We start from the raw sequence: 121,896 nt of genomic DNA, 5'->3' as shown, positions 1-121,896 counted from the left end.
TCTATCCGACCACGGAGAACAGAGAGAGGAGTAATAACAGTGAGGACCTTATTGGAGCTTATGCAAGTAGGGACCTACTGTGTTACTGTGCGCATAGGAAGGCTATTGAATTCCACCTGGATAAGGGGACTCTGGATTTGCTTTCGGACCGGCCGGACTCTGCCTACCCTGTTATCCGGTGCCCTGGACTGAGGACACTGAAGCCTTCACTAAAGGTACAGAGACTGCAACCTTGTGTCCTCATTATTCACTGCGCCTCACACCATCCACCATCTACACTCTGGGAAGCCCTGGGGATACACTTCACCTGTGGGAAGGTATACCATCAAGCTGCCATAACATCACCCCAGCAGACCCCTAAGCAGTGTCGGTCACCCTGACCGAATACCACAGGTGGCGTCACTAACACTTCCCCTTTAAAGACCTTTTCCTTTTTATTGGACACCCCTCAAAGGGCCACGGACCGGGTCAGGCCACCATGACATCCCCCGAACCGAAGGACCCGGTGCCGAGTACCCCATTGCCCTTACGTGGGGGGCGATCCAGACACATCGACTGGAGGCTTATCTCAGGGAGAGCAATGCAATCAGCAGTCAAAAATCAGACATGTGCGATCGACATCTTTCCGGACCATCTGTTGTCCGACGCCTTAATACATATTATAACATTGGCCTAACCTGTTGATATCGACGGGTTCAGCTGACATTAGTATAATGCGTATGGGAGCCTTAATGGATTTCTCTATGTTTGGACTCAAGTCTGCAGTCATTCTTTGTGACTGCAGACTTGTGAATCCTCACTGTGCGCACTGTCCTGATTCTCCGACGCCGAGAGCAGGCGGTCATGTGATTGCAGGTGTGCGATTTGCATACTTCCAGCCACATTCCGACTAGACGTGTCCAGCCTCGCTCAATACAGGTGAACGTCTAGTCTGCACTTGTATGAATGCAATTTACATATTGCGGTTACGGAAAATCTTGACAGTACACACTCTGCGCTGAGAGGATTCACAAACCAGCAGTCAAAAAGATTGATTAAAGACCTGACTCCAAAGCCTGGGCAACCCCTTTAAGGCTTTGTTCATGTCTGTTTATCTTTTCACGTCCTTTTTTGAAAAGATAGATGGAACAGAACAGATAAACAAAATTAACATCCTATACATTCCCGTTTCAAGCGAAAGAAGCTGGCCCAATTGCTAATGTGGGGTCCGTCTGGTTTCCATTTGATGAGTTTTTTAGAACAACAAAAAAAGTCCTTCACACAAACATGTCTACTTCCCTTCTAAAAATATACAATAAATGGAAACCAGATGGACCCTATAAACATCAATGGAGCCCCTCTTGTTCCTTTTGAAACAGGAATGCACAGGATGCTGATTCCATGTATCTGTTCTAACCTAAACAAAGGGAAGAGCTAAACGGATGTGTGAACAGAGCCTAAGAGCCATGACATGTGCGCTATAATACAAACCTGGCAAACCTAGCACACATGCTACAGCACACATTAGGCTAAGAACTCCGGTAAGCACACCAATACATAATTCTAGTATTGACAAGTTGAAGACAGCGCAATATTTTTTGCTTTTCTGTTCATGATACGTCTGGCCTAATTTTTATGATTTATATCAACGTAAATTCCCAGGAATGCTCAGAATAAATATGTAAATTTCCCATAAAGTGTACAGCACTAATATAAATCATTGAATAAAAACACATTTTTTATGCCATTTATATATATTATGTGACATAGCACTTCCTGAGTGCGTTGGGGGACTGTTATGATCCTAGTGGCAAGGATCGCAGGTCGGACTAGCTAAGTAACTGAACAGACTACTAGCTCTGGGGAAGTGGTAACTAGATTGACCGCAACCTGATCCTATCCGCAAACAACTATAGGCAGCCGTGGAACGTTACCTAAAAAATCCTAGACGTCTCGTCACGGCCTGAGAAACTGACTATTCCTGGAGGGAAAGTAAGTCCTCACTTGCCTCAGTGGAAGACCCCAAAGATATAGAATAGCCCCCCACAAATATTAACGGTGAGTTAAGGGGAAAGCACAAACGCAGAGATGAAATCAGATTTAGCAAATGAGGCCCGCTAATACTAGATAGCAGAAAATAGGAAGGAAACTGTGCGGTCAATAAAAAACCCTATTCAAAATATCCATGCAGAGATTGCTCGAGCCCCCGCACCAACTAACGGTGCGGGGGAAGCAACTCCGTACCCCAGAGCTTACCAGCAAAAATAAATCACATGTTAGCAAGCTGGACTAGACTCATCATACACAGAAATCATATTGCAGGCAGATGAGCAAAAAATATTCAAACAGAACTTAGCTTATCCTGAAGAGGCAGAAAACGAGATAATCAGGAGTAATCAGAATAGCACTGAATACATTGACAGCCGGCAACAAGTGGAAGTGAAGCAGAGCTAAATAGGAGCCTCCCTGGTGAATAACGAGGCAGCTGATCCAGCAGACCCGCAGGATAATAAACCAAACCACCAGGGGGAGCCAAAAAACCAAAGTCACACAATACCATCTGTGACCACAAGAGGGAGCCTGAAAACGGAGTTCACAACAGGGGACACTCGCTTACAGGGCTGCCACTAGCAATTTCGGGGCCCCCTTGAGACTCCGCCCAGGCTCCACCCCAGCCCCGCCTCCACCCCTCAAACTGTCTACAGTCAAAAGATTTTTAAAGCCGCCAACACGACAAGGTCGGGCCCTACCCTACTCTAACCTATTAAACATTTGTTAAAGTATCCAATACAATTTAGGTATATTTTTATTTCTTGGTCAATTTTTAAAATGACCAATACCACATACAGGGGACAAATACCACCACACCATGACCAGACCACAGATTACCACCATATGATCACCAATAATACCACATACAAGGGACAAATACCACCGCACCAAGACCAGACCGTATATTACCACCACATAGTGACCAAATAATAGCATATATAAGGAACAAATACCGCCACACCATGGCCAGACAACATATTACCACAACATAGTGACTGAATACTACAATACTGATCAGTAATTAAAAAAAAATACTAATATCACCATAAGTACCAGTATTGACAGATCTGTACTTAGTATGCAGTGTCTGTATACAGGCAACACAGTGATCACCGGTGACCTTATACACTGATGCTCTGTATATAGTGTATAATGTAAAGGTAATTCAGTGATCACTGGTGACATTGTACACAGGATAACTGTATATAGTATACAGTGTATAGCATCAGTGTATAGGTAACACACTGACTCACCAGTGACGTCTCTAGGTGAAGTCCTTTATCTTTGCTTTTAATCTTCATCCAGCACAGACCGCCGTCACTTCATCCAGCCTGGGCTCGTCTCTGCAGGAAATAACAGTTATCTAGAGCACCGCTTGCAGAACACATTACTTATTTTTTTCCCAAATTCTAAACTACAACAGATGAAGAAAAAAGCAACAGTTTTGGTCTGCACAGTAACAGGACTGCCCCACCCCCATTTAAAACAGTATCCTCAAAAAATAAAATAAATACTGCAGTAATAATATCCCTTAATTAGCCCCCATTGGTAACAATATTCCCCATCCTGGCCCCATGTGATGTCCCATCCTGCCCCATATGATCTCCCCATCCTGCCCCATGATCCTGCCCCATCTGTCCCATGATCCTGCCCCATCTGTCCCATGATCCTGCCCCATCTGTCTCCATCGTATCCATCCTACACCATCTGTCTCCATCCTGCCCCATCTGTCTCATGATCCTGCCTCAACTGTCTCCATCCTGCGCCATATTCCTGCCCGATCTGTCTCCATTCTGCCCCCTTGTCTCCATTCTGCCCCAGTGTTTCCATTCTGCCCCAGTGTCTCCATTCTGCCCCAGTGTCTCCATTCTGCCCCCATGTCTGCATTCTGCCTCCTTGTCTCCATTCTGCCCCCACTGCCTCCATTCTAACCCCATGTCTCCATTCTGCCCCCGTGTCTCCATTCTGCCCCCGTGTCTCCATTCTGCCCTCGTGTCTCCATTCTGCCCCCACTGTCTCCATTCTGCCCCAGTGTCTCAATTCTGCCCCGTGTCTGCATTCTGCCCCTCGTGGCTCCAATTCTGCCCCCTTGTCTCCATTCTGCCCCGTGTCTGCATTTTGCCCCTGTGTCTCCAATCCTGTTCCCGTCCTTGGGTCTCCATCCTGAAACATTGCGGCTTGCTGCTTTCAATAAAAATAATAAAAGAAAATTTAAAAAACCTATTCTTCTTACCTGGCCGCATTCCTGCGGCGAAGATCCCTCCCGGCGTTCAGCGCACACTCGCCGGCGAATGACAATGACATCATACGCCGGCGATGTGCGCTGACGTCAGCTGCCAGCCTCCTATTGGCTGGCGGCTTTAACCATTGCTTTGCGTGCTCGCAAGGCAAGCTGAACCTGCATCTCGGACCCAGGTTCAGTTACCGATAGAAGCCGCCTGCCGCTGGGGCCCGATGAGCAGAAGAGACGGGGCCCGATGCGGGCCCCCTCTGCCCACCGGGCCCCATACGCCAGTCAGGGCAGTAATGCCCTGATGGTGGCCCTGCTCGCTTGGCAACGGGATTAAAGCACTCAGGCACGGTTTCTCACAAAAACAGTCTATTTGGTTTATTTAGTCAGCATAAACTGCATCACGAACAGTTCATTAATGTCCATGGAACACCACAAGCACCGATGGCAGATACTTCTCCACCCATAACCCCCTTTGTATGGAGTTACCTTACAGGAGCTCCTGCTCTACACACTGACTCCTGTCAGTCCTGGTTCCCAGGGAAGCTGCCTAACTGGGCTCACCGTCCTTGTGACCAGGCCACTCCAGACATCCAGACCCGCAGAAGGTACGGTAGCTTCTCCAACACAGTGCTGTCACAGACTCTGCACATACGGCCTCTCCGTGTGCTATTCAGGAAGTCTAGTCCTAGGAACTTCAAACACACAGGCCTTCAGTCCATGGCCTCACCATGTGCTTCCAGGAATCCAGTCTACTCCAAGACATTTCAACACACAGGCCATCAGGTCCATACACTCTGAACCCAGAGACCATGTGACCCAAACCCTGGTTACATTATGCAGCTATAACCACCCCCATAGGTGGGGGTGTGTGTGGTTAGTCAGACCCGCCCAGCTCTTCGACTAACCCTGTAAGCCTCCCTTTAAACTAAGCAAATACTTGTGGGACTAGAGGTCCCAGAGCAAACATTTCTGGCTTAAGGTACCGTTACACTAAACGACTTACCAACGATCACGACCAGCGATACGACCTGGCCGTGATCGTTGGTAAGTCTTTGTGTGGTCGCTGGGGAGCTGTCACACAGACAGCTCTCTCCAGTGACCAACAATCAGGGGAACGACTTCGGCATCGTTGAAACTGTCTTCAACGATGCCAAAGTCCCCCTGCAGCACCTGGGTAACCAAGGTAAACATCGGGTTACTAAGTGCAGGGCCACACTTAGTAACCCGATATTTACCCTGGTTACCATTGTAAAAGTTAAAAAAAACCAAAACACTACATACTCACATTCCGATGTCTGTCACGTCCCCTGCCGTCAGCTTCCCGCACTGACTGTGTCAGCGCCGGCCGTAAAGCAGAGCACAGCGGTGACGTCACCGCTGTGCTCTTCTTTACGGCCGGCACTGACAGTCAGTGCGGGAAGCTGACGGCGGGGGACGTGACAGACATCAGAATGTGAGTATGTAGTGTTTTTTTTTTTTACTTTTACAATGGTAACCAGGGTAAATATCGGGTTACTAAGCGCGGCCCTGCACTTAGTAAACCGATGTTTACCCTGGTTACAAGTGAACACATCGCTGGATCGGCGTCACACACGCCGATCCAGCGATGACAGCAGGTGATCAGCGACCAAAAAAAGGTCCTGATCATTCCCTACGACCAACGATCTCCCAGCAGGGGCCTGATCGTTGGTCGCTGTCACACATAACGAGATCGTTAGCAGGATCGTTGCTACGTCACAAAAAAGCGTGACGTTGCAACGATATCGTTAACGAAATCGTTATGTGTGAAGGTACCTTTACAGCATAGAGGACAACCTCTGTCTCTGCGACACATATCAGCCATTCACAATGACACCAGTCACTGTATCACATACCCTCTCCCTCTGTTCAAACTTGCGGGGTTGATCACTTGACATATAAACCAGGGTCCCACGAGACTGGACACTCATGTCACCTTGACCTACAAGTCTTGAAAACTGTCTCAGTTGGTTTTGAGCATCATTCATCACCATACCTTTGTTAGGCCTCCCTTGCCCCCAGCGTTCAGTATGTAGGCGTTGAGCTTTGGTTCTTAAGTCACAGTCTGTCTGTGTCAAGAAACCTTGTTTAGTCTCCACATTTCACCCGACTTTTCTCTCCATGACCGTCTCCTTTGGCCGTGAGTCTCACGTACAGTCGAGCTAAGTCTGACCCATCTAGTACTTTACAGGGGCTACTGTCCAGATCCCTCAGCCTTCCTTGTACTGAGAAAAGAACTGCCACTTGCAGAATCTCGACCTCCTTGGCTCGCTGAAGATCTTTGGCTGTCAGCCATTCCATTATTTGGAGGGCCCTTTCTGTTCCCTTTACCTTGCGTTGAAGGTGGCCACCATCTTATGTCCTGCAGCTGTTTATTAATCTGCAGTTTTTCCTGTCTCAGCTGCTCTATCTCTTTCACCCGATAATCAAGGAGCATTTGGATATACGTAAGGCTTTCCATTGAGCTGACAATGATAAATGGTACCATTCCATCTTCACCAGCTACCTGGGCTTCATCTTCAGCTGGAATCCCCACTCTCAATACACCGGATTTAATCACGATTTCCTGCATCACTTTACCACGTCTCCCAACGACTCTTCACCAGATTTCTGGGCACTTGAACAATGTCTTCCACAAAGCCCAGCCGACTTTGAGCCCTCCTCGCATGCTCCAACCATCGAGCGGTTTCCTTATTCCACACCAGGATCATATGTTTTGTGCGGAGGCATTGTAGGTGCACATCCCTCAGGATAGCCACCTGCTTCACTGTGACTTCCCTAGTTGACAGTATGACCAACTGCTGAGTCTCGGGCGCCTAGTGCACACTACACGCTTCTACTGCTTTTCTAAAGGCATCATGCACATCCTCACTGGTACATGCTTCTCATACATCTTCGGGTATCTCTATCACGCACTTGAAGAGTGAAGTCTCACTCTCTTCATCTACGGATGGCTCCTGTTTTGTCTTGGACATTTCCATCAAGTCATCTGCCACAACCGGGTGACTGTCTTGTTCTGCTCTTAGCGCAAATTCTTTCTTAGCTTTACACTCTTCAAAACCCCTTGCCAAGATGGGCATTTGCAGCTCTGCCTCGTTACCACTCTGGCACTGCCACTGTAAGTCTGCGACCACCAACTTCTTCTCTTGCAGAAGATCTCCTAATGCTTCTCTGAGCACCTCCATATCTTCCAATATGGCCTTGTTCTCTGTTTGACACGTTAACAGGTGACCTCTGAGCTCCTCAGAGACTTCCTTCTTCAGCTCATCCACTCTGTACTTCTTCTTACCAACCTGAGCTTTGACTGCCAAGAGCTCAGACTCCAGGCGACGCACCTGATCCAACGGCGTGGAGTTGGTGGCTTCCATATGTAGGATTCTAGCAGGTGCGTAGGATGCAGTGACACACAGGAGGCAGAGCAAGGGTTAACAGGTTCTTTATATATAACAGATATGGTATAAGCAGGGGAGGAAACGGTTATGAATTTGCGGATGGGGAAAGACAAATACAGACGATAATGACAGGTTAACTTATCAGTCTCTGTGCAGTGGAGGAAGGTGGCAGGAAGATCCCTTGGTGGCGCAGCAGGCTGCGCGAGATGTTTCTGATCCGGTCCCGCAGATGGGCGATACACTGTCTCCTTGCGATTATGAATCCTCTGGGTTCTTCGGCACATGATCTCCTGATCCGTGCACATGGTGGGGTAGAGGTGATGGTCGGCAGCACAGTAGAAGAAACAGAAAGTTCAGTAGGCAAGGCTGCAGTAAAAGCACACAGTCCAGCGGACACAGGCACAGGCCGGTCCTTAGCAGGCACCGCAAGGATGGGACTAAGCGGTGCCTCTGCGGTGGTGAGCAGAGCCAAGGTATGAACTCTATCCTGATCACTACCCGGTGCGGATGTCTCTCTGGGTTGAGGGTAGAATGTGTCGGCAGTCTTGCTAGCCGGGAATATAGGCACAGCTAGCTGGCATGGGTCCGTCGAGAGGAAGTCAACCGTCTCACTGCTCACAAGCTCTTCCCTGCCAAGTGTCCCATCTTCCCGCTCAGACTGCTATTTATGTCGGACTCGCTCCCATCAGTCAGGTGTCCTGAACTGCTCCGGTCAGAAATATCTTCCCCCTTAAACAATGGTGACAGCCCCGACGGTTCCAGCCCAGACACACAGGAGAGACCGTTAGCTTGGCTCTCCCCCTACTCATACTCGACACATCCTTAGGTATTTCTCAACCCTCTGGAACTTCAGAGAACTCCACACTCTCCAGTTCTTCAGCATCAGATTCTCTGGAGCCTTCACCATACTCAGCCCCAGCGGTTGCTACTGGCAACGACACGTCACCTTCCTTCCTGCTCTTTTCAGTGTCAGGAAGAGTACTCACATTTTGACGAAAAGCACCAGTCACTGATTTTCCTTTATTGATATCCTCAAAGGGTGCAACTTTATCAGCCTCTTTGCGCCCTTTACATCTCTGACGAAGGGTTGGAAATCTTTCCATTTGTACCCTGGTTAATGTTACTGTACTCCCCTTCCCTTGCGTTAGAGTCACCATCTGAATGGGAGTCACCACTACTCACCCTGTCACTCTGGCACAACAAGTCCCCACTTAAACAGGTGTCGGACCCCTTACTGGGAACTACCCCGTTTTCAACAGTCGCACTGCTGGTCACCTCTGCTAAGTCCCAGAGTTGGTCAGACCCACACTATCTTCCGGTCACTACTACGTCTGACCTGTCCATTTTGGGAAGTGTTACTGCCTTAATGTATGCCACCCCTTTAACTTCAGGAGGCTCTGCCACTTTTTGGGAAACTACCACTTCCCCATCTAGCCAGAAGGGACACTGTCGTGATGCCTCATTGACCAAGCAATCCACAGCATAGCATGGATCTACATAGCATGAACTACGTTGTTCCCGGCTACAGTTCAATGGCGCATTCGCTGCCGCCTCTTTTTTTGCCACCACCCCTATTTGTGTTATCTTCCCCTTTTGGGAGGCCGCCCCTTTAGGGTCACCACCCCCTTTGGGACTCCACCCCTTTTGGGCGACTACTCCCTTTTGGGATACCGCCCGCATTTAGGGCTCCACCCCTTTTTGGCAACCATCCCTGTTTGGGTTACCGCCTCCTTTTTGGGACACCACCCCCTTTAGGGACACCACCCCACTCTGGGATACACCCCGTGGACTTCCCCACGGCACTCTCAGACCCCAGTTCGCACAGTCCACTGATGGCTCTCTGGGCTTGTACTGGCCCTTTAAGAGTTTGTACAACCTGGACCACCAGTGTCCTTTTACAGCACCTCACCAGCTCCTGCTGGCACTGCCACAGCTCCTGCTGCAGCCACAAACCGCCAGCACCTCCGGCGGCTGATTACAAGCTGCTGCTACTGCCACTGCAGCTCCTGCTGCTGCAGAACCTCTTGCTGCAACTGCAGCTCCTGCTGCTGCAAAACCTCTTGTTGCAACTGCAGCTCCACACCACAGACTTTGTGGACCCGCCGATCCACAGCAAATCTTCCTAACCCCGCCGAGTTACAGCCAGACGTTTGTAATCTTCATGGACCCGCCGATCCACCGCAAGCTGTCTTGAAAAAATCTTTGTGACTCCGCCAAGCCACAGCAATCACCTCCACACTTCCTGGACTGTTGCCCGCAGTCTAGCACCATATGTGAGATAGTGCTCCCTGAGTGTGTTGGAGGACACTCGCTTGGCAACGGGATTCAAGCACTCAGGCATGCTTTCTCACAAAAACAGTCTATTTGGTTTATTTAGTCAGCATAAACTGCATCATGAACAGTTAATTCATGTCCATGGAACATCACAAGCACCGACAGTCTGTTCCAATGGCAGATACTTCTCTGCCTGTATCCCCCTCCCGTCAGTCCTGGTTCCCAGGGAAGCTGCCTAAATGGGATCACCGTCCTTGTGACCAGGGCACTGCAGACAGTCCAGACCCGCAGAAGGTATGGTAGCTTCCCCAACACAGTGCCGTCACAGACTCTGCACATACGGCCTCTCTGTGTGCTATTCAGGAAGTCCAGTCCCAGGAACTTTCAATACACAGGCCTTCAATCCATGGCCTTACCATGTGCTTCCAGGAATCCAGTCCATTCCAACACACAGGCCATAAGGTCCATACACTCTGAACCCAGAGACCATGTGACCCAAACCCTAGTCACATTATGTAGCTGTAACCACCCCCATAGGTGGGAGGTGTGTGTGGTTAGTCAGACCCGCCCAGCTCTCTGACTAACCCTGTAAGCCTCCCTTTAAACTAAACTAATACTTGTGGGACTACAGGTCCCAGAGCAAACACTTCTGGCTTACAGTGCAGAGGACAACCTCTGTCTCTGCGACACATACCGGCCATTCACAATGACTCTAGTCAGTGTATCACAATATGTACGGTATATATATAGAGAGAGAGAGAGAACAAAATAGGAACAGCATCAAATATTACCGCAATCGTTGTGCAGAGCTTTCCAAACCAATGGTCCAATGGCTTCAATCATAAGAATAAAAAAAAGGAAAACAGCACACACAAAAATTGAAAAAAGTGGGCTTTTAATGCCTGAACGGTGTGACAATGTTTCGGATATGGTATCCTTTTTCAAGCCAAAAAAAAAAAGTAGAGAAAAAAAGTTTTTAAAGATATTACAAAAATATAAAAGTTCAAATCACCCCTCTGTTGCCCCATTCAAAATAAAACAATAATAATTACAATAATTACACATATTTGGTATCGCTGCATTCAGAATCACCCGATCTATCAAAGTATAAAAAGAATTAATCCAATCGGTAAAGTGTAGCGAGAAAAAAATTTAAAAACGCCAGAATTACGTTATTTTGGTTGTTGCAATATTGAAATAAAATGCAATAACGGGCGATCAAAGGATCATAGCTAACCTAAAATGGTATCAATAAAAATGTTAGCTCAGTGCGCAAAAAATAAGCCCTCACCCGGCCCCAGATGCTGAAAAATGGAGGCGCTACAGGTCTCGGAAAATGGCGACATTATTTTTTTTACAAACTTTGGACTTTTTTTTTTCACCACTTCATAAAAAAAAAAGAACCTAGACATGTTTGGTGTCTGCGAACTCGTAATGACTTGGAGAATCATAATGGCAGGGCAGTTTTAGCATTTAGTGAACACGGTAAAAAACAAAAAACAAAAACAATTGTGTATTGCATGTTTTTGGCAATTTCACCGTAGTTTGAATTTTCTTCCCGTTCTCCAGTACATGACATGGTAAAACCAATGGTGTCGTTCAAAAGTACAACTCGTCCCCGAAAAAAAACAAGTCCTTCCATGGCCATATTGACAGAAAAATAAAAAAAAGTTATGGCTTTGGGAAGAAGGGGAGCAAAAATCGGAAAAGCAAAAATCGCAAGGTGGGGAAGGGGTTAAGCCATCCTATGACAAAATTGCCTGATTTTCGTCCTTCTCAGATGATTTTTATCCCTGTTTTACGTCCGGGTGACATCTGATTTTAGATATTTAATGACGGACATGATGAATTCCAGCTTTCCGGGTTAATAATGACAATGGATCCGTAGAAATCGGGTGCTTACAAGTTACGGATGATCCGTATGGGATCCAATATTTTTTACGCACCCATGGACTTGTATAGGCGATACTCATCTGAGATATGGCAGGGATTAGATGCCGCCATTTTTATTCACTGAACATGGGTCAGTGTGATGTCTGATCTGTGGCCATTTTGGTTATCCCTGAACTATACACATACAGCATATGTGGTCAGTCACTGCCTGTATTTGTGCTACTTATTCTGGGAGCAGCAGTAATATCGCAGGGGATTCGGAGCAATGTTTCAGTCACTTCCTGGCTGTGATAATTGTGCGTTACACCCAGACGCGATTCTCTACTTTGTCCACTAGATGTCGCTGCTGTCAGTCAGAGGCCAGACCGTGCATGTTTCCTCCCCACGGATTGCGCTATGGTACATTCCAAAGATGGCGGCGCCCATGTGTAGCGCAGTGAGTCGGCTGCAGGTAACAGGGACATTGGGGTCACTGGGGGGTGCGCTTCTGCCACCTGCGGGTGCTGCTGTGGTAACAGGTGGAGTGGATGGCATTCTGAAGCTTTGCTTCCTGTAGGGATTTGGGGTTATGGCTGCTTCTATTAAATGCACCACAATTGTTTTTTTTTTTCCTCTGGTGCACGGTATCCTGTCATATCTGACCTGTTGGGACCATTTTTGTAACATTTTTCTCATTTTTATAGATGTATGTATCCAGTTCGTGGTTATAAAAACAAGCAGATTTGCTATTCACTCCTTATTAAAAATGTGCAGCCATTCTTCAGATAGAACAGTAGTTTTAGTTTTTGCAGCTCGTTGTCTAGGAAACCGGCCACCGCTGCTGTCTTATCTTGTAAGCGCTGCGCTGAAGCTGGCCGGGACTAGGAGGTAACAGCGCCCCCTCCAGCGCTCCTGGCCGGCTTCAGTACAGTGCTTACAAGCTGAGTAGAAGAGCACTTGTAGGCACTGCACGCGTCTCTAGCAGTGGCGGTCGGTCTCCAAGGCAACAAGGCTGAAAAGAAAAGTGTTAATATCTCAAAAATGGATGAAAAATTTTAATATGCAGTAAATTGCAAAAGTGCTTGTGTCTCCGAGCACTAGATGACGGTCTTCATTAATGAGGGTGGGAGGAACCCAGTGACCTCTTAGCGGAATATCCCCGCTGGAGTGGTGCATTAAAGAGGTATCCATTACTTTAGCATTGATGACCCATCCTTAGGATAGTTCATCGATGTTTGATCAGTCAAGGTCCGACACCCGGCACAGCTGTCATCTGTGTTAGCGATCAGAAATACTTGTGTGCGCGGATCCGTATCAATCCATTTTTCAGAGGATGCGGAAAACTATTTTTTTGTGCTTTTTCATCCTGATTAAAACAAAAATTTGAAAAATTGATCCTTTTTTTTTTTTTTTTCTTTATAACATTGCAGTCTATAGAAGACAGAGCTGTCAAACGTTAGAAAAACGTGGTGTGAACCAGGCCTAAGCGGCAATCATAAGGGTGCGACTGCCGGCCACCTGCGGGAGTTACACATCACATTCTCAGATGAGGTTATTACTCAACAAGGCCGAATCTTACTTATACACTTTTTATTTGTAGGTTTTGGTCAGAGGACTAGAAGGCATTTTCCCCCGACATTCTCAGATTCGCTGTATTCAGACGAGCTCGGTTTGTCTGAAGGTAAGCACAATATGTTATGGCCCTTATCAAGGTACCTTACTGTAACATTTTACCACATGGAATTTGGTTTGGTTTTGACTTTTTTAATGGTAATCACATTTATAGAACAATGGGAAGTCTGAGACTGGGCATTAAAAAATAGTAAAAAAAAATTGCAGCACTCACCACCAATGTATCATTTCCACCAATGTATCCTGTGACCACCCGCAGGGTCACAGGATACAATAGACCTTCACATGTGACTCGCGCCACTGTGTGTCTGACACCCTAGATGACGCACGGCTAAACGGCTATGCAACAAACGTCTATTTGTAACCGGTGACCATGTGAATGCAAGGAAGTATGAAGAATGATACATTGGTGGTGAGTGCCGCAATATTCTCTTCTTTTATGTGCGTTTTTGGAATCTATATATATATAATCGTCTAAGGGGCACCTCCGTCTGTTTGTCTGTGTGTCACGGAAATCCCAAGTCGCTGATTGATCGGCCGCGACCAATCAGTGACGGGCACAGTCTGGCCGCTCCCTACTCCCCTGCAGTCAGTGCCCCCTCCATACACTCCCCCCCCCCCCCAAGTCAGCCTCCAAAGTATGCAGCATCAATAGTAAAAAGATGTAATGTTAAAAATAATAAAAAATAATAAAAGATGGTGCTATTCTCACCCTCCGGCGTCCACCGATGCGCGCGAGCGGCGAGGTTGCCGCCAGCTTCCGTTCCCAGAGATGCATTGCGAAATTACCCAGATGACTTAGCGGACTTGCTATGTTATATGCTGCGTGACTGATATATACTTCGTGGCCAGTGTTATTTACTGCGTGGGCTGTGTTATATACTACGTGGGCTGTGTTATATACTACGAGGCTGCTATATACTACGTGGCTGCTATAAACTACGTGGCTGTGCTATATACTACATGGCTGCTATATACTACGGGCTGTGCTATATACTACGTGGCTGTACTATATCCTGCACCCCAAACCCCTGACATCCAGTACCCCGAACCCCCGACATCCTGCGACCAATCAGCGACAGACGCAGTCCAGCCGCGAATTGACGCGGGATTTAAACCACGCTTTGCTGATTGGTCGCGCCCGGCCGGCCGCGACCAATCAACGATATTGGCTCGGGATTTAAACACCGCTTCAGTGATTGGTCGCTGCCGACCGTGAGCTACCAATCAGCGATATTGGCGCAGTATTTAAACACCACTTCGGTCAGTGGCCGTGGCCGGCCGCGAACAATCAGCGACAGGCGCAGTCCGGCCGCGAATTGGCGCCAGATTTGAACCACGCTTCGCTGATCGGCCAGCTGGGCGCGACCAATCAGCGATATTGGCGCGGAATTTAACGCCCACTCACAGCGCGACGTACATACATACATACATATTCTAGAATACCCGATGCGTTAGAATCGGGCCACCATCTAGTGCTCTATAATTACTGAGCGCCACTGAGGACGTACTGGAGCGCTAAGTGACAGGTACACTGTGGATAAATGTGGAGGAGAGCCGTGCCAGTATTTTGGATTGACATTTTCTTTACGAGTTGCGATATTTGCCCTTGACTACATGATGCAAGACAGCGTAGGTTGTGTTGTTACCAGGAGGCTCTGTAAATGAGCGACACAGAGATGGCAGTGAGAAGCATGTCTACAGCAGACATCATCAGTATAACACACCGACACTGCTGCAGCGACCGAGATCACAGATAACTCCTACCCCGGCCATCTCACCACTCAGATGCTCAACTCAATGGTCGCCTGCTGGGACAAAAAGAAAAGTATCCAAAAGTTAACCACAAAAATTTAGAATTTTTTAATACATTATTTATAAATCTACTATTGAAAAGTGCAGCTCTTATACACCTGGATTGATGGAAATAATAAAATAATTATGACTCTTGCAAGCCTTTAGTAAACAAACATGGCTGCATCCTTAAAGGACTGTTCTCAAGTTTGAAAGTTACCTCCAATCCATGGCATAGGGTATAGCTTCCCGATTTTTGGAGCCCCCACCGATCCTGAGAATCGGGGGGCTATGAAGAGCCCCATGTGAATGGAGAAGTGGTCGATTATTCATTCTTATGGGAGTACCGAAGAACAGCCGAGTGCTGCACCCAGCTGATGATCAACCACCACTCCATTCACATGGGGCTCTTTAGAGCCGCAGTTATCTGGATTGGTGGGGGTCCCAGCAGTCGGACCCCCAGTGATCGGAAAGTTATTCCCTGTCCCGCAGAGGATAACTTTCTATCTTGAGAATACGTGATTATAGGGTCCGTCCCATCATTACACTTCCAGTGTATATGCCCATTATAGAACAGGATTAACTCCCTTGTGACTTTCCCTAATAGACAGATCAGAGAGATCACATGATCTGCCATGTATTTGGATAGCTGACGCACATATTCAAAAGTTTCCAGCGCCTGTACTCCTGGCTGACCTGGGACGGTCGGCACTCACTGAGCACGCCGGACGGCTGACACTCAACACATTAGGTAGACATTCTGAGTAAGGCTACTTTCACATTTCCGTCGGTAGTCGGCTGTCACAAAGCGTCGGCACGATGGACGTTGACTGGGTGAAATAGTGTATATCGTGAGCAGCGGATGCAGTTTTTCAACGGGTCCGCTGTCCAGTCTAAAGTCCCGGGAAAGAAAGAGAGAGCGAGATTTCCTGCCGGGCATGTGCAGTTGGAAACACAGGATACAACGTACAGAAAAACGTTCCCTTGAACGTTTTTTTTTTTTTTACAAAAGATGGGCCGTCACATTTTGCAGGATCCAGTGCACGGCGGACAAAACGTGAGTCCATACGTCGCTAATACAAGTCTACGGGAAAATGCAGGATCCTGCACACTTTTTTGCAGGATCCTGCATTTTCAAAAATCAACATGAAAGTAGCCTTAGCATGACGGATCTGTAGGGGGCACTATAACAACTATGCAACATCGATATCTACCTTGTCTAACACAGACGTGTAATATCTAACAATGGCACAAACATTTTAAAGCCTATATATATATATTTTTTATTTTTAGAACCGTGCAGCTCGTGTACGTGTGGGTAAAGGAGACAAACCAGTGACCTATGAAGAAGCACATCCGCCTCATTACATTGCCCATAGGAAAGGCTGGCTTTCTCAACACACAAGTAAGACTTTTATAACTCTTCCATATACTGTACATATGTGAAGTCTTAAAGGGATTGTCCACCTTTTGCATATGATTTTTTTTTCACTATATATATTCATGTAATTAGGGCTAACAATAATTATCTTGCTGAAATCTGACATGTTGGATCCTTATCTTCTCTACAACATCATATGTTGGAGGAGAGTCAGGAGCCCCCCCATACATCTTAGACCAACCCCTGCAATGTTAGCCTTATTTAGTGGGGGCTTACTATGTGATAGAGAAGATGTTCATTTTTGAAGGGTCAGGATATCTTGATTTTTTTATTATTCTATCCTTTTACAGAATTTTTTTCCATCATACATGACGGCACCACGAGAGAGAGGATCCGCCCATCAAGGACAGGAAACCTTCAAGATAAAAGGGGCGGCTCCTCTCTCCACATCAGTTGGTTTCCTGTCCTTGACGGGGAACCCTCAAGAGGGCATCATGTGAGAGTCCTATCGGACAACCGAACAGCGGTCGCATACGTGAACCACCAGGTGGAAGACTTCTGATGAAGACAGAAAAGGATGCCTGGGCCTGGGTCGGGTGGATTTGGGCAGGCGCTGGTCTGCTGCACCCGTCACCAGGTACCGGTAGTCGCCTCGGGGGCCATGTATACCATGCCCCCCCTGAGCGAAGCATGGCCACAGCCCATGAGGCGAACGCCCGGGTGAAAATTATCCACGGAGGCCGCAGGTGGCGCTCCCCCCCTGTCGATTTAAAAATCCTGCTGTCCACGGCCGTCACTTTATGGTACCCCCCCCCCTGTTGACTAATGGTGGCCATGCAGCCTGTGAGGCACATCGGTGCCCGGGCTAAGTAAGTCTCCTCGGAGGTTGGGGCACCTCCCTGTTGAGATTTTAAAGCAGGTCTCCCCCCTAACCCTGGTCGGTACCTGAGGTTGCAAAGGACTTGGCAAGGAGCGGTGTCCGGAGCACTAAGAGGGCATCTGGACGTTGGTGAGTGCGGCGTTGCCTCCTGGAGTCTGTGGTCTGGAATTCCCGGCGCTGCAAGCTCCTTCTCAGTCAGCGTCGGGTGCCGGAAATGGTGGGTACGCGCATGCGCACGATACCCGCACGATACCCGGCGGCAGCACTCGGAACGTTATACAGGAGCTAAGGGGCAGGGGGCCGAAAGAGGCGGTGCGCACCGGAAGTGGTGACCGGATGCGCGCCTGGAACACAGTACAGCAGCGCACACCGGAAGTAAGGACCGGGTGCACGCGCAGTGTTCTAGCAGAGGCAGGATCAACCAGGTGAATGGTGGATCAAAAAGCGCGCACCAGAAGTGGTTGCCGGGTGCGCGCTCTGGCATAAATATACAGCGACGGTAGAGGCAGGATCAACCAGGTGATTGATTGCATATAGGAGCACCGGAAGTGGTGCAGGCACGATCAGCCAGGTAATCATTCATGACAGGTGCGAACATACACCTGATTACTGAAGCGACCAGTAAAGGCAGGATCAACCAGGTGATCCATTAAAAAAAAAAAAGAGGTGCACCCGTTCTCGGTCACTGATGCACATAACCACAAGACTCATGTCTCTAGCCGAAAGGCACTTCCTTTCATTATCGGCCCTGCATATCCGAGGTGTGGACAACATAAAGGCAGACTTTTTAAGCAGGAACCACTTGAGGCAAGGGGAATGGTCCCTAAAAAAGTCTATTTTTCAACAGATAATACACATGTGGGGAAGACCCAGTATAGACCTCTTTGCCTCAAAAGCCAACAAAAAAGTTCAAAAATTCTGCTCCCTGAACCCAGCAGACAGGCCATTGGCAGTAGACGCCTTCATCATAGAATGGACGTCAGGACTCCTGTATGCCTTCCCACCGATATGTCTAATCCCAGCAGTTCTGAGGAAGAACAGGGAGGATAAGGCCAGGGTAATTGTGATAGCTCCCTTCTGGCCGAAAAGACCATGGTTTTATTGGCTGAAAGTGATGTCAGTGACGGACCCGTGGGTTCTCCCGGAAGACCAGGACCTTCTAACACAGGGTCCCTTCAACCACCCGCAGAATTCCGGGCTACATTTGACAGCCTGGCATTTGAACGGTCGTTGTTAGAGAAAGAAGGGTTCTCAGCTGGTTTAATATCCACCTTGCTCAGTAGCAGAAAACCAGTAACGACCAAGATCTATGGGAGAATATGGAAGAAATTCCTGTCCAGTTCAGGGCCAATACGGGAAGGGGAGGTCCCGATAGTGGCAACACTGGAGTTCCTGCAAAAGGGCTTAGATCTGGGGTTAGCTGTTAGTACCCTCAAAGTACACATTTGAGCCTTAGCAGCCTTATTCAACTGTGACCTGGCAAGTAATAGGTGGGTGGTGAGGTTTATCCGAGCCTGTAGTAGAGCTGACTCTGTTCCATCCCCTACTCCTCCACCATGGGATCTAAATTTAGTGTTAACAGCTTTTACAGAAAGCCCCTTTGAGCCGTTAAATACTACTTCAGATAAAGTACTAACATTAAAAACAGCTTTGTTAGTGGCACTTACATTGGCCCGTAGGGTGGGGATTTACACGCGTTGTCAGCTGACCCCCCTTACACACAAATTATGGACGATAGGGTTGTATTAAAATTAGATCCGGCATATCTCCCCAAAGTGGTATCGAGATTTCATAGGGCTCAGGACATAACCCTACCCTCTTTCTGTCCCAATCCTAGTAACAAGAAAGGAGAGACTCCATTGCCTAGACGTTAGGAGATGTATCCTACAGTATCTAGAGGTGACAAAATCCTGGAGGAAACAGAGGGCTTTATTTGTTTCGTTCCAGGGGTCAAGGAAGGGCCTTAAAGCCTCAAAACAAACTATAGCTAGATGGGTGAGAGAGGCCATTATTCTAGCGTATAGTAGTGGAGGCAGGGTTGTTCCACAGGGTCTGAAAGCCCACTCCACGAGGGCCATGGCGACGTCATGGGCGGAGAGAGCAGATGCTACCATCGACCAAATCTGTAAGGCGGCCACTTGGTCCTCTCCATCTACATTTTTTAAACACTATAGGCTAGACCTATCTGCTACCTCTGATCTCACATTTGGGAGAAGAGTGTTAAAAGCAGTGATCCCTCCCTAGAAGAGAATACAAATCTCTGTAACTCTCTCGTGGTGCCGTTATGTATGATGGAAAAACACGGGTATTACATACCTGGTAATGTGTTTTTTCATGAGACATGATGGCACCCTTATATTCCCACCCTTTTATTCACGTCATTAGTTGGGTGCATTATTAGCATTATTTGTATTATACACTCCCTGGGGTATCGGTCAATAGAACCATATAGGATGTATTATTTATGTGTACACTAACCGGCGGAGTTCCTCTCGTACTCTGTAAAACAACTGATGTGGAGAGAGGAGCCGCCCCTTTTATCTTAAAGGTTTCCTGTCCTTGATGGGCGGATCCCCTCTCTCGTGGTGCCGTCATGTCTCATGAAAAAACACATTACCAGGTATGTAATACCCGTGTTTAGATTTAAGTGTAAGGAAACAATAAATCCCCGGACAATTCAGTGACCTCCATTGTGAAGTTACATTCAGTACAGATTGGAGTGTACGGATCTACACTGGACATGTAAGATCAGATCTCCCAGGTGTAACATGACACTGCTCACAGGGCCAAAGTGAATCCCATATATTCCCCCTTTATATTATCACAAGAGTGACAGACTATATGTGTCCATTACCGACCCGACATTGATAGTTCTGAAGAAGGAAGCGATTATTAGGATGATGTCCTAATCTAAAATGTAAAACGGGGCAATCAGCTCACCTGTCCGGGTGCACGGCAAAATACTCCAGTAACAGCAACCGTCCAAACTATAGCCGGCACTCACATCTTCTTAAAAGAATTGAATTATTGATCCAGAGGTATAAAAGGCATACAAAATAGTTGAACACAACAGAACAAAAATTAAAAAGTCAGAAAAAAATTATCCACTGCGCTCCAGGCAACATGTTTCAGACTGATTTGGATTTGGAGGAAGGTTTTTGGAGTGTTTCTGCTCAGTATTTGGAGGAAGATTGTTGGAGTGTTTCTGCTCAGTTTGTGCTCCAAAAATCCTTGAAAAACTCTGTTTAAGGATAGGATCTATTAGACTGTTGATTAATTCCACCTCTTTTATCCAACTGCTCAAAGCAGGATTCACTAAACCATCTCAGACAGATGTCTGTCCAGCCTCTGTTTGAAGACTTCCATTGAAGGAGAACTCACCACCTCTCATGGCAGCCTGTTCCACTCATTGATCACTCTAACTGTCAAAAAGTTTTTTCTAATATCTAGTCTGTGTCTCCTCCCATTCAGTTTCATCCCATTGCTTCTAGTCTGTCTTTGTGCAAATAAGAATAAAGATGATCCTTCTACAATGTGACAGCCCTTGAGATATTTGTAGACAGCTATTAAGTCTCCTCTCAGTCTTTTTTGCCAGCTAAACATTCCCAAATCCTGTAAACGTTCCTCATAGGACATGGTTTGCAGACCGGTCACCATTCTGGCAGCTCTTCTCTGAACTTGCTCCAGTTTCTTGATGTCTTTTTTAAAATGTGGTGCCCAAAACTGGACACAGTATTCCAGATGAGGTCTGACCAAAGAGAAGTAGAGGGGGATAATGACTTTATGTGATCTAGACTGTATGCTTCTGTTAATACATCCCAGAATTGCATTTGCCTTTTTTGCTGCTGCATCACACTGTTGACTCATGTTCAGTTTATGATCTATTAGTATACCCAAGTCTTTTTCACATGTGCTGTTGCTTAGCCCTATTCCTCCCATTCTGTATATGCTATTTTCATTTTTATTGCCCAGATGTAGTACTTTGCATTTTTCCTTGTTAAAAACCATTCTGTTAGTTGCTACCCACTGCTCCAATTTATATATTTTTGAATCCTCTGTCTCTCTTCTCTAGTATTGGCTATCCCTCCTAGCTTTGTGTCATTAGCAAATTTAATCAGTGTACCCTCAATTCCTTCATCTAAATCATTGATAAAGATGGTAAACAATACAGGGCCCAGGACAGAGCCCTGTGGTACCCCACTTGAGACATTCTTCCAACTGGATGTGCAGCCATTTACGACCACTCTTTGTGTCTGATCACTAAGCCAGTTATGAATCCACCTAGCAGTTGCCTTGTCCATTCCATACTTAGTCATTTTTTCAATAAGGATGGTGTGAGATACTTTGTCAAATGCTTTGCTGAAATCAAGATATACTATATCTACAGCATTTCCCTGATCCACCCAGTCATTGATTCTGTCATAGAAGGAAATTAAGTTAGTCTGACATGACTTATTAGTTACAAACCCATGCTGACCCTGGTTAATCACTTCATTCTTATCCAGGTACTTACATACATGTTGTTTAATAATTTGTTCAAAGATCTTTCCTGGTATGGAAGTCAGATTCACTGGCCTATAGTTTACGGGGTCCACCTTCTTACCCTTTTTGAAGATGGGAACAACATTTGCTCTTCTCCTGTTCTCCAAGAATTTTCAAAGATTATGAAGAGTGGTTGAAAAATTTCATCTGCTATCTCCTTCAGTACTCTGGGGTGTATTTCATCTGGACCTGGAGACTTGAATGTTAGCTAAGTGTTTCCTCACTATCTTTCTGTTTATAGATATCCTGGATTCTTCTATTCCTTTAATAGGACATTGAATATCAGTTGATGTTACTTTTCCATTCTGAGAGAAAACATATGCAAAATAGGAATTTAAAATTTCGGCCTTCTCAACATCCTTTCTTACCATTTCATCATTTTCATCCTGTAAAAATCCTATACCATCTTTGACTTTTCTTTTACTTTTGACATATCCCCCAAATCCTTTTTTATTGCTTTTGATGTCTCTTGCAAGCCTTAATTTATTGTCAGCTTTAGATAATCTGATTCGTGCCCTGCAGGTTCTGCAGACAGCTTTATATTCTTTTTTTTTTTTTTCAATCAGACAAATTAAAACATGTATTACTCATGACATTACAGTTTACTCAGGTAACAGTTTTTAGAGTAAAGTATCCCTCCCTCTCCCCCCCTGCCCTTAGAGATCATAACATAAACAAACAGAATTCCTCACGTTGTACACATAATCGAATAGCGTACTATCACGACCCCTGAACATCTCTTATAGCGTCACATCATTCCCGCCACACTAGTTCAGGTCAATCCACGGTTGCCATAACTTGTTTTTCTTGATGTATATGCTTTTTTCCAGAAGAAGCATATGACCGTTTTGTGTAATAAAGTCTCTTCTAGTTGGAGGTTCCTCTCTTATCCAAAGTTTTGCTATCAGCTTTCTTGCAGTAAATAACATTCGTGCAATTACTATTTTGGTCGAGTTGTCCGTTATTATTTCTTCCACGTATCCCAATATGCATACCAATGGGTTATTAGGGACAGTGCACCCATACACCAGTTCAATACCACTATCCAGAAGGAAGACAGTCAAGGACAATGCAACAGCATGTGCAATATACCTGCCTGAGATTGTGAACACCTTGGGCAATCAGAATTAGGCCTCATTCCAACCTTGAATAATCTTTTGGGGGTTCTGTAAGCCCTATGGATTACAAATACAGTAACTGTGATAACCTCCCAGGTTCACTCATAGAAATCTTAGGCACCTACTCTAATATTGATTCCCATCTATCATCATTATATTCTTCTTTAGATATGCCTCCCTCTTTCCATTTGATAAACATTTCTTTCTTCCTTTTTAGCATGTGTTTAAGTTCTGTGTTCATCCATCCTGGTTTCCTTAAATGCTTTGTATTCTTCCCTCTTTTTGGAATTGTTAACGATTGTGCTTTGAGAATCTCATTTTTCAAGATTTCCCATCCTTCCTGGACATTTTTGTACTTAAGAATATCCAGCCTTTGGATCCCTCCGATACTCTTTCTGAGTCCCTTAAAATCTGCCTTTCTGAAATCTAACCTTGAAGTCTGAGTCTTGACAGGTCTTCCTCCTCTAGTTATCCAAAATTCTAAAATAGCATGGTCGCTACCTCCTAGGGTCCCAGCAACTCTTACCTCCTCAACCATTTCCTCCCTGTTTATAAGGATTAGATCCAAGGTAGCAGATCCCCTTGTTTTCTTCCCTACCTTGTGGAAGATAAAGTTGTCAGCAAGAGAGGATAAGAATTTGCTTGACCTGTTAGTTTTGCCTGAAAGAGATTCCCAGCAAATGTCTGGATAGTTGAGATCTCCCATGACAACTATGTCATATTTTTGGAGAACTTGGCCATTTGATGCATCCATATCTTCAGCTTGCACAGGCGGCCTGTAGTAAATGCCTACAATGGTGTCCTTTCCATTGTTCGGTCCTTGTATTCTTACCCAAACAGTTTCCACAGAACTCCCAGTCTCTGAAGCTTCAATCTCTGTGCAGATATACGCTTTTCTAACATACAATGTGACACCTCTTCCTCGTTTATCAAGTCTGTTTCTTGCAAATAAGTTGTATCCTTCTAGCCTTGTATTCCAATCATGTGTATCGTCCCACCAAGTTTCAGTAATTCCAACGACATCATATTTCTTCTCCTGTGTTAGTAGTTCCAATTCTCCTTGTTTGCTGCTCATGCTTTGTGCATTCGTATAGAAACATTTTCGTTTGTGATGGGTTTTCTTTCTCCAATATTTTTATTTAGATTTTTTTTGTCTTTGTTCTTCCCTTCCACTTCTAATAGCAGAGTTCTCAATAGTAGTTGTCAAGTGTATGGCTTTTTTTGACCTTTTGCTTCCCTTCCCACATTGTTCTAGTTTAAAGCTCTCCTGATGAGTGCAGCAAGGGGACTTTCAAATACATGTTTTCCAGTGTTCATAAGGTGCACCCCCATCTCTAGCAAGCAGTCCATCGTCTAGGTAATTCACTCCAGAAATCCAAATCCTTGCTGATGGCACCATCGACGTAGCCAGTTGTTCCCCTGCAGAAAGTTTGATTGCCTTCACAGTGGTTGAAGGACAAGGTGTCAAGGGGCAATACTTTGACCACTATCTCACTTATACAAGGAGCAGCAGCATTTCCATCGGATGCCTCAGCTGACTGTACAGTTGGCGGCAAGATCAGCAGGCCTTCGAACGTGGCCTGTAGGGCTTTGTGGTTAAACTGCTGGCCTGAAAATGTACAGGCCAGAACAAGGTTGTTTGCCATTCCATATGAAAGAGAATACCTGTGTGGCCCAGCTTTGTATGAAATGTGTAGGTTTAGAGTGGATAAAGCAGAATTACATTGTGGGCATCGCTCTGTGTAGGATCTTCTAGGTTGCAGTTTCTGAATAGTGGATTGTGTTTGCGATACGGGGCTATTGGAGGCCGCATCTCCGACATCATCCATGACAAGTTCTCCTTCCTCCTCACTTTCCGTCCCTTTTCCTCACTCTTTGGAGGATTCTAGATACGAATGATGGTGTTTGCTTGGTGGTCTGACAACGTTTGCTAGTACCTGAAGCTAGTGACTGATTTGGAAGACGTACAACCGCGCTATATTGGTCTTCTCTTTCCTTATTTCTCCTTACTGTGCCTGCGGCCATATTACAACGAAGATGTATAATCCAACAGCTTATAATATAAAAGATGGCCACCTTACTTGTAGAAAAATACCAAGATATGTAGGGGGCCTCTACTCAAATGCCACATCATTCAGGTGAAAGTTATACCGATTTCCAGTCGCCACCATGCACTGCCGTATAGTGCTAGTCATAGAGTTCACCTTGGGCACAAGTCTCGTCCCTCTATTTATATGAGCAAGTGTATAGGTGTATGGCAGAGATATGTATACCCACACTGGGTGCGTCACGTCACTCCGCAAACCTGCAGTGCCAAAAGACTGACTAGGAGCTCATCGGAGCGGGTCTGGTGACTGGCAGGATGTGATTATCTTAATGTATTACCAGTTGTAGAAGGTTCCAGTGTCAGCTGAGATGCATGCCACTGATGGCATGTCGGAGGTGTCAGAGGCATACAAAGAAATCATGGGGCCCCAAAGAAGAAGTTTTAATTGGGCCCACACCCCTCCCCCAACAAAACATCTATATATTCATTGATATCACAGAAGAACATATCTCACAACTTTGCAGCCTTTATAAAGTAATGTTCCTCCTACTGAAGCCTTAGATTCCCCCCTCATTGCACCCATAAAGTATGATACCAACAAGTGTCCCCCACCCAAACACAATATGATGCCTCCACAGTACCCTCAACATGCACAGTATGATGACCCTACTGTACATCACCTCAACTCCCCCTGCAAACTATGGTGATCCCAACACAGTATGATCCCCCAGCTGTGGCCCCCACACAGCCCTCCATGCAATATAATAGGTCTACGTACAGTATAATGACTCTACATGTCACCACACTGTATAATGGCCCCCACTAGCCCTCCACACAATATGATGGACCCCAACACAAACATTCACACTGTATTATTGCTTGTATACAGTATAATGTCCCCCACATAACCTTCTATAAAGTATAAAGGCTCCATAGTCTTCCATATAGTATAATTCACTCCCCATAGTCCTCCATATAGTATAATGCACCCCATAGTCTTCCTTACAGTATAATGCACTCCTCATAGTTCTCCATACAGTATAATGCACCACCCATAGTCCTGTATGTAGCATAATGCACCCGATAATCCTTCATATAGTATTATGCACTCCATAGTCCTTCATATAGTATAATACACCCCCAGTTCTCAATCTAGTATAATGCACCCCCATAGTCTTCCATTTCGTTTAATGCACTACCCATAGTCCTCCATATAGTATAATGCACCACCCACAGTTGTCAATGTGGTATAATGCACCCCATAGTACTCTATATAGTATAATGCAACCCATAATCCTCTATATAGTATAATGCACCCCTCATAGTCCTCCATACAGGATAATACGCTCCCCATAGTCCTCCATACAGGATAATACGCTCCCCATAGTCCTCCACACAGTATACTGCACTCCCATAGTCCTCCATACAGTATAATGCTCTCCCCATAGTCCTCCGTGTAATGTAATGCGCTTCCCATAGTCTTCCATTTGGTATAATGCGCTCCCCATAGTCCTCCGTGTGGTATAATGCGCTCTTAACAGCATCCTTGTGGACGTTAGGGAGAAGATAGAACGTGGGCACCTTAGGAGCTTGGGTCAAGAGACCATCACGTATTTTCTTAGAAATGATGCCCCTCTCAAATGCTATGTCAAGTATAGTTTCAATCCTATTTTGGAAAATCTTCATTGGATTCTCATGGAGCAGAGTGTAAGTATTTTTATCACGCAATTGCCTGAAGGCCTCTCTTTCGTATTTCTCCACTGGCCACACCACCACATTCCCCCCCTTGTCAGCAGGCTTAATTACAACATCATCCAGATGCCTTAACTCCTCAAGTGCCTGACGTTGTTGAAAGGATAAATTATCCTTCCTCCCTTTATTACTATTGGTTTTAAATTTGTCAGCGACCAATTTATTAAAAATATCAACCTGGGAGTATAATGTCAAGGCGGGGGGAAAGTGGTGGATTTAGAAGTTATGGGCGGCGGAGAAACACTCTGACAGGAAAGGATTCAGATTCCAGCTCCTCTAATATACGAATAGCCTCCAGTTCTTGCCCAGTATCATTAGTAGATCTAGAATCACCTTTTGAGTGCAGTCGTTTCAGAATCAACTTTCTGGAGAAAAGGTGTAGATCCTTTAGGGCTAAAAAATAATCAAAATTATTAGCTGGTGAAAATGACAGTCCTAACCCCAATACTTCAATTTGTGCTTCGGACAAAGCATGTGTAGAGAGATTAATTACCTCTAAGGCATTAGTTTTCATTTTCTTATCTCTCGAGGGTGACATGGTCATTTTCCGTTTATTATTAAACTTGCCATTCTTAAACCAATTACCCTGGTTTGATTCTCTTCGACCCATTGGAGTTTTCACACCATCTCCACTTTTATCATCAATCGAGGATACTGATGAGAAAGAGACTGAACGACCACGTGACTGTGTCCTAGTGGTTCATTCTCCGCCATTTGTAGATCCGAATATTTTTTGAATCAGAAAGGCCACGTTGATATTTCTTCGTTTTTCTAGCCACTACATCACCTTCCCACTTTAATAGCTCAGCATCAATTTCTTCTTTTAAATTTCATTGCCATATCGGCAGATGACATCTTATTAATTTCCTCCTGAACAGATTTCAATTCCTTATCCAACTCTTTAAGTTTACTTTCATTGGATTTTACCAATAAATCCATAAAACCTTTAGAACAAATAGACGCTGTCTCTTCCCATTTAGCCTTAAAATTCTCTTCCTCGACTGGGAAAGACGGAAATATTTGCATTCGCAATCCTCTAGGAATTAAGCCACATGATAAGTATTTTTCGAGGAACGTTTTGTTCCACCATACCCGATATTCGTACATTTAGTAAGTCTTTAAATTTTTTTGCTAGTTCAAACATGTCTCTAGATTTGGCATTAAAAGCACTGTCTGGACCTTCACAAAAAACTTTGTCCAATTGTAAGAGCCACGATTTCTCACGTGCCCTGAAATCCATAACTTCTGGATCAGCTACTGTACTATAAATAAGAACACCCAGACACTTGTGTGTCTTAGTCTTTATATATACCCCGCACACCTATTCCCAATGTGGGCATAATGATCAGCGCATGTGAATGAAGTGCGCAGGGCCGGAAGTAACATCACCCCCAGGCCTTCAAGACTAAGACACACAAGTGTATACACGGCCCCCTGAGGAAGCCCACGCGAAACGCGCGTTGGGGCTGCGTTGTCTGACCAATTGCACGGATACACCTGGGTGAGATATTATTTTTTGCTCTGATGCATATTGTTTAAAGATCTGGGTATCTATATAGGGCCATAGCTATGGTGATAATGTGTTTTTAATTAACCCTAAATATACCCATTGTGCTGTGACAGTGCTGCAATATATACCGTATATTACAATCATTGAATTCCCGGTCCTTTTTACATACAAGAAATTGTCGGACTTTTCTGTTTGTGTCCTTCACTATATAAATCGTTTGTCCATATAACCTTTTTAATATATTTGTGTCTATGGTGTTTACTATTTTACTGATAACCAAAAAATATTTGATATTTTTATGGGTAGTTTGGTACTCCTTTTTCCTTTGTTTATAATCATATTTTGGAGTATGTTTTATGCCTGTTTTTAACAGTGCTGGTTTTTATAAAAATTTTTCTGGGTGTTCTTATTTATTTTATAAAAGCTGCCAGACTTTGGAGCACACAGTTCCCATTGGTCTGCGTTGCAGTTTTGGTTTGTTGAGCTATGGACACATTTGTCTGGAAAAAAAAAAAAATGTAATAGTTACCTTTGGTTAATAAAACTGCCCTATGTTTCAATCTGCAGTCATTCATTTTCAGATGCAGTTTACAGCCTGATCCAAGTTTCAGATTTTTCTCTTGCTGGGAGTGCCTCTTCCAGTAATATAGGCTGGATGTGAGGTCTGTGTATCCAGGGAGCTGTGGTTTTCATTGGCTAGTATAGCAGCACAGCTTCCATCCTTATTTCCTTTCCACATGCTTACCTCCTTACCTATAGCCTTGTTTTATCTGCCCTCTCGGAGACTGTAGATACATTATTCCCTGTCCACATTGTGCAAATTTGCTTTCAAACCCTCCCTGCCATGAACACCGAGAGAAGGAGGGGGGAGAGTTGTCAGGATGATTTGTAACATTATTGCAGAGCTACATATAGGATTTACTTTGCAGCACTAAATTCACTTAAAGGGATTATTTCAGAATTTTCTTTTTTTTTTCTCACTCCCTGTAGTGTAATAATAACTCTCGTTATTTAGTAGCCCGACCAACCTTCAAATACTCACTGCCTGATTCCTTAATCCTCTTTCTGGCTCAACCTGCTCCATAAATATGATTTATATTGTGGGGATATCACTTTAAATGTGCTGTAGCCCCTTCAGTCAGCTGATCGGGGGAGGGTGTCATTCTGTGTTGGAGATATGACCAAGGAAAACATTTTTTTTTCCTAGAGGTGCGCAGTAATGGGATTTATCACTTTTTTTTTCTTACTGGGTTTCCTTACTGTCTGCACTGCAGTAAATGTCAGCCATAGATACAGCACAGCGCCACCTTGTGGCCATATTCTCACTGCACATAATATTTCTATGGGGAAACATTTTTCCCACGCCGACCTGCTTGTTTGCCATTCGTAACACATTTTGATTATAGATGTTTTTTTTTATGTGATTGGTGCATTAAAAAAAAGAATAGATTATGAATACCATATTTATGAAGGCCCTTAATTTTGGAACCTGCAAGTTTTCCAGTTAAAAAGGTGGCGGTAGGTATAACATGGCCTTGTAAAGTGGAGTTTACATTCCTTAAAGGGAATCTGCCAGCAGGTTGTGTTATGTAATCTGAGAGCAGCATGCAGTAGGGGCAGAAACCCTGATTCCAGCGATGTCACTTACTCAGCAGTTTTCTGTCATTTCAATACAATTGGTGATTTATTTTTTTTTACTGCAGGACTAGGTCTCATGTGCAAACCAGTCCAGCTAATCTGTGTAGCCCCGCCCCTATCACTGGCAGTTTCACAGAGCATTGTCAGCAATCAGTGGTGTGGGCTGGGTTATACACACAGCTCAGCATTCATAGCTCTGCAGCAGCCAAAACAGGGACTGTATCAAAACTGCACCAAGTGATACATTGCTGGAATCAGGGTCTCTGTCCCTACGTCATGCTGCTCTCAGATTACATAGCTGACAGATAACCTTGAATAAGAGTAAGCTTTCTGTAGGGATTATGGCACCGCCTAGTGGAGTGTACTAGTCTGTAAAAAAGGTTCTCCATTACTTAAGGGAGTATTCATAGCATAGACATTTATGCATATCCCTGCTTGGATGTTTGTGGGACTCCCATGGATGCAAGTGACAAGAGTCAGCGCTCCATTTATTCATTCTCTCCTTGAATATTGTAACAGCCAAGATATAGCTGTGGATTCTACCTCCGGGCTGCCCACCTAACATTTATGGCATATTCTGTAGATATGTCTAAGGTGGGAAGGAATATCCATATTTGACCATCAGAATAAAATTCTATCCAGAGATGTGGGTGACACAGCCATAGTGTATCACAGTAGCAGCAATTTTATCAAACCTAGCCTAGCGGCTTTAGATCAACGTATGATTTTGGGATGTGCGGTTCATGCTCTTTTTTTTTTCTTTTTGCACAAAGCATGTTCTTGTCTCTTTCTTGGACCAGCACTCCTCCCATTTGGCACAGGTGGTTTTAACTAGCAGGAGACTGCAAAGTAAGGGGTCTAGCCCATCTTGGCTCTCACTGAAGAGCTGGAGGAAGGTGAGTTTAAATGCTCCTTTCATTTTGGTGCTGGTGCTGTGTGGCGGCCATTGTTGCTGTGGCTTTGTGCTGGTGGGGCGGCACGGTCTGGAGTCTTGGGGGCTCAGTCTCGCAGCATGGGTGCTGTGGGGCAACAGGCTGTCCGCCCTGCTGGTGCATGGCCGCTGCGGCGGTGGTCGCGGCACGGCTCCGCTCCGTTAGGGCGTTAGGACCCACTACGAGGTTTGCCGTGAAGGGGCAGTGGGCTTCATACAGTCTGATCAGAATGTTAAACTGAAAACCTCATGTTCAGTATATAAATTTTTGCCTAGCGGCTTTAGATCAACGTATGATTTTGGGATGTGCGGTTCATGCTCTTTTTTTTCTTTTATCAAACCTCATTCACACACTACAGAAAAATAAACCTTGAACTTGACCGGCCATGGCACATTTTTGACAATATTTGCTGCCAACTACATCAAAACAGCAACAGATTTTTATTTTTTTTAATTTGGCAAAAAAAAAAAAAGGCACATTCTTCATGAGGCTTAACCCACCCACCAGTGATTTTCCAAGTACCACATCTAGATGGATGCAAAAAGAGAGTTTATTAACAATTTTAAACCAATGTTACATCACATTAGTCAATAGTATAAACTTGCAGTGGGAGGGAACTAGTAGTGCTGTCAGAATGGATTCCTGGAAATACAATTACCGGTAGGTCTAATTACCGTTTTCCAGTTCACCACCTGACAGCACCATTGGAGGAATCCCAAAGAATGGAAACCTAGGGTGGGACTACTGCATGTAATACTTTTCTACCAAAGGCTAACTGCTCTGATGAGACATCTAGTTTATAGTATCTAGCAAAGGTAGAAAGACTGGTCCAAGTCGCCGCCCTACAAATCTGCTCTGCTGAGGCTCCCCCCTTCTCCACCCAAGATGTAGCAATAGCTCGGGTTGAGTGGGCTCTAAGAATATCTGGGGGATCCTTCCCTTGGGCTGTATACGCTAGATTTACAGTAGTTTTAATCCAACTTGCAATAGTTGATTTTGCTGCCTTACAACGTTTGTTTGGTCCCCCGTACTGTATGAACAGGTTCGTGTCTCGTCTCCAACCTTCTGTCGTCCCCGGGTATTTTAAAACCGTCTCTCTAACGTCAAGGTTATGGTAGACCCCTTCCTTCGTGTTTCTAGGGTGTTGGCAAAACGAGGGAAGAATTACTTCTTGGTTTATGTTTGTGGACAAAACTTCCTTGGGGAGAAACGCTGGATTAAGGGTATGTGCACACGTCCGGATTTCTTGCAGAAATTTCCTGAAGAAAACCGGAAATTTTCTGCAAGAAATCCGCATTTTTTTTTTGGCGTTTTTTTTCCGTTTTTTTCGCATTCTGCAAGCGTAATTAGCTTGCAGAATGCTAAAGTTTTCCAAGCGATCTGTAGCATCGCTTGGAAAACTGACTGACAGGATGGTCACACTTGTCAAACATAGTGTTTAACAAGTGTGACCATCTTTTTACTATAGATGCTGCCTATGCAGCATCTATAGTAAAAGATAGAATGTTTAAAAATAATAAAAAAAATGGTTATACTCACCTGCAGGCGTCCGTTCCTATAGATGCCGTTGTGGTTCAGGACCTTCCATGACGTCGCGGTCACGTGAGCGGTCACATGACCGGTCTCGACCAATCACAAGACAGTGACGTCATCGCAGGTCCTTCACCGCACACCAGCTTTAGAAACCGAAGCGGCAGCATGCAGCAGAGAGGCGGGAAGACATCGAAGGTGAGTATAGGACTATTTTTTATTTTAATTCTTTTTTTTTACCAATTATATGGTGCCCAGTCCGTGGAGGAGAGTCTCATAATCTGCTTACTTCCCGCATGGTGTGCACAGCCCCGTGCGGGAAGTAAGCAGATCAATGCACTCCTAGGTGTGCGGAATCCCCTGCAATTCCGCATTTTAATGAACATGTTGCTTTTTTTTCCGCGATGCGATTTTTTCGCGGAAAAAAAAGGCTACATTTGCACAAAAAATGCGGAATACACTGAAAATAATGGGAGGCATATGTTAGCGTTTTTTTCGCGTTTTTATCACGTTTTTATAGCGAAAAAACGCGAAAAATACTGAACGTGTGCACATGGCCTTAGTCTTAAGACTATCCTGTCGTCAAAGATCTGGAGGTATGGATCCTGTATGGATAGATCCTGTATTTCCCCTAATCTCTTAGCTGAAGTAATGGCCACTAGAAAGGCTGTTTTCAAGGAGAGATTGGCTATGTCCAAGTCCTCTGATAACAAGTACGGGGATCTACACAGGGCATTTAGGACCAAATTCAGGTCCCAAAGAGGAGACAATTTCCTCACCAGAGGTCTCATTCTCTGTGTGGCTCTAGAGAATCTTGCTATCCAAGGATGGGAGGCTAATGATGAATCAAAAAAGACACTAAGGGCCGCAATCTGTACATTGAAAGTACTAGGCCGGAGGCCTTATTTAAACCCCAGTTGTAGGAAGTGAAGAATTCTGGGAATGTCCGGATTTGAAGTTTCCACAGGGACTTCTCCTAAAAAAGAACAATACCGCTTCCAGATCTTATTATAGATCCAAACAATGCAAAAAATCACACTGGCGCTAGGTGACACTCCCGGAGTGAAGCTGCAGGCTCCCAGGCAGGTTGTGTGCAAGAACCCTGCCGTGTTATGATAAACCAATAAAAAACTAAATGAGGGTGCCGCGCTAGAGAAGAAAAACTGTATCTATTTAGTGAATAACGCCCACTCTCCTACCTTCCACATGGAGGTCGGCGTATCCTCTAGATACGGAGGTCGGCTAGTGCGGAGCCGCCCTTACTGCTGGTTGGCCTGTAGTGTTGAAAGTGCACAAGTCCAAGAAAGGGAGCGTCCTCCCGTGGTATACAAACCCCCACAATATTCGCCGCTGGGATAGTCGGCAGGTGCCTCGGCCGATGGCGCCGCCGGACAGTAGCGTAGCGAGCAAGGGGCGTGGCTAAATGGTGACGTCACCTGTCCGTAATGACGGACACAAGCAGGGGCCAATCCCGACGCGTTTCGAGGGCACCGTCCCTCTTTCTCAAGGTTATTATAGATCGCTGAGTCACCAGCTTTCTGCTTGCCTGAAATGTGGTGATCACATCTTCTGACAGGTCTGTGCATCTTAGAATCAGGCGTTCAGGATCCAGGCAGATAGCTGCAGTGAGTCCGAATTGCTGTGAAACACCGGACCTTGGCACAGAAGGTCCTGCCTCTTCGGTAGGAGGATCGGTCTTTCTATCGACATTCTGGATAGTAGAGAGATCCAGCTTCTTCTCGACCAAAAGGGAACCACCAAGATTACTGCTGCTCTTTCGTCCCGTATCTTCCTGCGTGTTCTCGGGATCAGTGGAAGAGGTGGAAAAGCGTACAGGAGACCTTCTCCCCAATCTTGAGATAAAGCGTCGACTCCTATTGCCCCATCCAGGGGATTGAGAGGAAAATGTCCTCTGGTCTTTGCATTTGACCTGGGGGCAAAAAGATCCACTTGAGGTGTTCCCCACTGCTGGCATAGACTGCTGAACACTTCTGGATTCAAATCCCATTCTCTGGGATCTACTGGCATTCTGCTCAAAAAATCTGCCACCTGATTTTTGGCACACTCCAGGTGAACGTCCGAGATGGATCTGACGGATTTCTCTGCCCATCTGAAAATTTGATCCTCTAGGTGCTGTAGAGATGGATGTCTCGGGCCTCCCTGGTGCTTTAGAAACGCCACCGCCGTCACATTGTCGGACAGTATCCTTACGTGTCTGTTTCTGACTTGTGACTGGGCCTGGTAGAGCACTTTCCAGATTGCATATAGTTCCCTGAAATTTGATGACTTGGCTGACATCTCTGGACTCCACTTCCCCTGGTAGTATATCCTTCCTATATGCAAGCCCCATCCGAACTGACTGGCGTCCGTGGTAACGGTGACACAACATATCAGACCCTCACCTACCATCGAAACCTTCAAAAAGAACCTGAAGACCTACCTCTTCCAGCAAGCCTACAACCTGCAGTACCCACCGATCGACCAAACCACTGCACGACCAGCTCTATCCTCACCCATCCCTTGTAGATTGTGAGCCCCCGCGGGCAGAGTCCTCTCTCCTCCTGTACCAGTTGTGACTTGTATTGTTCAAGATTATTGTACCTGTTTTTATTATGTATACCCCTCCTCACATGTAAAGCGCCATGGAATAAATGGCGCTATAATAATAAATAATAATAGAGGACCCATGGAACTCCCACCTTCAGGTTTTCCGGTACGGTCCACCAGGTTATTTCTTTCCTGAGGGAGAGAGAATCATCTTCTCCAGAGAATCTTGCCTCCTGTTCCAAGATTTCAAAATCTCCTTCTGTAACCCTCATGAGTGAAATTGGCTCCACTTCACACAATGAATACAGGCCGTCATTAAGCCTAGCACCCTCATTGCTTCCCTTATGGAGGAAGTGCTTTTCCTGAACTGGGGTATGTTCTCGATTTAACGTCTTCTGTCTTTCTTCTGGTAGAAAAGACTTTCTGGCGTTGGAATCTAATGACCCCCAAAAATTTCATTCTGGAATTTGGAACTAGGCATGATTTTTCCCAATTCACAATCCACCCCAGATCCTGTAGAATGGAGAGTGTGAAGTTGCAGTCGATCTTGAGAAGCTTCTCTGATCTCGCCATTATCAAAAAGTCGTCCAAGTATGGTACTATGGAAATACCTTGATTTCTTAAGTAGGCTACTACCTCTGACATTAGTTTGGTAAATATCCTGGGTGCCGAAGGGGAGGCACTTGAATTGAAAATTATAAATTACCCCTCTGTTCATCAGGGCGAATCTTAGGAATTTCTGGTAGGAAGCGTGTATTGGGCATGGTAGTATGCACTTTTTAGATCCAAGGTGCACATCACCATGTCTTTGTCTATGAGAGGCGTTGTGGACCTTATAGATTCCATCCAGAATCTCCTGTACCTGATCCACCTGTTCAGGGGTTTTAGATATATAATCGTCCGGGAGTCCCCAGATGATTTTTTTTTATTGAAAATAGATGTGAATAATGGCCCTTGCTTCTCTCTGAGATGGGTAATGGGACGATTGCCTCTACTTCTAACAACTCCTGGATGTCTGACCACATAGGGGAGTTTAAGAGGGGATAGGATCTGGTCACTAAGAACCTTTCTGGAGGAAGGCTGGTGAACTCGTTTGTAACCTTGAGTAACCACCTGCAGAATCCATGGGTTTTTGGATATTTTCTGCCAACCCCCTAGAAATCTTTGTAACCGACCTCCCACTTTGATGTCATTTATTCGGTTTCCCTGAACCTGAACCCGGGAAGATGGAATCTCTACTTCTTCCACCTTTGGGATAAGACCATCTCCCAGATTTCCCTTTCCCCCTGTAGTCTGTCTTCTGACTAGGTTGGGATCTACGAAAGGGCTGTTATTTTTTCGTATTTTCCTCAGGTAACCCTTTCTTTTTGTCTGAGGCTTTTTCTAATATGTCGTCTAGAATAGGCCCAAACCCTTTACTCCCTGAGAACGGGATCTTACAAAGTTAATTCTTTGATTGAATATCCCCATACCAAGTTTTTAGCCAGATAGCTCTTCTGGCTGTATTGGACAAAGACTCGCTTCTGGCGGCGAATTGTACAGATTCCGCTGAAGCGTCCATGAAACCTGTTGCGAGCTTTAGTAATAGAAGGGATTTGAGGATAACATCTCTGGAGGTTTTAGCCTTGAAATGCTCCTCCAAATTATCCATCCATAGGTGCATGGACCGGGCTACCGAGGTTGCTGCTATATTGGCCCGTATTATCGCCGTCGAGGATTCCCAAGTTCTCCTAAGGCTACTTTCACACCTCCGTCTTTTCCCGACCGTCCCAATACGTCGTTTTGTGGAAAAAACGTTTCCTGCAAAGTTGCCCACAGGATGCATTTTTTTCACATAGACTTGTATTACCGATGCATCGCGACGTATGGACACACGTTCCATCGTCATGTCCTACATTTTAAACTGCGCATGCCCGGCCGTAACTCCACCCCCTCCTCCCTGGGAGTTTACTATGGGCAGCGGACGCGTTGAAACTGCGTCTGCTGCCCACGTTGTGCAAAAAAATCGCCAACGTCCGTCGGTACGTCGCGCTGATGTTAACGATGGCCGCATACCGATGGAGGTGTGAAAGAAGCCTAAGCAGTTCATCTGCTTTGCGATCCATTGGATCCTTCAACGCGGAGGCATCCTCAAACGGAATCGCTGTCTTCTTTGCCACTGTAGCCAATGGCACATCTATCTTGGGAACTTCATCCCAAACCTTTATATCCTCTGGATTATTAGGTAAACTGAGTCTAAAGTCTCTAGGTACCCCTAGTCTTTTCTCCGTCTCCTGCCATTCCTCCAATATCATGGAACGGATATGATTGTTAACCAGAAAGACTTTCGTGACCTGCGCATGCAGACTGCCAAACATGTCATCCTGAACTGAGATTTCCTCTGAAGTGTCCTGTAACTGCATGGTGTTACGTACTGCATGCAAGAGTTCATCCGTATCTGCCGCCGAGAAGAGATATTTCTTTTCCTAACGGTTCTTCTCTTTCTTCTTGATCCGACTTCTCTGTATCTTCTTCAGCAGAAGATGGACTGGACTCTCTAGGTCTTTTTCGCGATGTTTGCGGTTCTGTCTGGCTGGTCTGGGGAAGATTTAGGCTAGAGATGGATGCCTGAACCTCCTAACGTATCATTGCTCTCATATTGGTTAACAATGAAGTCTGTTCTTCGCCGACGATTTTAGACGTGCACTACTTGCAGAGTGGCTTCCGCCAGTTCTCCGGGAATCTAGCTGCACAAATGGGACATTTATTCTTCCCAGACTTTTTCTTTTCGGGTGCAGGGGTGGGTGGCTCTCCCTAAAACACAGAGATTCTAGTATTTATCTCCGAGCAAATAGGGGGATAAACAACCTTTTGAGTAGCCTACTCACGTGCCCGTGTTTGTTCTGGGCCCTCAGGTCTGCCTGTCTCCTCCATGATGAAGACACATTAGCCGGGTGCTCCTTATCAGGATGGCCGGCGCTGCCTCTGGTATCTCCGGTGAGTGCGCTCGTCGCGGCCGGAAGTGACGCGGCCGCTTGCTGGAACCGGCTGCCGTGCGCACCCCCCAGCGGTCAGGCGCCCGGATCGAGAGCCCCCCACATGGAAAAGACGGACCCCCCATGGCAAAGACGGACCCCCAATGGCAGGTATCAGCAGATGTCTTGTGGTCGGGAAGGGAAAGGCTGGGCCCCCCGAACTCCACAGCACTGTCGGAGGATAAGCTTGCCGTTCTTATCCACAATGGGACAGGAAAAACACTGGTGGGTGGAGTGGGGAGGGTCCTTTTAACTGCTTGTTGTCCCTGTTCCACTGAGGGTAAGAAGGACGTCCTCCAATGGTGCCGTCAGGTGGTGAAATGGGAATTAATCTGATCCCTTTTATGGTGACACTAGCTTTTTGTAATGCTATTTTTAACTTTCCATCCATTCTTCATCAGAATTCTGTCAGCACTGTAGGTGCTGGAACTTTCCCCTCACATCATGCATTGCCCCACATTTTGTCAAGATGCTATTTCACTTGCCGTCAACACTTCTTGAGTTGCAGGTCTGTCTTCGTAAGAATTCTGTCAGCATTATAGGTGCTGGAACTTATCCCTGACACTTTTCCAGTTGCTCGTTTGCCCCTGATATAAGTGCCTGCCTCTTATTTCCAGTGTCACTACATCCAGGTATAAGGAGGACAGCAAATGATTTGCTCTACAGACAACTTGATTTCAAATCAGATAGATTGAATAGAAAAATGATAATTACTTACGGGTAATTTGATTTTCCAGAACCATGACAGCACCGTACGTGAGAGATGGCCTCCGCCCCCAGGAACAGGAAACCTGCAGCAGAGATAAAATAATGGGGTGGCCCCTCTCTCCTCAGTTTGTTTCAGAGTATGGAAGATGACCGCTTTGTTAGTACACACTCATATTTACATTGTATAGCTCTTTATTAGTTTTTATCTATATATATATATATATATATATATATATATATATATTTTTTTTTTTTTACATATATATATATATATATATAATAAACTACTCTTTTTTTGTGTGTGTGTGAGATTCACACAACCATCACCAAGATAGGGCGGGAATTAATGCGGTGCTGTCATGGTTCTGGAAAATCAAATTACCCGTAAGTAATTATCATTTTTTCCCTTCACCATGACAGCACCGTACGTGAGAGGAAGAAATAGACTCCTAGGGTGGGAAAACAGCATATAATACCTTTCTCCCGAAATACAAGTTTGATAAGTCTAACCTATAATGTCGGAAGAAGGTAGAGGGTGAAGACCATACTGCCGCTCTACAAATCTGTTCCACTGAAGCGTTTGCCCTTTTCCGCCCAGGATGTGGCAATAGCACGCGTGGAGTGGGCCGTAAAACCCTGTGGGGGAACTTGGCCAGAAGAGGAATATGAAAGTGAAATAGCCGTACGCAACCACCGTGCAATAGTTGCCTTTGAGGCCTTTTTTCCCGTTTGTCCCCTGGAAGGTGACAAAAAGGGCTGATGACTGACGCCAAGATTTTGTGGCTTCTATGTATTGAAGCAGGCAGCGTCTGACATCAAGACAATGGAAGGTTTGCTCTCCCTGGGATTTTGGTTGAGGACAGAATGAGGGCAAAATAATTTCCTGGTCCCTATGAAATTTTGAGTTGACCTTTGGTAGGAAGGCCGGGTCGGTTTTGATAACTACTTTGTCATCCTGGAAGGTAGTGTAAGGGGGGTTCACCGAAATAGCTTGCAGCTCGCAGGTACGTCGGGCTGAAGTTAAGGCAACCAGGAGGACAGTTTTTAGGGTTAAGGATTTTATTGAAATGGAATCGAGAGACTCAAAGGGGGGGGGAACAGTTAAGAGCATTTAAAACTAAATTTAGATCCCAGGGAGCCACCTTAGGTAATAATTTTGAGGATCTAGATGTAAAGGAGGCTCGGATGAACCTATAGACCTAAAGGTGGTCAGCAAGTTTCTGATCAAACAGCGCACCCAGGGCGTAGATAGCCCCCTCTCTAACCCCTTTTTGGAGAAATTCTAGAATTTTTTACCGGCACTTCTTGGCTTGTCGGACAACTGTCGCCCCGAGAATTCCAGGAATTTTTTTTGGTATTTCTGAGGTGACCTTTTTTCTGCTAGCGAGCAACGTGGTAGCAAGGACTACTGGATTCTGCACTGACCACGGCACTGCGTTGCTTAAATTTTTTGTTTTCAGCCACCATTCTAGTGAGTCCTGAACTTTTGGAGATAGAAGAATTTTCCGATTCAGATTGTATGGATTCCTCATTTGTTCGGTTAGAATCTGCCATTGTAATTCTCGTGTGTGGCTTTGTGCCCACCGTGTTGCTGGAATTGTTGCCGTTAGAACTCCTAAGAGCGACATTGCATTCCGTAGAGAGATGGTCCATTGTACTTTCTGTTGAATAGTTTGAATTTTCCTCTGTGGGAGGACACACTCCTGTTTGACTGAATCCAATAGGATCCCGAGGAATTCTTGAGTTTGTGTTGGGATAAGTCTTGATTTTTTCAGGTTTATCATCCATCCTAATTTGGTCAGCACATCCAGTACTCTTGCGACTGTTTTCTCGCAATTTTCTTTGTTGTTTGCTATTACCAAAAAATCGTCCAAATAAGGTACCAGTATTATGTCTTCTTTCCTGATGAAGGATGCCACTTCAGAAATGATTTTTGTAAACATGCAGGGCGCTATAGCTACCCCGAAGGGAAGACATTGATATTGTAGATGGGTGGGGGTTTTTGCAAGGTTTACCACTAATCTCAGGTGTTGTTGGACAGCGATTGGCACATGGTAGTAAGCATCTGTAAGATCAATCACTGCCATGTAACAGTTTGGATTGAGTACTTTCATTGCCGTTCTTAGGGTCTTCATTTTGAATCTCTCTATTTGAATATAATGGTTTAGAGCCTTCAGGTTTAATATCACTCTCAGCGAGCCGTCTGGTTTTGGCGTTAGGGAAAGGGTTCTGCAGCACCTTGTTTCTATCTCTTGATGAGGTACTCTTATTAATACTTCCTTTTGTATGAGGAGATGAACTTCTCTTTCTAGTGTGGCCTGATTTTTTTCGGCCACTTGGGTCATTATTACACGATTTAGCGGGAGGCTGGAGATGGATCCATCGCTGGTTTGGTCATCTTAGCAGGCAGATTGCTTGCTGTAAAGGACCAGCGATTCCCTTGGTTGCTCTATTATATAGAAGGAGCGGTGTGCGCGCCTCTGGAACAAACTTCCGCCTGGAAGCGTCCAGTACACCAGCTCCCTCGGCGTGTGACGTCACTTCCGCGCGACCAGAAGTCGTCATCCTTCACTTCGGAGTCAGTGAAGGACACGCCCCTTATCCCCGGACCAGCCTCCTGCACAGAGCGGATGCTGGGGAGTCCAGCGAGGGGGTAAAAAAGGTGCAGACACAGCAGCCTCTTCACCCGGACAGCACCGCACGCAATGCCGCCAAGTATGGCTGGCCCCCCCATGGACCGGTATCATCAGAGGGGGATCCCTCCGGAGGTAGGAGCTCTGCGACAGGCGTCCACCTGCAGGAACAGGAAATCAAACAGAAGGGCCGCCCCATTCTTTTATCTCTGCTGCAGGTTTCCTGTTCCTGGGGGCAGAGGCCATCTCTCACGTACGGTGCTGTCATGGTGAAGGGAAAAAAACATCTCCACTAATTCATGCTCATGGTTTGTTCTTACTCCTTCAGGTAACCTGGATGGTGAAGAGGGGGCTGGAGAGCGCACCATAGAGGACGTCTATATCCGCAGATTTATGTACGGCACGTTCCATGGATGCCTGGCCAATGAAGTAGTGATCAAGCGCCGTGCCAACCTCATTGTGATATGTGCCATCCTCATCCGCAAGCTGCCCGCTCAGAAGTTTTACTTTCTCACTGGCTACACTGAAGAATTGCTGTCCTTCCTGTACAAGTGTCCCGTGAAGCTGGAGCTGCAAACGGTGGAAGAGAAAGTCATTTATAAATACCTATGAGGTCCAGACCGTCCTGAGACTACGAGCAGAGCACAGCTGGCGCTCTGTGGGTGCAGACTGCTCTGTATTGGTCACAAGTCTGCTCTTTAGGTTTTTGTATGATAATGAATAAAGCTGTATATAAACTTATGTCAAATATACCAGTACTTCAGGATCCATTACCACATATAGACTCTGCTGCTGCCAGCAATGACACTTTTCATTTGTGTGATATAATTAAGTATATCTGTTTGATGGATCGCAGCCACAATGGAGTGTTCAATATAGCTTTAAATACTAGTGATGAGGTAACGTGCTCGGCTAAAGTGTTGTCTCAGCATGCTTGGGTGCTTAAGCATCTTCAGCGTGCTCGAAAAATATTTGTGTCCCTGTGGCTGCATGTCTTTGCTGTTCAAGAACTGCAACACATGCAGGGACTAACAGCTGTGAAACATGCAGCTGCGGGGACAAACATTATTCACTGTTAGCACCCAAGCATACTTAGAAACCTTATCCGAGCATGTTCCCTCATCACCATTTAATACCAATTACACTGACAAGTATATAGCTGGCCTAATAAAGATCTAGGAATTACCATATCAGATGATAACCACACTTAATAGTTACAGCAAAAAATGAAGTTTTATTCACCATCTTTTAGATAAAGATTTTTTTGCCCTTTGGTAAATATTGTGAATACTGCAGCATTGACACCTAGAGACGTGGGACCCTTGGGTTAATACTGTCTCCTCCTAGTATAACATTCACATGAGTCAGTCATGTTGCTAAACCAGATTTCTGGATCTGGAGAGCGGCCGGTGCTGCAAAGCATCACTAATAATCTGGAGGAGCGTTGTATCTCTACATTGGGGCTTCTGAAGGAACCGTGCAAGTTACTGCACGGAAATCTACAAACTCAGGGGTTCAGATGTAATCCTCAGGAAAGTGGAAAAATCCCTAGTATGGATGGTGTTCTTACATAATCCGCTCTGCAGATGGCATCCTCCAGAGTGGAAACGTGGCTAGGACTGACTCAGATTGGGGAGAAGTTATGCAAGGGGTCTTTGCTGCCCCTAAATTCACCATGTCAAACCAGTCACCTGTATAATGACTTCGCTTACCCAGACATGAAGCTTTAAAATGTTTTCAGCTTTGGTCTGGTTATAGATTAGCCCAGTATCGGCAACATATACCAGCGCCTTCTGTCCCAACATCTGGCAGGAGGCACAAGTGCTGAGCCTGCTGATAGAACGTTATTCTAATGTCTGTGGTTGGGGGCTTCACTCTGGCTATAGACCTGGACATACAGGTCAGATGTAGCCGAGCAGTACGACATGTGAACCTGTCGCCAGGACCAGCTCATTATGCCGCCCACCATGTACTGGGTGATACATTGAGGGATAGAAGTCAACAACAGTACAAAAGTCAGTGACGACTTTAGAACGGTGGGTTTTCTGTTTTTTACAGCATGGCTGCAAGCAAGATTGGTGTTACTGCAGAGCTGAACCTAATGACTGAGTAATAATAATGACCATTCTGCACAAAGTTGGTGGTGGAATTTAGTGCTTTTATTTGACCTCACCAGTAACAAAGTTGACAACAAACCAGTGAAATGGACACTATGCAGGACAGGATTCCCCATTTTGCTCCTGAGTTACTGGAACTTTAGCTGGGGCCTACACATCCCATATAGACAGCACATCTTCAAAAGATTACATCGCTTAGATTCTTTATTAAAAAATAAAATCATGGACTCCCAGATTTTAAGATAAAAATAATAATTAAAAAAAAGTCTAAAATCTAGACCCGGCTGCAGAAGTAAACCATCAGCCACTTCGCCCATTCAGTGAATGGGAAAAAATAAAAATCCTCCTGTGAGATATGAACAAGATGCTCAGACATTTACAGTGAAAACGAGAAGGCCGACACACAAGCAGGTCTATGTACAGAGAACATTAATACTGAGGAATGATCAGTACGTGTATACAGGTAGATTGGGTTGATTTGTAGTATTCTAGCACATTAAAGCAGTTTTACAGCAAAAGGGAGAAGCGGAGAGAATCCTGTATAAGCCAATCTTCTACTCCTCTGTTATTTCTACCCATCCCTGACAGAGCGGACATATTGCATATTCCAGGTCTGTTATTTTGAGCCTCTCGTTCAGGGACGGTCTGCTGCATCCTGTTGCATTGCACCGATGAGATATGTGCGGTGGATATGGAAGTCCTGAGTGGAGATTTCAGATAAGCAGGCGATTCAGGATCATACTCTTAGGATTGCATACTTGAAAAGCGCCATGATGCCAGCGCTGATCAGGCCTGAAATTGGCACGGTGACAAACCAAGCAAGGAAGATATTTCTGAACAGACGCCAGTCCACAGCCTTTTTGGATCGGAGCCATCCGACAGATACAACAGACCCAACCTGAGGGCAGAAAAAAAAAAAAAAAAAAAAAAAAGGTTGTCATCTCATACTTTAACTACTCCGTGACCACAGGTAGTGTCCGAAGACTCGCCAGGCCCGGGGCGCAGAGCTCGCCACACTCACCTTACAATGTGTCGTACTGATGGGGAGACCAACATTTGAAGCAATTACGACAGTCAGTGCAGATGCCAACTCTATGCTGAAGCCACTGAAATATAAAGATGTACAAGTGGTTAACTTAGAAGCCAAGGTTTGATCAGATTATAATCTACGGAAAATATAACAATGGTAGGAGGAGCAAATTATTAGATAAGGTTTTAGACAAGGAGTAGCTCAGATTTGCATACATTTCCAAAATGAGAGGCTTAGGGTTTTATTCCTAAATTTTATGAGATCTTTTCCTAAATTTCTTCATGAGAAAGTTTAGCTAAAGTTTTGACTGATTACCTTGAGGGAGTAATGGGGGTCAGATCTTTGCCCATCGTCTGGATAACTCTTCGTCCCCAGACCCAGAGACCAATGCAGATACCAATTCCTCCATACAGGAGCAGCCAAATAGGGGTAGGAGCCTTAGAGGTGACATCTCCAGTCTCATAAACCAGCCACAGAGCAACCAATGGGCCGATGGCATTGCTGCAAGGGAAAAGAAGAACGTCAGTAACCTGAAGCAGCAAGAAAAGGTGAATGCAAAACTTGTACACAGCAGCTAGGATGCAGTCTGGCCCTGTTCACATGACCAGCAGTTATTTGTTTTGGGATCATAAATAAAAAAAAATTGAAGTCTGTGGGAAGCTTTTAGATTAGCAATGCCCATGTCCATAATACTTGAGGGGCTTAAAGACCCCTCTTGTAAATACAAACCAATAATAAGTTCAAAATTAAAACCAATATGCGTTTTTATACACATTCATTATGTTAATACTGGATCTGTTAGGCTATGTGCACACGTAGGAAGGGTCCTCTGCGGGTTCTCCCGCAGCGGATTTGATAAATCTGCAGGGCAAAACCGCTGCGGTTATCCCTGCCGATTTATTGCGGTTTGTCTTGCGGTTTCCGCTGCGGGTTTACTCCTTCACTTGTTTTACTATTGATGCTGCATATGCAGCATCAATAGTAATGTTAAAAATAATAAAAAAATGGTTATACTCACCCTCCGACGTTCCGATCTCCTCAGCGCTGCACGCGGCAGCCCGGTTCCAAAGATGCTATGCGAGAAGGACCTTCGTGACGTCACGGTCATGTGACCGTGATGTCATCGCAGGTCCTGCTTGCATAGCAACCCTGTGACCGGACAGCCGCGTGCAGCGCTGAGAGGTGAGTATATCATTTTTCTTTTTATCATCATTCTTTTTTTTTTTTTTTTTTAACACAAATATGGTTCCCAGGGCCTGGAGGAGAGTCTCCTCTCCTCTACCCCGGGTACCATCCACACATGATCCGCTTACTTTCTGCATGGTGGGCATAGCCCAATGCGGGAAGTAAGCGATCAATGCATTCCTGTGTGCGCAGAATCGCCGCGATTCCGCACAAAGAAGCGACATGCTGCGGATTGTAAACCAATGCGTTCCCGTGCGTTTTTTCCCGCAGCATGTGCACAGCGTTTTCGGTTTCCCATAGGTTTACATTGAACTGTAAATTCATGGGAAACTGCTGCGGACCCGCAGCTGCAGATTCGCAGCAAAATCCGCAGCGTGTGCACATACCCTTACAGTTAGATGACAAGTAGACATGTGAAAACATGAGCTCATCTCATGGACCACCACAGCCCACCTCTACCCAGTCTAAAGGACAATTAATAGTCTTCTCGCGCCAACTGACCTGACATCATTTCCACCATGTGCAAAAGAGCCAAAGCAGGCAGTGAGGATCTGCAAGAACTGGAACAGCTGAGAAACCTCGGGCTTGTCTTGGTCATGCCATTCTTCTAGCGAGGAGTTGCTGCTTTTCCTGTCTACAGCCTCTTCTGCGCCGCCTTCTTCCTGTTGTTCTGTGCTAATAGCCTGCTGTGTGTCTGCCACAGCATTACAATAACTGGTGTAGCTGTCCATGCGAGTCCTCTTCTTCCCGTCTGCTCCGTGCCAGGTTAGTTTCTCGGCCTCCTCTGGGCGAGCCTCAGCCTCCCTGTGCCGGAAGGAATCTAGCGGCATCCCGCAGATGGCCATGGTGTACGAGGTGTAGCTGTTGTTGCGGCGCAGCGGCTTCTCACCAGAATCTCCCATGCAGTCGCCCACTTTGGCCAGATGCAGCTTGTGCAGAAGCTCTTTGTACAGACCCGAATCTTTGTGCACGGTGTGATACTGATAATGCCCACTGGAGGTCATCTGGTTGCTAACTGTCTGGCTGAATTGTACATGATTTCCATTTGGCAATCGCACAGCTCCTAAAAATACATATTAAAGTTTTTACAAAGTTTAAAAATAAAGTTACAACAGCCACTAAAATTACTCAGCACATGCCGGGTATAATGTGCGGACAGGGTAATGACTACAGGTTGAAATTAACACACAGGACTGCAGGTGGCGCCATAAGGCAGCCATGACTGTCATGTCTAATGTGGAGGATGTTCTTGTTGTAAGAGCAAACAAGCCGTCAAGTGACTTCACTTCATTGTGGAAAGTTGGTGAAAGGGAACAGTGTCACATTACAACCAGTCCATTCTAGGTCATGGACCACGGAAATGTGGGGTGGAAGAAATGCTATTATAAGAATTTGCAGCTTCTGACTGCTTTCCAATGAAGCTTTTAAAGGATTGAAAAACAAATCCCCAATATCATCCTGAGTGGGTAGCAATTCAGAAGCCGATCAGCTAATGACCATGAACTCTTATTCAGCCAATGTACACATGCGTGCTCAGTCCTGCAGAGTGTGCATGTATTAAATGGGAAGAAAGGGGACACCTCACAGCAATATATCCCAAAAGAGGCACCAACATGTTTATCTGTACTTCTTACATCTGCCGGGAGTATTCATACACCCCCCATACAAATTAGAGGGTCATGTAATGCATATAGCCAACCTAAGGGAATTACGGCCATCTACAAGGACAAAGAAATACACTGGATTGTATACCTGATTGTAAAAGTAAATGTAATTTCTTCTGTCACATGACGGGCAATGTTTGCTCTGTGGCTATGTGACAAAGGCTGCAAACAAAATCCTTGGAGCGGAGGGTGGATTGTAAAAATGCAGTGGAGGGTGAGAAGTTTACAGGTTTCGTAGACCTGTAGCTGCAGTAAAGAAAACCTCTGATCTCCAGGATAGAAAAAAAAAAAGTGTAATCGCTGGAGAGCAATTCATAGGTGCCCACGCCACAGCCGGGAGCACCGCCGCCACGCCACAGCACAACTCATTAATTTTTGCAGTACAGCTGGGAGCATTAAAATCTGAAGATTTCCTCGTGCTAGTCCACTCACCGTTTACGGCCTGGTCAATGTTGGTCTCCATGCTCTGGGATTTCTCCCTCTCCAAGATCTCATCAGAATCCCCCATCTTGAAGGTTACTGTTCGCTCTTCCGCGGCCCGCGATGGCACAGATACCAGGTCCACAATAGGCACCTTGGTTTCTGCAACGACACCGCAATCCTCGATAGGCAGTTTGACATCTGGGTCCGGCCTCAGTATGCGGCATTCATCCAGGTTCTTCTTGTCCATCAAGGGCGATTCTGAGGGGCTGGATTTTATTTCACCTGAGGAATAGGAGAATGCAGAATGTTGCTAGTTATAACTCAATTTTAGAGGGGAATATCACTCCCTACCACCCTTTAAAATTGCATTCTGCGGTGGGCCATCAAGGAGACCAAGACTGATCCAGCAGAGATCCTGACAACAGCACCAATCAATCAGATCCTGGTGTGAAATGCACCAGAGGCCCCAATGCCCAATACAGACCCCTGCCCCTATTCCAGAGTGGTAGATTATAGATCTAGGATGGATAAGATCTGCTAAATGCAACAGCTTACAGGACAGACAGGTAACGAGGATGTCTCAGGAAAACAGCTAGAGGCGCTGGGCTGGACAGACTGGATAAAGATCAGTCTTTTTACCTTTCATGCACATGACAAGTTTCTTCTCCCCCACCCCATCCCATCAGGCCTTTAATTCTGGACTGGAGTAATCACGAGATAAAGCTATAACGGCGTTATTCTCACCGTCAGCTACATGATAATACGGAGGGGAGACACTTACGTTCTATTTTCTTCTTCATTCTTGGACAGATGAAAAACCACACGACCAGGGCACAAATCACAGAACAACCCACCGAGATCAGGATTACGCCCCACAGGGGAATCTTGTCAAATCCAAGCACTAGAAAAAAAAACAAAAAACAGATCCATATGAAAGCCATCCTCTATAGCAGAGCCTTCCAAATGAAAAGGAGTCAGCAGCACTGGAAGCCATAGAGGTCTTGATGAAGCCACGCGGCAGATGTCTCCATGTGTGTAATCAATGCTTTAATGAGCGTCTTCCTCCATGAGTCAGTATTAAGAGATTAATGAGACTTAAGGACCAAAGAAGCAGTAGATCTAAAGAGATTGTCAGACTGTAAAATGATACAACGTCTAGAAGTAGGTATACAGTGATCCCCAAAAAGTTAAAAAAAAAAGCCATCCAGGTAATGTCTGGGGACTATTGTGGCCATTCAACAAGCCAGCCTCATCTACCTAGCCCCTTATAATAAAAAGCAAACAAAAAACAAATGTGCAACACCTGTATTGTATAGGCACAGGATTAAAATAAACAGAAGCAAATTCCCTTCCTAGCACCTCTGCTGAACCAGAGGTCTCCACCAGCCACGAGTGGCGTCTGCCCACACAGAAGGCACAGCAGTGATGCAGCAGCAGTCAGGCGGGGGACTGGAGAAACATCCACCCGACTTCTGCAGTCACATTATTACAGGTAGCAGCAATGCTGAGACAACTTCCAAAGCAGCGTGTGATGATCCGTGTGTGCCCTCATTTTCAATCATTCTGTGACCAAAAGAAATATATATATATATAGCATTGAAAGAAGTCCAAGTCCTGTCAGTATATCCTGGAGGGGAGCGCTCACCCCTTTAAGGCACCACTCCAGCGTTGGGTTTTAATTTCCCCACTGGAGTGGTGTCACTAATGCAAGTTCCTAGTATTCTACTTACCGGCAGTCATTTCCGCTTGTGGTGACCTGCCGGATGGGGAGCCTGAGGTCACTTCTCAATACAAGTCTATGAGAGCCAGAACAAGGATGGAAGACTTAGGCCATGTTCACACCTTCAGTATTTGTAACCCAAAGCCAGGAGCGGAACAATCAGAGGAAAGCACGTCACCACTTCTGGATTTATCGCCCACTCCAGTATCTGGAATGGATGTGTGACCATGGCCTTATACCTTGTGACGGCTCCTTCCCACTTCCGCTCAGTCAGGAGCTGCGGTCACAAGATTGTGGTGCTGGAGCGGCACAGGATGGCAGCTGTAATTATATTACTAGGAGTGAGGAACTTGCATTAGTGACACCACTCCAGAGACAAAATAATAAGAACGCCGGAGTGGCGCTTTAACTATTCAGCGTTTTTTCATCATCACAGATCACTGGAGCGCCAGGGCGCACCGCTCCATCAGGACGTCTCCATACCGTCCGCTACCAAACTAGTATTACCCATCTTGCCTATGGGGAATCCCAGCATGAAGCATCTATGACAGTGTGCAGCATGAGAGTCATTAATTGGGTCCTTGGCTCTTTGGTTTGCAATGTGTCCGTCAGTCAGGTGTGAAAGTCTTGTAGGGCAAAGTTTGCTGTGACAAAGGGTGTTAAAATTCACCCTCAACACTGAGCCAGTAAAAAAGGACAAATCTTTAGGCCCAATGGGAAACTTTGAAGGTCACGTCATACAGGACAAGCAGCACAGTGACTTTTTACACAGAAGATCTGCAAGGTTTCCCATTAACAGCGCTGTGTATGAGAATAAGTCGTGTCATCTACATCGAGGATAGTTTTTGCAGTGCGTAGACAAGTGTTACAGCTTGGAGCACTATGCAGTGTGAATGTATCCGTAACTCCCACCACCCCTTTATAAAAGCTGCACCAGTTTGGTTGTGACTTGTTCCCCTTAGGGGTCATATCACCACACAGCTGTGACTATACGCCCGACAGTCTTCAGGCTGTAACACAAGGACCAGCATGTCCCACAAGAGCCGCCATCAAGGCAACCCAACATTCAGCCACGACGGCCTCGGAATAACTTGCAGGCATCAAGTTTCTGCTACGGGGCAGACTGGACAAATTCCACCAATGTCGTCCACTCCGCTGACAACCAACACCAAACACATGCCGTCTAGCATCTACCGGCTGTTAGCTCATGACTTACATGGAAGTGTGCTCAGCTGCTGACCAGGACGACTGAATGAAAAGCTAAAGCCGGAGACAAACCAATATGTCCGTCCTGGCCACACTCACAAGGTCCAGCTAATAACCCTCAGTTATTCCAAGCATGGCAGAAAGACTACACACTGGCCAACAGGGCTCCTTTCCAGAGAGCCATCATGAATAACCTGAAGTCACCGTCCGGTTGGGATCACCAAACCATAGGAAGAGTGTTCCCTTCTGCTGGCAATTTGGCACCACTTATAATGCAGGTAGAAATGCCCCGAGGTCTTAATTATTTACACTTGTAAGCTAGTTAAGGTGCTCGTCCTGAAACAGTCACTAAATTTACATCTGATGTAATCCGGACAACGTGGAAGAAGGTGTACAAAGTTCTTCAAAAAGGGGTTACCCAATAGTAGGTAAATAACAGGATTCACAAAAAAATAATTGCATCATGCAAAAGTTGTGCAACTAAGGCTAAGTGCACACGTTGCAGAATTGCTGTGGAAATTTCCGCGGCAATTCTGCAACTCCTGCCGCGGGTATATCGCATGCGGAATTGGCATGTGTTTTCCCGCTAAACACTAGCGTTTTGCAAGCGTCATTAGCTTGCATAATGCTAGCGTTTTCCAAGTGATCTGTAGCATCGCTTGGAAAACTGATTGACAGGTTGGTCACACTTGTCAAACATAGTGTTTGACAAATGTGAACAACTTTTTACTATTGATGCTGCCTATGCAGCATCAATAGTAAATGATAAAGTGTTAAAAATAATAAAAATAAAAAATCACTGTATTTTCACCTTCTGGCGTCCCCCGGCAGGCTTCCCGCTCGTCATGATGCTCCGGTCCCAGCAATGCCTTGCGGCATGACCCCAGATGATGTAGCGGTCTCACGAGACCACACATCACAGGTAATTTTCGCAAGGCATTACTGGGACCGGAGCATCGCGAGGAGCGGGAAGCCTGCCGGGGGACACCGGAAGGTGAAAAAATCGTGTTTTTTTATTTATTTTTTTACAATTATATGGTACCAAGGGCCTGGAGGAAAGTCTCCTCTCCTCCACCCTGGGTACCAACCACACATGATCCGCTTACTTCCCGCATGGTGGGCATAGCCCCATGCGGGAAGTAAGCGGATCAATGGATTCTTGTGTGCGGAATCCCCGCAATTCCGTACAAAGAATGAACATGCTGCGTTTTTTTCCAGAATGCGATTCCGCCGCGGAAAATAACGCAGCATGTGCACAAAAAATGCGGAATGCATTCTAAAAATATGATGCTTAATGTATGCGTTTTTTTCGAACATGTGCACATAGCCTAACTTTACTTTGGCCCTGGGACATCTAGATTGGCGTTTTGTTCCTGAGCTTTTAGGAAGGGGTCTGCTGGAGTCAGGCGTGTGTGCCCCTTAATGGCTTTTTCAGTCTCTACTGATGTATATGGCTGAGGATTAGTTTGTCAACCGAGCTTAGCCACAAGATCCCCCCATCTAAGACAACCCCCCCACTTCAAAAAGAAAGCCGGGACCTTTGGAAAAACGCCAGAAGTCACACTTTTTGTGCAACCCTAGCAAGAAGGGGTTTGATCAAAACGAGGCCTTTGTGTTTAATCTTAAACTCGCCATTTTTGGAGAAGCTCGTTTTGCAGTCTGAATGGAAACCTCGTCAGTAAATAGTAATGGTTCTCGACAGGTTGTTACAACCTGTGGTTAGAGGATTACTTCCACTAGCAAGCAGATCTCTTGAAAATGGTGAGAGATTAAGGGTACCGTCACACAGTACCATTTTGATCGCTACGACGGTACGATTCGTGACGTTCTAGCGATATCGTTACGATATCGCAGTGTCTGACACGCAGCAGCGATCAGGGATCCTGCTGAGAATCGTACGTCGTAGCAGATCGTATGGAACTTTCTTTCGTCGCTTGATCACCCGCTGACATCGCTGGATCGTTGTGTGTGACAGCGATCCAGCGATGTGTTCGCTTGTAATCAGGGTAAACATCGGGTAACTAAGCGCAGGGCCGCGCTTAGTAACCCGATGTTTACCGTGGTTACCAGCGTAAACGTAAAAAAAACAAACAGTACATACTTACATTCCGGTGTCTGTCCCCGGCGTCTCAGCTTCTCTGCACTGTGTGAGCGTCTGCCAGCCGGAAAGCAAGCACAGCGGTGACGTCTGACGTCACCGCTGTGCTTTCCGGCTATGGTGCTTACACAGTGGAGAGAAGCTGAGACGCCGGGGACAGACACCGGAATGTAAGTATGTACTGTTTGTTTTTTTTACGTTTACGCTGGTAACCACGGTAAACATCGGGTTACTAAGCGCGGCCCTGCGCTTAGTTACCCGATGTTTACCCTGGTTACCGGGGACTTCGGCATCGCTCCAGCGCCGTGATTGCAACGTGTGACCGCAGTCTACGACGCTGGAGCGATAATCATACGATCGCTGCGACGTCACGGATCGTGCCGTCGTAGCGATTAAAATGGTACTGTGTGACGGTACCCTAAGATACAAAACAGAAAGTTGCGCCACAATCCCTTCCAGTAAATGGGTCCGGTTGGGAAATCATCAGTCATCTTATGGGCACTGCAGGGCAATTATTCCCCAGACTTGAGCAGAATTAGGAGGAGGGCAAAGGAGGGGGTAAAAAAATAAATCAGGGTCAGGGAGGGTGTGTGTGAACTCTTCTGCAGGATCTTCATAGCCATCGCTGGTGGGAAGGTAGGGGAATGGCTCTGCTGAAGGAGCGGGGAGGAAATGGCTGCAGTGATGCCGCCAGGTTGGTTAACTAGTTAGGTTAGAAATGTCAGCATACACTAGCCTGCAGCCTTCTGTAATGGGCTCAGGCCAGCAGACTTCTAGAAGATTTCAGTCCTGCAAAGTAAAAGTAGTAAATTGTGGATTTAATAGCGGGCTCGAGAGCAAAAGCCAAAAAGACCTAGTGACGTGTAAATTGTACTCACGAGGTGCGCCGGTGTACATGATGGAGAACAGGTTTATGCCGATGGTGCAGGCGTAGAATACGGGCAGGGCGCGCAGTCCATTGGGTACAGGGTCAGGCTGCAATAAACGCAAAATGTCAGCATAACTCAGAATAGAGGCTAAAATACCAAAAAAAGGCCACTGATCGGTCTCATGGCTGTACCTAACTCAGAGACCAGAAACAATCAGGTATATACCATCTGTATATAAAGAGCAGATCTGTCCTTATGCCGATGTCTGGGCTAAGTGCGCACACATACAGCGGGGACACAAGGTATCTCTTCCCCATGGATGGAGGCAGCAAGTCTACACTCATACTGGGAAATGCACATAGGAGGCACAACCTGGACTCACATCGCAGCCCGCTCATGTCACAGGGCGGCAGCACCAATGTTTAGGATGTATATGGGTAGGAAAGATGCCGGCTGGCAGGGACGGAGGACAGTCTGCACACCGCACCATTTAAAGTACTTGGATCACTAATGATTAATGTGCTTATGCACAGCTTCAGCTTTGCAAGAAAAACAAACCTTAGAAGCGGACTGTGCATGAAGAGTTTATCCTGAATAATTTGCATCATAGATATAATATTCATTCACATTCCCACTACATGTCTCAAGTACCGTAGATGTATAATACAGACAGTGCAAAGATTGCAAAATGATGCAATTTATTTTACTTGCTTATATAGTGCTTTAGACATAAAATCACTGTTCCCATTGGGACTCAATCTAACTTCCCTATCAGTATGTTTTTGGAGTAAGGGAGGGAAAAAAAAAAACAAACTGGAGGAAACCTACGAAAACATACAAAGTCCATGCAGACGTTGTCCCTGGTGGGATTTAAACCCAGGACCCCAGCGCTGACAATAAGGTACACCACATGGATTACAATACAATGTTCCAGCATATTATTTTCTACAATAATCCAATGTTCTCATTAGTAGAGCCTTTCTCGCAGTGTTAAGCATACAGCACATAGTCCCTAGTACCAGAACCGTCTGGAGCCGGGTTATGCACTCCTGCGCACTATTCCCCCTCACCAAACATTTTTCATCTCTTGTGCTGCAGAATCGTCACTCATGCAAACAACTTCTTTCTGCAGTATATTACACTAAGTAGCAAAAAGTATCTGGAAATCCTGAATCCTTACCTTACGAAGGATGAACATTCTGACGAGGAAAAACAGAAGAGCAGACATGATCCCGGACAACAGAGGGGAGACAAACCAGGACAGCACTAGGAACAAACAGAAAAAGTTTATTGTGCACCTAGATTTTGTGTTTGCTTTTCCTACATGACAGAAAGGAGTTGTCTGGTATGATATTGGCCACGTATCCTGATGTTTGACCTATACCGAGATCACTGGGGGTCCGACACCCAGCTCTGATCAGATGTAACCGCAAATTGAGCCGAAAGAGCTCTGCTCCTAACACGTTCTTGTGGCTATTGCCAAAAATTACAGCTCTGCTCATGTGACTAGAAGCCAAAATATTATAATGTGAATGGAGCTCAAATTATTAAAAAATACAAATTTCTAAAAACCTTGAAGCTGAAATACAATGCAGCTTTACCCTCGGTGAATATTCTTTGTGAAGCTTACAGAATAACATTAGCCCAGACATGAATGCACAGGCCTGGACAGATTTAAAGGTCATGTGTAGCCGAAGATTAGCAAGCGATTTGCCAGTATGAAATATTTACGAAGATTAGCGCGTACAATTATTTTCCCCATGAAAGTCGTGTAAATGTCATGTGAAGATTGTATGTCGACTACTAGTTCCTTCATGAAGTTAATTTTTTACATCTGATACCACTGTAAAAGGATAAAACTTTACAATGGGTCATAAATCAAATGGAAACAAATGTGTATGTGTGTCCAACGACAATCTAATCCGACCGTCTGGAAGTTTAGGGATTATTCAACCACAGAGCCGGAACCATGATCTCGAGATGTGGTTAGACCCCCAGTATTCAGCAAGTCATACCCCTATTCTAAGGATGTGGCAAAGTTTTGGGGGTTTTTTCTCCATAAAAATGCAACATTCTTCTTCCAGAAGGGCATCTCAGAAAATGACCAACCATACAACCCAAAACACTGGCCATAATACAGAATTTTATAATATGACCCCCAAACATGTGAACATTACAAAAATGGGGGATGCAAGTTTTCCTGCCAGTCAAACAGTGCTTTCTTTCACTATATATTAGCCTCCCCCCACCCTTCACGTGTCTGTATGAGACCCGGTATCATGTTTCCAAAAGTCACACCAAACACCCACCCATGAGGTGATCCATGACTTACCGATGCGAAGCAGCTCCGTCCACTTCACTCCTTCCTGTCCTTTAGCCACCAGAGAGAAGCCGATGGTGGCGCCAACGATGCAGTGGGTACCGGAGATTGGCAATTTCAGGAAGGAAGCTGCGAGCTGCCATACAGCAGAACCTGAAATAATGCAACATGGCGAGCTCAGAATACCATAAAGGAGATAGATTTTGTTTCTTAATACCGGAGACCCCTTACATAGCCATTCATACTTACCAAACATGGAACTGATGGAACCGGCCATTAGCAGCTCCTGGGTAGAGTTGTACATCGTGACGTCGATTAGTCCTTTCCGAATTGTTTCACTCACTTTAGCGCCCAAGAGAACGGATCCGACGGTTTCAAAGATGGATGCCAGGATGCAAGCTTGTCTTAACGTCACCACACCAGAGCCCACAGCCGTGCCAAAGGAGTTTGCTACATCGTTGGCACCGACCGAGAAAGCGAGCACAAAGGCTATGATAAAACCCACTATCAGCAACCAGAGGAAGGCGGACATGGGACTCCCGTCGAGGAGGAGGCCGGGGGTACTAGTTACGTCGCTGAAAACAGTTGTTGATTCCATGATTATTTTTTTTTTGGCTCAATGTGGAAATAGATTAAAAAAATAAAATACTATGTAAACAAAAAAATACGAGGTATGAAAATAATTCAATAAATTACTATAAAAATTAAATATGCAGTAAACTGATAAAGGGCCGAGAGTCTCGGTCTAAAGTCTTTGCTATTTGCTCTGTATAGAAATTGGCTTTTTACAGTTCCTTTGGCTCTGGTGGGTTAGAGGTGAAGAAACTTCCATGGTGCAGAAGACAAGGAATCAGGCAGACTCTTCATTCTGTAAGACGAGGAGGAAGGCATTAAAGACCGGACAGACTAGGTGTGCGGCAAGTGCCAGCCAAAGCACTGAAATGAGGCCGGATCACACGCATGGCCCTTTTTATGGGCATTTGGGCTTTCGCTTGGCATGGCAATGATAGGCGTGTGCTCCATTTTGGCTCCACTCAGGGCCATATTAGGTATAGGAAATGACTGAAGTGGATGAATAGGTGGATTGGGGCTATAAAAAAAAGCCAATGACCCCAATTTGACAAAAAACAGGCAACTGAATGAGGTTCAGCCCTTCATGGGGGGAAATTAGAACATCCTGTAATTAAACAATATCATAAATGACAAGCAAGTATGTGCCAAGACTGGAGATGCCAGGATGGGCGCCCATGGGGGGCACATCTCGCAAGGCAGCCCCTGTGCACTGTGGGTAGATGTTACTACATAGTGAGAAGAGGCAGAATCTGACGAGCAAATCCTTACTGCAAAACGGGCAAGAATCAGATGGCCGCGAAATACTGTCCAAGTACGGAGCGCGATCTCCAGCCTGGCCGCAGGTCTGCACTGTCGCGTATACCCCAACAGACGCCAAAAGGGCATGTCCCCTCGGTGTACAGGCACCTATGGGGTGACATGGGTGTATGCACAGACATGGCAAGCACAACTCAACTATGAACACTAGGGCTGCATGTGGGGCATCGCCGGGCACCGTCCTCCCTCCCAACCACCGACCCCATCCCTGCCCGTCACTGGCACACCTAGCAGAGCTGCCCATTGGCACTCACTGTAGTTAGTGACGGATCTAAGGATGTCAGTCACCGGATGGTCACAGGTTACCTATACGCCTCCATAACCATGGCCGCTCTACACCTGTGAAGAACCTGCCAGATTTACTCTAATCTCTGAATTCCATCAGCAGTTGTGTCCCACGGCCCACCGCCGAGTGACCAACACTGCAATAGTCTCCTCTGTAGCCCCCCATACATTTCACCAAGCCAGACCACCGGGTACATGCCTGAAGACAGCGGTCACATGCCATCGGTTCAGGACATGAGGGGGCACCACAGCTCCCAGCAAGGGTCTTAAATGGAGACTAATCACCTTTAAATGCAAATCTAATTTAACCCATTCCCGTTACATGACATTACATCATGCAGCGGGTGTATGGAGGGGAGCACGGAAAGTGTACATGTTATAGGGCCGCAATCCCCCTCTAAGGCCGCGCTCAGTCAGTCAGCAGGGCAGGAGCCCACATGGCACCTATAGGGCTGTTCTAGGGTACAACACCTAGTCCGAGCCGTCAGGGCAGGCTGGGAGTTGTAGTTCTGGAACCACAGGTTGTACACCTGGTCTGAACTGTGTAGTGTAGAACTAAGTCTCCGCACCTGGAGCCCATAGTAAAATGGAGGCGAGGACGTCTACTAGCCGGCAGAGAGGGCACATCCTGGGCACCACCTCCCAGAGACCCACAGCCGCCAAACCCCGAGGTGTGCAAGTTACCGCCGGCGCACTACAAAGCTCAGCATACGACTCCCCGCCTCCCGTGTCACCGGCTCAGTCAGCCACACGCACACTCCGCACCCACGACCTCCCGCCACACGCCGCACAGCACGGAGCTCCTTACCGAGGACCCGGAGGTGCCGCCGTGTCTCCCGCTGTCAATTCCCGCTCGATTTTGCACAAAGGCGCTAAAGTGAAGGAGGAGGAGACAGCTGGGCGCCAAACCGAGGGAGTTCAAACAAGCCAGTGATGGCGGAGGAGGAGAGGGAGGCGACTGAGCGCGGCCATCTAGTGTATACATCCGCCGCCTATACATAACCGTGCCCGCTGTGTACACCCTCAGCACCGCCACACCGGCAGTATACACGGCATATGCCAATACAATATGCCCCAACGGCACACCTCAGGGCAGCCTGCCGCCATTACCTCACTCCTCAGCCCCTGCAATAATAGGTTTTACTTCATCTGGTTATCCCATCTACAAGTATCAGCACACAGCTCTGTACATGGGTATATAATAAGTGGGGCAGTGAATATAACACGTACACTCCCCCCTCACCTCCCAAATACCACGAACGCTCCCCCCTCACCTCCCAAATACCACGTACACTAGTGATGGGTAAAATGCGATTTTTGGGTGAGCCGACTCTTTTGGATCGGCTCACCAAAAAGAACCGGTTCTTTTGGCTCCCAAAATGGCTCTTCATTTTTTACCTTTGCATTTTAATTTACAGCCAAATTCTGGAATGTTTTAATCCATCATTTTAGCAAAAATCTTCACACATGGCCATTTATGACATAAAAGAGTATAATTTCCAGAATAACCAGATTTTATATTATTTGCTGTAAAAAGTAACAAACACAAAATCAACCTGCAAATCAGCAACAGAATACGACTTTGCACGTAGCCTTACAGTGACACATTTTAGGCCATGTTCACACTGGGCGGAATTGATGGTCTCAAGATGTGATAGCAACTTTAAGAATTGACACATACACTAATTCCAACAGTCTGTCACATAGAGTACAGTTTGTTTTTGTGAACTTTAATGTGAATGGGCAGGCAGGCTTGAGGGCAATGGGGGAGGCTAGGCTGTGAGTACTGCATGCATGCAGCAGGTGGCCGCAACGGGCAGGAGGATGCATTGTCAGTCTCCGCTTTGGGGTTGTGGCTAAATAGGATCAGTGACTGTCTGTGGAACTGGCAAGGAGCCGTTTAAAATTTATATGGCTCCTTGCCAGGAGCCGACTCATATGGTTCACTATAAAGAGCCGGCTCTTTGAGCCGGCTCATTCAGGAGCTACCCATCACTAACGTACACTCTTCCACCTCACCTCCCAAATACCACGTACACTCTTCCACCTCACATCCCAAATACCACGAACGCTCCCCCCTCACCTCCCAAATACCACGAACGCTCCCCCCTCACCTCCCAAATACCACGTACACTCCCCCCCCCCTCACCTCCCAAATACCACATACACTCCCCCCCTCACCTCCCAAATACCACGTACACTCCCCCCTCACATCCCAAATACCACGTACACGCTCCCCCCTCACATCCCAAATACCACGTACGCTCCCCCCTCACATCCCGAATACCACATACGCTCCCCCCTCACATCCCGAATACCACATACGCTCCCCCCTCACATCCCAAATACCACGTACACTCTCCCCCCCAGCTATATATACACCAGTTAATCACCTCCCAAAATCTGTAGGTCCCACATAAACCCCCATAACTTTCCACCAGCTGGCAAAGATCTGCCTCCTGTATGATGTGCTCATCAATGGAGATATATACAGCTCTGGCAAAAATTAAGAGACCACCACATCAAAACCCTGTCATGGGCAGCCCAATCTCCAGACCTGAACCCCATTGGAAACCTCTGGAATGTAATCAAGAGGAAGATGGAAAGTCACAAGTCATCAAACACAGAAGAACTGCTTACATTATTGCCCCAGAAGCAGTGTGAAAGACTGGTGGAAAGCATGCCAAGACGCATGGAAGCTGTGATTTAAAATCATGGTTATTCCACAAAATATTGATTTCTGAACTCTTCCTGAGTTAAAACATTAGTATTGTTGTTTCTAAATGATTGCGAACTTGTTTTCTTTGCATTATTTGAGGTCTGAAAGCACGGTTTCTTTGTCAGAAAATAAAAAATGTATTGCTTGGAAATTCAGAGACAGAAGTTGTCAGAAGTTTATAGACTAAAAGAACAATTTACATTTAATCAAAAATATGCCTATAAAGAGAAAACTCAGAAACTGAACATTTTGCAGTGGTCTCGTAGTTTTCGCCAGAGCTGTCCATACATTTATAAGTCTCAGTAGGACATATGTGAAGACCGCCTGCACACGTGCCAAACTCATCTGCTGAAGAGTCATCTATACGTGGGATGTGTGTCACCCGCCCATTACTGCTGTATACACTTTTTTCCCCCTTTTTATAACAAAGTCCTTTTTGTCTCCCCTAACTTGCCCTTACTGGTTCAGACGAGCCCACCTCCCTGGATTTCCACCTCAGCCCTGTGGGGAGGTGCAGACTCTGCGTCTAGAGGAGTTACCGAAAATACCCACAAGATCCATGCACTGTACACGCTCACACAATACGGCTTCACACCTCCATTATGGGGGGGCAGACAAATCAGGATAATCAATGACAATTTTGTCAGAGAAGAGCGCCCGATGTGACAAATTAACAAAACTGGTCAAAGTCTTGTTTTTTTTTACCACTACATGTTGCCTCATTTTCATCTATGGGGGTCACCGCCCCCACTACATGTTGCCTCATTTTCATCTATGGGGGTCACCGCCACTAAGTGCAGACGTATACAGCGCACAGAATATCCCGCCTCATGCATTTACACCCTCCGACCAGCCCCAGTCCCCCTATTTTGATTGACAGCTGTGATTTGATAGAGCCAGAAAAAGGTATAGATTGAAAACAAGCAGGGAGGGGAAGTTGCACTTAAATGTTTGTCCCCGCCATGGTGCCCGGAGCGCCTGTGCTTGGTTTGAACAGTCATTCTGTGCTGACAGTCCTTTTAAAGAGGAGTCCAAATCCCGATGATGGAGGCAGCACGGTTACTGCCCATCAGTGAATTGGCACACGGGCGCTCCTGTGATGACATTGGGTAGCCAAGGAGACTTTCCAAAACCCCAGCCCCTCAGATCTGCATGGTCCGGGCTGTGATCAGGATGTTCCGTTCCACAAGTAACAGTTCCCCTTTCCTAGAGTCAAAGTCCTACTTCCAATAAACATGTGCCACATTGTTGCAAAATCTCCACAAACAACATAGCTCCTGGCATCTGACAGCCGTCATTACTGGTGTGGCACCAGCCAAGTCCGCCCTACACTATGTAATAAACATAATTAACTTGTGCTGAACCCGTCCCTGCCAATCTAGAGTCATAAGGGCAATAAAGGTGGCACATCTCTGCCAAGATGAGAAAAGCGACATTTATGAGGATTATTTCTGCCATAGTCACAGATCAGAAATCAACACAAGATTCTGGCAACCTCAGCCGGTGTTATGCAACCAAAAGCCGGGCAGGTCCTGTGTAGGGTACAGACGGTCAGTGACCGCCCCTCTATGGATAGGTCTTTATCCCAGACACCTACCGAAATGTTAACGCCAAGCATCTACTGCTCTATTAAAGCCGGGAGTCACCCAGCGCTCCCAAGACTAGGGCTATAGAAATGGTGACAACACACTGGGGCTTACCACAGCTGCGACAGTCACAAAGGTTCTACATTGCTTTTATATTAAGGGCATTTTTTTGGGGGGTGAGGGCGGTTTGCAAGTTGCACGTGACTCACTTGCCATAGACTTCTATACAAGTCTGCGGCTCGTCTAACGAAAGCAAGTCATTACCTATCCAAAGGACAGATGATGACTTCGCGATCAGTGGGGTCGGATCACTGGGACCCCCACCAGGTAGAAAATATATTTTACCCCAATTACCATATGAAGTGGCGGGCATCTGATCTGCTGCTCCATTTTGTAATGGGAGTAAAGGCTAACTCTATTCTTCCAACAGGTATGTTCATCCAGCTCTCCTATGAAGCGCACATAATACATCACCCAGCTTTGCGCATAGACTTTCCCCTGCTCCTAGCATTGTGATGGTATGTTCATCCAGCTCTCCTATGAAGCGCACATAATACATCACCCAGCTTTGCGCATAGACTTTCCCCTGCTCCTAGCATTGTGATGGTATGTTCATCCAGCTCTCCTATGAAGCGCACATAATACATCACCCAGCTTTGCGCATAGACTTTCCCCTGCTCCTAGCATTGTGATGGTATGTTCATCCAGCTCTCCTATGAAGCGCACATAATACATCACCCAGCTTTGCGCATAGACTTTCCCCTGCTCCTAGCATTGTGATGGTATGTTCATCCAGCTCTCCTATGAAGCGCACATAATACATCACCCAGCTTTGCGCATAGACTTTCCCCTGCTCCTAGCATTGTGATGGTATGTTCATCCAGCTCTCCTATGAAGCGCACATAATACATCACCCAGCTTTGCGCATAGACTTTCCCCTGCTCCTAGCATTGTGATGGTATGTTCATCCAGCTCTCCCATGAAGCGCACATAATACATCACCCAGCTTTGCGCATAGACTTTCCCCTGCTCCTAGCATTGTGATGGTATGTTCATCCAGCTCTCCTATGAAGCGCACATAATACATCACCCAGCTTTGCGCATAGACTTTCCCCTGCTCCTAGCATTGTGATGGTATGCCTTTCAGCTAACCCCCAACTTACTCTGTGATATTTATGACCTTGTTTACTTAGTCTTGATTGTATGCATCTGGTCGACCCTTAATTCTCTGACCAAGATGAGCAGAGACCACTCCTCTCTGCTCCACACCTGACCGCACTTAGTTTTCCATATATTGCATAGCACAAGTCTGCATGACTTTAGTCTGCAGTGTGATTTCTAGAAGTGTGTTCTAAAAGTGTGGATTACATTAGAATTAAGTGTGTTCTAAAAGTGTGGATTACATTAGAATTAAAACCTGAATTGAACCTGAAGGGAACTGGCCTGTCACTGCAAACAATGTTTCTGTTTGTTGTCACTTTTACCCCTATAATCTTTCACTTTCTGCAACCTCCCCCAATCCCCACACCAAGTAAGGAACTGTTCATCTCCTCTTCAATCCTCCCCATCCATCTCACCTCCTCCTCAGAACTGTTCCTTAACATACAATCCTCTGTCTCAAAGCACAGGCAGCCCCCTCATGCTCTCTCCTGCTCCCACCTGCTAACACTATCTCTGCTCCTTCTCACTGCTGGTGATATCTCTCCAAATCCTGGTCCTCCTCACCATATTACCACAGTCATTTCTACCTCCCATCCACGCTCCATCACAAACTTCCGTAACCTCTCTAACCTTATACCCATTCGCCCAGCCCCCGCTTCCCCAGTCCCACTAACAGGAGCTCTGTGGAACGCTCGCTCTGTCTGTAACAAGCTTTCCTACATCCATGATCTTTTTGTTACTACCAAACTTTCCTTCCTCGCCATCACCGAAACCTGGCTCACCCCTTCTGACACGGCCTCCCCTGCTGCACTCTCTTACGGTGGCTTCCACCTTTCTCACACACCCCGCCCCAGCAGCAAGCATGGTGGAGGAGTTGGTTTTCTCCTGTCAGATAACTGCTCCTTCACCCCAATCCCACTGCCACCCTCTGTTACCCTCCCTTCCTTTGAGGTGCACTCTGTGCGCATCTACTCCCCCTCCAACCTCCAACTGGCTGTCATTTACCGCCCCCCAGGGCCAGCCACCACCTTCTTTGACCACTTCACCACCTGGCTACTTCATTTCCTTTCTGCAGACATCCCCACTATCATCATGGGCGATTTCAACATCCCCATTGACACTTCCCTCTCAGCTGCCACTAAACTTCTATCTCTCTCTTCCTCCTTCGGCCTCACTCAATGGTCTTCTGCAGCCACTCACAAAGATGGTCACACACTGGACCTCATCTTCACCCGCCTCTGCTCCCTATCTAACCTCTCTAACTCACCTCTTCCTCTCTCTGACCACAACCTTCTCACATTCTCATCTCTCTCCACTCCATGTCTGGAGTCCCCACCCCACAAACTTTCACACCCTCGCAGAAATCTTAAACATCTTGACCTACATTCATTCTCTGAATCCCTCCTCCCTCTCACAGACATAAGTTCCATACACAATGCGGATGACGCTGCCGCTCTATATAACACCACAATAGCTGTAGCTTTGGAATCTGCTGCCCCACTTACACATACCAAAGCTCGCAAAATCAACAGACAGCCCTGGCACACCAGCCTGACCAAAGAACTGAGGCAAGCTTCCAGGGCTGCTGAGCGCAGATGGAAAAGATCCCACTCCAACGACCACTTAATCGCACTCAAACAGTCCCTCACTACTTTCAAGACCGCACTCGCCACAGCTAAACAAACCTACTTCTCATCTCTCATATCCTCCCTGTCTCACAACCCTAAACAGTTATTCAACACCTTCAATTCTCTCCTCCGTCCCCCAGCACCTCCTCCCTCCTCACTTATCTCTGCTGAAGACTTTGCCTCATTCTTCAAGCAGAAGATTGATAACATCAGAGACAGTTTTGGTCAACAAGCCCCAGAGCCCTTCCTCCCAACTTCCCTACCCTCCACCTCCAAAACCAACTACTCCACCATTACAGAAGATCAACTCGCCACTCTACTCTCAAGATCGCATCTCACCACCTGTGCACTTGACCCGCTCCCAACCCACCTCATCCCAAACCTCACCACAATCTTCATCCCAACCCTAACCCATCTCTTCAACTTATCACTAACAAATGGTGTTTTCCCCTCAAGCTTTAAACATGCCTCCATCACACCTATCCTCAAAAAGCCCTCTCTTGACCCATCCTCTGTATCTAGCTATCGCCCTATATCACTTCTCCCCTATGCCTCAAAACTACTGGAACAACACGTCTACCTTGAACTGTCCTCCCATCTCTCTTCTTGCTCCCTCTTTGACCGCTTACAATCTGGCTTCCGGTCACACCATTCCACTGAAACTGCCCTAACTAAGGTCACCACTGACCTTTTAACCGCCAAGAGCAAGCGACACTACTCTGTTCTCCTCCTCCTCGACCTGTCGGCTGCCTTTGACACAGTGGACCATTCCCTATTATTACAGACCCTCTCATCCCTTGGCATCACAGACTTGGCCCTATCCTGGATCTCATCATACCTAACAGACCGGACATTCAGCGTCTCCCACTCACACACCACCCCCTCACCTCGCCCCCTCTCTGTCGGAGTCCCACAAGGTTCAGTCCTTGGGCCCCTGCTCTTCTCCATTTACACCTTTGGCCTGGGACAGCTCATAGAATCTCATGGCTTTCAGTATCACCTCTATGCTGATGACACACAGATCTACATCTCTGGACCAGATATCACCTCCCTACTAACCAGAATCCCTCAATGTCTGTCCACTATTTCATCCTTCTTCTCCGCTAAATTCCTGAAACTTAACATGGACAAAACAGAATTCATCATCTTTCCCCCATCTCACGTGACCCCCCCAACGAACCTATCCATTACAGTAAATGGCTGCCCACTCTCCCCAGTCCCACAAGCTCGCTGCCTCGGGGTTATCCTTGACGCTGATCTCTCCTTCAAACCACATATCCAAGCCCTTTCCACTTCCTGCCGACTTCAACTCAAAAATATTGCACGAATCCGTTCATTCCTCAACCAAGAATCTGCAAAAACCCTAGTCCATGCCCTCATCATCTCCCGTCTTGACTACTGCAACCTCCTGCTCTGTGGCCTCCCCTCAAACACTCTCGCACCCCTCCAATCTATTCTAAACTCTGCTGCCCGACTAATCCACCTGTCCCCCCACTATTCTCCGGCCTCTCCCCTCTGTCAATCCCTTCACTGGCTCCCCATTGCCCAGAGACTCCAGTACAAAACCCTAACCATGACGTACAAAGCCATCCACAACCTGTCTCCTCCTTACATCTGTGACCTCATCTCCCGGTACTTTCCTACACGCAACCTCCGATCCTCACAAGATCTCCTTCTCTACTCCCCTCTTATCTCCTCTTCCCACAATCGTATACAAGATTTCTCTCGCGTATCACCCCTACTCTGGAACCCTCTACCACAACACATCAGACTCTCGCCCACCATCGAAACCTTCAAAAAGAACCTGAAGACCCACCTCTTCCGACAAGCCTACAACCTGCAGTAACCACCGATCAACCAACCGCTGCACGATCAGCTCTATCCTCACCTACTGTATCCTCACCCATCCCTTGTAGATTGTGAGCCCTCGCGGGCAGGGTCCTCACTCCTCCTGTACCAGTTATGACTTGTATTGTTCAAGATTATTGTACTTGTTTTTATTATGTATACCCCTCCTCACTTGTAAAGCGCCATGGAATAAATGGCGCTATAACAATAAATAATAATAATAATAATAATAACCCTAACAGGAGAGTGGCAGGCGAGTGCAGCGCTCGGCAGCCACCCACAGAATAAATGGAGCAGTGGTCAGCTTTAAAATAGTTGTGCGACAGCAAGTTGTACGAATGTTTTGGTTTTTTTGGACACGTGACTTGTCTGAACTTGTGTTGAGTGGGTTTCACTTTGCTGTGTAGCCCACCCAACCTAGATGTCGCAGCTGCCCGCCTATTGTTAGTGCTCACAAGTTTAGCAGCACGGCCAATTAACAGTATAGCAGGGAATCAGGAATCCATTTCAAGTCAATGTGACTTTTAGGAAGAGGTTTCAGCACCATTTGTGACCCCACCTAATGTCTTCTAGTAACAAAGAGTCGGTGACATTCATGTTATACAGTATGGGGTCCAATTTTTGATTTTTTTTTGCACACCCAGACAAATAGGAGACATGAAATAGGAAAGATTAGTGCACAATACCCCTTCCCCCCCCCCCCCTTTCCCCTCATACCAGGGGTAGGAGAGGCTTTTGGAGTGGGGTGAGGTTAATAACATGGGTCCGAGTGTAGTAAAGGTTCGGACAGCACTTGGGCCGAAAATCTGATCATGTGAACGTAGCGAGTTATGGGGCCCTTACCAACCAGAGCAGTGAGACTTGATTATACTAAGCAGGGGCCCCCTCTATACGGACATTATCATTCAATGGGGCTGATCAGTGGCTTTTCAGGTCAGGTTCACACTATGTAGCTGTGCGGGACGCCAGACGATGGGCACAGAATGCCAACATGTGTAGGCGATTGGGACCTGGAATACCACAGCATGCATGTTGGCAGCAGCGCACACGAGCGACCTAGGTGCGGCTACGGATGGACGACTGCCCCTCTGCATGGCCGTGCATGTACGAGCAGGGGATTGGCATGTGTCGTGTTGCACCACGCAGACCTCGGCATGCATCGCAGACACCGTGTGCTGCAGGGTGGACTCGGAGAGGCTGACTCACTGCTGCTGACGACATTTCCTCCATTGCAGAATCCCTCCTCCATTGCACAAAGCAGCAGCAGCCGGCTGAGTCTGGATGCCCCATTACTCACAAGCGGCGCCCCCTCCCATACTGATCACTAGGTGCCTCTCCCAAGGCCAAGACCATGTGACTCAAGACAAAGGGGGCAGCACAGCGCTAATTCATCACAGCTCTGTGTGCATCGCAGGATGGGGAAAGTGCCCTTCAGTAAAGGGAGAGTCTGCTGCAGAGGGACAGGGGCGCTGGCCGGTCACATCCATGACCCAGCAGAGGAAATTGCTGAACTTGGCTGCGCAGCTTCCTGCAGAGACATGCAAGGCAAATTACAGACTCCAGTGACTCACCCAGGGGACTCTGGAGCCCCCCCAGCAGATCCATTTAGATCTATTTAGTTGCCTTTTGGGATGTTTAATTCAGTGGATCGACAATTAGGGATCAGGAGGGAAGGTTGGCTCTTTTGGGGCAGACCGCATCGTGCCCTGTGATTGTACAGAGAACCCTTCCCTTTGTCTTTTCCCATCAATTGGGTAAATTTGACAGATTGCAACAACTACGGAACATCGACCGTTACGGAGAATTGCAGATCGTTGCGTCTACCTTTGGAGCAGCAGGGGTTAACGGCCGACAGGTTTCCAAGTCACAAGCTACTGGTTAAAATATAACCGTTCAATGACGAGGAGGAACGATGAAATACCCACCGCTATCAGACTGATAATGTGTCTAGTCACCAAAACCCGTTATTAGCAATGGCCGATCCTTAATATCCAGGTGGGGAGTCTAATGGGCATCATCGGGGGGCCCGGAGACGACGCTGCGCCCGGGGGGCCCGGAGACGACGCTGCGCCCGGGGGGCCCGGAGACGACGCTGCGCCCGGGGGGCCCGGAGACGACGCTGCGCCCGGGGGGCCCGGAGACGACGCTGCGCCCGGGGGGCCCGGAGACGACGCTGCGCCCGGGGGGCCCGGAGACGACGCTGCGCCCGGGGGGCCCGGAGACGACGCTGCGCCCGGGGGCCACCACCCAGCTTCTGCCACCGTGAGCTCACGGGAGCCAGATCGGGACCTCCCGACAGTCACAATGCGGGGTACAGAGACAGCCCCGCCACTAGAGTCAACCTTGTCCGAGATGTGCCGGCAATGAATGTAGGGCTTGTTCTATGAGCTGAGGGGTCCGCATGCCCCCTCTGCACAGTATACAGGTCAGATGGCATGCACAATCCATCACACCACATGGCCAAGGTCATCAAAGTGCAGGGGACACCACAGCCAACAGGACATTTCCATGGACAGAGTTAAAGGGGCACTCTGGTAGTAAGAAGTTCTATCCCTGGCCACCGGATAGATCAATGGTCAGACCCCGCTGATCTAGGACGGAGCAGTAGTGCGCATGCTCGACCGCCGCTCCGTACTCTTTGGGGCTGCTGGAGAAAGCGCAGCGTTGTGCCCCCCAGAGAGTGAATGGAGCAGCGGTCTGCACACCATTGTAAATTAGAGGGATAGAGGCTCCTCGTTCTGACAATCAGTGCCCACCCTCACTCCCAAGATTTAGAAGTAGCGTTATGGGAGCCCAACTTCATGTCCCACTAGCAGAAGATGAGCGGGAAGGGGTCAAGTAGGAGAAACAAAGCTGATCAGTTTCCTACAGTCAGAGGAAGGAGCCTTCCAGATAACGCGGCTCCCATCACACGCCCAGCAGACCCCCATTACTGTCACCGACCACTGCGACTCCCAGATATCCCACTACAGGAGAAGGGATCCAGAAGAGCCCCATGTAGGAGACGCCATGCCCACACCTCATCCCCCAGCGGCCCCTCCAGTAATCCCTGCACAGGAGGACACCACGTGTGCAGCAACAGACAGCTGGCAGATGACCGGGAGGATCCTACACCAGGGGGCAGTGCCAGCCACCAAATACAGGGGGCGCTACAGCAACAGACAGCTGGCAGATCACAGGGAGGCTCCTACACCAGGGGGCACTGCCAGCCTCCAAATACAGGGGGCGCTACAGCAACAGACAGCTGGCAGATCACAGGGAGGCTCCTACACCAGGGGGCACTGCCAGCCTCCAAATACAGGGGGCGCTACAGCAACAGACAGCTGGCAGATCACAGGGAGGCTCCTACACCAGGGGGCACTGCCAGCCGCCAAATACAGGGGGCGCTACAGTCACAGACAGCTGGCAGATCACAGGGAGGCTCCTACACCAGGGGGCACTGCCAGCCTCCAAATACAGGGGGCGCTACAGCAACAGACAGCTGGCAGATCACAGGGAGGCTCCTACACCAGGGGGCAGTGCCAGCCACCAAATACAGGGGGCGCTACAGTCACAGACAGCTGGCAGATCACAGGGAGGCTCCTACACCAGGGGGCAGTGCCAGCAACCAAATACAGGGGGCGCTACAGTCACAGACAGCTGGCAGATCACAGGGAGGCTCCTACACCAGGGGGCACTGCCAGCCTCCAAATACAGGGGGCGCTACAGCAACAGACAGCTGGCAGATCACAGGGAGGCTCCTACACCAGGGGGCAGTGCCAGCCACCAAATACAGGGGGCGCTACAGTCACAGACAGCTGGCAGATCACAGGGAGGCTCCTACACCAGGGGGCAGTGCCAGCCACCAAATACAGGGGGCGCTACAGTCACAGACAGCTGGCAGATCACAGAGAGGCTCCTACACCAGGGGGCACTGCCAGCCGCCAAATACAGGGGGCGCTACAGTCACAGGCAGCTGGCAGATCAGAGAGGCTCCTACACCAGGGGGCACTGCCAGCCACCAAATACAGGGGGCGCTACAGTCACAGACAGCTGGCAGATCACAGGGAGGCTCCTACACCAGGGGGCACTACCAGCCACCAAATATAGGGGGCGCTACAGTCACAGGCAGCTGGCAGATCACAGAGAGGCTCTTACACCAGGGGGCACTGCCAGCCGCCAAATACAGGGGGCGCTACAGTCACAGGCAGCTGGCAGATCACAGGGAGGCTCCTACACCAGGGGGCACTGCCAGCCGCCAAATACAGGGGGCGCTACAGTCACAGGCAGCTGGCAGATCACAGGGAGGCTCCTACACCAGGGGGCACTGCCAGCCGCCAAATACAGGGGGCGCTACAGTCACAGACAGCTGGCAGATCACAGGGAGGCTCCTACACCAGGGGGCACTGCCAGCTGCCAAATACAGGGGGCGCTACAGTCACAGACAGCTGGCAGATCACAGGGAGGCTCCTACACCAGGGGGCACTGCCAGCCGCCAAATACAGGGGGCGCTACAGTCACAGAACGGCCACAAATATATATATACACATATTCACCACTAGAATCCCTACTGGGACCCCAATACTTAGGAGGAGGAGGGTCTACAGAGGTAAACGCAACTGAACATACTACACTATGGGGGGCCCACCATGCTACACCATTAGGGGTCATTGCACTGTGTAGGGCCCAACATGCTACCCCATTAGAGGGGCACACTACACTATGGGGACCCACCATGCTACGCTATTAAGGGGGGCACACTACACTCCGCTATTAGGAGGCACACTACACTAAGGGGGGGCCCCACCATGCTCCGCTATTAGGGGGCACACTACACTATGGGGGCCCACCATGCTACGCTATTAGGGGGGCCCACCATGCTCCACTATTGGGGGGCACATCACAATATGGAAGGCCCACATGCTACGCTATTAGGGGGGCACACCACAATATGGGCGACTCACCATACTACAATATTAGGGGGGCACACTACACTATGGGGGCCCACCATACTACACTATTAGGGGGGCACACTACACTATGGGGGCCCACCATGCTACGCTATTAGGGGGGCACACTACACTATGGGCAACCAACCATACTACGCTATTAGGGGGGCACACTACACTATGGGGGCCCACCATGCTACGCTATTAGGGGACACTACACTATGGGGGCCCACCATGCTACGCTATTAGGGGACACACTACACTATGGAGGGCCCACCATGCTACGCCATTAGGGGTTCACACTACACTATGGGGGCCCACCATGCTACGCTATTAGGGGACACACTACACTATGGGGGCCCACCATGCTACGCTATTAGGGGTTCACACTACACTATGGGGGCCCACCATGCTACGGTATTAGGGGACACACTACACTATGGGGGCCCACCATACTACGCTATTAGAGGGGCACACTACACTATGGGGGCCCACCATACTACACTATTAGGGGGGCACACTACACTATGGGGGCCCACCATGCTACGCTATTAGGGGGGCACACTACACTATGGGCAACCAACCATACTACGCTATTAGGGGGGCACACTACACTATGGGGGCCCACCATGCTACGCTATTAGGGGGGCACACTACACTATGGGCAACCAACCATACTACGCTATTAGGGGGGCACACTACACTATGGGGGCCCACCATGCTACGCTATAAGGGGGCACAGTACGCTATTAGGGGGCACAGTACACTATGGGGGCCCACCATGCTACACCATTAGGGGTCACTACACTATGGAGGGCCCAACATGCTACATTAGGGGGGCACACTACACTATGGGGGCTCACCATGCTACGCTATTAGGGGGTACACTACACTATGGGTGGCCCACCATGCTCCACTATTAGGGGGCACACTACACTATGGGGGCCCACCATGCTACACTATTAGGGGGCACACTACACTATGGGGGCCCACCATGCTACGCTATTAGGGGACACACTACACTATGGGGGCCCACCATGCTACACTATTAGGGGGAACACTACACTATGGAGGGCCCACCATGCTACGCTATTAGGGGGCACACTACACTATGGGGGCCCACCATGCTACGCTATTAGGGGGCACACTACACTATGGGGGCCCACCATGCTACGCTATTAGGGGGCACACTACACTATGGGGGCCCACCATGCTACGCTATTAGGGGGCACACTACACTATGGGGGCCCACCATGCTACGCTATTAGGGGGAACACTACACTATGGGGGCCCACCATGCTACGCTATTAGGGGGAACACTACACTATGGAGGGCCCACCATGCTACGCTATTAGGGGGAACACTACACTATGGAGGGCCCACCATGCTACGCTATTAGGGGGAACACTACACTATGGAGGGCCCACCATGCTACGCTATTAGGGGGAACACTACACTATGGGGGCCCACCATGCTACGCTATTAGGGGGAACACTACACTATGGGGGGCCCACCATGCTACGCTATTAGGGGGAACACTACACTATGGGGGGCCCACCATGCTACGCCATTAGGGAACACTACACTATGGGGGCCCACCATGCTACGCTATTAGGGGGAACACTACACTATGGGGGCCCACCATGCTACACTATTAGGGGACACACTACACTATGGGGGCCCACCATGCTACGCCATTAGGGGGAACACTACACTATGGAGGCCCACCATGCTACGCTATTAGGGGACACACTACACTATGGGGGCCCACCATGCTACGCTATTAGGGGGAACACTACACTATGGGGGCCCACCATGCTACGCTATTAGGGGGAACACTACACTATGGAGGGCCCACCATGCTACGCTATTAGGGGGAATAACTGCAGTAACCACCGATCAACCAACCGCTGCACGATCAGCTCTATCCTCACCTACTGTATTCTCACCCATCCCTTGTAGATTGTGAGCCCTCGCGGGCAGGGTCCTCACTCCTCCTGTACCAGTTATGACTTGTATTGTTCAAGATTATTGTACTTGTTTTTATTATGTATACCCCTCCTCACTTGTAAAGCGCCATGGAATAAATGGCGCTATAACAATAAATAATAATAATAATAATAATAATAATTATGGGGGCCCATCATGCTACGCTATTAGGGGACACACTACACTATGGGGGCCCACCATGCTACGCCATTAGGGGACACACTACACTATGGGGGCCCACCATGCTACGCTATTAGGGGACACACTACACTATGGGGGCCCACCATGCTACGCCATTAGGGGGGCACACAACGCTCAGGAGGATGGATGGTGGAAATACCGCACACGTGTGACCCGCAGCCCAGCCGGCACATAGCGGATCGCACATACAGATCCTATATTAGACATCCAGCTATCCGGGATTTTACCACCGATAATTACGGTAACCCGATCATTATTTCTAAACTTGTCCGATTATTATCGGCCGGAAGCGATCGTCACCAGTCAGCGGATTGTCCGTACACCACAGCCGTGGACACTCACCACTGTGTGCCGGTAGTTGCAGCTCCGCGTCCTCGCCGTCGGTGGAGAAGCCGGTTGTCAGATCTGCCTGAGCGCCATATTAAGAGCCGTGACCTCGTGTGCGCAATATTATAAGATCCCAGAGGGGGAGGAGCCTGCGCCCCGCCCAGCCGTCATTCATTCCGCTCCGGCCTCCCTGCACCGCTCGGTCGGAGGCGGGAATTACCGGCTGCACTCATCTCACAGAGCAAAGAGGCGGCAGAAGGAGAGATGAAGAAGCGGCCACCGGGGGTGGGAACAACGGGGAGCACTTAACACCGGCGGGGAAAACGGGGAACACATGACAGACCACGCCCACAGGGAACCCTGATTGGAGGGTTGCAGGGGTGGTGGTGGACGTCGTTGGTGACGTATGCAGGGGAGATTTGGTGGGTGAGGAATGTGTGCGGTCGGGGAGCGCGCAGCTGCGGACCCCAGAAGTGCCCAACACATCCGAGACTGTGCGCCACCCGGCTGCCATTGTGCAGAGTCACGGCCACTACCGCGCACAGTCACTGCGGGAGGACTGAACATGGTAGGGGCAGAGGTGTAGCTAGGGTTTTGGTTCAGGGGGGGCGAAGCTTCTGAGTAGTGTAAGGCAGCACCCTATAGGCAAACCCTGTAGTGTAAGGTGGCGCCCCCATAGGCAGACCCTGTAGTATAAGGCAGCACCCCCATAGGCAGACCTTGTAGTGTAAGGCAGCACCCCCATAGGCAGACCTTGTAGTGTAAGGCAGCACCCCCATAGGCAGACCCTGTAGTGTAAACTCTGCTGCCCGACTAATCCACCTGTCCCCCGCTATTCCCTGGCCTCTCTCCTCTGTCAATCCCTTCACTGGCTCCCCATTGCCCAGAGACTCCAGTACAAAACCCTAACCATGACATACAAAGCCAACCACAAACTGTCTCCTCCATACATCTGTGACCTCGTCTCCCGGTACTTACCTGCACGCAACCTCCGATCCTCACAAGATCTCCTTCTCTACTCCCCTCTTATCTCCTCCCTTAATCGTATACAAGAATTCTCACGCACATCACCCCTACTCTGGAACTCTCTACCACAACATATCAGACTCGCCTACCATCGAAACCTTAAAAAAAAACCTGAAGACCTACGTCTTCCAACAAGCCTACAACCTGCAGTAACCACCGATCGCCCAAACCACTGCACGACCAGCTCTACCCTCACCTACTGTATTCTCACCCATTCCTTGTAGATTGTGAGGCCCCGCGGGCAGGGTCCTCTCTCCTCTTGTACCAGTTGTGACTTGTATTGTTCAAGATTATTGTACTTGTTTTTATTATGTATACTCCTCCTTACATGTAAAGCGCCATGGAATAAATGGCGCTATAATAATAATGCAGCACCCCCATAGGCAGACCCTGTGGTGTAAGGCAGCACCCCCATAGGCAGACCCCCTGTAGTGTAAGGCAGCACCCCCATAGGCAGACCTTGTAGTGTAAGGCAGCACCCCATAGGCAGACTCTGCAGTGTAAGACAGCACTCCCATAGTCAGACCTTGTAGTATAAGGCAGCACCCCCATAGGCCGACCCTGTAGTATAAGGCAGCACTCCCATAGACAGACCCTGTAGTATAAGGCAGCAGACCCTGTAGTGTAAGGCGGCACCCCCATAGGCAGACCCTGTAGTATAAGGCAGCACCCCCATAGGCAGACCCTGTAGTATAAGGCAGCACCCCATAGGCAGACCCTGTAGTGTAAGGCAGCACCCCCATAGGCAGACCCTGTAGTGTAAGGCAGCACCCCCATTGGCAGACCCTGTAGTATAAGGCAGCACTCCCATAGGCAGACCCTGTAATATAAGGCAGCACCCCCATAGGCAGACCCTGTAGTGTAAGGCAGCACCCCCATAGGCAGACCCTGTAGTATAAGGCAGCACCCCCATAGGCAGACCCTGTAGTGTATGGCAGCACCCCCATAGGCAGACCCTGTAGTATAAGGCAGCACCCCATAGGCAGACCCTGTAGTGTAAGGCAGCACCCCCATAGGCAGACCCTCTAGTGTAAGGCAGCACCCCCAAAGGCAGACCCTGTAGTGTAAGGCAGCTCTCCCATAGGCAGACCCTGTAATATAAGGCATCACCCCATAGGCAGACCCTGTAGTGTAAGGCGGCACCCCTTAGGCAGACCCTGTAGTGTAAGGCGGCACCCCCATAGGTAGACCCTGTAGTATAAGGCAGCACCCCATAGGCAGACCCTGAAGTGTAAGGCAGCACCTCCATAGGCAGACCCTGTAGTATAAGAGCACCCCCATAGGCAGACCCTGTAGTGTAAGGCAGCACCCCCATAGGCAGACCCTGTAGTGTTAGGCAGCACCCCCATAGGCAGACCCTGTAATATAAGGCAGCACCCCCATAGGCAGACCCTGTAGTATAAGGCAGCACTCCCTTAGGCAGACCCTGTAATATAAGGCAGCACCCCCAAAGGCAGACCCTGTAGTGTAAGGCAGCACCCCCATAGGCAGACTCTGTAGTGTAAGGCAGCACCCCCATAGGCAGGCCCTGTAGTGTAAGGCAACACCCCCATAGGCAGACCCTGTAGTGTAAGGCAACACCCCATATGCAGACCCTGTAGTGTAAGGCAGCACCCACATAGGCAGACTCTGTAGTATAAGGCAGCACTCCCATAAGCAGACCCTGTAATATGAGGCATCACCCCCATAGGTCAGGGGACGAAGGAAATCGTCCGAAATGCGCGTCGGGGTGCGTGATCGCAGGACTTGGCAACCCTTAAAGGTATATACCTACTATTTCCTATAACCCTCTTGCACGTAGCACTTTATTAAAATTCGAGCACTTTGTTTATTTACTGCTGGCCTATAGCACATTGCACCTTATAGATTGTATTTTGGTATATATATATATCTATATATGCAATACGTGGTAGACTGGTGTACACTGCTTTTTTATGAGATAATTTTTACACTTTGGTTTCACTTTATGGGACTATTTATTGGGATACTGGGTTGCCATTAACATCCAAAAATAGAAAAGAAGATGTGGCACTCACCCCAATTGACTGCTTGATCAATATCCTTTATTCATCATTAAAACAAGACAGGCATAGTTTGGAGAGGAGGCTGGATACGGGTAATGGTGCGGGGAGTAAGGAAAAGGACGACGGCCGTTTCGCGCCGATGTGCTTCCACGGGTGCTGGACCCGTGGAAGCGCATCGGCGCGAAACGGCCGTCGTCCTTTTCCTTACTCCCCGCACCATTACCCGTATCCAGCCGCCTCTCCAAACTATGCCTGTCTTGTTTTAATGATGAATAAAGGATATTGATCAAGCAGTCAACTGGCGTGAGTGCCAAATCTTCTTTTCTATTTTTGGACATTTATTCTTTTTTGTTGAGCACCCCCCGCATACTGCTGCTTCTACACGTGCTGCACGAGTCCTAATAGAATCCAGTGTCTATTCAATGAATTTGTGCGAGATAGCCTAGTGCCGTTCATATACCTTAATTTCGTTGCCATTAACATCTTATGAATTATTTTAAGTCCTGTTGTGCGCACAGATTTATTGTTTTAAATTGTTGCCATGAGTAATTTGTAATAAAGATATTTTGTGATATAATACCTACGTGGTGTTTCTCTGGCAGTCCATAGGGTTATTGGTTTCTTTCCTATAGTATAAGGCAGCACCCCCATAGGTAGACCCTGTAGTATAAGGCGGACCCTATAGTATAAGACAGCACCCCCATAGGCAGACCCTGTAGTATAAGGCAGCCCCCATAAAAAAAACAGTAAATAAATACTCACCTCTCTTTCTCCTTGTTCCTGCGGTGCTCCGAGCTCCCGCTCATTTCCTGACAGTGGGCTTTGGGTAGTGACGTCATCGCGCCCGCTGTCGGTGACGTCAGACGTTGACAGGAGGATGATGTCAGAAGGAGTGTAGCTCTCCTTCCCTCATCAATGCGGTCAGCTGTATCGGCTAAATGCCGAAACAGCCGACCTTGCTATGACGGGCGAGGGGCCCACTGCTGGCACCGGGTTTCCCCGCCTGCTCAGGGGCCCCATTGCCGCAGAGCAGGGAGATCGATTCTCCCTGCTCTGCCGCAGAATGTAACTGCACGCCGATACAGTTACAGTAGCGTAGCTGCGGGTGGGCCCCCTCTGAGCATCGGGCCTGGGGCGATGGCCCCCTCTGCCCCCCTGATAGCTACGCTATTGTTGAGGATGTAACACGGTGTTATACTGGTTATATAGAGGTAATGGCCGCACTGAATATGGAGGATGTAACACGGTGTTATACTGGTTATATAGAGGTAATGGCCGCACTGAATATGGAGGATGTAACACGGTGTTATACTGGTTATATAGAGGTAATGGCCGCACTTATCATGGAGGATGTAACACGGTGTTATACTGGTTATATAGAGGTACTGGCCTCACTGAGCTGAGTTCATTTTAAAAATTATGTCTGACCGTGTACAGAACATACCACAGCTCCTGGGCAGGGGAGGAAGCAAAAGACAATACTGACATTACAGCAGGAGATCGCAGAGGATACATTTTGTGAGGTAAAATACTTTTTAAAAACAGTCAGTGAAATATTTTACCTCGCAAAATGTATCCTCTGCGATCTCCAGCTGTAATGTCAGAATTGTCTTTTGCTTCCTCCCCTGCCCAGGAGATGTGTTATGCTCCGTACACGGTCAGACACAGGCAATTTTTAAAATGAACTTTCGTTCGTGAGAAAGCCCCTTTAATGTGACCAGCTTCCTCCCTCCCTGTACACACGTCACGCATCTGCCGCCAGGATCAGCCGAATGATTCACTGCACCTGCTTGGAATTTGCGCCGACGCAGTAAATCAGACCACCGCCATCTTTGTGCAGACAGATAGCGGCAGTCACATTAAAACTGCGCATGCGCTCCTCCTGTACAAAGATGGCGGCGGTCAGTGAATCATTCGGCTGATCCCGGCGGCGACGTGTTCGCGACAGTGTTCCGCTGGTGGTACAGCGCAAGAGGCTGTGTGAGCGTGTGAGAGAGTGTGTGTGGTGCGTACGGCATATAGAGTGTGTGTGTGGTGCGACGGTGTTCTACTGGTGGTACCGTGCAATTGGTTGGTAGCAGCAGTTTCCATATTGAGACACTTGGGTGTCCCAATATGGCGGTCGGTGAACTTCCTCCACTTGGAATTCTGGAATACGGTGACATCTGGACAGAACAGGAAATGAAAACATTACATGACAATTATATAAATAGATAATGGCTGCACTGATCATGGAGGATGTAACACGGTGTTATACTGGTTACATAGAGATAATGGCTGCACTGATCATGGAGGATGTAACACGGTGTTATACTGGTTATATAGAGATAATGGCTGCACTGATCATGGAGGATGTAACACGGTGTTATACTGGTTATATAGAGATAATGGCTGCACTGATCATGGAGGATGTAACACGGTGTTATACTGGTTATATAGAGATAATGGCTGCACTGATCATGGAGGATGTAACACGGTGTTATACTGGTTATATAGAGATAATGGCCGCACTGATCATGGAGGATGTAACACGGTGTTATACTGGTTACATAGAGATAATGGCTGCACTGATCATGGAGGATGTAACACGGTGTTATACTGGTTATATAGAGATAATGGCTGCACTGATCATGGAGGATGTAACACGGTGTTATACTGGTTATATAGAGATAATGGCTGCACTGATCATGGAGGATGTAACACGGTGTTATACTGGTTATATAGAGATAATGGCTGCACTGATCATGGAGGATGTAACACGGTGTTATACTGGTTACATAGAGATAATGGCTGCACTGATCATGGAGGATGTAACACGGTGTTATACTGGTTATATAGAGATAATGGCTGCACTGATCATGGAGGATGTAACATGGTGTTATACTGGTTATATAGAGGTAATGGCTGCACTGATCATGGAGGATGTAACACGGTGTTATACTGGTTACATAGAGATAATGGCTGCACTGATCATGGAGGATGTAACACGGTGTTATACTGGTTACATAGAGATAATGGCCGCACTGATCATGGAGGATGTAACACGGTGTTATACTGGTTATATAGAGATAATGGCTGCACTGATCATGGAGGATGTAACACGGTGTTATACTGGTTATATAGAGGTAATGGCTGCACTGATCATGGAGGATGTAACACGGTGTTATACTGGTTATATAGAGATAATGGCTGCACTGATCATGGAGGATGTAACACGGTGTTATACTGGTTATATAGAGATAATGGCTGCACTGATCATGGAGGATGTAACATGGTGTTATACTGGTTATATAGAGATAATGGCTGCACTGATCATGGAGGATGTAACACGGTGTTATACTGGTTATATAGAGATAATGGCCGCACTGATCATGGAGGATGTAACACGGTGTTATACTGGTTATATAGAGATAATGGCTGCACTGATCATGGAGGATGTAACACGGTGTTATACTGGTTATATAGAGATAATGGCTGCACTGATCATGGAGGATGTAACACGGTGTTATACTGGTTACATAGAGATAATGGCTGCACTGATCATGGAGGATGTAACACGGTGTTATACTGGTTATATAGAGATAATGGCTGCACTGATCATGGAGGATGTAACACGGTGTTATACTGGTTACATAGAGATAATGGCTGCACTGATCATGGAGGATGTAACACGGTGTTATACTGGTTATATAGAGGTAATGGCCGCACTGATCATGGAGGATGTAACACGGTGTTATACTGGTTATATAGAGATAATGGCCGCACTGATCATGGAGGATGTAACACGGTGTTATACTGGTTATATAGAGATAATGGCTGCACTGATCATGGAGGATGTAACACGGTGTTATACTGGTTATATAGAGATAATGGCTGCACTGATCATGGAGGATGTAACACGGTGTTATACTGGTTATATAGAGATAATGGCTGCACTGATCATGGAGGATGTAACACGGTGTTATACTGGTTATATAGAGATAATGGCCGCACTGATCATGGAGGATGTAACACGGTGTTATACTGGTTACATAGAGATAATGGCTGCACTGATCATGGAGGATGTAACACGGTGTTATACTGGTTATATAGAGATAATGGCTGCACTGATCATGGAGGATGTAACACGGTGTTATACTGGTTATATAGAGATAATGGCTGCACTGATCATGGAGGATGTAACACGGTGTTATACTGGTTATATAGAGATAATGGCTGCACTGATCATGGAGGATGTAACATGGTGTTATACTGGTTATATAGAGATAATGGCTGCACTGATCATGGAGGATGTAACATGGTGTTATACTGGTTATATAGAGATAATGGCTGCACTGATCATGGAGGATGTAACACGGTGTTATACTGGTTATATAGAGATAATGGCCGCACTGATCATGGAGGATGTAACACGGTGTTATACTGGTTATATAGAGATAATGGCTGCACTGATCATGGAGGATGTAACACGGTGTTATACTGGTTATATAGAGATAATGGCTGCACTGATCATGGAGGATGTAACACGGTGTTATACTGGTTATATAGAGATAATGGCCGCACTGATCATGGAGGATGTAACACGGTGTTATACTGGTTATATAGAGATAATGGCTGCACTGATCATGGAGGATGTAACACGGTGTTATACTGGTTATATAGAGATAATGGCTGCACTGATCATGGAGGATGTAACACGGTGTTATACTGGTTATATAGAGATAATGGCCGCACTGATCATGGAGGATGTAACACGGTGTTATACTGGTTATATAGAGATAATGGCCGCACTGATCATGGAGGATGTAACACGGTGTTATACTGGTTATATAGAGATAATGGCTGCACTGATCATGGAGGATGTAACACGGTGTTATACTGGTTATATAGAGGTAATGGCCGCACTGATCATGGAGGATGTAACACGGTGTTATACTGGTTACATAGAGATAATGGCTGCACTGATCATGGAGGATGTAACACGGTGTTATACTGGTTATATAGAGATAATGGCCGCACTGATCATGGAGGATGTAACACGGTGTTATACTGGTTACATAGAGATAATGGCTGCACTGATCATGGAGGATGTAACACGGTGTTATACTGGTTATATAGAGATAATGGCTGCACTGATCATGGAGGATGTAACACGGTGTTATACTGGTTATATAGAGATAATGGCTGCACTGATCATGGAGGATGTAACACAGTGTTATACTGGTTATATAGAGATAATGGCTGCACTGATCATGGAGGATGTAACACGGTGTTATACTGGTTATATAGAGATAATGGCCGCACTGATCATGGAGGATGTAACACGGTGTTATACTGGTTACATAGAGATAATGGCTGCACTGATCATGGAGGATGTAACACGGTGTTATACTGGTTATATAGAGATAATGGCTGCACTGATCATGGAGGATGTAACACGGTGTTATACTGGTTATATAGAGATAATGGCTGCACTGATCATGGAGGATGTAACACGGTGTTATACTGGTTATATAGAGATAATGGCTGCACTGATCATGGAGGATGTAACACGGTGTTATACTGGTTATATAGAGATAATGGCTGCACTGATCATGGAGGATGTAACACGGTGTTATACTGGTTACATAGAGATAATGGAGAGTGTTGTTCACTTGGTTGGCTGTTGTGAAGAAGTTTCTCTTCACCATGGAGATTATTCTGCGATCATCCACCACTGTTGTCTTCCGTGGGCGCCCAGGTCTTTTTGCATTGATGAGATCACCAGTGCTTTCTTTCTTTCTCAGGATGTACCAAACTGTAGATTTTGCCACTCCTAATATTGTAGCAATTTCTCAGATGGGTTTTTTCCCTGTTTTCACAGCTTAAGAATGGCTTGTTTCACCTTCATGGAGAGCGCTTTTGACCGCATGTTTACTTCACTGCAAAACCTTCCAAATGCAAGCACCACACCTCAAATCAACTCCAGGCCTTTTATCTGCTTAGTTGAGAATGACATAATGAAGGGATTGCCCACACCTGTGTCAATTGTCCAATTACTTTTGGTCCCTTTAAAAAACAGGGTGGCACAGGTTAAGGAGCTGAAACTCCTAAACTCTTCATCCAATTTTAATATGGATACCCTCAAATGAAAGCTAAAAGTCTGAACTTCAACTGCATCTGAATTGTTTTGTTTAAAATTAAATTGTGGTAATGTCTATAACCAAAATGAGAAAAATGTTGTCTCTGTCCAAATATATATGGACCTAACTGTAGTGTACATCCTCCATGATCAGTGCAGCCATTATCTCTATATAACCAGTATAACACCGTGTTACATCCTCCATGATCAGTGCAGCCAGGAGGTCGGCGTATCAATATCCAAATCTACCATAAAGAGAAGACTGCATGAAAGTAAATACAGAGGGTTCACTGCACGGTGCAAGCCACTCATAAGCATCAAGAAGAAAAAGGCTAGACTGGACTTTGCTAAAAAACATCTAAAAAAGCCAGCACAGTTCTGGAAGAACATTCTTTGGACAGATGAAACCAAGATCAACCTCTACCAGAATGATGGAAAGAGAAAAGTATGGCGAAGGCGTGGTCCAGCTCATGATCCAAAGCATACCACATCATCTGTAAAACACGGCGGAGGCAGTGTGATGGTTTGGGCATGCATGGCTGCCAGTGGCACTGGGTCACTAGTGTTTATTGATGATGTGACACAGGACAGAAGCAGCCGAATGAATTCTGAGGTATTCAGAGCCATACTGTGTGCTCAGATCCAGCCACATGCAGCTAAACTGATTGGTTGTCGTTTCATACTACAGATGGACAATGACCCAAAACATAAAGCCAAAGCAACCCAGGAGTTTATTAAAGCAAAGAAGTGGAATATTCCTGAATGGCCAAGTCAGTCACTTGATCTCAACCCAATTGAGCAGCATTTCACTTGTTAAAGACTAAACTTCAGACAGAAAGGCCCACAAACAAACAGCAACTGCAAACCACCGCAGTGAAGGCCTGGCCGAGCATCAAAAAGGAGGAAACACAGCGTCTGGTGATGTCCATGAGTTCAAGACTTCAGGCAGTCATTGCCAACAAAGGGTTTTCAGCCAAGTACTAGAAATGAACATTTTATTTAAAATTATTGAATCTGTCCAATTACTTTTGGTCCCTTTAAAACCAGGGTGGCACATGTTAAGTAGCTGAAACTCCTAAACCCTTCATCCAATTTTAATGTGGATACCCTCAAATGAAAGCTGAAAGTCTGAACTTCAACTGCATCTGAATTGTTTTGTTTAAAATTCATTGTGGTAATGTCTATAACCAAAATGAGAAAAATGTTGTCTCTGTCCAAATATATATGGACCTAACTGTAACATGGTGTTATACTGGTTATATAGAGATAATGGCTGCACTGATCATGGAGGATGTAACACGGTGTTATACTGGTTATATAGAGATAATGGCTGCACTGATCATGGAGGATGTAACACGGTGTTATACTGGTTATATAGAGATAATGGCCGCACTGATCATGGAGGATGTAACACGGTGTTATACTGGTTATATAGAGATAATGGCTGCACTGATCATGGAGGATGTAACACGGTGTTATACTGGTTATATAGAGGTAATGGCCGCACTGATCATGGAGGATGTAACACGGTGTTATACTGGTTACATAGAGATAATGGCTGCACTGATCATGGAGGATGTAACACGGTGTTATACTGGTTATATAGAGATAATGGCCGCACTGATCATGGAGGATGTAACACGGTGTTATACTGGTTATATAGAGGTAATGGCCGCACTGATCATGGAGGATGTAACACGGTGTTATACTGGTTATATAGAGATAATGGCTGCACTGATCATGGAGGATGTAACACGGTGTTATACTGGTTATATAGAGATAATGGCCGCACTGATCATGGAGGATGTAACACGGTGTTATACTGGTTATATAGAGATAATGGCTGCACTGATCATGGAGGATGTAACACGGTGTTATACTGGTTATATAGAGATAATGGCTGCACTGATCATGGAGGATGTAACACGGTGTTATACTGGTTATATAGAGATAATGGCCGCACTGATCATGGAGGATGTAACACGGTGTTATACTGGTTATATAGAGATAATGGCTGCACTGATCATGGAGGATGTAACACGGTGTTATACTGGTTATATAGAGATAATGGCTGCACTGATCATGGAGGATGTAACACGGTGTTATACTGGTTATATAGAGATAATGGCTGCACTGATCATGGAGGATGTAACACGGTGTTATACTGGTTATATAGAGATAATGGCCGCACTGATCATGGAGGATGTAACACGGTGTTATACTGGTTATATAGAGATAATGGCTGCACTGATCATGGAGGATGTAACACGGTGTTATACTGGTTATATAGAGATAATGGCTGCACTGATCATGGAGGATGTAACACGGTGTTATACTGGTTATATAGAGATAATGGCCGCACTGATCATGGAGGATGTAACACGGTGTTATACTGGTTATATAGAGATAATGGCTGCACTGATCATGGAGGATGTAACACGGTGTTATACTGGTTATATAGAGATAATGGCTGCACTGATCATGGAGGATGTAACACGGTGTTATACTGGTTATATAGAGATAATGGCCGCACTGATCATGGAGGACGTGACACGGTGTTATACTGGTTATATAGAGATAATGGCCGCACTGATCATGGAGGATGTAACACGGTGTTATACTGGTTATATAGAGATAATGGCTGCACTGATCATGGAGGATGTAACACGGTGTTATACTGGTTATATAGAGATAATGGCCGCACTGATCATGGAGGATGTAACATGGTGTTATACTGGTTATATAGAGATAATGGCTGCACTGATCATGGAGGATGTAACACGGTGTTATACTGGTTACATAGAGATAATGGCTGCACTGATCATGGAGGATGTAACACGGTGTTATACTGGTTATATAGAAGTAATGGCTGCACTGATCACTGGTTATATAGAGACAACGTGGAGGTTGTGTGCGGCATGGAGCTGATGTGGCGTTGTCACCGGCCATTATTTGTGGTATATGTAGTCTGTTGTGTGTAGCATTCGGAGTGCGGTGATGGCGGCTGATCCTGTCTGGGCATCAGGGACCTTTTTGGAACAACATTATTATTAGATATAAATCAAATCTAAAAAAATAAGTGAAGTATGGAATAAAGAAATATAAATGCAGCTTTATGAAATAACTATCCAACAATGGTTCTAGGACTACAAAGATGGCTGCAGCGGCGGCTGTCAGGGGTCCCGGCTGCCAGGCTCCTCTATGGCGTAGGACGCCACCAGCAATGACGCTCAGCGCTTCTCTCCTGTAGACATAATAAATCCCCTTCTGTTCTCTAATCACCGATGATTCATCCTCTGGTGTTTTTTGTGGGGATTTTTATCTGACCTTTGGCTTTTATTCTTTTGTCCAGATAATGTTATCTCAAGTGTTTTTTCACTTCCCACAGAGGATTTAATGACTTTTTTTTGTGACGTACTTGCAGTTGTCATCTATGCACCTAAACCTCCACTGTGCTTTGCACAAACTTTGCAAAAAGTACTGTAATACAAGTGAGTATAAGATCTTGTAATCTCTTTCTCCACTTATAAGACACTTCTCCTTCTTCCTGAACTCCTCATTCACACTGAAAAACAACTAAAATCCATCTAGGTATAAAAAAAAAGAGGCCTGCTGGCTCACTGAGAGATCAGGTTACAGCTTCCTATTGAAGTCTATAGATGAGAAGCAGAGGCAGAAAGTCCCACAGATGCTGCTGCTTTCTAGTGTTTTAGCTCACCCCAGAGCTACAGTCACAGCTAAACAAATAGATTTTCCCTCCGATTCTTCATTTTGAAGTATTTTAAAATTTTACAATATGAATGAAAGTTTTTAAAATATTTTAATTAAGGATCTGCTGGAAAATCTATTTGTTATGCACTCTTTAGCCAAAAGGGGCATAAGTGGCATTTCTGTGCTGAGAATCATTCTCAAGGAGATGAGCTGCCTACACCTGGTTGCAGTCACAGCTACACTGCTCAGTACCACTGTATAATGTCCGCTACACTGCAACTGCTTCTGAACATGTGCTACATAGAAGAGCAGGAATCGCTGATGTCTGTTGACTCCATCTTTGCATTGTATGTCTGTGTGTACCCACACTAAGCATGGAGAACAGAAAGAGGGGAAGAAAACCGTCTTAGGACTTGAGAACCAAAATTGTTGAAAAATGTCAACAATCTCATGGTTACAAGTCCATCTCCAGAGATATTGATGTTCCTTTGACAATGGTGAGCAAGATAACCAAGAGGATTACAACCCATGGCACTGTAGCTAATCTTCCTGAATGGATGTCAGAGAAAAATTGATGAAAGATTGCAGAATAGTCCAGATAGTGGGTAAGCAGCCCCAATCAAGTCCAAAGAAATCCAAGTTGTCCTGCAGACTCAGGGTGTATCGGTGTCAGCGTGAATTATCCATCCACATTTGAATGAAATTAAACTCTATGGACCCCACTGCTGACACAGAGACTGAAAAAAGCTAGACTGCAGTTTGCCAAAACGTACGTGAGTCAGTCAAAATCCTTCTGGGAAAGCATCTTGTGAACAGATAAGACCAAGATAGAGCTTTTTGGTAAAAAATTCTACGGTTTACCAAAAACTGAATGAGGCCTACAAAGAAAAGAACACAGTACCTACAGTCAAATATGGTGGAGGTTCAAAGGTTTTTTTGGGTTGTTTTTTTGCGTCTGGCACTGGGTGCCTTGACTGTGTGCAAGACATCATGAAATCTGAAGATTACCAAAGGATTTTGGGTGGCAATGTAGTGCCCAGCGTCAGCTGGGTTTGCAACCTAGGTCATGGGTCTTCCAGTAGGATAATTTCCCCAAACATACTTCAAGAAGCCCCCAGAAATGGACAGAAACAAAGCGATGGAGAATCCTGATGAGTCCGGATCTAAACCCCATTGAACTCCTGTGAAGAGAGCTTAAAATTGGTGTTGGGAGAAGGCGCCTTCATGTATAAGAGACCTGGAGCAGTTTGCAAAAGAAGAGTTGTCCAAAATTCCAGCTTAGAGGTCTAAGAAGCTTGTTGAGGGTTATAGGAAACGATTGATTGCAGTTATTTATTCCAAAGGGTGTGCAACCAAATATTAAGCTGACAGTGCCAACAATTTTGTATGGCCCTTTCTTTGGGTTTTGTGTGAAATTATGTCCAATTTTTCTCTTTTTTTTGTTGTTCCCGTACACACAAAGGAAATAAGCATGTGTATAACAGAAAGTATGTATCTGCAATAATTTTCTGGGAGAAATACTTCATTTTCTGGAACACTTTCATGGGTGTCAACACTTTTGGCCATGACTGTAGGTGCTGACAATTTCCCTTTAAATGTCAGAAGTGGATGGTTTTGTTATGTACAGTGTTCTAATCAATTGCATGAGAAGAAAATCTGACAATTGCTTACAACCCACATGATAATTCAGCATCTGGATGCAAATATCAGATCTGTCGCCTTACATCCTGTTATGCAGATGCAGCATAAGCTTTGATCTTTGTATCATATCCATAGAGCACCTGCGGAACTGTGCAAAAGTGTTAGGCAGGTGTGAAAAAACTGCTGTACTGTAAGGCCTCATTTGCGTGTCCAACCATGGTGCATGTATGTGTTGTATCCACGCTTTTCACAGATACCACACGAACCCATTTTAATCTATGGTGCTGTGGTCAAAGCAATGGTCAACACAAGTTTATGGGTCCATGAAAAAGTGTACAGCACACAGATGCCATACATGTGCTGTCTGTGTTTAACATTGCAAAGTATCGGGGAAGCTTTGTCATTTATTTCTTTATACTTCCATTCAGGGCAAGTGCTGGGACCCTGGACAAATGGGGAGACCCCACTCGCCATCCGGGACACAAGTAATTGATGTATCTTGACCAGTGGTTCCCCCCATTGTACTTTCAACTGTTTCGGCATGCTGGTCCAGATACAGTTGAAAATAATGATGGGAGAGACAGCCTTCAGCTGACGCTCCTTCTCCCATTATTCCCCCTCTGCTTCTCAGTTCTGTCACGTGTCAGCACAGAGAGCACAATGACATCACTACAGCGCCCTCTGTGCCGAGCAGTACAGGGATCAGAAGACACTGAAAAGACCGGAGCAGCGAGAAATGGGGGGAGGCGAGTATTTGATTATTTATTTTTTTATGTATGGAGCACTATATGGGGCCCATTATACTGCATAAATGATTTTGGGCTGTGCATTATACAGGTCCTTCTCAAAAAATTAGCATATAGTGTTAAATTTCATTATTTACCATAATGTAATGATTACAATTAAACTTTCATATATTATAGATTCATTATCCACCAACTGAAATTTGTCAGGTCTTTTATTGTTTTAATACTGATGATTTTGGCCTACAACTCCTGATAACCCAAAAAACCTGTCTCAATAAATTAGCATATCAAGAAAAGGTTCTCTAAACGACCTATTACCCTAATCTTCTGAATCAACTAATTAACTCTAAACACATGCAAAAGATACCTGAGGCTTTTAAAAACTCCCTGCCTGGTTCATTACTCAAAACCCCCATCATGGGTAAGACTAGCGACCTGACAGATGTCAAGAAGGCCATCATTGACACCCTCAAGCAAGAGGGTAAGACCCAGAAAGAAATTTCTCAACAAATAGGCTGTTCCCAGAGTGCTGTATCAAGGCACCTCAATGGTAAGTCTGTTGGAAGGAAACAATGTGGCAGAAAACGCTGTACAACGAGAAGAGGTGACCGGACCCTGAGGAAGATTGTGGAGAAGGACCGATTCCAGACCTTGGGGAACCTGAGGAAGCAGTGGACTGAGTCTGGTGTGGAAACATCCAGAGCCACCGTGCACAGGCGTGTGCAGGAAATGGGCTACAGGTGCCGCATTCCCCAGGTAAAGCCACTTTTGAACCATAAACAGCGGCAGAAGCGCCTGACCTGGGCTACAGAGAAGCAGCACTGGACTGTTGCTAAGTGGTCCCAAGTACTTTTTTCTGATGAAAGCAAATTTTGCATGTCATTCGGAAATCAAGGTGCCAGAGTCTGGAGGAAGACTGGGGAGAAGGAAATGCCAAAATGCCTGAAGTCCAGTGTCAAGTACCCAGTCAGTGATGGTGTGGGGTGCCATGTCAGCTGCTGGTGTTGGTCCACTGTGTTTCATCAAGGGCAGGGTCAATGCAGCTAGCTATCAGGAGATTTTGGAGCACTTCATGCTTCCTGGCACCTGCTCACAGTGCCAAAACCACTGGTAAATGGTTTACTGACCATGGTATTACTGTGCTCAATTGGCCTGCCAACTCTCCTGACCTGAACCCCATAGAGAATCTGTGGGATATTGTGAAAAGAAAGTTGAGAGACGCAAGACCCAACACTCTGGATGAGCTTAAGGCCGCTATTGAAGCATCCTGGGCCTCCATAACATCTCAGCAGTGTCACAGGCTGATTGCCTCCATGCCACGCCGCATTGAAGCAGTCATTTCTGCCAAAGGATTCCCGACCAAGTATTGAGTGCATAACTGAACATTATTATTTGATGGTTTTTTTGTTTGTTATTAAAAAACACTTTTATTTGATTGGACGGTTGAAATATGCTAATTTATTGAGACAGGTTTTTTGGGTTATCAGGAGCTGTAGGCCAAAATCATCAGTATTAAAACAATAAAAGACCTGACAAATTTCAGTTGGTGGATAATGAATCTATAATATATGAAAGTTTAATTGTAATCATTACATTATGGTAAATAATGAAATTTAACACTATATGCTAATTTTTTGAGAAGGACCTGTACTATATGGAGGAGTATGGGCTGTGCATTATACTATATGGAGGACTATGGGCTGTGCATTATACTATATGGAGGACTATGGGCTGTGCATTATACAATATGGAGGATTATGGGCTGTGCATTATACTATATGGAGGACTATGGGCTGTGCATTATACTATATGGAGGATTATGGGCCGTGCATTATACTATATGGAGGACTATGGGCTGTGCATTATACTATATGGAGGACTATGGGCTGTGCATTATACTATATGGAGGATTATGGGCCATGCATTATACTATATGGAGGACTATGGGCGGTCCATGATACTATATAGAGGACTATGAGCTGTGCATTTTATATGGAGGTGCATTATACTATATGGAGGACTATGGGCTGTGCATTATACTATATGGAGGATTATGGGCCGTGCATTATACTATATGGAGGACTATGGGCGGTCCATTATACTATATAGAGGACTATGAGCTGTGCAATTTAAATGGAGGTGCATTATACTATATGGAGGACTATGGGCTGTGCATTATACTATATGGAGGACTATGGGCTGTCTTTTCACAGAACTTTAGTCTCCAACATCAGCTCCAGGAATTATTCTTAAAGGGGTGAGGAAAAACGTTGAGAAAAACGTTCTGCCTTCTTCCAGAAATTGCACCATCCCTGAGTACATGTTGTATCTGGTATTGCAACTGAATTTAATGGGGCTAAGCTACAATCCTACTTTCACCTCTGGACACACTGCTGCTGTTTTTGTGCTGTAAGTGAGCAACCATGGTTTGACCCTTTTCATGAGCAGTTTGCTTTTTGCAGGAATCTGACTTTTCTGTGTTTTTTTTTTTTGTTTGTTTCTGTGCTTCACTTGTGATCTGGTCACGTTAACCTGATAAAACACATGAACGCTGGCGGCACACACTGCGACCCTGACTGTGTACTCATCTTCCTGTACTTGGAGCTGCTCTCCAGCATTTTTCTGGTATAATGAGGCCGCATAGACTATAATGAAAGAATAATCTAGAGGTTTTTGTGTATACTTGTGTGAGTCGATGTGCCACGTCTGGATCGTTTATCGTCTTGACACCTTTTTCCCGTTTTCCGTCTTGTCTAATACCTTCTATATTGGCCAGGACTTTGCAGAGTGAGCAGAGTTGCTGCGCTTCCCCTCCTCTGACTCCGATCTAATGGCATCAGGGATAGATCAGCGATATAAAACTGCCGTCAATGTATGGACTTGTTCAAACTATCGCCAGAGGCCCTTTAAGAAGCCTCCATTGAAGACTGCGCCAAAAATGTTGGGGGAAATCAATGAGGTTCATTCAGCTGGTATCATCTAGGATGAAGCAGAACCACAAACCTCAGGAGGACTTTTTTTTTTTAATTATGTGCATGTATTGGGCTGAAATATATATTTTTGCCATTGGGTTGATTGAAAATTTTTTCCCTGTTTTGGCTTTAAATGTTCTTCGTTTCCCAACACATTCAGCTTTGATGTGAGCTGCGGTTTGAAATCAGTTGAGAGCTTAGAAAATGACAGATACTGTAAGAGTTACAGATCGGTATAGAAGGTTGACTGACAGACTCTCAGTTAACTCATTCTGCAGCCGACAATGGACAGTGCAGCATAGAGGATATAGAAGGCAAATGGTGACAATTTTTTAATGAAACCCAATTGCAAAAGTAATTTTTTTTAAAGCCCCTATTACATGCATATAGGTAAAACATATCCCCAAAGTTGGACACCTCCCTTCAAGGGTCTAGAAAATATTTTTTTTAAAATGCCCAAAAGCTGTTACACGTTAAAAGCCACAAATTAGTCATATTGCTCAGACTGAGCCCTGTCCACCCCCAAAAGCACCTGCAATGGGCCCGTGAGCCTTTGAACTAGAGCACAGAGTAGTGGTGGAATGGGGCCTGCCTTGTAGGAACATGTAACACGTCACAAAGAGAAGCATCAGAAATATTGAAATGAAATCTTGTGAAATGTTTTTGACCCGGCCCTTGGTTTGCATCAGTCTGATCCACCAAAAATCTCCCACAGAGAAAATGGGCAGGAAGGCTGAAAAGCCTACTTAGGCCTTTACTTTTAGTGACTGATATCAAAGAGCTAACCATCAGCCTTGAGGTTTGGACGACATGATCACACAGGTTTTTACCATCTTTTGTCACAGCCGCAGTCACTCCTGGGAATGTGTCCGCCATTACAAACACAATTATCTATGGGGGGAAGTTTTTCACCTTTTATGTTAACCATGTCTAGACAAAGATCTTTTTGGTCTTATGCCTCGTACCACTTTTAGTCCTATTGGATCTGGAAGCAGAAATGAGGAGAACTGGCATCAGGAAACCGATCAGTGATTTGGGCAGATAAAGCACCTTGATTGAAAGTCAATTTTATAACTTCAACAAGAGTTGGCACCTGTAGTGGGGCCCAATGCCTTTTCTTCCTGGTATAGAGTTGGCACCTGTAGTGGAGCCCAATGCCTTTTTTGTTCCCGGTGAAGAGTTGGAACCTGTAGTGGAGCCCAATGCCTTTTTTGTTCCCAGCATAGAGTTGGCACCTGTAGTGGAGCCCAATGCCTTTTCTTCCTGGTATAGAGTTGGCACCTGTACTGGAGCCCAATGTCTTTTCTTCCTGGTATAGAGTTAACACCTGTAGTGGAGCCTAATGCCTTTTCTTCCCAGTATAGAGTTGGCACCTGTAGTGGAGCCCAATGCCTTTTCTTCCCAGTATAGAGTTGGCACCTGTAGTAGTTGAGCCCAATGCCTTTTCTTCCTAGTATAGAGTTGGCACCTGTAGTTGAGCCCAATGCCTTTTTTTTCCCAGTATAGAGTTGGCACCTGTAGTGGAGCCCAATGCCTTTTCTTCCCCGTTTAGAGTTGGCACCTGTAGTGGAGCCCAATGCCTTTTTTTTCCCAGTATAGAGTTGGCACCTGTAGTGGAGCCCAATGCCTTTTTTGTTCCCGGTGAAGAGTTGGAACCTGTAGTGGAGCCCAATGCCTTTTCTTCCCGGTATAGAGTTGGCACCTGTAGTGGAGCCCAATGCCTTTTCTTTCCATTATAGAGATGGCACCTGTAGTGGAGCCTAATGCCTTTTCTTCCCAGTATAGAGTTGGCACCTGTAGTGGAGCCCAATGCCTTTTCTTCCCAGTATAGAGTTGGCACCTGTAGTTGAGCCCAATGCCTTTTCTTCCCAGTATAGAGTTGGCACCTGTAGTAGTTGAGCCCAGTGCCTTTTCTTCCTAGTATAGAGTTGGCACCTGTAGTTGAGCCCAATGCCTTTTTTTTCCCAGTATAGAGTTGGCACCTGAAGTGGAGCCCAATGCCTTTTCTTCCCCGTTTAGAGTTGGCACCTGTAGTGGAGCCCAATGCCTTTTTTTTCCCAGTATAGAGTTGGCACCTGTAGTGGAGCCCAATGCCTTTTTTTTCCCAGTATAGAGTTGGCACCTGTAGTGGAGCCCAATGCCTTTTCTTCCTGGTATAGAGTTAGCACCTGTAGTTGAGCCCAATGCCTTTTCATCCCCATTTAGAGTTGGCACCTGTAGTCCAGCCCAATGCCTTTTCTTCCCAGTATAGAGTTGGCACCTGTAGTGGAGCCCAATGCCTTTTCTTCCCAGTATAGAATTGGCACCTGTAGTTGAGCCCAATGCCTTTTCTTCCCGGCATAGAGTTGGCACCTGTAGTGGAGCCAATTGCCTTTTTTGTTCCGGGCATAGAGTTGGCACCTGTAGTGGAGCCAAATGCCTTTTTTGTTCCCGGCGTAGAGTTGGCACCTGTAGTGGAGCCTAATCCCTTTTTTGTTCCCGGCCTAGAGTTGGCACCTGAAGTGGAGCCTAATGCCTTTTTTGATCCTGGCATAGAGTTGGCACCTGTAGTGGAGTCCAATGCCTTTTCTTCCTGGTATAGAGTTAGCACCTGTAGTGCAGCCCAATGCCTTTTCTTCCTGGTATAGAGTTGGCACCTGTAGTGGAACCCAATGCCTTTTCTTCCTGGTATAGAGTTGGCACCTATAGTGGAGCCCAATTTCTTTTTTTCCCGGCATAGTGTTGGCACCTCTAGCGGAGCCCAATGCCTTTTCTTCCCAGTATAGAGTTGGCACCTGTAGTGGAGCCCAATGCCTTTTCTTCCTGGCATAGAGTTAGCACCTGTAGCGGAGCCCAATGCCTTTTCTTCCCAATATAGAGTTGGCACCTGTAGTGGAGCCCAATGTCTTTTTTGTTCCCGGCATAGAGTTGGCACCTGTAGTGGAGCCAAATGCCTTTTTTGTTCCCGGCGTAGAGTTGGCACCTGTAGTGGAGCCCAATGTCTTTTTTGTTCCCGGCAAAGAGTTGGCACCTGTAGTGGAGCCCAATGTCTTTTTTGTTCCCGGCATAGAGTTGGCACCTATACTGGAGCCCAATGCCTTTTCTTCCCGGTATAGAGTTGGCACCTGTAGTTGAGCCCAATGCCTTTTCTTCCCAGTATAAAGTTGGCACCTGTAGTGGAGCCCAATGCGTTTTCTTCCTGGTATAGAGTTGGCACCTGTAGTTGAGCCCAATGCCTTTTCTTCCCGGTATAGAGTTGGCACCTGTAGTGGAGCCCAATGCCTTTTCTTTCCATTATAGAGATGGCACCTGTAGTGGAGCCCAATGCCTTTTCTTCCCAGTATAGAGTTGGCACCTGTAGTTGAGCTCAATGCCTTTTCTTCCCGGTATAGAGTAGGCACCTGTAGTGGAGCCCAATGTCTTTTGTTCCCGGCATAGAGTTGGCACCTGTAGTGGAGCCAAATACCTTTTTTGTTCCCGGCATAGAGTTGGCACCTGTAGTGGAGCCAAATGCCTTTTTTGTTCCCGGCGTAGAGTTGGCACCTGTAGTGGAGCCCAATGCCTTTTTTGTTCCCGGCATAGAGTTGGCACCTGTAGTGGAGCCAAATGCCTTTTTTGTTCCCGGCGTAGAGTTGGCACCTGTAGTGGAGCCCAATGCCTTTTTTTTGCTCCCGGCATAGAGTTGGCACCTGTAGTGGAGCCCAATGCCTTTTTTGTTCTCGGCGTAGAGTTGGCACCTGTAGTGGAGCCCAATGCCTTTTCTTCCTGGTATAGAGTTGGCACCTGTAGTGCAGCCCAATGCCTTTTTTGTTCTCGGCGTAGAGTTGGCACCTGTAGTGGAGCCCAATGCCTTTTTTGATCCCGGCATAGAGTTGGCACCTGTAGTGGAGCCCAATGCCTTTTTTTCCTGGTATAGAGTTGGCACCTGTAGTGGAACTCAAGGCTTTTTCTTCCTGGTATAGAGTTGGCACCTATAGTGGAGCCCAATGTCTTTTTTTCCCGGCATAGCGTTGGCACCTCTAGTGGAGCCCAATGCCTTTTTTTCCCGGTATAGAGTTGGCACCTGTAGTGGAGCCCAATGCCTTTTCTTCCCAGTAGAGAGTTGGCACCTGTAGTGAAGCCCAATGCCTTTTCTTCCCGGCGTAGAGTTGGCACCTGTAGTGGAGCCCAATGTGTTTTTTTCCCAGTATAGAGTTGGCACCTGTAGTGGAGCCCAATGCCTTTTCTTCCCGGTATAGAGTTGGCACCTGTAGTGGAGCCCAATGCCTTTTCTTCCCAGTATAGAGTTGGCACCTGTAGTGGAGCCCAATGCCTTTTCTTCCCAGTATAGAGTTGGCACCTGTAGTGGAGCTCAATGCCTTTTCTTCCTGGTATAGAGTTAGCACCTGTAGTGCAGCCTATTGCCTTTTTTGTTCCCGGCGTAGAATTGGCACCTGTAGTGGAGCCCAATGCCTTTTTTGTTCCCGGCGTAGAGTTGGCACCTGTAGTGGAGCCCAATGCCTTTATTGTTCCTGGTGTAGAGTTGGCACCTGTAGTGGAGCGCAATGCCTTTTTTTTTCCTGGCGTAGAGTTGGCACCTGTAGTAAAGCCCAATGCCTTTTTTGTTCCCGGCGTAGAGTTGGCACCTGTAGTGGAGCCAAATGCCTTTTTTGTTCCCGGCGTAGAGTTGGCACCTGTAGTAGAGCCCAGTCCCTTTTTCCCCGGCATCTTGCCATTAAAATTGTGATTATCAGAAGCCATCTTTGGACTTAGCCACTACCCTGCAATTTGACATACTCAGCCTGTCTGTTTTTTGACCCTTGATTTGTATCTGAAATTTTCGATTTATTGCCAACTATTTTTCTCTCCAGTTTGACCTATGATTTAGACTTTTGACTATCATCTTGCCCTCTGAATTGAACCTTAGCTGCGACCTTACTGGTCTTCTGTGCCTCAGCACTGACACATCCTGCAGACAACTGGTGGCGTTTGCAACCTATTTTCTATAGAGCTTGTAAGCGCTGCGGTAAAGCTGACCGAATTGCGAGATCCAGACCGCTTCAGTTCCCCTGCACTCCTCCAAACCTGGAGGAAATTAGGTGCTTCATCTGATCTCCTTGTACTTCTGAGCACAGGAGATGTCTTTGTCTGAACGTCTCTGCATTGACTCCGCCAAAGCTGTAGAGGCAAAGCTTACAGAAAGTGAGTAAGGACAGTTCGGACCAGCTGTGTATGGCAATGCTGCTAGTCCAAATTGTCAATTCAGGAGCACGGTGCCCCCCCAGCAAGCAGGAGGCAGGAGAACAGTGCGCTTCTGAAGATCAGACGTGAGCACAGTCCTTTAAAATCAGGGCAGCGGTGATAATGGCTGTTATTCAGGAGACCCAGCATAATATAGAAGCTTGATACTCCATGGGAAAAAATACACAAATTAGGTCATACCAGCCAAACCAGAGACAAGAACGTGCCAAATGTGAACCTCACCTCTGAGATGTATAATATATGCCATAAATGTCTCATAATTGTCCGACTGAAGAATGGACCCTGTCTCACTCTGCCATTAATGGAGAGGTGGTCTCACCTAAGAGTGGCTCTGATTGGAAAAACCATTTTAATAAATGAATCGGCACAGAATTTTGGACCCATTTTTAGTTAGACTGGACTATAATGCACTAAAGCTCTGATTCATCATTTGTGGTATTATTGAAGGGTTTTTTTTTGCCTTGTCTTTTTTTGTGCACTGACAAATTTTGCCACAAATGTTTTTTTTTATTTTGCTCTTTCTTTATTTTTTTTTCAGTAAAATGTTGTAAGACCCTTTTCAAATAAGCTTTTGGTTGTTGCATTTTAAGCCGACCATATACATTGGATGTCAGGCAAACGATGCTTCGGCCAGTTGTTCAGCTGACAGTCATGTTGGCCGGCTCGACATCTTCCCCGTCAATCAGTTGGCCGGTGCTTCCATACACATTAGATTGCTGTCTGGTTTTTTTTTCATGGACCCAAAGACTTTTATTGATCTGACACACCAACTTCGGACATGTCTCCATGATTTTGCATGGGTCACTCGGTCTGCAAAAAGTAACAGATATGTGAACAATCCCAAAGACTAACACAAGGACGAGCGCTATCTGTGAAAACATGGATGGCACTCGTAAACGAACAACTGATGTGTGAAGGAGCCCTAACTTTTGGGGCTTCTGGACCTGCACAAACTGATGGAGTGAGCTAGTAGCATTCTTTTAATTATTACTAGGGAAGGTAGAGGCATCCACACACCCTAGTTAGCGGTCGGTCAAACGTCTTTCCAGATCCTCCATACACTTTTTGTCGGGAAAGGTTCTTCCTGTTTCTTCTTTTCAGCTTGTGTTTTAGTGGTATAAACCAGATAACCAGAACTATTTTTGCTCTTCCTTTTTGGCTAAACACAGAATCTTTTGGGAAACCATGAACTTGGAGGACCCGTACTGTTTGTTTTCCTACTCCCTCGCTCTGCCGCAAGTTTACAAAAATGTGGAATGAGGGAGAAAAAAATATATCTTGGGAAAGAAAAGAGTATAGATTTAGATAAAGGAGGAAAACAAGCAATGTGATAACAGGAAGAATGAAAACAAGACTTGTGGGAATGCTAAAAGTAGCTCTCTAGATAGGGACAACAAGGTAAGACGGTGATAGCGGAGATAATGGAGGCTTCTACAAGGCTGTGCTAAAGCCATCTGTGTGGATAAGCAGAGACAGCAGCACTCAGCGTCCATCTTTATCTTTTCTCTCTCTAGTTTACAGCCTTTGGAGTCTTCACTTTTCTGATATCTCAAGTCTGGTATACACATGCCGATCTGTTTTCAGTTACGTCCACTAAAGGGATTGTCCGCTTGACCAGAGCTTAAATGTTTCCGAAAGATATGCAAAAAGAGACCCCATTAATTAGCTATAATGGCAATATAGATTGATTGCCACCAATGAGACTTTTTGCCTAAAGTTACACCATGAGCACCTGAACTTCTGGGTCCCCCACAAAAATAGAGGGGTCCAAGAAATTCAGGTAAATCCCTCCATACTAGACTAATGTTGACTGAACCTCCTTAAATCAAGTTTGATGCTATGTATAGGGGGTTACCGCAACTGGTTGTAATGTTTTGGGGGCTCACACTCCTCTTAATTGTTTGCTGCCAAATCAGATATCAAATGGATGTACGATCGGGCTTGTCCGATTTTAGACTGCCGATCGCTTTCTTCTTCCGGAAATAAACCGCTGGCCCGAAATGTCTGTCCGTGGCTCTGTCAAAGAGAACACAGGAGCACACGGCTGAGCAAGAGGTCCTGTGTATGGGAGAAATGGCCACTGTTACTGAAATATTGTTAGGACGACAGTCCTCTACTGTGTATGCCCTTCTTAAGTCTACCTCAAAATCTGGCGAGTCTAGAGTAATACAAGTGCTAATCTCTTCTAATGGGAATCAGAAACAGGAGAAGTGACACAAGACTATGTAAGGGGGTGGCAGGTCTCCTCAGTTGCACACTCCTCTCCTTCTGTGTGACCCCCCTGTGCACTGTATATACAGCTCTGGCAAAAATTAAGAGACCACCACATCAAAACCCAGTCATGGGCAGCCCAATCTCCAGACCTGAACCCCATTGAAAACCTCTGGAATGTAATCAAGAGGATGATGGATAGTCACAAGCCATCAAACAAAAAAGAACTGCTTACATTTTGCTAAAAAATATACATATAAAGAGAAAAATCAGACACATTTTTTGCCAGAGCTGTAAATATGTTATGTATTCTTAATGTATTGTGCTGTGTTTGCCTGGTCCTAATGTTTACTATTGTAATGTATGTAACTGTGTGTTAGAAGTAGGGAAAGAGTTAAGTAACTTAGGGGGCTGGGTCAGCAGCCTCCAGAGCAGACAGGAAGTCCTGGTCTGCAAGCAGTAAGCCCTGGTAAGTTGTCCAGGGCAGATGTGTGCTACAGAAGGGGCATTGCCAGACTCCTGGATGGGAGACATCTGCTGCCCCGGACCAAGGAGTTATATGGACTGAAGGCTTACATCATAGGTCCCCAGGACTTGGGAAGGGCCTTGGCTATAGGGGTCTCAGGCGCCCAGATGCCAGAGATTGGATAACTGCAGATCTCGGCCACTGTGGATGTTGTGTGAATGGCTGCAGCACGTGTCAGGGAAAGAGCAGGAAGCCAGTGTTGAAATTGTCTTTTTGTCGATCCTTCATCGTTTGTTCAATATAAGTTCCTTTCCTCTGTTCGAGTACAGCTGCCTTCCTGACCCTTATTTGCCTGGACTGCTGTCACCAGAGGAAGAAAAGGTAACCTGCGGGGAAAAGCTGTGTTGGTCCCATCTATATGCAAGGGATCAGGGGTGCTCAATGACCGTTTGCTCAGTGAACTCTGCCCATGTACTGTGCCTTTAAACAACTTTCCACAACTACCCCAATTTCCACCGGTCACCCTTGTTACAACTACACAATGGGCCTTGGCATGTAGTTCCATTACAGCTTCACTATTGAAGGCGGTGATGACGCAAGCAGTGACAGGTTGTTCCTCTAAATTGGCAATTGCATAGGCCAGTGATGGCGAACCTATGACACGCGTGTCAGTGCTGACACGCGTAGTCATTTTCAGTGACACGCGGCCGCCGGCCGCGGCCCCATAGAAATTGCATCCTTAAATTGCATGGCAAGCCGTTCCGATTTTTTATCGGATCGGATGCCATGCAGGAGGCCTGTAGGCCGAAACAACAGAGCTCCGGCGCAGAGCGTCTAGGCCTGGGACTTCCGGTAGACCCGGCGCAGCTCCCGAAAGTCCCAGGCCTAGACGCTCTGCGCCGGAGCTCTGTTTGGGCGGCAGGAGCAGGAGGTTGGCGGCGGGACAGGAGGGCTGGCTGCACAGCGGAGGGGGCAGCCTGCTGCAGAGCACGGCTGGCAGAGAGCACGGAGCGGAGCCGCGGAGAGCTGCTCATCGCGCTTCACTCTCCGTCACCGCAGCCAGCAATGCATGGCCTCCCAGTGGCAGGAGGAAGCAGGCGGACTCTGGCCACGGCTCACGCTCCCAACCCCCTCCCGGGGGGGAAACACACACACACTTGAGCCATTACTGACGGAGCTACGTGTGCTCCGAGGAAGCGATCCCAGGCCAGTTCAGAGGAAAGGAAGTGAACAAAAATCCTCAGAGGAGCTCATCACACGCTATGTATGGAGGGCGCCTGCCATTGTCGCACACTGCCCCTGGTGCCGCCACTAGAATGACTGGGGGTATTGTAGAGTACACCAAGGGCCGGAGGGAGAAAAGCAAAGGACTTTCACTAATGTCCTGGACAGTCACAGGACACTTCTAATTATAAGCTAGTGATTAGCATCTGCCCTGCACCCCAGCATCAGTGTACAGCATACCTCCCAACCGTCCCGATTTCAGCGGGACAGTCCCGCTTTGGCACCGGGGTCCCGCTGTCCCGCTTCGGGCATTTAAAATCCCGAATTTGCGGCCGCCAGTGAAGCCCCGCCCACTTCCGGGACGTAGAGAGAGCCCGATTACTGTACCCGCAGCTGTTCGTTCCGTTCCCTGCCTGGGACTGTCTGCGTTGTAGCCACGCCCCCTTGAGTTGCCTCACCGCCCGCCTCCGGCTTCCTCCTCAACGTGGGCGGACTCTGAGGACACTAGAGCGGCAGCGCCAGCACCCGGACTGGTTTCTCGTGACCGCGGGAGCAGCGAGCGGGGATCTGCAGACTGACTGTAAGTGAATGTGTCTCTCCCCCTCTCCATGCAGCGCTGCCCGTTACAGCAGAGACTCTGATCTGACAGCATTAGGAGGACTGACACAAACTTTGTCTCCCCATGCAGCGCACCCCGCTCCCACTCTCCCCCTGGTACCCATCCATCGGATTCTCCACCAACCTGGTGCAGCACCCCTCTCCCCATGGTTATCGTTAAAGGGGTATTGTCACCCAAAATGCTAAATACGGCAGCAGCATGCCGACCCCTCACCCCGTTACTCACCTCTGACTCCACCGCCTCAGGAATCTTCGGTCGCACTTCACGTATGCGCACTCCGGGGGTCAGGAGGACCTGGTGCCGGGCAGATGTGCTCCGTGGGTGTTACTATGTTTTTAGCCCTGTCGAACCCATAACACAAATTACATGAACACAAAATGGTGCTCGGTGTATATCAGGGAGATATATACAAAAGGGACTTGGCCCCTATAATAATTATACCAGTAAGGCCGGCGTCACACTCGGCGTAAGACAATACGCCACGTATTATACGGCCGTACTACGGGCGTAATACGGAGAAATGTCCCCAAAATATTGATCCGTAGTCAGGGTGTGTCAGCGTATTTTATGCTATGGGGCATTTTATACGTGCCCCATCACGTGGGGCAAGTATACTGTACGCAGCATCATGTGGGGCCATTATACAGTATGGAGCATAATGTGGCCAATGGCCATTGTACAGTATGGAGCGTCGTGTGTGGCCATATTTTTTTGTTCATAATTATTGTTAACGAAACATTGTGATCAGAAGTGCTAAATGGGTGTGGTTGGGGCGTGGCTAGTTGTGAAATGGGTGTGGCCCAAAATTTGCCGCGGCGCGCTACGCGCGCCGCTGACTTTGTCCCTCTTTCCCTTCCCCTAAAGTTGGGAGGTATGGTGTACAGGGGGGACCCATCATCTGCCCTGCACCCCAGCATTAGTGTACAGGGGAGACCCATCATCTTAGTTCACGGCACCCCACACAAGTTAAATAATAGCAAGACCAATAAAAGAAACCAACTGACAGATGAACAAAGAAGTCACTAAGCAAGTAAGTTAATTATAATTATACATATTTGTTATTTAAACTATACATGTCGCAAAATTATGTTTTTTTTTTTATCAAGGTGACACACCACCCAAGTTATGTTCGTTTTTTTGGCGAATTTAGACACACCAAGCTCAAAAGGTTGCCCATCACTGGCATAGGCCTTCAGGCAACTAATTTTGTGTACTACGAAAACAGCTGAATTCGGAGGAATCGCCTGTACAACAATCAACCTGCCCTACCCCTCCTGACAAAAGGTAGACCGCCACTTTAAAGGGAACCTGTCCTCGGATTCATGCTGCCCCATTGCAGCTAGGTATGTGTTACTCTGAAAGACTGCTGTTTTTAGGAAAACATATATTTAAAAAAACCGAGGCCGGTACCTGGCAGCTTCTCTCCTTCCCGTTCTAGTTGATTGACAGGTCTATCCCTATGTCTGTAGATAAGGTAAAATCTGTCTGTCAAAGGGAGAGGGGGACTCGCTTTGGCCTAGTCATTCGAGAAACATTCTAGTCTATGAGTGCCAAAGTAATCGGATCTCATACAGATCATCCTTGTAGCATCCAATTTTTACAGATACACCACCATTAGTGATCGAGGAAACTGTAATTGGTCTTGTACATTATAACTTATGTAAATACGGATGTCACACAGATGACAATATGGATGAAAATCGGACGACTTTCCGTGTGCTCGTCTGACCACAGCCTTAAGTACACACTGAATAGACTTTTATTAAACAACCCAACAGAAGAGGACGACTTGAGAACTTGCATTAAATGTGATTTTGATTTTTATTACCTGGTAGAAATACATTTTTTTGATATATCTTGCAAAATAATAAAGACTTACGGGTGGACGAGCGAATCTGACAAAATTAGAATTCATCAGCTCACTCGAATTTGGCCAAAAAATTCAATTTGCAGCTACCGGTAATTTATTTGGTGCCACTTGAATGTTCCTTATTTTGATCAGGGTCTCGGCAGATCCCAGTGCATAATAACATATAATAATATAGTCAGTTGTTCACCTTCGCATTGTTCCCAAAGCTTCCTGCCTAGTCCTGGGCTGGTTCACTCCTACTCCATCCTTTCATGTCATTATCTTCAGCGTCTTCCATCACTCTCCGCCTGCGCTGGTTCACTCCTTCTCCGTGCTCTCCTGTCCTTCATGGCATTATCTTCAGTGTCTTCCATCACTCTCCGCCTGCGCTGGTTCACTCCTACTCCATCCTCTCCTGTCCTTCATGGCATTATCTTCAGCGTCTTCCATCACTCGCCGCCTGCACTGAGTAGGTATTGGCAGACGTACATCAGGATGTGACAAGTGTCACCCGAGATGCTGTCTAACCTTCAGCCATCCGCCATCTGGCAGTGGCGCACTACACAAATCGCAAAAAAAAATTGGATTTGGGAAAATCTGAATTATTGGGAACATTTGAGGCAAATTCACTTCTTTATGAGACAATTTGCTAATATTATGAGTATTACCAATGTGTTGTTATCATGCATGGCTCTTGCCTCCATTATTTACAGAGTACGTCGAGCGTAGGTTGGCAGGTTGCAATGTGAATGAGCAAACTTCAATACTTTTATCAGTTGGGAAGAGCAGGTAGGGATGACTCTTGTACAAAATGTTCCACTTGTCATTCTTATGTAAAACTGATTATCATTCTTGGCTACCAAATCCATAATTAGCATACGTGACTGACTTTCTCCTGAATCTTTGAGGAAGATTGCACAATGGATCAAATGTCCCACTTCACTCACAGTCATGTGTAATAGAGTGCAGGGTTGAGTATGTCACGACGGAACAGACAGACCAACTGTTGGGGGGAATTTATTGACAGGAGTAAGATTCTCCTCGCAGGGAGTAAACGGGGTTAATAGAGATAAAGCAAACAGTAAACAGTTAAGCAGAATCGAAAGGGTTAACGAATGTTCTTGTAACTTATCAGTCCAGGGAGGTCCTGACTGGAGGGTTCTTATTCCAATGTGGGTACAGTCACCAGCAGCGCTTGAGATCCTGAAGTCTCTCCTCTGTCTCCTGGGAACTGGAGACTCCGGGGTTAAGTCTTTGCAGTCTTTTCTCCCAGTGAAGCTGGAAGCAGGAAGTAACTCAGCTACTCTGCTGCCAGTCTCTGTATATCAGGCTGGAAGTCCCTCTCTGCAGCAGCAATGCTGCACACACACTGAGCAGTTTACTTGTCACACTCAGGGGTCCTGGCTTGTCACTGCGGTCACTAGGGCTGCGCGCTCAGGTCACTGTCAGGGGATACGTCTTCTCTGATTACGGAGGCTTCTAAGTTCACACTTTCACATCCAGCCTTCACTACGGCTGGTATCTCAGCCTCAGTACCCTCACAGGGAGCACTCTCTTTCGGGGAGTGCGGCGCTGCAGCCTGCTCTCTCTCTGGCGCGCTGTCCCCTCTGTCTTGCGTGCTCTGCTCTCCCGCTCTTTTCTGACCACACCCCTCTCTCTTCCTCCCTGCCCCCAGCAGTCACATGGTCCCTTCTGTCCAGGGCAGAAAGTCTTCCCCCCAACAACCCAGCTGTCTGACTAAGTGGTTCCAGGTAAGGAGCAGGGAAAGCAACCTCCTTACACATGGTTGAAAGTGTTGGCACCCTTGAAATGTCCCAAGAACGTTATTGCAATTACACTTGTTTTCATAGAATCATATCATATAATCATAGAATGGTAGAGTTGGAAGAGATCTCCTAGGTCATCTGGTCCAACCCCCTGGTCAAAGCGGAAATCACTAAACCATCTCAGACGTCTGTCTAGCCTTTATTTGAAGACTTCCATTGCAGGAGAACTTGCTAACCCTTGTGGCAGCCTGATCCACTCATTGATCACCCTGTCAAAAAGTTTTTTCTAATATCTAATCTGTGTCTCCTCCCATTCAGTTTCATCCCATTGCTTCTAGTCTTTCCTTGTGCAAATGAGAATAAAGATGATCCTTCTACAATGTGACAGCCCTTGAGATATTTGTAGACAGCTATTAAGTCTCCTCTCAGTCTTCTTTTTTGCAAGCTAAACATTCCCAAATCCTGTAACCGTTCCTCATAGGACATGGCTTGCAGACTGGTCACCATTCTGGTCGCTCTTCTCTGAACTTGCTCCAGTTTGTTGATTTCTTTTTTAAAATGTGGTGCCCAAAACTGGACACAGTATTCCAGATGAGGTCTGACCAAAGAGGAGTAGAGGGGGATAATGACTTCACGTGATCTAGACTGTATGCTTCTGTTAATACATCCCAGAATTGCATTTGCCTTTTTTGCTGCTGCATCACACTGTTGACTCATGTTCAGTTTATGATCTATTAGTATACCCAAGTCTTTTTCACATGTGCTGTTGCTTAGCCCTATTCCTCCCATTCTGTATATGCTTTTTTCATTTTTATTGCCCAGATGTAGGACTTTGCATTTTTCCATGTTAAAAACCATTCTGTTAGTTGCTGCCCACTGCTCCAGTTTATTTATATCTGTTTGAATCCTCTCTCTTCTCTAGTATTAGCTATCCCTCCTAGCTTTGTGTCATCAGCAAATTTAATCAGTTTACCTTCAATTCCTCCATCTAAATCATTGATAAAGATGTTGAACAATACAGGGCCCAGGACAGAGCCCTGTGGTACCCCACTTGAGACATTCTTCCAACTGGATGTGCAGCCATTTACGACCACTTTTTGGGTCCGATCACTAAGCCAGTTATGAATCCACCTAACAGTTGCCTTGCCCATTCCATACTGAGTCATTTTTTCAATAAAGTTTGTGTGAGATACTTTGTCAAATGCTTTGCTGAAGTCAAGATATACTATATCTACAGCATTTCCCTGATCCACCTAGTCAGTAATTCTGTCATAGAAAGAAATTAAGTTAAGTCATGTCAGACTATTAGTTGAAAACCCATGCTGACTCATGTTACATGTTGTTTAATAATTTGTTCAAAGATCATTCCTGATAAAGAAGTCAGACTCACCGGCCTATAGTTCCCTGGGTCCACCTTCTTCCCCTTTTTGAAGATAGGAACAACATTTGCTCTTCTCCAGTCTTCTGGGACTTCTCCTGTTCTCCAAAAATTTTCAAAGATTGTCTTTCTTTGTCTGTATTGGACCAACGCAAAAGAAAAAAAAAACGATAAAGGCAAATTGGACATAATTTCACATAAGACCCCCAAAAATGGGCCGGAAAAAAATGTTGGCACCCTCAACTTAATATTTAGTTGCACACCCTTGAGAATAAATAACTGCAATCAATCACTAACTTATAACCATCAACAAGCTTCTTACACCTCTCAACTGGAATTTTGGACCACTCTTCTTTTGCAAACTGCTTCAGATCTCTCATATTTGAAGGCGCCTTCTCTCAACAGCAATTGTAAGATCTGATCCCACAGAGGTTCAGTGGGATTTAGATCTGGACCCATCACTTCAGTACTCTTATCACTTTGCTTCCATCCATTTCTCGGTGCTTCATGATGTATGTTTGGGGTCATTGTCCTGCTGGAAGACTCACGACTTAAGACGCAATCCCTGCTTTCTGACACTGGGCATTACATTGCAACACAAAATCCTTTTTGTAATATTCAGACTTCATGATACCTTGTACATAGTAATGGCACCCAGTGAAAGAGGCAGCAAAACAACCCCAAACACCATATTTGATTGAAGGTACTGTTCTTTTCTTTGTAGGCCTCATTGCATTTTAAGTAAACAGTAGAATGATGTGCTTTACCAAAAAGCTCTATCTTGGTCTCATCTGTTCACAAGACGCTTTCCCAGAAGAATTTTGGCTAACTCGCGTACATTTTGGCAACTGCAGTCTAGCTTTTTATGTCTCTGTGTCAACTTGAATTTCTTCGGAACTTGTTTGGGGCTTACTCCAGCAGGGGCAAGGCGCTCACAGAGGTTCACGCCACTTGTCCGCTGCAACAATTCATGAATCAGGAGCGTCTGTCTCCAACCCATTTCCCTAACAAGATGTCATCCCTCTCTATGCAAGGTGCTGTGACTGAAATGGCACCTGCCGTTCCCCCACGACTGAAAGCCCGAGGCTGCCGGAAGTTCATTACCTCCAGGCAGTGGTACTCTTAAGTTTAGACGTCGGACAGTGTCAGAGTGCTATTAACCTCTTATCTGCAGGTTAATCATGTTTCTTTACATGACCGGTTCCCGAGGTTGGCTTCTGTGTACATGCACAAGCTTTCCAGAAAGTTAGTCTATGTAAATAAGATTTCCGTTACAGCAAGACCGTGACGATTAAAACAACAAGGAACAGAATCGCTGATAAGACGACATTTATTAGGTAATTCCTACACAAACACGAGCAAATGCACTTAAAGGTTGGATCAGATATTTCATTTTTAAAGGCAACCTGTCATTAATTTCGTGCTGCCCAAACCACAGGCAGCATTAATCGGAGCCTGGCTTCGCGGCAGATGCATTTTACACCGAAACTTTGAGGTTAGAACCGTCAGGTAGAGACCTGACTTGTCCAGCACCTTCTCCCAGCCCCGGTCCATTTCCTGTTGATTGACAGGTCTCTTCTATGTGTGCACAAAGGGACGTGTCGAAAAGAGGAGCACTGTAAAGAGAAGGTGCCGGACTAGACTTGTCTCTCCTCAGTTGTTTTTTTCCAGACTATGTTTCCTATGAAATGCCACGGTGTTTCAGAGTAAAAATTACCTCTCTGCAATCGGTCAGCCGAGCTGTGATTTTTGCTGCCTGTGGTTCGACCAGCACAAATCTAATGACAGGTTCCCTTCTCTTATTATCAGATATTCCCCTGTATAAACAGAGGAGTAAATGAAAGCTCCTGAGACCCAGTGCAAAATTTGTAACAGGACCCCCCGCTGTTTAATGTGCCATTGCTAATATTGGTGTCTTCCTATGTGACACAAGGGCCACATGAGGCACCAGCAGGGGTGTAACTACATACAGTCGGTGCAGGGGTTGCAATCACTCCCACGCCCGGGAGCCTACGGTCCCCAAAAGTCTCTTAGACCTATATGAAATGCTATTATAGATTTGCAATTATTGGGCGCCCCATTAGAGCTTTTGCATCGGGGTGCATGTTTTTCAAGTTATGCCACTGGGCACCGGGGTGCAATTGTGACTATTACCTCTGCACCCCCTATGGCTCAGATCATTTTACAATTGGAGAATCTTTCTGTGTAGTATCGGAATAAACCTCATACGCAGTGAAGAATGTAAGTCCGCAAGGACAGGGTCCTCGCCCCTCTGTATCAGTCTGTCATTGTAAATGTGTTTACTGTTAACGATATCTATAACCCTGTATGTAACCCCTTTTCACATGTACAGCACCATGGAATTAATGGTGCTATATAAATAAATAATAATAATAATTACTATCTACCTGATTGTTATACCTGCTCACCCACAACCTTCAGGACTTCTCTTTGCAGAGTATTAGGCTACGTTCCCACAATGATTCTTTTACGCAGGGTATTTTCGAAAAAATGTAAGTAATCTTTTTTTACGTAATGGGTGCAGAAAATCTGCAGCACCAAAATTTCACCAAAAACTCATCATGGGAATGTAGCCGTATACTTTCCGGGTCACCTAGTTCAGAGAGCGCAGTGATCACTGGGGAGTGTGAATCCCGCTTTTACAGAATGGAAAATATCACACAGCGGGGGCTGTGTGCTGGCAGTCCAGAAAATTTATTTAATTTAGGGCTTATTAGATTTGCCATGATATAATCTGCTAATAGACCTGGTTACAGCGAGTAAATCTGCACTGTGCATAATAGTCCGTTCACTTTGCTGCACCCTCCTAAAAAGTGTCACGAGGTATATACAACCCAGGGGCTGAAGAAATACAGGATGGAAAAATTTTACTCATGGATTCAAAGGAGCGCTGACCTAAAGTTGACAGATGTTTAAAGGGGACCTGTCACCTTGGAAAATGCTATTAAATGTACCTGCAGATATAGGGTTAATCTGTAGGCTCTAGCGTTACAATGCTGCCTGACCGTCTTACTGAAAGTGTGACTTCTCAGAGAAAATTAACTTATTTCCTACTGAACAACTCCCTTAGGCTGTGTGCACACAATGTCTTTTCAGGTGGCTTCTGCCTGGAATCTATCTCTAAAAGTGCCCCCATAAAATCAACATAGTGCACAGCAATGTCAAAATGGCAGTTGTGTGCACTATGTTCGGTTTATGGGCATTGGTTGAGATTTTGGACTGTGTCCTCCCAAAAAAAACTCCAAATTACAAACTCCAGGTGCACATTGTTAGGGTTGGCGGAATGCACCGAGTATATATATATACATATATATATATATATACATATATATATATATATATATATATATATATACGTTCGCAACTCGGGGTCCACCGTGCAGGAGAGGAACCTGCTGCTGGCAAATGGTGGTGGTATAAGCGAACTCTGTTAACTCCAGAGATTCGCTAGAAACAAGATGCTGTGCCCTGTTAACCTCACAGAGGTGCACAGATACCAAACAGAGCAAAACTGTGGTCATGCAGTCAGAGAAACAGGCAAACATCTCCTCACCGGAGGTGCCGGTATTCTAGCGGCTTATTTCAGCCAAGGCCCTGAATACACACATACAAACTCCTCACCGGAGGAGCCGGTATTCTCGGGGCTTATTTCAGCCAAACCCTAACCACATCCAGACATGACCACACTGGCGCTGAGCTCATAGACTTTGGTTTGATACTAGTGCATGGCCGTGCGGCCATGCAAACCTTTTATAGCTGCAGCAACTTCAGGACCTTCCTAGAGGACCAATGGGAGTTGCTACAGTACCTGAGCAACTTTAAGACCTTCCTAGAGGACCAATGGTAGCTTCTGTAGTACCTGAGCATGTGACCCCTGACCTCCAATGAGAGGTCTTACCTTGGGCATGCTCAGAAGGAGAAAAGCAGGATGTAGTCCCAGAGACGTCTGCTCGCAGCTGACCAGTACTGGCTACAATGGCTGAGCCTGGAAAGACAGCAGTAACCCTTTGCACAGTATCAGGCTGAGCGAGACGCTGGGACCGACGTCTCCGCTGAGTAGGCTCCACTGTGGCTGAAGCAGGATGGGAGACCGCAGCAGACATGGCCCGAGATTCCCCCTGTGCAGCGGCAGGAACTCGACTCCTAACACACATAGTCCAAAGGTGCCCGTGTGTCTACAGTAGCTGTCGGCCGAACACGAATTTGGCCAGCAGCTATCTCTCTCCATCTCGACATACAGATACATGATTATTTTGCCGAGTATGCATGGGCATAATGGAGTAAATCACTGTCAGACACTTCTCCCCATGGGTTACCTCTCCTAGGAACAAAAGGATTGGGTCTTGAAATTCATCACGGCCAATTCTCTGTTCTTCGGAAAGTTCTATCAGGCTACCTGATGGTGTTTATACACCTCAGCCATTAGTTAATTAGTTGTTTGGCCAACAGAACATTCCCCATTGAGTTTTCATTGTGTGGCAGTAGTGGTCACGTTACATCCCCCACCCGAAGAGGAAGCGAGAGGACCAACGACATTACCAAGGAACTGCGAGGGTCCGGTTGATGGTTACAATTTTTTTTAAATTCCAGACTATTTTTCAATTTTTAAAATAGAAAAATGTGATGAGTAACCCCATTAATGAAAAATGTTGTTTTAGGATGAACAGACGCAAATCGCAACCCTATAAGTGATGGTTGCAAGAATTAGGCCGGGCACAGCCATGCGTGCACGTGTAGTCACTGTGTGGCGGTCTGTCCTGTGTGACTTGTATGAAACAAAGCACATGATCCAGGCCCGGACAGCCATTCTTGTGTGGGGAGAGTAGGATGTTTGTGGTGATAATTACAGGTCCGTGTGACAGACTGGAACTTTGTCATACCTCCTGCGGCCTCTGTTTGTTTCTGGCTGCCTTGGAAAAGTTAGCAGGTGACAGGATGTGTCATATTTCATCAGAGCAGGTTAATAAGTGCTCACAACTGAATGTCTCACTGCACCGTCCTGAAAAAGTTTTTCATTAAAGTTTCCAAAGTTCATAAAGTTGTAAATTATAATTCTATTCTTCTAACCAATATATGGCACACGTCATCACAACTCATATAGGGGATGTCTCCAAGCTTACTAGGGCTACATCCTTGGTGCGGCAAGTACGTTCCCCTCTGCTATAAATCATCAGAAAATGATATATTGTTTAAATCAGGTGTATTTTCTAACAATTTTTGGCAATGTTTTTTATTCCGTATCACGATCTTATTTTAAAAATAAAATATATATATAAATTTAGCAATGTTCACAATACTTTACTTAAAGGGAACCTGTCAGCAGGTTTGGCCGATATGAGATATGGCCACCACCTTTCAGAACTGATATATAACATTCTATAGTGATATATATCTGACCCCAACCCGATCTGTAAGGAAAGAAAAAGACCTTTTATTATACTCACCTGCGGGGCGGTCGGTCTGAGAAGGTGTCGCTGTTCTTGGTCCGGCGCCTCCCATCTTCTTACGATCGCCGCCCTCCTTCTTGCTTCCGTCATCCACATGAAGCAAGATCGTAAGAAGATGACGTAGATACCACCAAAACATTTTAAAATCTGACAGATAAAATATATCAGTGTGAAATTGGAGGCATACACAAATGCAGCCCATGGACATGTATGGGTGACGGGTTATGGCTGAGTACAGCCTTTAGAGAACTGTAATTTAGTCATGAACCCTGGCCTTCATGGAAGAGGAGAAGGCAAGGACGTATTCATTTATTGGTGTTTTTATTGGCATGTATTATATGTTGGTGCATGCTATGTGTTTGATGGGTGGAGGCAGATAGACCTACTTACAGGACTATAACTGTATAGAAAGTAATAAAAAAATATCTCAGACAGTTCATGAATAAATAGGATTTACAGAGAGGTAATAAAAAAAGAAGTGGGTAAAGTAATAGAGATCACGTAGGAATAATTGGAAATACTACTCAAACTGCCCATAGACATTACAGGTTTAGAGTTTTGGAACATCCTTTGGATATTGTCAAAATCCATGTCTACATGGGCTTTCAGACCCTCAATTGATGGCGGACGTGAGGAGAAAAACGAATTGGAAGGGGCGGATTTCTCTTGCCAGATTCTTTTCTTTGCCAAATTCTTTGCCAGACATTTCTGAGCGCCCGTGAAAATACAGGCCTTTCTGGATGGGTTGAATGACAAATTAATGAAAAAAAAACAACCAATAGGTATCGAAAAACAACATCGGCGTCTTGTGCTTGTAAAACGTTTATGTCCGCCAATGTGTTAAAGACGTGATGCTTAGATGCCCAAAGCGCAATCCAATCTTGCAAACAGGGGAAGACAGCACAGGAACTTACCGATCAATAGAAGGGGTGACACTAAACAAAATTAGCCCCTTCTCGACGATATCTGGCTGCCTTTATGGTGCACACACCCCTTCTTTAAGAAGCCGGCTTTCCAGATATTTCCAGGCATGAAGAGGAAAGAGAAATGGAAGAGATCATAGAGAAGTATATACATGGATACCATCTGTTCACTACTGTCCGCTCCCAGGTCTACTAGAACTAAGAGGACTGATGGCCGAAAAATAATGGCACCTTATTAATGGCCGTACGGATAACACTTTGATTAAAATAATCTGCAATTCCTGGAATTAAAGACTTCAAAAGAACTTTTTAAAGTTTTATCAGTCAATGCAAGTACTCTATATGGCGGCATACAACGTGTACAGCTGTATGATGCTTCCTTAAAGGGGCTGTCTCTTGCAAGATATTTATGGCGTATTTGTGGGATATGCCATTTATATCTGATAGATGTGGATCCCAGCACTGGGATCCACACCTATCTCCAGAATGGGGGGCCCTCGATCCCCATTCTGTCTGCCATCACCAATGAGTCGTGCTACTTCATTGCAGTAGGGTTTCTGAATGCACACAAATACTTTCGATCCCCATATCTATCAGACATTTATGGATGGAAAGGTAGGAAGGAAGAAAGGTTGGTGCTTTTCTTTTCCAAAGAACCATCTGCTGGATGAAGCAGCACTTGCTACACGCAGAACTACCCGCCACATACAATGGCAGCCCTAGCACACGCTGCCAACACATTTTCTCCAGTGTGCCAAGCATCTGTAGAGAAAATCACTTTCAGCACAAGACTTGATCCACTATAATTTCATGCTCAAAATTTATAACTCTGCTCTCCATTTGGCTAAACAAGTCTACTTTATCACCTTCATCACATCTCTAGCCAACAATCCAAAAAAAACTCTTTGAAACCTTTCACTCCCTCCTGAGCCCTAAAGTCCAGAGCCCCATCACCAACCTCAGTGCTAATGATCTGGCCACATATTTCCTACAAAAAATCAATTACATCTGTCAAGACATTTTTGCACAATCCCCTCAGAGCATGGATCCCCTTCCCACCTGCACCTCAAGTTCTCTTTCCGTCTTTGATCCTGTCACAGAAGAAGAAGAGCCCAGGCTCCTCACCCTACAAACTGCACCAGTGACCCTATTCCCTCACATCTCCTTTAGTCTCTCACCCTAGCTGTCACTCCCGACTTAACAAAAATATTTAACCTCTCTCTTTCTTTGGGTATCTTCCCTCTTCTTTAAAATATGCCATCATAACCCCTTTTCTTAAAAAGCCATCCCTGGACCAGAACTACACTGCTAACTACAGTCCGCTCTCCAATCTTGCGTTTACTTACTCCAGGAATGGTTGGTTCACTCCCGTCTCATGCGGTATCTCTCAGGTAACTCTCTTCTTGACCCTTTACAATTTTTCTTCTCTTCTGATCGGTCTCCCTGTAACCAAACTCCTCTACAATCTGGCCTGCAGCCAGGCTCATATTTTTGTCCAGCCTCTTCACCGATGCTTCTACTCTGTGCCAGTCTCTGCACTGGTTACCCTTTCACTAAAGAGTGCAATATAAGCTCATCTCTCTCACACACAAAATTCCCCACCACCCAACATTTCCTCCCTCATTTTTGCCTAACGTTTTACACGTGCCCTCTGTTCTACGAATGATCTAAGACTAACATCCTCCTTAATCCGAACCTCGCACCTCTGTCTCCATGACTTCTCTTGTGCTGCGCCAGTCTACTGGAATGCGCTACCCCAAACGATCAGACTAATATGTAGCCCCCATGTTTTTAAGCCTGATTTAAAAACACATCTGTTTAGACAGGACTATCACCTCAACTCACTAACCTAAGGGTACCGTCACACAGTACCATTTTCATCGCTACGACGGTACGATTCGTGACGTTCTAGCGATATCGTTACGATATCGCAGTGTCTGACACGCAGCAGCGATCAGGGATCCTGCTGAGAATCGTACGTCGTAGCAGATCGTATGGAACTTTCTTTCGTCGCTTGATCACCCGCTGACATCGCTGGATCGTTGTGTGTGACAGCGATCCAGCGATGTGTTCGCTTGTAACCAGGGTAAACATCGGGTAACTAAGCGCAGGGCCGCGCTTAGTAACCCGATGTTTACCGTGGTTACCAGCGTAAACGTAAAAAGAACAAACAGTACATACTTACATTCCGGTGTCTGTCCCCGGCGTCTCAGCTTCTCTGCACTGTGTGAGCGTCTGCCAGCCGGAAAGCGAGCACAGCGGTGACGTCTGACGTCACCGCTGTGCTTTCCGGCTATGGCGCTTACACAGTGGAGAGAAGCAGAACGCCGGGGACAGACACCGGAATGTAAGTATGTACTGTTTGGTTTTTTTACGTTTATGCTGGTAACCAGGGTAAACATCGGGTTACTAAGCGCGGCCCTGCGCTTAGTTACCCGATGTTTACCCTGGTTACCGGGGACTTCGGCATCGCTCCAGCGCTGTGATTGCAACGTGTGACCGCAGTCTACGACGCTGGAGCGATAATCATACGATCGCTGCGACGTCACGGATCGTGCCGTCGTAGCGATTAAAATGGTACTGTGTGACGGTACCCTAACTCTCTCCTGTTCCCTTCTAAATGTTAATCATAATCTGCTCCTTCCTACTCATCTGTCTCCACATCCTCCCTGCCCCCAATAGCACACGGTAACTGCACTTAGGCAGATCCTGGCTGATGGCTGGATCATGGATGTTTTGTCAGTACATGTCCCCTCTTAATTGTAAAGTGCTGTGGAATATGTTGGCGCTATAGAAATAAAAATGATGATTATTATTTTTGTTTGATATGGGCAACCAATCAAGTTTTCCTATACACCAGTTTTTGATGATTCCCCCTTTCCAAAATCCTGTATTCTCCTTTTGACACCATAACATTTTCTATATATTGGTCTGGCACTACTATACACTGTCTGCAAGGTGCAGATAAGATATGTAATAGTGTCTCACACCCTGCATCTGACCTGACCTCATTACATGCTAATTTGTAGGAAAACCCTATACTCATAAGAAAGGAATCTGCTCCTGTGTATTCTCTACAAATCCAGTGACCTCTCTGATCCCTGACCCGAATATTCCTGTAGTGTCATATCTCGGTAGGTCAGAAGCCTTAATACCTCCTTTCTATCTATGTGATAATTACTTGTATTCGCTATTCTGGAATATCCTCTCTTGGACCTCACAAGCAGCTTTTCCTGTTAAGCCCCCGTCTCACTAAGCGAGATCACTAGCGAGATCGCTGCTGAGTCACAAGTTTTGTGACGCAACAGCGACCTCAGTAGCGATCTCGCTATGTGTGACACGTAGCAGCGACCAGGCCCCTGCTGTGAGATCGCTGGTCGTGTCGGAATGGCCTGGACCTTTTTTTGATCATTGAGGTCCCGCTGGGTAGCACACATCGCTGTGTTTGACACCTTACCAACGACCTCGTTGACGACTCAGACACTGAATCGTCATAATAGCTCCCATGTGACATCGTTGTACAGGTCGCTACAGGTCGCTGGTGAGATGTCAAACAGTGAGATCGCAGCTGCGATCGTTGGAAGATCTCACTGTTTGACATCTCACCAGCGACCACATAGCGACGCAGCAACGATCCCTGACAGGTCGTATCGTTGTCGGGATCGCTTAAGCGTCGCTAAGTGAGACGGGGCCTTTAGTCTTCTTGGGAATGTAGCGATAAATAGTTTTATTGGATATGTAAATGAGGAGACTGGTGCTGTCAGGGTCTCAGTGCACCATATGTTGATTGACAGCTCTCCCTTTGGAGCCCTGCACACACTGACCCTGGCTGCAGACAGGATCACACGCCGACAGGAGAAGGATGAGTGCATGGCCACATTGTGTGAGAGTGCGCTTGGCCCCTAAAGTCAGAACAAGCACCTTTTCATCTCTCTCCCCTGTCAGCATCAACCACCTAGTGCTGTGTACTCCCGTGTGCAGCGAGAGGCCTCTGCGGATGGGAAAAAGGGATCAGAGCGCACTGTCACTGTGTGCTCTCTGCTCCTGCAGTGTCAGTGTGTGCACGGCTGGGGATATAGCATGCCTATGTTACAAAGTGAACACTGTCTCAATCAACATAAGGAGAGGTGTGAAGGATTGTGATTGACTTACACTGAGCCGTTTTCCAAGGGTGCACCAATGAGCCCTCAATTTCAGGTAAAAAAAAAAAAGTAGTGAAATCTGTACTGCAGGTATGATTTTGGCAGCAGATGTCCCCTTTATGAATGTATAGGTGGGATAATTTGTTGGGAGTGACTGTCTCCCGTTAAAGTGATCTACATTCATTTTCTCACTTTAGCATAAAGGCATATTTACCAACATGACTATTGGGAAAATAAGGATATTGAAGTTCCACTCCAATATACAACCTACTCAGAAATGTCCAATTTTGGGTGGGGTTCAAGCAAGTCCCACCCATTTATGGAACAGGATATTCAAAAATTTTCCAAGAATATTTCAGAATAATCACAACAGTCCCGACAAAGTTGGAATTGTTGTCAACTATACGAATGAGCTCCCAACGTTGATTTGCCATGTGATATGGATATAGACTTATAATGGGACACTGGTCACTTACTATTAGATCTGATGCCAAATCCATGGGTGTGATGTCTGTCTGCTGTCCGGTTTGTGACACGGGGGCCATAGCGTACCTCGTGTACCCATGAGAAAATCAAGGAATGTTAAATCACATGCCATAACATTGAGCTGTTCTTCCCCAACCTGTCCAGACGCCTGAGACCTCTTTCGATTCCGATTGCCTTATACATATGAACACTCGGCACGGCTGAGCGTTCATGTGATTTCAATGGCGAGATAAGAGGAAGCCCCTACCAGACACCTCTTCATTTTCCCAACATGAGTTGTCGGAGAAGACTTGAGATGCCCTCAGCCGACCCTGCGGCCGACATTCAACCAATGTGTAATGCCATGTGAACTGTGACCCTACACACATATGTCCGTTCCAGGGTAGCTTCACACAATTAAATTTACTTTTTTGGAAGGGGACAATAGTGGAGTTTTGGAAAGGATTTTGCATTCATTGCTTTATATGGGAAGGGAAGGGAATCAACATATGGTTGGGTCTGAGAGGTTGTGACTTTTTGTAGCTCATCATTTTAGATGATTCACTATATTATAATTTTGAGTATTATTCCCCTTTAACTTGACTGATGAATGTATCCTTGCTGTTGAGTGAATATCCTTGTAAAACAACAACATAAACCTAATTCCTCAGCCGTCCTTGAGGCTGTGTTGTCTCCTGGTGACGTCTTTGCGGTAGATACATCTCAAGACTGTTGATAAATCAGTACAAACTCCAGGCTCCGATCGCTGATCTTTACAAATACAGATTATCACCAAAAACTAAATAGTTACCTGTATTGTGCCTCCTATATGGGTGATGGGGAGCGGAATATTGTACTACAAGCCACGGGACTGATTATTATTGTTACTTACTGCTGATAGCTGCGAGAAGAATGCAAAATGTAAATATCCAACCAAGGTGGCTATCTACAAAGCACAAAAAGAATAGCAAATGTTTAAATGTGCACCCCGGTTCCTTTTTGTTGTCATGTTTTGCCATTCAGATACAAATGTCTGGAGTTTGTTTTCCCATCTGATCTTTCCATACTGATTTGGTCTATTTCCCACCATTGTCTGTTAATAACATAGTGTCTCTAGAGACCAACTAAGACTTTGCTGCCATCTCCCTACTGATACCATGGCAGTCGTCCTGTCTGCCTTTATGGGTAAATATGCTGTAGTTTTAAAATACTGTATATCATCTCGGAGCTGTAACCAAGCTTTCTCAGTCCTAGCAGAAATCTCTGAATGTATCCTCATTAATGTCATAGAGAGAAATTAAAATCCATAAGACATCTCTGGAGAGGGGACATCTCACCCTCACATTGAACGTATAAGATTAATTACAGCTGCGTAAGAGAGAAGTAATTATAATTAGGGAAGTGAGAAAGAACTGATACTTCATCCTCCATTGAATCGGGGGCCTCCTGCAGTGACCAGGTAATTGTAATAGGATATCTACTCTGAGAGCTATATACCACAGCTGGAATTCATTTATTCAGAGGCGTAGAAGTGCAGGGGCTTCCTCTGTTCAAAGGATTTTTCTGTGACGTTTTGGAGTTAGTGGTCAGTGATGAATATTGGGTTTTGCATCAATCCGATATTTATGGGAGATATATTTTTGGAGTTGTAACAAAGGGCTGAACATAACGCATTCATTCACATCACTGAAAGGCCTGCAGAACTCCTCCAACTTAATAACGGTCCAATGGATGGTGCTATTCATGCCATGTTTCATCCATATAGACAGGTAAAATTGTGATAAGAAACATGACTACAATATTTTATGCTTGGGACTTCCATGGGGAAAGGTATCTTGTAAATTAGGATCTCATAAAATTCTAAATGCCTAGCGAATCTCACAATTAATCCCCATATGAGCTCCCAAGGGGAGGCATGTGGGCATAACCTTGAGCTAATAAAAATGAGTTTTGGTGTCTGTCTTGGTTCATTCTGGAAGACATAGTTCATACCATATGCTCACTGTGTGTTCCCTGATACCCGGCCTAATAGTGGAATCAGTTGCAGCCTCAACCATCACGTGTCAGTCAATTTCTAATTACCCTGACAATGGGCAGCTGCGTTCCTTGACAAACTGGTAACAGTGGTGGGATCTGCCCTATGTCCCCGGCTGTAATGTCTCTCATCCTGGTTCCCATCCTGTAATAATGTCTCCTGTACATAGGATTTGGGGACATTATTACAATATGGGGGGGCCAGGATGGAGGACATTATTACAGTATGGGGGGCCAGGATGGAGGACATTATTACAGAAAGGAGCCAGGATGGGGGACATTATTACATTATTACTGGATGAGGGACATTATTACATGGTGGGCCCCAGGATGACGAACATTATTTAGAGAAAGGGGCCAGTACAGGAGACATTATTGCAAGATGGGAGCCAGGATGAGAGACATTATTAAAAGATGATGAATATTATTATTGGATAAGGGACTTTATTACAGAATGAGTCAAAGGATGGAAAACTTTATTACAGAAAGGGTCCAAGACAGGGGACATTATTACAGGATGGGGGCCAGGATGAGGGACGTTATTAGAGGACGAAGAATATTATTATTAGATGAGGGACAATATTACAGGAATGGTGGCCAGTATGATGGACATTATTACCGAGCGGAGGACATTATTATAGGGGCCTGTACATCTGACCATCATGCTGTTTGGGCCCAGGTCCAAATTTTGAATTGGGTCCCATATTACTCTTATTACACCCCTGGGAGGGCTCCAAGGCTTCATAATGTGGAGATCTCACAATAATCTAATCTAAAGCACTGCATGTTGGTGTGCTCTATTATATATGCAGGAACCCCCCAAAGTACAATAGATTATCTCAGTAAAGTAAAAAGTCCTAGATATGTGTACAAGTTGTTCTTGTTCTCTAGTCCTCTAGTTGAGTCACCGCCGCTTCCTCCTTCGTAGTCAGGACAAAGAGCATGATGTGATTCCCTCTCTGCAATAACTGGTGCATACAGAGAGGAAGCCAAAGATACAAATCACAGAAATTACATCACCGAGAATGAATGAGCCACCATTACTTTACGAGGAAGGAGTTTCATGCTCACCACTATGCCGCTCGCTTGACAATGAGGTTCTACATTTGGTGGATTTCCCTCTGTGTGTGGGCCAGGACCTGCTTGATGCTTAATTTGCGAGGCCATTTACATTTATATAAAATATCAGCAGTGCTCAGGGTGTCTCATGGCCTCAAATCAAAAGTAAAGGGAATCAGTCACCAGTTTTTGTTACCTAATGTGAGAGCAGCGTAATGTAAGAGCAGAGATCCTGATTCCAGTGATGTGTCACTTCCTGGGCTGCTTGCTGTAGTTTTCATACAATCACTATTTTATCAGCAGGAGATTATCACTAGAGGACTAGTAAACCCAGTGCCATGTAGTCCTCCATATTCATGAACTCTGTGTAATCCCGCCCCCACCACTGATGGGCAGCTTTCTTCTTATGTAAAGTGTACACAGAAATCGGCCAATCAGCAGTGTGGGCGGGGTTATACAGAGCTCAGCATTCAGAGAGCAGCCTGGTAAATGGTACATCACAGGAATCAGGGCCTCTGCCCCTACATTATGCTGCTCTCAAATTAGGTAACGAAAAACTGATGACAGATTTCCTTTAATAGGCAACCATGGCTGAGTCTGCCACAGTAATAACTGCCCTTTATTAGTCATTCTCATCACTGATGAGAAATCTGTATTAGT

General features: G+C 46.3%; 2 protein-coding genes across 4 annotated transcripts; one reads left to right on the top strand and one right to left on the bottom strand.

The window, feature by feature from the left end:
- The first annotated feature begins 12,163 nt into the window (after positions 1 to 12,163).
- Positions 12,164 to 42,220, top strand: MRPS24 (mitochondrial ribosomal protein S24). Of its 2 annotated transcripts, none has more exons than XM_077260824.1 (4): positions 12,164 to 12,292; positions 13,421 to 13,501; positions 16,540 to 16,651; positions 41,807 to 42,220. In XM_077260824.1, exons 1-4 carry the CDS (start codon positions 12,179 to 12,181, stop codon positions 42,088 to 42,090), a joined length of 591 nt encoding a protein of 196 aa, XP_077116939.1. In that variant the 5' UTR covers positions 12,164 to 12,178; the 3' UTR covers positions 42,091 to 42,220. The 2 variants fall into 2 exon arrangements, with proteins under 2 accessions (XP_077116939.1, XP_077116938.1); XM_077260823.1 differs by lacking the exon at positions 12,164 to 12,292 and adding an exon at positions 12,395 to 12,526.
- Positions 42,221 to 43,619: 1,399 nt separating this feature from the next.
- On the bottom strand, positions 43,620 to 74,487 carry SLC20A1 (solute carrier family 20 member 1). 2 transcript variants are annotated; one of them, XM_077262690.1, is made up of 11 exons: positions 74,187 to 74,487; positions 56,360 to 56,978; positions 56,123 to 56,263; positions 54,971 to 55,056; positions 53,800 to 53,896; positions 48,679 to 48,798; positions 47,907 to 48,179; positions 46,312 to 46,873; positions 44,941 to 45,126; positions 44,617 to 44,701; positions 43,620 to 44,493 (listed from the first exon to the last, which is right to left on the bottom strand). In XM_077262690.1, exons 2-11 carry the CDS (start codon positions 56,706 to 56,708, stop codon positions 44,332 to 44,334), a joined length of 2,061 nt encoding a protein of 686 aa, XP_077118805.1. In that variant the 5' UTR covers positions 56,709 to 56,978; positions 74,187 to 74,487; the 3' UTR covers positions 43,620 to 44,331. The 2 variants fall into 2 exon arrangements, with proteins under 2 accessions (XP_077118805.1, XP_077118806.1); XM_077262691.1 differs by lacking the exon at positions 74,187 to 74,487 and adding an exon at positions 58,593 to 58,717.
- Positions 74,488 to 121,896: the final 47,409 nt, after the last annotated feature.

Source organism: Ranitomeya variabilis, chromosome 5, assembly GCF_051348905.1.
Source record: "Ranitomeya variabilis isolate aRanVar5 chromosome 5, aRanVar5.hap1, whole genome shotgun sequence".
NCBI lineage: Eukaryota > Metazoa > Chordata > Amphibia > Anura > Dendrobatidae > Ranitomeya > Ranitomeya variabilis.
The sequence above is the reverse complement of the archived record's forward strand: the minus strand, read 5'-3'. Positions and strand labels throughout refer to the sequence as shown.

What these genes read in the sequence shown, in the direction of transcription:
- MRPS24 (XM_077260823.1), top strand. Translation starts at nt 12,410, where the DNA reads ATGGCTGCTTCTATTAAATGCACCACAATTGTTTTTTTTTTTCCTCTG. An exon ending in CGAGCTCGGTTTGTCTGAAG is followed by an intron (nt 13,502 to 16,539) that starts GTAAGCACAATA and finishes TTTTATTTTTAG; the next exon opens with AACCGTGCAGCTCGTGTACG. An exon ending in CTGGCTTTCTCAACACACAA is followed by an intron (nt 16,652 to 41,806) that starts GTAAGACTTTTA and finishes TTACTCCTTCAG; the next exon opens with GTAACCTGGATGGTGAAGAG.
- SLC20A1 (XM_077262690.1), bottom strand. Translation starts at nt 56,708, where the DNA reads ATGGAATCAACAACTGTTTTCAGCGACGTAACTAGTACCCCCGGCCTC. An exon ending in CATGGTGGAAATGATGTCAG is followed by an intron (nt 45,127 to 46,311) that starts GTCAGTTGGCGC and finishes TTTCCCTTGCAG; the next exon opens with CAATGCCATCGGCCCATTGG. An exon ending in TCAGTACGACACATTGTAAG is followed by an intron (nt 44,494 to 44,616) that starts GTGAGTGTGGCG and finishes TTCTGCCCTCAG; the next exon opens with GTTGGGTCTGTTGTATCTGT.